Source organism: Mytilus galloprovincialis, chromosome 7 (genome assembly GCF_965363235.1).
Source record: "Mytilus galloprovincialis chromosome 7, xbMytGall1.hap1.1, whole genome shotgun sequence".
In the NCBI taxonomy this organism is placed as follows: domain Eukaryota; kingdom Metazoa; phylum Mollusca; class Bivalvia; order Mytilida; family Mytilidae; genus Mytilus; species Mytilus galloprovincialis.
In genome coordinates, this window is record NC_134844.1 from 17,970,549 (window position 1) to 18,081,154 (window position 110,606).

The 110,606-nt window shown below is 31.9% G+C and overlaps 1 protein-coding gene and 1 long non-coding RNA gene across 4 annotated transcripts; one reads left to right on the forward strand and one right to left on the reverse strand.

Annotated features, from left to right (window-relative positions):
• Nucleotides 1-5,513: 5,513 nt before the first annotated feature.
• LOC143082449 (basic helix-loop-helix ARNT-like protein 1) lies at nt 5,514-81,282 on the forward strand. Of its 3 annotated transcripts, XM_076258111.1 has the most exons (19): nt 5,514-5,635; nt 17,994-18,067; nt 20,903-21,198; nt 45,837-45,951; nt 47,965-48,030; nt 54,307-54,464; nt 56,431-56,510; nt 59,850-59,942; nt 63,942-64,059; nt 64,744-64,911; nt 66,593-66,845; nt 68,357-68,463; nt 68,925-69,075; nt 69,551-69,639; nt 71,276-71,393; nt 71,988-72,051; nt 72,341-72,371; nt 73,329-73,388; nt 76,532-81,282. In XM_076258111.1, exons 3-19 carry the CDS (start codon nt 21,192-21,194, stop codon nt 76,732-76,734), a joined length of 1,881 nt encoding a protein of 626 aa, XP_076114226.1. In that variant the 5' UTR covers nt 5,514-5,635; nt 17,994-18,067; nt 20,903-21,191; the 3' UTR covers nt 76,735-81,282. The 3 variants fall into 3 exon arrangements, with proteins under 3 accessions (XP_076114226.1, XP_076114227.1, XP_076114225.1); XM_076258112.1 differs by lacking the exon at nt 20,903-21,198; XM_076258110.1 differs by lacking the exons at nt 5,514-5,635; nt 17,994-18,067; nt 20,903-21,198 and adding an exon at nt 33,359-33,461.
• Nucleotides 81,283-89,203: 7,921 nt separating this feature from the next.
• LOC143082447 (uncharacterized) lies at nt 89,204-98,934 on the reverse strand. Its single transcript, XR_012980395.1, has 3 exons — nt 98,516-98,934; nt 91,632-91,930; nt 89,204-89,934 (listed from the first exon to the last, which is right to left on the reverse strand). It is a non-coding gene; the product is annotated as an uncharacterized LOC143082447 (long non-coding RNA).
• Nucleotides 98,935-110,606: the final 11,672 nt, after the last annotated feature.

The window sequence follows — 110,606 nt, forward strand, 5'->3', positions numbered from 1 at the left end:
GTTTATTTGCTGTTAACTTTACCCGGTCATTTTTGGTACAGTTTTCAATGATGCGGAGTTGGATTGAGGCATCAAGTTCTGAAGCAGCCCATAGTATTATATCATTTGCGCAATTTGGACAGCCTCCGCAGCCAACCTCAACGGGAAAGTTCCGTGTCTGCCATCATCTATCTCTGTAGTCTTTCAACAGTTCGTCGTACTTTGCCCTCTTTCTTTCATTGGCTTCGCTTCATCTCTCCTTCCAGGGAACAATCAGCTTTATTATTACAACCTTTTTACTGCCGGAAGACCAGCTAGAGAACCATGCCTGGTCTTAGGTTAGTTGGTACAATATTAGGAAATTGAAGCTTTTTCCTATATCTACTTCTAACTGCCAGTATCTTGCCTGATTTAACATTCCTGATGTGTTCTGTTTACTTTTCTGATGACCTAGTTTCCCCTCCTTCACAAACTTGGTCTTGATAGTTTTTTTCTAGTGAGTATTTGATTGTTTCGCCATGTCTATTTCCCCTGTATAAGAGCGAAGTTGCATCCTGAAAGTACATTTTGTAGTGTTCCTCTGTTTCCGTAATGATCTAGTGACTCCTGTATCAGCATGTTTTTGTGCCAAATCTAATCATACTACTGTGAGATCTTTCTTGTTCACTTTGGCCTCTTGAATCAGTTGTGAAACGATGCTTGTATGTTCAATGCAACCTGAGAAACCTGGTACCCCGCCCTTCTGTACTGAAGTGTCTACATAGTTGTTATCAGTCATATATGGTGTCATCCTTCTAGCCATGATAGAGAAAAGGATCTTCCCTTCTACATTTAAGAGAGAGATTTAATTGTGTGATGTCTTCTGAATTTCATAAATTAGGTGTTCTGTAGTTCAGCCGCTCCGCTAATTTTCACTGAAATTACGGGCTTTGGACTTTGATAAATTATTGGAAATCACAGTTATACAGATTTTTTTTTATATACGCCTCAAGATTTTGAGCTGATGTTTGATATGTGAGACTACCATCATGATTGTGTCCACATGTGTTTATAAATTGCAGATTTTTCAACTTTTTGGGACGGAGCCATTCGTGTCGCTTTGACACATCTAGTCTATGTTTATAACAGGAGTAAAACTGCATAGATTGTAGCATTGATTCTTGAACGAGTCATTAACGCCCATTGTCTAACTAAATGCATATTCAGGACGAGTACAAGAAAATGCTACATGAATGTAAACCCCCCTTTGTGCTAGATTGACACGCCGTGTGTGCTTTTTTGAAATGAAATTGATATATACGTCTTTTTGTCCATCAGATGAGTTAAGCCTTTTTCAACTGATTTCAAGTTACAGTTCGTTCTTATGTTGTACTGTTATTGAATTCCACTGTCCCAGGTTAGGGGGATCCCGCTTACATGTTTAACCCCGCCACATTATATATGCATGTGCCTGTTCCAATGAAGTTAGGACCCTGTCATTCAGTGGTTGTCGTTTGTTAATGTGTTACATATTATTTTTTAGTTAAAATTGTTTTACATTGTCATTTCGGGGCCTTTTAATTGCTGACTATTCAGTATGGGCTTTGGCTTGTTGAAGGCCGTACGGTGACTATAATTTTTTGTCATTTTTGTCTCTTGTGGAGAGTTGTCTCATTGGCAATCATACCACATCTTCTTTTATATTCTAAATCAAAGCCTAGAAAGGTTTACTGCTCGCTTAAGCTGTGATCAAACCTTACCGGATAGCACGAACGGACGGCTTACGGATAAAAGAAAAGGGTTTCCGTTGACAAAATTGTTATCCGTTGGGAGTCCGCTGATGTATTGACCAAATAATACGGACCTCTAACGGATGGATAACGCACAAGATACAGATTAAAAACGGAAACAGAACGGAAAAGCACCATAAAAAACGGACGTCTGCCGGATGTACAACGGACACTTCATCCGTTGAACATCCGTTAATTCAAAGTTTTGAACATGCTCAAAATTTTCCAACGGACAGAAGGACATTGCATGATGGATAAAACGGATGGTGAACGGACATGAAACGAAAATTATTGGACGTCTAACGGACAAGAACAGATTGAAAAAAAAGTTATCCTTTCGGCGTCCATTTGTCTCAGAAAAAAATTACATCTGTATACCTGAAAGTAAGGTTAATGTACAGATGTATTTTTTTTCTGAGACGAGTTCTTGTGTGGAAGATAAATAAATGAAAGGGAATTTAACATCTCCGTATAATAACTTCTATAAATATATTGTAGTGATACAAATCGATATACTCTGGTTTATTATTTTTTGTGTGTTACAGTTACATGTACATGTATATGTTATAGTTATTAACCAAGGAAGTCGGTATATGGGATTTAATCTGCACGACTCGTGTGACCCTAATTAACCCGAACGTAGGAGTTCGGGTTAAAGGGTCACACAAGCCGTGCAAATTCAATTCAATATACCGATTTGATTGGCCAATAACTGTTTTAACACATGACGCAGTCAATTTACGTGAACGTTTTAGAAATGTGGACGATATTCCGCAATCCACGGATCCTAGGAAAGTTTCTTATAGGGTAAAGAAAGGGTGGAAAAACGACTTTGGTAAGTTCTGAATTAATAACTTTTTTTTTTATTTAGACTTATTCTAAAATTGTGATTTGATGGTAGATTCTTTTTTATCGTTTCTGTTAAATTTATTCACAATGTTTATTTAATAAGGGACGATTGAGACTTTTTTTATTACAGGGGCGGATCCAACCATTTTAAAAGGGGGTCCCAACCCAGAAAAGGAAGGTTCCAACTATATGCTCCTATTCAAATGCATTGATCGTCCAAAAAAGGGGAGGTTCCAACCCCCCGACCCCCCCTTTCCCTGAATCCGCCACTGCAAATTGTGTACCGTTTCAAATCGGTGTACGAAAAAAAATCATAACTGAAAGGGTTATTGATTTTGCTTTCCCTCAATATGCGAAGAGAAAGATGTATATTACCTAAATTTAAAATTTTTTATTAAATAAACAGAAAATACGTTTCTCTTTCCAATCTTGTACCCCCACCCCACAAATTTCTTTTCATCTACTGTATTAATTCTTTTAAGACATGTCCATCTAAATGAAGTCTGATTGATCCCCAGCTAATCCCCCCTGTTTTGAAGCAAACTTAAATATGATCCTCATTAAATTCGATCCTGAAATAGTCACGTTATGGGAAAAGATATTCAAAAAGTCGTTATAAATTCCATTGAGTCTAAAACTAATCCAAATTAGATTTCTGTTATTCGGATATTCTTAGATGCATTTCTTTTTTGGCAGAAATTAGCAAAAATTGTTTAAACTATCTTTCTGACTTTAAAAAACACTGATTTAAGATTTACGTTGTACACAAAATAAGATGAAATATTTTATTTCCCAGCTTATATAAAAATAAAAAAGTCCAAACTAGTCATATTAATAAATATTATAAAAAAATCCTATTTATACTTGTAAGGCATGCATTTTTCTAGCGGCAATTCTTAAAATTGTATCTGTATTTAGATTCTAACTTAACAGACACAGAAAAAATAAATCAGGTTAACCGTAAAATGGTCACGAAACTCGAATGGTACCGCGCACTGATATAGTTTCTTACTAGTTTATTTTGTGAAATAACTTTATTTTTACAATAGAAATTACATTTTAATTAGTTGAAATTAGCTCTAGCATAGCTATTTTAACAGTTTTTATCATTATATAGTAATAATGCACGCGTGTTGGATTGCTAGTCGTAGTTAATTTGAACTTTGAAACCTCAGCGCCCATGTTTTTAACAATAATATATTTTATGACACAAACTAAAAGTAACCAGAAAGACTCAACATTGTGACAGAAAGACTCAACCAATACCTTTATATCTCAACCATTTAGAATTTTTCATTTTTCTGCTAAGATTAGGCTTGACAAACAAACATGTTTGCAATTTACAGACGTGGTTATCGTAAAGCATACAAAAACCACAAATAATTGACATATTTTCTTGCTAATATAAAAAAAGAAGATGTGATATGATTGCCAATGAGACAACTATCCACAAAAGACCAAAATGACACAGACATGAACAACTATAGGTCACCGTACGGCCTTCAACAATGAGCAAAGCCCATACCGCATAGTCAGCTATAAAAGGCCCCGATAAGACAAATTGGCAATGTAAAACAATTCAAACGAGAAAACTAACGGCCTTATTTATGTCAGTAAATTTTTTGAAAAAAATGAACGAAAAACAAATATGTAACACATAAACAAACGACAACCACTGAATTACAGGTTCCTGTAAGTCATTATTATCATAGCAGTTCTGTCGGATTCAAAGAAAGTAATTTCATGAAAATCCGTAGGAGAAAAGTGATTGTGACTTCAATTTTAGATATTTTGAACCAAGAAGAGACATATAAGTTACAATTATTATTTATCTATGGCATGACATTCTCCTATTTTACAAAAAAAAAATCATTGATTCTCAGTAAATTGACAAAAAGTCGACCTACCCTGTGTTTATTTTGAATATTTTGAACCAGAAAAGCTCAACAGGAAGTGCCAGAATACTTTTTTCCGTCTCAACATTTGGTTGAGATTAGATGGTTTACGGCAGGCGTGCTGGACTTTTACCAAACTTGGACAGAATCTTCTTACAATCGAAAGAGAGTATGGAGAGGAATATTTTTTATCATTTTCTCCCTCAATTTTTGTTGAGCCTCCGATTAACGTGAGCAAAAGTAGGCGAGACACTGCATGGGTTCCGCGGAAGCCTTGCGAATTTTTAATTTATACTTCAGGGATAGTATCCCAGACAATATCACCATATTCTAAGCCGTGACTGAACGCATAAAAGATAAAAAATATATAGTTTCGAAACTCTAACAAGCTTTATTATAAAGTGAAGGATTCGCTTCAATATGTCTCTGATTGTTGTTTTTTAATATCGCAAGTTTAAGATAGACAAAATGAACAAAATTGGACGAACAATAAAGAAAGAGTAGAGTATTGTCGGGTATTTTCGAGGCTTATGATAGAATGTAAAAGAGTAGAAAATGCTAGAGCAATAAATCAATATTTTTAATTTATTTTTTATTATTTCCTGTCTATTTGCATTACTTTATTAACGTTTTTAACGTTGCCATCACTATTTCTTTGTTTTCTGGCAATGTGCAGTGTACTAACATTACCAGAAAACAAAGAAATAGTGATGGCAACGTTAAATACTTTAATAAAGTAATGCAAATAGACAGGAAATAATAAAAAAAAAAATTAAAAATATTGATTTACAAAATTTTAACTGCTAAGCGAGTCCCTGTGGCCCTACTGTCCCTTGATTGATTCCTTTCATGGCATATTACTATTAGCCCGGTCTTTCAATGGATATTTAGTCACTTCTCGGTATATAGATCTGAATAGACTAGTCCTACTTGCAGAGTTATTTTATTAACGGTATTTTATTAGCCGTGAACCCGATTAGTGGTGACCCAGTGACGAACAGGTATGTAAACACAGCTAGTATAAAAGTAGGACAAGAAGGGGAGATAATATTGGAGGTGAAGGCCATTGCTAGACACAAATTTTATGTAACATTTTCATAAATACCTTTAAAACTTCTAATGCGAAGATGTAAACAAAAGCAGGTAAGTTAAAACTGCATAGGAAAATGTCCGATATTGTTTTATTTATTTATTTGATTTAAATCACAATGCAATGATAAAATCGCTATATTAATCAAGAATTTGTATTTTACATATCTATATAAAGCCTTGTATTGGTTGATGACCCTGCGGACGCTAGTTATTTTGGTCATGGTCACTATCTATCATTATGGTCTGCTTTCAGCTGTTGCGGTTGAAGCGATGGATATACTGACCAGATGATTATTTTTCTCTCCATCAATACTAGTACATATAACCTTAAGTTTTTAGTCATGTATACATTTTTCAAATCTAGGTTATACACGTGTGTATGTTTACAATACTAATTGAGACATGCATTCTGTTAGAAGTTCTGTTGCAGGGGCGGATCCAGCCATTTTAAAAAGGGGGGTTCCGAAACCAGGATAAAGAGGGGTTCCAACTATATGTCCCCATTCAAATGCATTGATCGGCCAAAAAAAAGGGGGGTTCCAACCCCCGGAACCCCCCCTCTGGATCCGCCACTGTGTTGATTATAATAAAGCCAACCTATGGCAATGAGAAATGTTGACATGATACATGTATGACATCTCAAATGTGCAGTGCTTTTATCCTCTGAAAAATATAAGTGCATGTGAACTTACTTCATGCAACAAGGGCATTTGCTACGGGATATGAACAAAATTAGAATAAGATTTTGTTTGGTTCAATCAAAAGTCAAAAAATGAAATAAAAAACTTGCTTTTTTTAGCCAATTTGGTTTAGTTTTGTCCAAATATTATAAGCAGAGGAACATTGCTAATGAATTATTCACTTTCAAGTGAATAATTCCACCTCATTGAATATGTATTCACTGATTCAATCTACATACAAATCATACGCATACAGGTAAAAATTATTATAAGTGAACTTATTTTCATACATGTGACAGAGTTGTCAAGCCACAACTGGAGATTTGGAAATTTTCAGCTGGAGTTTGGGCCTCATAACTGGAGATTTTTTAACGATGTACGCAATGGTTTTTTTGTGTGTGTTTAAACTGCATATCTTCCTTTTTATTTAAAAAACCCCAATGATTTCATACCTTCAAGTACCTGCATAGCCATTTTTACTTAATAAAATAGAAGATAAAAGGGAGGGGAGTCAAATACTTATTCATCATATATAGTTCAAAGATAAAGTGATCAGCCAATCATACATAGTTGGCAAAAAGTACCTCTTCTTTAGCCACATTGTCAACTTTAGTACCACTTAACTGAACATGTTTGTAAAAGAAGGTGTTGAATTAATAGAGTTGTGGGCTTTCTGATGGGTAGCTGCATCCATATTTTTGGTCAAGTAATTAGGGCCCCATAGTCAGCTTTGCATGAAGTGTAGTAAGCATTGTCTTGACCCTTGGCACTGGACTTGCACCATTTTTAAATCTGGCTAGATACTGTGTCTTCTTTAATATTATGCTGGGGAACATGTATTTGGTAATAACATGATACAGTTTGTATTTTGTCAAATTATAAGACAAACACACTTATATAGGTATTCCATTGGCCTAGATAGAAGACAAGACATAAATATCATATTTGAGTTGATTTTATTGTCTTTGAGGGTCAGTATAAACTAAGTCTGTTCCATGTTTTCAACAGCATCAAAATTTATTAAAGTCGATGTTTATACAACTGTTCCATTGTCAGTATTACTTTTAATCATCCAGACATGTATATATTTAACTAGCTAGTTGATTACTGGGTAAATGCCAATCATCTTTTATTGTTGTATATACAGTCTATAATCCTTAACACCTTCACTGAGGCTATTTTCCTATTTACCTTTTTGACACAAATTCCATTACAGGAAACTTCCGTTTTTCTCGGACTTTTCCCATATCAATTTACAGTTTCTCGGACTTTTTCCCTGTCCGTATCTATTTTGTAAACAGAAATGTCTACTGAAATTTTTTCGAGATTGACATTTTCAAAAAGCGGAAGATTTCAAATTTTAACGGGAGGGACGGAAGAGGGTCTGAAAAGCGGGAGATTTTAACTCCCGCCGGAAGAATCACATGTATGTATTTTTTAACCTACAACATGAAAAATCCAATGGCAAGAGGTTGCCAACTATTTATATTTATGTTTATGTTTATATCGGGTTATGTGACCATCTGCAGTTTTCATGGTTTTCTGAGGTCATCTCGATAGTTAAAACGGTTGTATCCAGATTAAGATTCACATGAAATTCTGATATATATATTATAGAGTATATGCATTGTTTACTGTTTATTTCAGTCTTATTGTAATTTTGATATATACGTTTTAGTGTGTTATAAATTAGATATGAGAATTTAAGTCATACCGATGAACATAATTTTGTAAGCTAACATGCCCCTTTAATATATTCCATACTTGCCTGTTCATCTAATATACATGTATATTCAAAAAACTTAAGCCAAGTATCAGGTTATATTTATATTTCAATGGGGAAGAAAAGTAATGCTTTGCAAAGAGTGCTAAATAGATATAGGAAGAAGTTTGAATGGTTTTACACTAGTAATTTTTGGGGCCCTTAATAGCTTGCTGTTAGGTGTGAGCCAAGGCTCCATGTTTGGATGCAGTACTTTGACCTATAAAGGTTTACTTTTATAAATTGTGACTTGGATGTAGAGTTGTCTCATTGGCACTCATAATGATTACAAAAAATCCCTCAAAACAGTAGATTAAAAAAATTCAAAAACAATAGGCCTGCAGATGCAGATTTTCTCTCTGTGTTCAAGACCCATTTTTGGTCTAAGGCTGTTTTCTGCTCGTTAGTTAGGTTGTTGTCTCTTTGACATATTCCCCCATTTCCATTCTCAATTTTACGTATATCATCAATGTTGAAAATTACATTGATCATACTAAACTGTTTACAATAGTTAAAAGGTATGATATATCTACGATACGTGTTTATTATTGACATTTTGATGAGGAGCTTTCATAACTATAGGTTTCATTTAGTATTGTTTGATATAAAAATTGATATATTTCTTATATAAACATATGAATATTATCAGAATAATATTATAATCAATCCTCTTGAGCCATCCATGAATATACATGATTGATTTTATGTAGTTTTGAAAGGCTTTTTGACAATGGGGATTTGCGCCTTTATCTGTCAACATATAATTTTTGCTTCTGAGAAACTGTAAACTGTTGCAGCAGCAGCTGGTCCATACCAATAGACTAAAATATTTCCTTCAATCTAAAGCCTTGTCAAGTGGACTGTCTAAATTTCCCTATAGATACACCGGGTACTATGATACAAACTCAATACATTCATTGATATACACTTTATTGAGGCAACAAAGGAGTTTATATGAACAAGATTTAAAATGGTCAGGTTATTGCTTGATAAAAACTCTTACTGAAGATCGTAACTTACACAATAGCCATTTGATAAGGGATTTTCCTGTGAGTTTGGTATTTTAGGTTTTTAATACATGTACTTATTTAACAACATTATACAGTATAATACTCTATATGTTTTGGTTACTATTTCTTGGACATTATTATAAATTATAAACATAACAATGCTATATGCAATAGAACTGTGATATTTATAGATTATTACTAAAAGAGGATTAAGTTCCAAACAAATAACCAATTATCACACTTGTCAATTCTAATAAAAGGATTATCTAAAACCTTAATCCAAAATATGAAGCCAAATAGATATAACATTTAAAAAATACTACTTATAGTTAACATGGTTAATTTTATAAATAGAAAGGTAAGGATGTTAATAATAATTTTCCATCCATTTAACAGTTTTATATCCTCAACATGCTCAATATAAAAATAAATATTAATCCTTTCTTTTTTTAAACATGTTAAACGCATACCTGCCAACTTTTCAAAATGCCCATGGGGGTTTTAGGTGCAAGATGGCTCTCATAGTCCAATAAACCTTCAAGGGGGCCTTCAAATATATTTTTATGTTGTTTTTTAGCTTCTACAAGCCTATCATGCCTATAGCCATTGTAAAATTAATTGTTTTGTTACAAATTGTGGACAAAATTGCTCTTTCAAAATTTCCATTTGGGAGCCTCCATGGGGAAATCCCCTGCAAATAGTGACAGTTGGCAGGTATGGTTTTAAACGAATGATTAAATGATTCAAAATGACTAGCATTTTCTTTTATAAATTGATTGACATCCTGAAAGTGAATGATACACATGTAAATTAACAGTAATTAGAAGCTATTTATTGTTAGTGACCACTGAATAAAATGTACTTATATTTTGGGCTACAGTTTCTGTAATGATTTGCAATTCAAAATCTTTTGATTAAAGTAGATTCAACTAACCTCCTTGCCTAGATAGACAATTTTAGTAATGGCGGCATGCATTGAGCATGGTCTAATCTAGCAGCAATCCCAAGTGCTAGGATGTAATAAAACCCATAGATGCTAAGGGACACATTCTAGAATCTAACTGTGTCACCTTTACGGAACAATAGTACCCCTAAATCTATCTAATTTGAACTAATCTTGACATAAATAGATTATATGGTTTCATGCAGCATAAGCAGTTTCTAGCAGTTTATTGCTACCAGTTTTCTAATTCAAAATTGTGAAATTTCTCAGGTTCAGTTTGTGAGTGTTTGGGTATTTTAGTAGTTTTTATCACAGGAATTTTGAATATGTAACTATCACTTGCTGTTGATAATATCTTGAACTTTGTGTCCTTACCAATGCCTGTTTACGAAAAGTTCAATAAATTATTATTTAATGTCCTGTTCATGATTAAGTTCATGAATATATTCCAACTGATTTGCTGTTTGACCCTTCAATTGTGTGCTATTATTCCATACATCTAATTTGTTTATATTCCTGCTTTATTAATTCTGATATGGCATTTTTATGTACTCTCAAGGTTATTGATATTTACAAGATTATAAATATTATTCTAGACCCCACACTTCATTGTACTGATAATATAGATCCCACATTTCATTGTACTGATATGGTAAACCCCACATTTCATTTTAAAGATACAATAGACCCCACATTTCATTGTACTTAAAAGATAGACCCCACTGTATTGCACTGATAATTAAGTTAGACCCCATATTTTATTTTACTGAAAAGATCATGACCACCCACCACATTGTCTGGATAATAGACCCACACTTTATTTTACTGATAAGATAGACCCCATATTTTATTTTACTGAAAAGATGGACCACACTCCATATTGTCTGGCTGATAAACCCACTCTTTATTTTACTGATAAGATAGACCCCATATTTTATTTTACTGAACAGATGAACCACACTCCATATTGTCTGGCTGATAGACCCACCCTTTATTTTACTGATAAGATGGACCACACTCCATATTGTATGGGTGATAGACCCACTTTTTATTTTACTGATAAGATAGACCCCACATTTTAATTTTCAGATAAGATAGACTTAGGATAATAGTCCCAGATTTCACTGATAAGATAGAATCCCACACAAGAGATTGGTCCATTGATATAATTTAATTAAAACTTTAAAATGTGCGATGATATTATAACAAGGATTGAAACAAATGATTGAAATTGAATTCCAGGAAAGTTCCAACCATGTCCCTCACCTTTTAGTCTGAACCAAAAACTTATTATTTATCATTTGGTTGACAACTTGTTTATATGGCATGCATTAATGAATACAGAATTGTCAATAAATACATAACATTTTTGCATAATAAGGTTTTATTTATAGGTATAAACTACAGTATTAAGGGTAACAAATTCACAATTTACCAACTGTGCCAGGGCTGTATAGCCAGTCAAGGTCATTCACTAATTCCCAATCTTAGATGGATTTGATTTTCAAAAGATCACTGTATGATAAAAGGGAGAGAACACTGTATGATAAAAGGGAGACTAAAGATACCAAAGGGACATTCAAAAATAGTGAAAAGTGGAAGATAAACTGACAGCGCCATGTGGCTGAAAATGAAAACGTCAAAAGACACAGACAGCTGTAAACAAAACACAGCATAATAAACTAGAGACTGATCCTGAGCAACATGAACCCCAACAAAAACTGGGGGAAATCTCAGGTGCTTCAGAAGGGTTATCAAATCCTGCTCCACATGTGGCAACCATCGTGTTGTTCATGTTAGTACAAACTTGGTGATAAGTCTAATTACATGTACCGGTAGGTTGATTACATTTGTGGAAAAGGAGACAGGGTTATAGTTATGACAATTGGATCATACATAAGTTTGTAATCTAAGAAGCAGATATTTTATAACAGTCAACCAACTCATGATCATGTGTAAACAAATGATTTCAACTTCACTACTTTGAAAGTTTGGTTTAATAGCTTTTGGTTAAATAGCTTCCTTAAATGTTAGCAGAAACCTTCTATCAAGAAATCATGATATGAAAACAACCCCTGGAATATCACATCAACTGGGAGATATATACTCTGGTATTTAGGAGATAAAATGTGTACGAGAAAAAGCATAGTAGGGGAGAACTAGAAAGATACATGAATTCAAACTATATTCTTTAGAGCAGTAAAAAAAATAGGTTGGCACATTCTAATTGATTCACAAAAGCACAGATGTTTTTCATGGTCAGTCTTTGACAAGATTTGACAAATGGCATCACCTATTTACATTATAAATCATGAATGGCCCCCTCCATCTTTTTAATTAAAAAGGCGAGGAAAGACCTATTGTTTTTCTAATGTTTTTTTTTTCTTTTTTTTTTTTTTCTTCCAACATTTTTTTGGGAATGCCCTCTCCTCGTTTCTGTTGAAGTTATCAAGACCAAGTATGGACCATCAATAGACCTCAACATGAAGTTATACAACAAATGGAAGTTTTTAACAACCTTGACTGGCTATACAGCCCTTGCATGGTCAGCCAATGAAGTATTACCAGATGACCCTGTAAAGGATTTCATCATCCACTGTAGAAGTTATCTCCCTTTTATTGGATTTTTTCGACATTGCCCCTCCTCGTTGTTTTCAAAGATATCATGACCTTATTTGGACAATAGGCACATCTCATCATGATGTAATACCAGATAAGGCTGCTAAGGATTTCATCATCCCTTTTGAGAGTTATGTCCCTTTGAAGCAATTTCCTTAAAAAGTATTAAGAGATAGTATGGATTTGAAAACAATAACATGTACAGGAACAGATGACAATATTAATGAACATATACAATCATATTTTGTTATTAACCCTTATAAGAATTTATTTCCCATGTTTCCCTTGAAAAAATATACACAATTTTTTGAAAATTTTTATTTCGAGAATCAGAAGTCGTAGAGTCTTGGGACCCACACCAATAATCTTAGGTTCATGTGACCTTCAATTTGCATCCAAGGTCAAAGGTCACAGAGTGCAAAAAAAATTAAGCTGCAATTTCAAGCTTAAATATTAGGAAAAGGATAAGACTTTGCTGCATACATACAGCGTATAACATGTTGCTCTTGACGAAATCTACATTTTATACAATAAGCCCAAAAATGTTAGACTATCTGTTCAAAAGTTACAATGGGATGATTGTTAAAAGTAAAGTATTGTGTATATATCTTTTTAAAGATGACAGATATCAACCTACTATAAACTGCAAAGATGGTCAGTAGTTCAAGACCTTCAATTTGAGGTCAAGGTGAATAAAAGTTCATCACATTGGCGGATCCAGGGGGGTGCTCCGGGGATTGGACCCCCCTTTTTTTTGGCTGATCAATGCATTTGAATGGGGACATATATTTGAAACCCCCGCCTTTGTCCTGGGTTGGGAACCCCCCTTTTTAAAATGGCTGGATCTGCGCCTGCATGTTGTGTACATTTTAAATATCAAATTCCTGACCTCCAAAAAGTAGTTGGATGGGGTTATTAAGTGCAAAAATCAAACTTTCTAGAACATGGTGTTGTCGCATATCAAAGGATAGATCATCAAGTCTATGTTACATATATCATACTTCCGATCTCGAAAATAAAGGCGGATGAGGTCATTAAGTGTAAAAAGCAAAAAGTTTCAGAAGTTATGTCGAATATCGAACGAAAGATCTTACAAAGTACATTACCAAAACATCACTTTTACAGGAAATACCTTTCAATTGTTTTACAAACAATTTAGATACTAGTTTGTTATTTGTTTTTTAAACACATACCAATATGTATAGACATAAACTGTTTTGTATACACATACTGATATGTCATGTATGTATACACAAACAATGTTTTTTCTGCTCTTTTAACAGGTTGTTGTCTCTTTGACACATTCCCTATTTCCATTCTCTATTTTATACACCCAACAGTCAACTACAAAGATAAGTAGTGCTTGTCACAAAAAAATAGTAATAAGAAGACTCATGTCATTTACATATATTTAGATATTGACCTTGAAAGAAACTGTCATGAATAGCAGACCACATTCCCATTCTAATATGTGTGATATTATTACATAGGAGGATAATCTCATTGTTAGCTCTTTTCTTTAGCACTGGTTTATATGGTAGGTAATACTAAAGGTTTAGTTTAACATGTTTAAGGTTATTAATGATGTTGAGGTTTTATCAACTTAGTTTTCATGTTCATAAATGATGTGAACAAAATTGTTGAAGAATGCCAAATTAGGATTTTGACTAAAAAAAAGTACCGAAAGAAAGGAAACATGATTAAAGCAGTTACAGACATGATGTCCTTTCACATGTTCTTGTTTTAAATGAAATGTACCTGTTCCGGACCATATGAGTATTTGGACCATACATGTATGGTCGAGGTAATTAACACTCTGTTGCAGTTTACTTATAATACATCTAAACTCTTCATATGGTATGACCGTTCATTAAAAAGACGCTATCATATAGTTAATTTTATTATTATATTATAATAAAACGATTAGCTAAATAACATGAATAAAAATTAAAAGTTTCACACAGTTAATTCAACTTCCTTGTCAAAACTATAATAAACACATTTTATACCGATGGTCATTACTGATGGTCATTACCGATTTGTTATTACAAGTGAATGGCAATATGTCAACTTAAAAAAAAAATCCAAAAATTTATTAATGAACTATTACACAAGAAGTCACTGCAAAGTAACATAGTTTATTTAAGTTATCCTGTGAGTATGGTGTATTGCAGTCATGCTACGATATTTGAGATCTAAAGATTCTTAAAAACACCGTAGACATATCGAAATGGCCCAAGACATCGGTATCACTGTACGCAGCTACAAAAGGCTAGCTTTTCACACGCAAACAAAAGGTGTTAATGAAAAGGATCGTGCACAACCAAGACTTGCAAATGCAAAAAAGCTATGATACCGTGTGGAAGTAAATGTCACCCCAAGCCTACATGCAAGAATGTAGTTAGTGATGAAAACTAACTATGACATCAATATTTAATATTTACGTCGTATTTGAATTATAAAAATAATACATTGATTGTTTTTTAGGTAAAGTTTCTGTATTATTGAAACTTTTATAATGTAATTTTAAAAAAGATACCTATATGATCCAAATACTCATATGGTTTGACCCGTTAATAACCAAAGGAGTATTACTGATGACGAGTATATATATGAGTATACGCATATGGTCATGACCATACGTGTATGGTCCAAATACTCATATGGTCCGGAACATAACCAATTGTTTTACAAATAAAATATCCTGCATTTTTTTTATTTTATTTTGTATGACGTCAAGTTCTTAAGTATAATCATTAGCAATACTAGTGCAAACAAGGTGGCTACACAAAGTAGTAAATATAAAAAAGAAGATGTGTATGATTGCCAATGAGACAACTATCCACAAAAGACCAAAATGACACAGACATTAACAACTATAGGTCACCGTACGGCCTTCAACAATGAGCAAAGCCCATACCGCATAGTCAGCTATAAAAGGCCCCGATTTGACAATGTAAAACAATTTAATTGAGAAAACTAACGGCCTGATTTGTATAAAAAGAAAAAATGAAGCATTTTTTTAGTTTTCAGTCCATAACTGTGTTTAAGTTAAAATTAGTATGGCGTTCATTATCACTGGACTAGTATATATTTGTTTAGGGGCCAGCTGAAGGACGCCTCCGGGTGCGGGAATTTCTCGCTACATTGAAGACCTGTTGGTGACCCTCTGCTGTTGTTTTTTATTTGGTCGGGTTGTTGTCTCTTTGACACATTCCCCATTTCCATTCTCAATTTTATTAAGTGTATAGACCTCTCTTAAATTATACCACAAGTTTCCATACTACAAAGGGATGGTTATGGGGTTGGGGGTAGGGGTATTGTTCAAATCATCAAGTAATTAGGGACAAAAAAGGGGGAAATCAAGGGTTTTTCTGGTTAAAGGACAATTTAGAAATTTTAAAACAGTGAAGGGGAGGTAATCCAATTAAAATTTAAAGAACACTGTTATATATGTTTGATTACTTGATTACCTCCCTTACAATGCTTGAAAATTGATTTGTCTTGAGATGTGTAGCTGTGTAGCTGTAAATTTTTATTTAGAAGTTTATTAATATTAATTTTAACCATGATTATCTGTATGTCATTTTATATTTTAATATTTTATGATGTATTTAGATAAGTAATTGTTGCCAGCTCCACTAGAAATTTGAATTGAGTTTATTTTTTTAATAAGGAAACAGGGGAGGTGAAAACAAATGTGGGAGGGGGGTGTGGAGTAGGTGTGTTAAATTTTTCTCATTTCAAATTTCAGAAATTAAAAAGAATTTTTGTACAAATATTTTTATTTTAGGGGATTAATAGTCAACAGCACAGCATAGTGTATTGCTCAATAGCATGACCTATGATGTGTCAACTACTTAATCACAATCCAAATTCAGAGCTGTATCAAGCTTGAATGTTGTGTCCATATACTTGCCCCAACTGTTCAGGGTTTGACCACTGCGGTCGTATAAAGCTGTGCCCTGCAACGCATCTGGTTGTTATGTAACTTAGTACATGTGTGTTTTATAGTCTAGCTGTCATTTGTTAGTCTTGTTTGATGAAGGATTGGCTGCAATGGGAAAATATGTTTCATTCTGTTGAAAACAGTACAAAGGAGACATGTTTCTGCTAGGGTTTGACTTTGAAATATTTTCAAAAGAAATTTAAAAGAAATGATATGCTAATATCCTGGCATATTGAATGAACACTATCACCCCAATCAAGAACTTCTTCAGTGTATTGAAGGTTTTCTGATCGTCATGAGATTTCTTCTACTCATCTATTATTGTACCTTCCTCATTGAAATTTGGAGGGTAAAATTTTTCCTGCCAGCCCTTATTCAGTTCATCAGTCTAGTCATCTATTCATCTATTCATCTATTCATTCAAAATTTCTTTGAAAGTTTCCATTCATTAAAACTCCATAGCTGACTTTTAAAGTAGTTGAACTTACTGTATCACTAGCCTGTCAACAGTCTGAGGTTTTGGGTTAGAAAGCAGCGTGCGAAAGAGGACTTCTCTTTCAAATTTCACCACTTCTCCCTATCTGAGTTTCAAAAAGAGAAGTCACTTCTCCTTGTGATTCTGAAGTAGTGTGCGCCTTGGGTCCTAGCATATTGGTTATACTCAACTCTTAATTGACAAGGTTTGCCAGTTTTCCTGCCAAACAGCAATTTTTCGCTTCATTTGGCATAGCTCCATTTACCAATAAAACCTGGCCGGCATGAAATCAAGAATAGTGGTTAAAGGGGGGGGGTTAAACACCAAAAAAGGATCAATTAATCAGTCATTCCGTTCCTCAAAACAAGGCATCAGTTCAATAATTGAAAAATCTGAAATCAGGAGATCTTTTATGAAGCAAGATTAGTGGTTGCATCATATTATCATTTTCTTTTGTTAAACTAGATAGCATCATCATTCCTTGAACTGACCTCTCCAGTTTATATGAAGTTTTTCATATATCCAAACCTTGGATAATTATGATTATGAGTTAAATTTGAAATGGGAGGAAGATTGGTAAAAATTTCCCATGTAAATACATGTCATCAGTATAGCACCTTTACATTGTGTTCGATACTGTCAAAAGATACCAACCAGACATTTCAACTCATTAGTCGAAAATGAACTGACAAGGCCATAGGAAAAAAGAACCTAAAGACAAACAACAGCCGAAAAACAAAGCCTGGAAAACTAATGACTAAGCAACACTAACCCAACTAAAACTTGGGGTGATCTCAGGTGCTCTGGTTATTAAAGTAAAACTATATGTTAACTTCTACGACCCAATGTTTTCTATGGTGCTAATACCTGATGTTTATGTTTACTTTACATATTCCTCACACCATCTTTAATTGTTGTGAAGATTGAATGAAGAACCTTGGATAAATTTATTGTTTTCTTTTTCTTTTCAGATATTGGGTGAGATAGAAGGGGATAATGAAGAGATCCTTTGTGGTGTTGTATACAGTGTTTAAAGTTTTCTGAAGTAAGTGTCAAATAAACCTTTTTTTTTTTGCATTACTGTATTGAAGGGTAAATATATCCCTTCCATGTTAGAAAACCAATCAAAACAATTGTAATTTACATCAAGTTAAATTAAAAATATCCAGTTTTTGAGGTAACCATGGTAATACTTATATGATGACATTAAACACAAATGTCATGATAATAAACATTTAGACAATTCCTAGACATACTGAAGGTAAGGGTGTAGGTCTCACAAAATTTCCTCTTTTTTTTATCTTCTTATTTATACACCACAGAATTGAAATATATGTCTGTATATGGCCAGACCTACCAAAAGTTTGAAAAAATTTACAGTGCCATTTTATGTATACAGAATATTTGAATATGATCAGTTATTTAATATTCAAAATGCTGATCATAAACACTAGAAGGTGTAAATCATTGATTGGTTTATATATGTTCTTGAAAGTAATAGCCATAACTGTTCAATATTTTCAGAACCTTTCATTATTAGTCTTGAGACAAAATGACTTTTACAGATTGTGAAGTTTTTTCCAACATTGAATTTGTAAATGTGTTCTGATGTTAGTATTCATTTATTAGCATTTAAGTTTTTAAAGGGACGGTCAATACTCAGAACACTGGTCTCAAGGACATGTCCATGTTTATTTAAAGTTCAGCACACAGTTTATCTTAGCATGGGAACATTACACCTCAACCGCCTTATCAACTTTTATTTATTTACATTCCTCAATAAGTACATCTTCATGAGAAGCTATTTAAAAAAAATATATGGTTGACGATTGTCTCTCTCTTTCAATTGTTTTCATTGTACCTTTGAAAATATTTTTAATATCCTCTATTTAAAGTTTGGTAAAGTTAAACTCGTCCATTTTTTATGCCCTAGTGCCATCTTCAAATTCTAATGCCAACAATATTGGTTTCAGAGATTTCTATTATTAAAAGGTGAAAATGCACAAAGGATTCCCAAACAAATCCCTTTTTGATTGGATTTTAGTTGATCTCGAAAAAAATCTTTATGAACCAGGACCCCAGAACAAATCAAGGGATCAAGAACATGTTTCTTTAGGAATCTATGACAACCCAACCACTACCTTTAATTTGGAATTGAAGGGATCTAGGATATTTCTTTTTTATGAAGCTGTGATTCCCCAACGATTCCCTTTATATTAGGATTTAAGAGATCTAGAATAATATTTGTTTATTTATGAATTGAATATTTCATTTGAGTTCCAGGTTACATACAATCATATACACAAACAAGCATGTTACAGCAAAATGCAATGAGTGCGTAGGTATTAAATGAAATATTTTGGCCAGCTTGCCAGCTAACTGAACCCTGAAGTCATTATTAGGTATACTATAATTAATACTACCCTCCTTTTAGAGTAGTATTTTCCTACAGTCAGATAAATTGGTTATCTGTTGGATTAGGCTACTCTTAAAAGAGGGTAGTACATACCTACCTTAATAATTACTTCAGGTTGCCAGCAAGCTAACCAAAGATAAATTACATTTACCTACACACTCAATGCTTTTTGCTGTAAAGGTGAAGCATACCCTGAGATGGCCTAGTTATCAAGCAGAACTTAAATTATATTATGTACAGTAATGATGATGATACTTGATTTTGATGTCAATTTTATGCAGATATAAATGTTGTTTAATATGAAGAATTCTTTCAGAGAAACAGAACTTTTACATAATGTAATGGTATTATAGATGAAATTGACTACTTTTCATGTAAATAAAAAAAGCCAAGAAATATGTGGTGTTAAATAAGTTGGCAACCACATCTTCATTTTTACATTGGCAAGCATTTCTATCCTGTATATGCTAAGTAAAAATTGAATTAATATCTTAGATGACTTATGATTATTTTCAAGATAGCACAGCTCTTTCAACTATTATGAAGAAAAAAATTAAATGATTGTAAAGTTTGGATATGAAGTAAATGATCATAGAATATATTCTGAAGCGAATTTATTTGAAAGGGGATTAAAAAAAAATAGCATGGTTGCAGTACTTATGCTGCCCATTAATAGGTTAATGGAAAAGTTTATATCTGATCACTGATTATCTAATATTTATTTAGATATGATAACACTATAGGTATTGATTGTGTAGTATATTACATGTATAACTATGATACATACTTAAAATTACCTTTACCTGAAATAGAAAAAAAGGGGGAAAAGATGCTTACGGTAGTAATCAAAAGTGATGTACGATATTGAGATATTGAAAAAGATGACACATTAATTTACCACACCAATAATTAATCAACAGACATTGTTCTTAGTTCTTTATAGGCAGAACATATATTGATTACAGTATATTATTCTTAGTCCAGATGACAATGGATGAACTTTGATATATCTGGGACACAATAAATTAGATTTCTAAATAGGTATATTTGTTTTATCCAAATTCCATTCAGCAGACCTTTAATAATAAATTGAACTTTTGAAACCTAAACTGTTCAAGACAATTGGTCAAAAATGTTTTGAGTTTTTTCTTTATATTCTTTATCCACACATTTCTCTTGATATTAAAATAATTCAAGTCTGGTAAACAATGTCATGAAGTTCAAGGTTATCCATTACGTTTTAACACCCTGGGTAATTCAAACTGCCAACGACACTCTTGATACATCAGTACCTAAGCATGTGGTATAATTTTAAATACTGTCATTTACACATACATCACAGGGCACTTACTTATTGATCTCCTGATTATATTGGCTTTTACAAGGGTGATAATTAATATAATTGACTTTGGTTCTGGATAACATGTGATATTCTGTATATTAATTTATAACTCTTGTTTTTAGCCAAGCAGTACTGATTTCTTATTACAATAAACGAGCCCAAACAACTCCAAAGAACTACATACAACTCCATCTGACGTCAAAATATATAGAACAACATCTGATATCCAATTATATACAACTTGAACTCCATACAACTTCATCTGATATCAGAATAGTGTTGTAAAGTCAACACATTGAACTAACCAATGTAACAACACTCTGCTAACATACTCATAAAACTGGTACTTTCTCAAACAACTAGCATTACTAACTGATTTCCTGACTCAGTCTGAGTTTGGATATAACTCATATGGAAGGTACATTATGAATCATTATATAATTACAAATAAATCTGAAAAAATATATCCTTTAAAAAAAAAAAGACAGTGTTTACTCTTCATGAGTTTTTCCATGTAATCCTTGTACTAAACAAAATTTAGAATAAATCTCTTCTAATTAACTTGTCATAGTGGAAGATATGTCTTCACTCTGTCTTTACATTATTACTTGAGTATTCAGACGGGGGCATGGCAGGTATGCACCCCAAAAAATTTACTATGTGTCGGCTGTTCTCAGCTTAATAAAAAATATTTCAATAATTTTACCTCTAAGAAAAATTAAGTTATAAGGGCCCCCCTTAATGATTTGTGATATATAAAATAGAGGTTTTTATACAAATAATGATTAAAATTCAGATTAAATATTTTATTTAAAGTCTCACCACTTGTATAACATAAAACATTTATATACACACTTAAAAACTAAGCCCGTATTAAAAACAGTAATACATCTTAAGCTTGAATACTAAAACATATATATATATATATATATATATATATATATATAAGTCTGAAAATTACACCAAACAGTGTTAGAGTTAGATTTTATACTGACAAATTTTTGGCCGTCCCTCAGCGGGATTCGAACTCACACCTTTGATACACTACAGCACCAATCGCTTAGCCTCATGTCCAGCGCTCTAGACCACTCGACCACATCCGCTATATAAAAATATAACTTCAATAGTCGTAGTGTTACCTTGTCACGGAAGGTGAATCTAGAGATAGACATGAGACACGTGTTTTTTAAGCGTGTGTAGATGTTATATTATTATTTTCATACACAATGTATTTATTATTTGTCAGCAATCTAACTCAACAATTTTTATATATACAAGCACAGAATGTATTGCTTGAATACTAAAACATATATATAGATATACAAGCACAGAATGTATTGCTTGAATACTATAACATATATATAGATATACAAGCACAGAATATATTGCTTGAATACTATAACATATATATAGATATACAAGCACAGAATGTATTGCTTGAATACTATAACATATATATAGATATACAAGCACAGAATATATTGCTTGAATACTATAACATATACAAGTACAAATGCACCATTCTTTTGGGAAATGTGATACAGACTATTAAAATAATGATTGTAATACAATATTTTTCATCATTTTTTTTTGAGTGATATTGTTCACTGTTGGAGATTATAAGAACTTTAGAGGTTGGAAGCAGTGGCATATCCAGGGGTCAAGGGGTTGGAACCCCCTTTTTTTTTACGAACAATGGGGACCTATATTTTAAACCTCCCTTTTTCCTGGATTGATTTGAACCCCTTTTAAAAAAGTCTGAATCTGCTCAGTGAAGAATAAATGTTAATCTGAGTAATCTGATTATTATGATAAAGACATACAGTGGGAGAAAGGATAATTGTCACTAATTAGGTAACAGTTTAAAACATGTCACTCAATGTCCAAACTGACAATTTCAAGGTAATGCATTTACACACCTTTATTAAAAGTCAAGGATTTTAAATTTAAATAGATACCAAAATATGAATAATAAGTTAAAACAATTTATTAAATGATATCCAAATTGCAAATTTGTGGATTTTGTAAGCCAAAAATACTATTATCAACTGTTTGGTGGGGTCTGATCATGTATTTATTGATTGTTGGTCTATCACATATTTTCATCACACTTCGCAGTTACTCTTGTAATAGAATGACTTCATATTTAGTTAGTTGCTTGGTAATGATGAGTTGTAACATGTAAGCAATTTTTGGGTATAGCCATTAAAAAACATACACCAAATATACAAGTTAATCAGAAAAAATGGGATATATTGGGATTGTTCACACAGTATAGACATGTAAACAATGCTAGATTATAACTACAGAAATACTTGGTAGATGTTTAACATTAAGGTACCAGTCTTGTATATCAACTCCAGTTCACATTAGATGAAAGAAAATAGTCCTTGTTGTTCAGGACTTTTCTAATGGACTCTACGTTTCTGTTTGATTAAAGATTCATACTGAATTGAAACATATAATTCTCTTTGAATATACAAAAATGTTGCACCTTTTTTTTTAACATAAAACCAGAAAAGTGAAAAAAAATCATGTTATTTGGAGTGGTGCAATCTAATACAGCAACCAAAAAGTAGAAAAGGTAGTTTTGACTTCATATAAGGTTTCATACCTTTTTAATCTGTATGGCTCAAGACATCCCCCTGTCCCCATTAATCACAGTATCACATTACTACTTAAACATGACATGTACATTTTAGCATTTAATTTTTTTTAAATATTTAAAAGGTCATCTGTTTGGCATGTAAGTCTAATAATATGATGCAGTCTATTTACAAAACTACAACTTTAGAAGTTCTACATTTATATACAACTTGCTTCTCTTTTTCTATTTGAATGTAGGCTGGATAAGTCTAATTTGTTTGGTCAACATATTCTTAGTCAGTTAGTGAACAAGTTTTTCATCTTATCTGGTCAAGAAGTATGACCAAGGTCACTGACTGATTTTATTTTGTGGATTAAGTGTATATGTGTGACCAGTGAATGACCACTTGATATGACATTTTTATGTAGTAAGATATAAATATTTGTTTTAATTTTTCAAGGCCTTATATTTGATCCCTGGTTACAGGACATTATTTTCAGATATAAATAGTAGGTTTTTGATTATATAGTTGTTTACCTTTTGCTAGTTGTCATTTCCAGTTAAAATTATTATTTTTAGATATTTTTACCAATGCAATTTTGCAATGTTATTGTTTTTATACATTTTTGTTTATCTCCCTTTTATATGTATTACATGTAATGTCATCTGATACAGACTTTTTGATGCAATTTTCTATAAATTCATTTTCTGCTTAAATCAAGTATTATTGTATGGTTTGATAAGTTGTATCTTTTCCTTATTTACATAAAGTTGATTTAGATTATCAAGACCATGTATTTGTTATTGATGTTTGTTTGCTTGTCATTTTTATGAGTGAATGTTTAAGTATGTTTTGGCCTGTTGAACTGTCCAATAGTTAGGGTAGTCTAGTAGTCCTTTTTATACATTATTTTGTAAATTATCTTAGGGTATGGATTCTTTAACCATAGCAGATTTATTTTGTTATAAATTAAGATTCACCTTAAATGATCTTAAATGGCCCCTTTAAATTAATTATACAAAGAGGGGCCTTGTTAGCCTAGTTGTTTCAATAAAGATCCCTCAAGTCTGGTCCGTTGATCTGAGGTTATGAGTTTTCCTGCAGAGAATGTTATAAAAGTTTTTTGCCACTGGCCTTCTTCAATTTCTTTATTTTACCTTTTAACTTCAAAGTAGACATTTTAATAATTGGGGAAAAAAATGTCTGACATGCAGTTAAGAAGGAAAATAAAGAGACTGAAGAAGGCCAGTGGCCAAAATGTTTAAAAAATGGTTTATAATACTACAATAATGTAATGTTGTGTTCCTTATTGCAATTTTGGAACAAGAACACAAAATTAATTAAAACACAGTTACTTAAGACTTAACAAAAAATATTAAGTTTATAAGAGATGTTCTGTTCAAATAAGAAAATAAACATGATAGATATGAATTAAATGTTTTTTGAAGATATATAGGTTTGTGTTATGTAGGTAATTTTAATTAATTTAACTGAAATAAAAGTCGGTATATCATTTGTGAAGTGAGGAAATATTAAAAAAATGTTGCAAAATTACCTTTTATAATTGACAATGGTGTCATGCTTGGTCATGTCCATCAAGTTTTCTAAAATGAAATGAATTAAGTTTGTTTTGTTGTGAAAGTAACATCATTGGCTATTCTGGTACCTGGACATTATTGAAAATCAAGACAATATCAATATTTGTATATTCCGTAGCCATACTGAATATTTTATGGGAGGATCCAACATACATATGGGCAGAAAATACATTTTTTTACAGGTATACTTCCAATGATAAAGGTCAAAGTAAGTTCAGGGAGAAAGGAAAGAACACCCACACATTTAACGCTGAAAAGACTTGTGTCACAGAGTCCATGTATGAAATAATTGCCACTGGACCTTAGGCAAACCATCGATCAAACACTATGTTACGTGTCTGAACATATAATATTTAGTTCGTTTATTTTTTTTAGTCTGTTTAAATACCCATCAATTATACACTCACTCCATTATATTTTTTCTCCTACAATTTTGGTTATATAAGTCTGAATTTTTTTGTTGGTTATGTCACGATGCCCTTAACTTTATCATGATGTCCTTATCTGACCTAAGAAACAGGATGTTATTTATATAACTGTTATATAAAGTTATATAATGTATGTAGAGTTATCTTCCTTTGGTAGCTTAACCAGCAGCATGGGTACTGGTAAATATTATATTTAATTAATCCAACTAAATAATCACCTTACTATGTTTGATTACAATCAGTTTAATCAATGAGTAAATGATGAAACATTTGATTTTCTTTTTATTTCAACGTGTAAATTTTTCATTATGAATGAAATTTATTTTGTTAAAAATTCAGAATTTTATAAGCTACTTTTATTTATACCATAACAAAACGAATAATGAAAAAAAACTATTAGATAGTTACAGCATTTTATATACTACATGTACTAGACTTTGAAACTAAACCTTGGTTCCATTTCTATTTTTGGAAAGATTAGAACTTGTTCTGAATCTTTACTAAGGCACCGGCCTCCCTTACAACACGACAGATTAGCTACTATAACTAAATGTATTCACACTGAAATATAGTTCCCTATTGTTCTCATGTATGTGCACATAATACACATATAAACTGGAAAATAATGGGTATATTATTGGAGCAGTTCATTCAAGAATGTATGTCATTGAGGTGTGTTGATGTGCAGGCTTTTTTAAAAACATTTTGATTAGGTAAGTGGGTATTGATACAATACTAGTACTAGACAACTGTCATTATTACTAAACAATCAGAGACAATGTGGACCTTCGATTACAATGCCCCACCTCCTAAGCTGCCACTCAAATTGACCACATTACCTATAAACCTCTGTCTTACATAATTATACAGACCACTCAATATACATCTAATTCTTATAATACACAAGTATTTGACCTCATTATTGAATACACAAATGTGTATATTAGATGTTTGATATTTATAACGATGATAGATTTATTTATTGCCAATTACTTTTGATCTACAATAGATAAATGATTAATGGATTAACAAGATCTTAAAAAAAATTAAATATGAATATAAATATGAATATATAAAAGGTATAAAGACCTGCTGTTAATGCAATTTTCAGCAATATTTTTTCCCACCATACCTTAATATGAAATAGTTCAAACTACTCTTCTCATCTTTCCATGAGGGATTTCCATCACTTTGATTAAAAGGGGGATTCAGATTATTTGTTGTCAATTTTAAGATTTAAAACATATTAAGTTAATTCATAATTAAATTCTATTTGTATTGCTGAGATTATTATATCGTTTGACTGATGAATAATTTTATTTGAAATTATTGACATAAGATTCTGCAAAGCTTACACTGCAGATTTACAGATTTATACTAAATTTAGACAAAAAAAAACATAAATATATGCAGTCCATTCCATCATGTTGTACAAATAGACCTAAGATATACAATTCATTGTAATAATTAACTTGTCTATTTTAAACATTTAATTTAACAGTTGTAATTTGGTCAATGAATTCAGTGACTGAAAATCAGGGCTTATTTTATGTGCCAACAAACTATTGAAAAATAAATAACACCTATTTGGCATTGATGATTTCAGGAACGTACCCTGGCCTTACAGGATCTGCTGCCAAAGTACTAGTTATTAACATATAAGAAAAATAACCAATATTTATTTTGCAATTATAAATTTTGTACAACTGAATCCTGGACAGTCGGATGACCTACAATAATGTAGATACTATGATATTAGATAGATGAAAAAGATTTCAATGATCTAGGGGCCTCTATGGGACCTACAATAATGTACATAGGTAGATGAAAAAGATTTCAATGATCTAGAGGCCTCTGTGGTTGATATGTCTAAGACCTACAATAATGTACATAGATAGATGAAAAAGATTTTAATGATCTAGAGGCCTCTGTGGTTGATATGTCTATGACCTACAATAATGTACATAGATAGATGAAACAGATTTCAATAATCTAGGGGCCTCTGTGGTTGATATGTCTAAGACCTACAATAATGTACATAGATAGATGAAAAAGATTTCACTGATCTAGGGGCCTCTGTGGTTGATATGTCTATGACCTACAATAATGTACATAGATAGATGAGAAAGATTTCAATAATCTAGGGGCCTCTGTGGTTGATATGTCTATGACCTACAATAATGTACATAGATAGATGAAAAAGATTTCACTGATCTAGGGGCCTCTGTGGTTGATATGTCTATGACCTACAATAATGTACATAGATAGATGAGAAAGATTTCAATAATCTAGGGGCCTCTGTGGTTGATATGTCTATGACCTACAATAATGTACATAGATAGATGAAAAAGATTTCAATGATCTAAGAGCCTCTGTGGTTGATATGTCTATGACCTACAATAATGGACATAGATAGATGAGAAAGATTTCAATAATCTAAGAGCCTCTGTGGTTGATATGTCTATGACCTACAATAATGTACATAGGTAGATGAAAAAGATTTCAATGATCTAAGAGCCTCTGTGGTTGATATGTCTATGACCTACAATAATGTACATAGATAGATGAAAAAGATTTCACTGATCTAGGGACCTCTGTGGTTGATATGTCCTACAATAATGTACATAGATAGATGAAAAAGAATTTAATGATCTAGGGGCCTCTGTGGTTGATATGTCTATGACCTACAATAATGTACATAGATAGATGAAACAGATTTCAATAATCTAGGACCTCTGTGGTTGATATGTCTATGACCTACAATAATGTACATAGATAGATGAAAAAGATTTCAATGATCTAAGGCCTCTGTGGTTGATATGTCTAAGACCTACAATAATGTTCATAGATAGATGAACAAGATTTCAATGATCTAAGAGCCTCTGTGGTTGATATGTCTATGACCTACAATAATGTACATAGATAGATGAAAAAGATTTCACTGATCTAGGGGCCTCTGTGGTTGATATGTCTATGACCTACAATAATGTACATAGATAGATGAAAACCAAAGAGGAAATCCTGGATAATCATAGGTCTGTTCTATGTTCCTTTGGAATTTCAACCAAAGATGAAGAACTGGATCTTCCATCACTGTATTGGATACCTAAACTACATAAGTGTCCTTACAAACAACGGTATATTGCTGGGTCTTCCAAGTGCTCCACGAAACCTCTTTCTAAATTATTAACATCTATTTTATCAGCAATCAAAGACGGGCTTCAAAGTTATTGTGAAACTGCCTATTCTAGAGGTGGCGTGAATCAGATGTGGATACTTAAAAATTCAAAAGATCTTTTAGAGTACATACAATCTAACTCTCTTTCATCTTGTAACAGTATTAAAACATTTGACTTTTCTACCCTGTACACAAGTATTCCACATTCCAAACTAAAAGACAAATTGAAAGAGTTGATATTACTTTGCTTCATAAAAAAGAATGGCCAACGTAGATACAAGTATCTTGTCTTAGGGAGGGATAAATCCTACTTTGTAAAGAATCACTCTGATTCAAACAAAAAATTCTCTGAAACTGATATTATCAAGATGCTTGATTTCTTGATTGACAACATATTTGTTACGTTCGGAGGACGTGTTTTTCAACAGACTGTCGGCATTCCAATGGGAACAAACTGTGCCCCTCTACTCGCCGACTTGTTTCTTTATTATTATGAGGCTGATTTCATGCAGGAACTTCTTAGGAAGAAAGATAAGAAGTTAGCAATATCCTTTAACTCTACTTTCCGCTATATAGATGATGTTCTTTCACTAAACAATTCTAAATTTGGTGACTATGTGGAACGCATCTATCCAATCGAACTAGAGATAAAGGATACTACAGATACAGTTAAGTCGGCTTCATATCTTGACTTACATCTAGAAATTGACAATGAGGGTCGGTTGAAAACAAAACTTTACGACAAAAGAGATGATTTCAGCTTTCCAATTGTGAACTTTCCATTTCTAAGTAGCAACATTCCAGCAGCACCTGCATACGGGGTATATATCTCCCAATTGATACGATATTCCCGTGCTTGCATTTCCTATCATGATTTTCTTGATAGAGGTTTGCTGCTCACAAGGAAGCTATTAAACCAAGAGTTCCAAATGGTGAAGTTGAAATCATCCCTTCGTAAATTTTACGGACGCCATCACGAGTTGGTTGACCGTTATGGAATAACCGTTTCACAAATGATATCGGATATGTTCCTTACGTCGTAACTACAATCCCCTTCCCTTTCATGAATATGACCTACCGAATTAGACTATTTACCGGATTTGTAATCACTTAAGCAACACGACGGGTGCCACATGTGGAGCAGGATCTGCTTACCCTTCCGGAGCACCTGAGATCACCCCTAGTTTTTGGTGGGGTTCGTGTTGTTTATTCTTTAGTTTTCTATGTTGTGTCGTGTGTAATATTGTTTTTCTGTTTGTCTTTTTTATTTTTAGCCATGGCGTTGTCAGTTTGTTTTAGATTTATGAGTTTGACTGTCCCTTTGGTATCTTTCGTCCCTCTTTTAAATGATCTAGAGGCCTCTGTGGTTGATATGTCTAAACTACAATAATGTACATAGATAGATGAAAAAGATTTTAATGATCTAGAGGCCTCTGTGGTTGATATGTCTAAGACCTACAATAATGTACATAGATAGATGAAAAAGATTTCACTGATCTAGGGGCCTCTGTGGTTGATATGTCTATGACCTACAATAATGTACATAGATAGATGAAACAGATTTCAATGATCTAGGGGCCTCTGTGGTTGATATGTCTATGACCTACAATAATGTACATAGATAGATGAAAAAGATTTCAATGATCTAAGGCCTCTGTGGTTGATATGTCTATGACCTACAATAATGTACATAGATAGATGAAAAAGATTTCAATGATCTAAGAGCCTCTGTGGTTGATATGTCTAAGACCTACAATAATGTTCATAGATAGATGAACAAGATTTCAATGATCTAGAGGCCTCTGTGGTTGATATGTCTAAGACCTACAATAATGTACATAGATAGATGAACAAGATTTCAATGATCTAAGAGCCTCTGTGGTTGATATGTCTATGACCTACAATAATGTACATAGATAGATGAAAAAGATTTCAATGATCTAAGAGCCTCTGTGGTTGATATGTCTAAGACCTACAATAATGTTCATAGATAGATGAACAAGATTTCAATGATCTAGAGGCCTCTGTGGTTGATATGTCTAAGACCTACAATAATGTTCATAGATAGATGAACAAGATTTCAATGATCTAAGAGCCTCTGTGGTTGATATGTCTATGACCTACAATAATGTTCATAGATAGATGAAAAAGATTTCAATAATCTAGGGGCCTCTGGTTGATATGTCTATGACCTACAATAATGTACATAGATAGATGAAAAAGATTTCAATGATCTAGGGACCTCTGTGGTTGATATGTAGTTACTACTGTTACTTAATTAGTCAACACTGGGGTTGTGATTTCAAACCCTGCTGGTGCGGGTGCACTAAGACTCCACTCCAATTTGAATTGACTTTAATTGTCAGTTTTACTATCACAGAGTCTGTGATTTTCTTAGGGCACTCAAACTTCCACAACCATTAAAAACTGGCCGCCACAAAATAGCCCAAAAGTGGTGCTTGAAAGTGGCCTAAATCAAATCAATTTCAATAATCCGAATTGAATGCTATGTTAACTGGATGAATTTTAAAAACTATTTTATGTATACAACACATAACAATTTGGCAGAGGTTATACAATAGCATGAATTGTTTTATATAATAAGAATGTTCTTATCCCGGGCATACAAACAATGCCGTATTTGGCAAAACCTTTTCAACTTTTGATCTTCAGTGCTGTACAACTTTGTACTTTTTTCACTTTCGATCTTTTATATCTGGGCGTCACTAGTGAGTCTTGTGTGGACAAGACGCGTTTTTGGCGTATTGAATTTTAAACCTGATGCTTTTTGTTATCTATTAATCATGCTTTTCTTTGTCTAATATGGTCTCCTTTTTATTTGTATTGTAGTCCTGTAATATTATGTTGTCATTTCAATGTTATATTTAACTTTGCCATTAAAGTGCAAGGTTTGGCATGCCATAAAACCAGGTTCAACCCACCACTTTTATTCCCCTTTAAAAGTGTCCTGTACCAAGTCAGGAAGATGGCCATTGTTATAATATTGTTCGTTTCTGTGTGTGTTGCATTTTAACGTTGAGTCGTTTGTGTTTTCTCTTATTTTTGAGATAAGACGTGGCACGGTACTTGTCTATCCCAAATTCATGTATTTGGTTTTGATGTTATATTTGTTATTCTCGTGGTGTTTTGTCTGTTGCTTGGTCCGTTTCTGTGTGTGTTGCGTTTCGGTGTTGTGTCGTTGTTCTCCTCTTATATTTAATGCGTTTCCCTCGGTTTTAGTTTGTTACCCCGATTTTGTTTTTTGTCCATGGATTTATGAGTTTTGAACAGCGGTATACTACTGTTGCCTTTATTTATACTATTATTTTATCAGTTTAATCCATCTTTATGTTGTTGTCTCTATGAAATAGCAAATAATTTTGTTTGTTTCTAGTGTAGCATAATGTTTTCTTGTACTAACATCGTGAATGAGTTCTTTTAAAAAAAAAGAGATTATAAAAAGGGGGACTGACTTCTTACACCAATATCACACATTTTGTTTTATCCAAATATGGTGCAGTCAAAAATACAAGTATGACATTGTTTTTTTATATAGACCTTGACTGGCTACAAAGCCCTCCCATGGTCGCAATACAAGTAGGTTGGTACAAATCAAATTTATAATAGAATTATTTGTCTATAAAGCTTCAGTGAACCCTAAAATTATGATTTGATTGTTACATAAATACAATAAAAGTCAAACAAAACCAATGAACCCTGATGAATTAATTTTCATTAGAAACAATGAAATTGGTCAAACCACAGCATTAGGTTTTTTAGACTGACCCTGGTAAATAGATTTTCTATTTTGGTATGTAATTTTGGACACATCTTCCTTATTCAATAATCTGAACATTTTTTTTTCATGTAAAATACTTTTCTTTGCTGTTATGACAAATAAGTCGACCTAAAGGAAGTTGGCCTGGGAGTATCCCTGTGAAATAGTCACTTAACATTTAGTGCATTTGTTGAATAATATTTGAATGTTGAATCTTTAAAATATGTAGAGATTTTTGTGCATGTACGTGCACGTGTCCTCAGCATGTAAAGGGTTGTCATATTTATCAAGTTGAGTTGTTTATAAGTTTTTTCCCCTTTTTCTTCTTTTGAAGATTGTCGGTGAGCTAACTGCAAATGTATTAACCTATTTTAAAGTGTCATTATAAATAATGTTTCATGGAAACTGTGAAAAAGACAAATGAGTTTAGTAACCTGCAGTATTTAAGTTTATTGTCCTCTTGTACACTCAATGTGTCTGTGGTTGAATAAAGAATTTGAATTTTGTATTTTGAATTTTGAGTTTTGAATTGAAAATTTCTTTTCTTACAGTGTTTGAAAATGTCAAGTACCATTGATTTTGGAAAACTGTGAAATGAACAAGTCACATTAATTTGACCTAACTATAATATAATTAAAGGAAAGATAAGAAAAGTTTAATTAGGAAAAAACAAATAACCTGTTGTTTATAATTTTTTTTTTTTACCATAAATTTATTTTTGACAAACACAAAATCGATATAGTATTAAATAAAAGAAGAAAGACTAAAAAATATGTGACTTCCTATAATACAGACTCATTTAAAATATTGTTTTAGTGTTTCAAGTCACTTTATAAGCTAAATTACAGAAGAAGCAGAACTCTATGTCACTACAGGGGAAAATTAACTTTATATTACGAAAGTAATTAATTTTACATAAAAAAAAGTTTAGTTTATTGATTGTGGAAAGGATAACAAGGTGTGGACATAGGATCTGTGACACCTGTCTTAAAAGAGGATAAAATGGTGGAATTAGTGTTAATTACTTAAAGCATATAAAGTGATTGTCTCATATCATAGTGAGTCGTGATTGCTGTATTAATCATGGATCCATATAGATCAAGTTTTCTGGGTAAGAAATTTTTATGAATTACATTTATATATGGATATACAATGATACTAATTGGCACACAGGAAATATACATTGTAATAAATTAATTACATATTTGTTTTGCTGCTGCTTTATTGAAAAAAAAGAAAATAAATAATTTATACCATTTAAATATCATATTACATTTTATGATTGTTGTATTGAGTTAGAGGAAAAAGAGAAGAAAACCTATGAGTTTCACAGAAATCTTGATAATGATTAATTATACTGAAAGGTTCCAGATTTCTTATTATTTTTTCTGATGAGATTTTTTTGGAAAATAGTTGATGCTTATTGTTGATTGCAAAGTCTCTTATAAAGGCTTTTAATGATCCTGATTCTTCAATGATATGACAAAGTTAGATAGAAGTTTGAAATACCCCTTAAATTGTTAACATAAAAATGGAGAGGACACAGTAGTAAAATTTCAATCTTAAAAAAAAGGTACTTTTTGAGAGGAGTTTTTGCAGTTTCTGATTATTTTGAAATATTTGCCATGATTATTGATAAGACAATTTGTAGATTGAATCCTCAAATAAACCAAAGTCCAAGTTAAGATACTAATATGACTGGTACAACTTACTTACTTAGGTTTACATAGGTTCTTTTACTGATACAGTTCCTCTTCATCAGTCTCTATATTTAGATCTTCTACTCTTCGATGATTGTTCCTTTGACTTCATACACCATTGTTTGGTTCATCAAGTATTTGTCTAGTCTGTTCTTAAATATATTTGTGGTTGATGATTTCACAATAATATCAGGTAGTGTATTCCATGTTCTCATCACTCATAGAGCAAAGGCATTTCTCCTTAATTCTGTTCTGGCTCTCTGTGGAAATATTTTCAGACTGTTGCCCCGTACCCCTGTTCTTGTAGTCATAATCCTTCCATAATTTAACAAAATTGTGCCGCCTCTTTATCATATTTTCCGTTCAGTATTTTGTATTCAATCATGTCATGTCTTAACCGTCTAAAATTTAGAGATGGTAGTTTTAATTTTCACAGTCTTTCTGAGTATGTTGAATTCTTTTTTCCTGGTGCTACACATTCTCAATCTTGTCAATTTATTTGAATTTATATGGATGCCATACTGAGCTTGCAAACTCTAAATGTGTTCTTATGAGTGTCATGTATAGTGGTACAAAGGTATCAGATCTTTGAGGTATACCCAAATGTACTTTTGACCATGATGATGTTTTATTGTTTATCGAAACGTGACAACTGTTCAACAGAGACTAGATATTTAATTACAGGTCAATTAATAAACATATTCAAAGATCTCTTTATGACTTCAGTATTAAATTGATATCCTTACAGAAAATGCTTTTTTAAATTCATCAATGAGTTTACATGAATATATCTAAATAGATTAGCTTCATAAAAATTAGGATGTGAATGTCGGCATGTTAAAAAGAACTTTACAGGTTAAAGACATACTTCAAAATCAAAAAGTTGTGTCTATGAAAATTAAGTAAAAGTTTTCAGTAATTTTGTAGACAAAAAAAAATGCTTGACTTAAATATGTACCTGTTATACATAAATTATGTTCATTGAAATATAAAACATGACTACAGACAGGGTATGACACACAAGTTCTAAAATATACACACCATAAGAAGGGGTTCAAAGGATCCATCATGGACCAAATAAGGGAAATTAACAATCGTGAACAAAAAATTGTCTATGCAAACATTTTATTTTATCAAAATTGGCTGTTTTGTATGTCTTTTAAAATGTTCTATTCCATACCCCTTATTCACTAATAATGGCAGATTCTATTCCATACCCCTCATTCACTAATAATGGCAGATTCTATTCCATACCCCTCATCACTAATAATGGCAGATTCTATTCCATACCCCTCATTCACTAACAATGGCAGATTCTTCTGAAAGATGTACATTTCTTTAGTTAATAATAAAATTGAGAATGGAAATGGGGAATGTGTCAAAGAGACAACAACCCGACCAAATAAAAAACAACAGCAGAGGGTCACCAACAGGTCTTCAATGTAGCGAGAAATTCCCGCACCCGGAGGCGTCCTTCAGCTGGCCCCTAAACAAATATCAGGGTTCTCACTAAGGCGAGTCCATGAGTCCTGGACTCATCAAAATCTGTCTGGACTCACCATTTTCAAAACTGGTGAGTCCACAGATGCATCAAGATTGAAATATTTTGTATAAACTGAACACAGTTAAACACAAATATCATCATTTTATAGCAAAAGTTTAAAAGTGATCTGAATTTGATTTCATTTCATTGCTCTGTTAGGAAATAGAGACTAAAATATTACTTTATATTGCAATAAAATATTTTCTTCTTGCTGTTGGACTCATCATACCTAAAAATGATGAGTCCCTGGACTCGCCTTCAAAAATCCTTAGCGAGAACCCTGCAAATATATACTGGTCCAGTGATAATGAACGCCATACTAATTTCCAAATTGTACACAAGAAACTAAAATTAAAATAATACAAGACTAACAAAGGCCAGAGGCTCCTGACTTGGGACAGGCGCAAAAATGCGGCGGGGTTAAATACTTTCTATGAAAAAAAAAATTATTTGAAATGCATTAAATAACAAATTTTGTCATGGAAAAAATAGTTAAGGATAAAGAATTTAACACAGATCATGCAGATATTATGAACAAAAGACTGTTTGAGCATTAGGCAGATGAGACACAAACACCACAAAATAAAACAAGAAAAACAAGAAATCAACAAAGATATAGTTATTTGATATTTTTGGGATAATATAAGTTTCCTAGAAACATGAGATTTAGGAGTGGAAAGAAAGAGATTTTTTGATGTAATGAAAACACACATAATTTTAAGAAGATTTTTCCAAGTTATAAAAGTGTGAAAAAGAACCTAATTGTATAAAATGTTGCAGAATTTATATATTGGTTAGACTTTGAATTTTTTAAATGTTTACAATTTAATTAGAACAGTAAATGTTTATTTTTATAGAGAACAAATATAATAATAATTCCAGGCTTTGAATTGTTTTTGTAAACAAATACCATTGAGATTTTTTAAAGCCCTTTTTGTATGATAAATTTACCAAATGAAAACTCTTTTTCTAATGCAATTATTTTGTATCAATGGTTCTGATTGGATGACAGTAAGCATAAAATTTTCTATCTCCTTGTCTGTAACTAAGGAAGTCAACATTTTGAATTGCAGAACGTATTGACATGTAATTTTTACCAGTATTAGCGAGGCCCCTCATGGGGGGGTCCTAGTAATCACATAATCCCCATTTTTTTGCCAATATAATCACATAATCATTAAATATTTGCTTATCTTTAGTAATCAAATAATCATAAACTAAAAATACAGTCCTAGGTAATCAAATAATCATGAAATATTTGGCTTAATAATCAAATAATCATTAAAAAAACGGCCAAGTAATCACATAATCAAAAACCCCATGAGGGCCCTCATTAGCAAAAAACTCTTGTTGCATCTAGAAATCTTCTTTTCATCAAATTTTATTACATTCTAAAGCGACCAAGAAGCCTGAAAATGCCCAGTGGTTACATTTGATGCAGGAAGCATACCTGAATCCAAAAATACATATAATTGTCAGACAAAGGGATTTTTGAAAACCAGAAATGCCTTATTTGGTTGAAAATGTTTACTGAGTGAAACCTTTGTCCTTCTGAGCACCTGAATGTGGTTCTAGGTTTCTGAAGACAAAAAAATAAAATGTTTACTGAGTGAAACCTTTGTCCTTCTGAGCACCTGAATGTGGTTCTAGGTTTCTGAAGACAAAAAAATAAAATGTTTACTGAGTGAAACCTTTGTCCTTCTGAGCACCTGAATGTGGTTCTAGGTTTCTGAAGACAAAAAAATAAAATGTTTACTGAGTGAAACCTTTGTCCTTCTGAGCACCTGAATGTGGTTCTAGGTTTCTGAAGACAAAAAAATAAAATGTTTACTGAGTGAAACCTTTGTCCTTCTGAGCACCTGAATGTGGTTCTAGGTTTCTGAAGACAAAAAAATAAAATGTTTACTGAGTGAAACCTTTGTCCTTCTGAGCACCTGAATGTGGTTCTAGGTTTCTGAAGACAAAAAAATAAAATGTTTACTGAGTGAAACCTTTGTCCTTCTGAGCACCTGAATGTGGTTCTAGGTTTCTGAAGACAAAAAAATAAAATGTTTACTGAGTGAAACCTTTGTCCTTCTGAGCACCTGAATGTGGTTCTAGGTTTCTGAAGACAAAAAAATAAAATGTTTACTGAGTGAAACCTTTGTCCTTCTGAGCACCTGAATGTGGTTCTAGGTTTCTGAAGACAAAAAAATAAAATGTTTACTGAGTGAAACCTTTGTCCTTCTGAGCACCTGAATATGGTTCTAGGTTTCTGAAGACAAACAAATACTTCTGGTTTGACACAGGTCATTCCTTGACTTACATAACTTTTTTTTAAGATTCTTTAAGTCAAGGAATCTACTAGTAAACTGAAACTAGGTCCCCATGACCAATAGTTCATACTAATGAGTCCTTTGATTTTCAACTTTTATATGGGATTTGTCTTTTTTACATTTAGATTTTTTACATTTCATTCTTTTGGCTGGATTTCTCTTTTCTCAAACTATTACAGTTTCTGCAATTCCACCAATCATAATAGCAGTAGTGAAAGACCATGGTGACCTTGACCTTTGATCCTTTCAGCATTAAAGGTCAAGCATCTTTCAGCATTGTCAAGGTCTTGTGTCAAGAAGACCAATGGTGAATACCTTAGATCCCTGAGACTTTCAGTACTTGAGAGTTTTGATATTTGAAAGTTGATTAAAGGAGTAGGTTCAGTAAAGACCCTTTTTGGCCCAAAAATATAGCAGTTTTACAAAAGTATGAAATTGTAATCTTTTAGCTATTTACTGGAAAGTAGAATGCTTCTGCTACATAAATAAGCGCTGTTTTTGACAAAACAATGCACATATATCGGGTACTAGCATCATTAAGTCATGCTAAATTACTGAAATCTTCACAATTTGAGCATTTTAGTTAAATTTTAAACGGTTTCCGTCTTAAATAAAAGTGGCCGCATTTGTGTTCATTTATAATATTGAAATGTAAGTTGTATTTGATGATAATACGTCATAACATATATAAAGGTTGAGGATGAACACGGATGCGGCCACTTTCATTTTTGACAAAAACCATCTGAAAAGTGACGTTTTTTGGCATATTTGATAGATTTTTCATATTTAAGCTTGAATCGGAGCGTTTTTAATTATTAAATCAGTTAAAATTCTTTACAGAAACTAATTGAATCAATTTGAATCGACTCTTAAGTGTTTAAAAAGTGTCAAAAATCTTTCGTTCGATGAACGTGAAATTTGAGGCCAAAATCGGCCCTTACCGGACCTTTTCCTTTTTGAATGAAATTATTTCCCATCAGCTTTATGGAAATGTTTGACAAAATATGATTTTCCTTTATTGTTAACAGTTTCTGTGTTTAACCAATGGAAAGCTTGTTGGCTATCAGTAGGTTACCATACTCCATAAGGAAAGATGGTTTGGTTTGCCAAAGTTAATTCTGAAGTGTATTATAATGTGGGTGCAGTACTTAATATTGAAGATGATACTGATATGGTGTCTAACATTTTATGAAGTCATAAATGTTTAAAAACTAAAGGCAGTGTTTCTGCAACTGTTATTATTGTGTAATCTTCTTAAACCAAGCTTAATTCTTTAACTCTAATGGGAACCAATTGAATGTCTTGGATTTTCAAGGATTTCGTTTTTAAAGGTAAAACAATGAATTGAAATGTTTAAGATGTTCTAATTTTATATAAGCTTGTATGCTGACAAACATCTATATCCCTGTTAACCAATTTTTTTTCTCCAATGGTGATATTTTGTTATCCAGTTAGTGATGTCCTAGTCTCTTAGACCTCAGCTAATATTTAATATCTTTACTATTTAGACTCCATATCAAAGTATAAGATAGTTTCAGACTTACTAGATATTATTTAAGATATCTTAGACCCCATCTGATACAATAGATTTCTGACAATAATTTGAGAGTTCTTGATAGATTTGAAAAGAGGCTTGATTGAATTTATTGTAATAATATGGCCCTGGAAAATAAAAAAAATGTGTAAGAACTTGACGTTGTTAGTTCTTTCGTCCTTACTCTCCTGATGGACTTTTAATACACTAATTCAAGGCTTTTATTAACAATACCTCATGAAGTTTATGGGAGTTATAGCCATGGAAATGTATCTTATATGTGAAGAAATAGGGCATCGGGATAACATTTTAATCATTTTTATTTGAGAAAAGTTTTTATCGTTGATTAATTAGATTTATGATTAAATGTGTACCCTAGGAAATAAAAAAAATAATTGAAACATATAGTTTTTTTTTTCTTGGTTTTTTTTATAACTTTTATGTGTGAGTTATTTTTAAATTTAATGTCTTTTTTTTAGTGTTGATGAAGTATTAAAAAGTTTAATGATAAAAGAGACATTCATTACAGAAAACCTCCAGACTTTCCTTATCCATATAACACTTATTACCCATCTTGTTTCTGTTTTTATTTAAATAATTTTTGTATATTTTCAATATTTACCAAAATTTAATAAAATCAGATTTTAAAGAAGTGTTTACATAATAAAAAAATAATCATATGACATATGTTATTTAAGAGTTGCTCCATGATTGATTTATTGTTGGTTACTTTACGCTGCATTAGTTGCTCCATGAAGTTCAGTTCATAATTGTTTGAAACAGGAATGGACTTCTGTGGATTCCTGATTATTCGTTGAATACCAATTTTTCAGGGCTTTCATGGGTACAGGTGAACCACGAAATTAAATGTGCAACAAATAACAAATTTTCTATAGGCTTGTTTGCAGACTTTGTCAAAACCACAAATTAAATATCCATGATCATGCAAGTTTTCCTTATTCCTCGAAAATTGGTACCTAATGGTAATGAATGAATCCACAGTATATAGAACAATAAGAAAATAGATGTAGATATAAGAAGATGTTGAGACAATTCTCAATCCAAGTCACACCCAACAGCCAGCTATAAAGAGCCCAAGAATTGACTTGTGTAAAACAATTCAAATAGGCGATCCAACGCTCCTAATCTATTGAAAAAAAGGGAAATGAAAAACACTTATGAACGATATCAACAAGAGACAACCAATGAATATCTGAGCCTCCTGACACAGGACAGGTGCAAGCAAACTCAGCTGGCTTTACCGTTTCAACATGGGCTTTCATCAGAAATAGAGTCAGTGGTTAACATACATGTATTTCATATCATAATGTTTTTGATTTTGTTTTTGAGAAAGTAGGGTTGTTCCGTTTTTTGAAAATTTCATTAAGTTTTTGGATAGTTTGGTGTTTCATTAGATATAACTATACAGCCTGACATACTGTACTTATATATGTCTAAAACTGAATGTTGAACTCGGTTTTGTTGTGTGGTTCCTGTCACATTTGAACATGCCCATAACTTTGTTTTTCTTCACATCATTTAAAGTAAATAGAAAAATGTAATCCATCAATAAGACCATTTGATACCAGTACATTCATATCTGTATGGATGGCAAATGTATTCATTTATTTTTTTATTTTTTAAGCACAAATGTATAAAGAATTTTGAGGGATCTTGTTTGTAAACCAACATATTGTCTGTACAGTTTCCTGCAACTCTTTTTTCCTTATTAACTAATCATGCAGGTACTGCAAGTTTCTGATCAATTGTGACAGTAAGAATTAAGGCAGACATGTTTGCATGATATAAAGGATTATGGTCCGTTATTGAAGACTGACTATTTGTACACATGAACATCATCCATTAATTTGATGCTCTGTGAATTAAACTAATGAATTCTTCATACTTCCAAGGTCAGGTTCCATTAACTAACTGCAGTTTTATAGCTGTGTAATTAATCAGTTTTTTTCCATGTGGTTTACAGTGTTAGACCTAACTTCTTACATCTGGCAACAGGAAGCTTATTTCTAGTGAATTTTTATGCTCTGAGGCTTCATCAAACCTTTTAGCAGTGTTGTTTATGATTCCTTTGTTTTCTTGAGCTGGGGGTATCCAACTTCTATGGCTTTGGCTATTCTTTCTTTCTAGACGCTTGTTGTAATAAGAACATTTTGACTGTACTTCCCATATTATGTGTTTTTATTTCCATGTTTAGCTCAGTGGCCATCGTCTGAGGTAGCTGTTTGATGTAGGCTTTTGTCGCTTATTTTCTGGATATACCTAATAAAATATAAAAAAAAAATCTGAATTTTATGCAAAGTATGCTTTTTTTATATAAATAAGGACGTTTGTTTTCTCACTTGAAATGTTTTACGTTGTCATTTCTGTGTTATTTTGGTCTCTTGTGGACAGTTGTCTCATTTGCAATCATACCATATCTTCTTTTTTATATGTATATGTCTGACAAGTTAGCATTACTGTAAATTCGAAATGTTTCTTAAACTTATCATTTTCAGAATCCACAGTGTGAATCCCCATTTTTACACTGGAAACAATTATTGATATTACAAGTTTTCAATGTTTGATTTCCTTTCTGTCATGATAAACAACAATTGCATGTTTTCTCCAACAATAAGACTGACTGGACTGCTGCCTTATAAATGTACATCAACCAACACTACTTTGACTGTAACAGGATATTATTTTCAAGGAGTAGACAATTCTGATTTGTATGAAGTTATATTTAAAAGATATAATTTATGTTTTATACAGGCATTAACTAAATAGGATACAGCAATTTACACTATATAATTGTCCCCTGCAATAGCTGAAAACTAATTACATTACGAGAGTTTTAGAATGGAAACAGAAAAAGAATAAAAAAAAGCAGTGTGCCTTCATTTGCTAAGGGGCCCTGTAAATTAGGGTTTGGGTACAGTTTAGGGTAAGGGTTAATTTTAGTTAAGGGTTAGGTTTAAGTGTCAGGGTTAGCTTATGGTTAAGTTATACAGTTAATTTAGTATGAACCTTAATGGGTTTATTTACCTATTATAGCTGAGTAAAGACTTTAACTTATCACAAATCAATAAAATTGCAATACATGTAATTGCAAATATTAAAGAAGATAAAATGATCAGACACTGTCAGCTCATGTAATATAAAATACTGTTCAAGACTTAATATTTCTCAATATATTAAGTTCATTTAACTTAAAATGGAAAGAAAAATCTGTAAAGAACCTACAAGCTTCAGTTGTTAACTAAACTTCTTACATATGCCATGATAATATTAATATCATAAAGAAGTGAAACGTCATATTTATAAACTTCTTACATATGCCATGATCATATTAATATCATTATAGAAGTGTAACGTCATATTTATTAAATAAGAAGATATTAATTGTTTCCAGAATGATAGTAATTACTTACAGTGAGTTCCTGTATCAATATGGATTTTAATGATATTAGGAGTTTTGCTTGTAGATGAGGAGAGACTAAATAAGAAATATAAAGGAAATGCAGTTATCCTTGTTTAAAAGAAAACATACCCGATTCTCAATTTACAAAAACAAATATGTAAAATCCCTAAAATTGATAAGGACATTATTTCATATTCCTAAAAATTAATTAGGTTAATTTCTATCTTTGAAATTAAAATATTCCATGTTGAATTTCAAAAGTTAATAAAATATTGAAGTTTCCTGAAATTAAGATTCCCCCTTATTCTCTTGTTTATCCAATTTCTCAATAGCTTGTAGCCTTGCACTGTTTTTTACTCCAAAAAAAAACTATTTTTAATATAAATTATTAAAGGGAAGTCATAATTATTGCAAAAGCTGTCATGAATCTCACAGTCAAATGGTGAAATTTAATTTGACTTCAGTTGGTGATGGCCTTTTTATTACAGCATTATAAAGATTATGTAATAAAGTTTGTGATTGTTTTATTAATTTTCTTCTCAAATTTATGAATTTTTGTAATGGTTTTTACTGTTAATTTTTTTTTCATTTTGGAATTACTAATTTGATTCGGGAACTTAAGTTATCTTAAAAATTAACAAGAAATCTAATGTAAAAGAGGATCATGTTTATACGAGATAAAAGCACATTACAATTTACATTGCAATGAAAGGTGCAAGTAGTATTTATATAGAGTCATATATTATATTCTGAACAATGCAAAATGCACTTAAGCACTTTAGAGTCCTATATGTATATTAAAGAAATTTATCCTGCTGAACTTACTTTAAATAAAGCTAATACTAACAATGACCACTGTCCTTTCCTCGATCTTGATATCTATATCACTAACGGAAAGCTGAATACTAAAATTTATGATAAAAGAGATGATTTTTCATTTCCTTTCGTTAATTATCCATTTTTAGATGGTGACGTTCCCTTGTCACCATCTTACGGTGTTGATATATCTCAACTTGTACGATTCGCTCGTGTATGTAACAATGTTTTAGATTTTAACGAGAGAAATTTATGTATTACTGAAAAATTATTACACCAGGGTTTTCGATATCACAAACTAGTTAAAACATTTACTAAATTTTATCATCGGTATAAGGACATCATTCATAAATGTAGCTCAACATGCAGACTTCTTATACGTTCAGGTATTTCACATCCAATTTTTTATGGAAATATTCTTTATAAAGCACAAAGGTGTGAGTATTCACCTCAAAAACTAACAATACCTTTGAATAGACTTATTAAGAAGGGATATAGTTACGATACTGTTGTCAGGTCATTAAAGATTGCATATTTTGGCGTTAATATTGATTCACTTATAGGGTCTTTGCATCGGAACTAAACACATTTATTAAAAAACCAGTTGTTGGCATGACACGGGTTATGTTCTTCTCATATATGTTATGATGGTATGATACTAAACCCCTAACGGGAAGGATTGTGCCTGATGTTCATATGATGAAATCATAATCTTTCAGTCAGTTTAATTGGAAGTCTGGAGCTGGCATGTCAGTTAACTGCTAGTAGTCTGTTGTTATTTATGTATTATTGTCATTTTGTTTATTTTCTTTGGTTACATCTTCTGACATAAGACTCGAACTTCTCTTGGACAGAATTTTATTGTGCGTATTGTTATGCGTTTACTTTTCTACATTGGCTAGAGGTATAGAGGGAGGGTTGAGATCTCACAAACATGTTTAACCCCGCCGCATTTTTGCGCCTGTCCCAAGTCAGGAGCCTCTGGCCTTTGTTAGTCTTGTATTATTTAAATTTTAGTTTCTTGTGTACAATTTGGAAATTAGTATGGCGTTCATTATCACTGAACTAGTATATATTTGTTTAGGGGCCAGCTGAAGGACGCCTCCGGGTGCAGGAATTTCTCGCTACATTGAAGACTTGTTGGTGACCTTCTGCTGTTGTTATTTTCTATGGTCGCGTTGTTGTCTCTTTGGCACATTCCCCATTTCCATTCTCAATTTTATTTGTATGAGGTCAATACAGGATATATCGACTCAAAGAAGTATATCAACCTCAGACTTTGTCCTCAGTCAATGTACTTCTTTCAGGTCAATATATCCTTGTATCGACCTCATATATATACAAAGGCTATATTTGTATAGTATAAAACAATTAGTTAGCTTAATTTAAAACATGTCTATCATTATGAACAATAGGATTAGTTTGGCCATATTGGATAGGGGGCAGATTTTCATAATGGAGTTTAAAATGGTGTGAAAAATATGGGAAAACATCATTAAAACAGAGCAGTTGCTTGGAAACACACACAGGATTTCCCATACTTTCATACTATTTCCACCTCTTTCTAAAAAATCTGCCCCTAATCCAATATGGCCGAACTAACCGTGAAGAGCCCTATGAAATTGTAGCTTTTTAATGTCCATTAATGGTCAAGTTCCATTTGTAAAGTTTTGTGAACTGTAAATTCTGAAAATATTGTGTGCATTTATTATTGCGATTTTGTCATTTAAGACTAAAATGTGATTTTAAATTTTACGATTTTGAGACAAATCCTGTTTAATTTATATAGAATATATTTCAAAATGTGAGTGAATTATTGCGTTCACAACTTTGTGGCATTTTTCGCAATAATAAAAACCAATAATTTTGGCAATAATTTCTGAATTTACAGTATTTGAAGTCAACCTTATAGCCATTTAAACCTTTAGTTCAAGGGTGATAAAAAAAGAGGATCCATCTATAAAGCAACACAGGCTGGATTCGATGATTTCATTTTTTTTTACAGAGAATACACATTGCTTTGCAGAAAGACAAAGTTTCAGATGATTAAATGAGACGACCATTATTTTTTTTAGGACAGTTTAGTCAGAAGTTAGCTTACTCTTTTATGAGAGAATTTAATTAAATTTCAAATAAATATCTTTTTGTTCTTTTCAGACTACAACCTGTTTGACAATAACATAGTGTTACCTTCACCCCTGACCTGTGAACTGTACCCTCCAGATATGGAGTTGGCAACACACACACCCAGCAAGAAAAGAAAAGGGTCTGAGTAAGTTAAAAAAGGTTTAAACAAACCAGAAAGGTCCAAATCCAAAATTAGTTCCAAAGAAACTGAAGCAAATAAAAAGTCATGAAAATTTTGTGGAAAGGCACTAATAAAATTTTACATCAGGCAGTATGGAACGCCACAGCTGTCTTATGTGGAACTCTAATATTACTTGATGTTGTTTTGTCTTTACTTAATATGGTTTTGACATTACTTAATGATGTTTTAATATAACTCAATATGGAATAGTCATTACTTAATGATATTTCGATATTACACGATATGGTTCGTTTTGACTTGATATAGTTTTGTCATTACTCAATATGGTTCTGTCATAACTCGATGTGGTTTCACCATTATTTAATATGGTTATGTCATTAGTCAATGTGGTTTTAACATTACTGTGTATGTGACTTAACATAATGTAGTTGTTTCATTACATGATGTGTTTTTTTTTAATTCGTAATGATGTTTTGTCTATTCTTTATATGGTTTTGACACTACTTAACGATGTTTTAAAATTTGACGATTTTACACTACTTGTTTGTTTCATTATTTGATGTTGTCTTGTCATTCTTTGATGTGGTCCTGTCATTCTTTGATGTGGTTATCCCATTACTTGATGAGGTAAAACCATGTGACCAATTCGGAAAAACCTGTTCTATTTTTAGATAGATTCCCATGTTGTATGTGCCTTGAATGATCTAATTAGTGTTCAAATTAAAATTTCGGGTTACTGTTTGAGTTAAACTTTGAGTTAGTTTTCGAATTCAAGTCATGCTTAGAATTAAAGTGCTAGTTAGCATTGAGTTTGGAGTTGGACTTTGAGTTTGAGTCACATTTAAAGGCAGAGTTCTAGTTACAACTTTGAATTTGAGTCACTTCTTGAGGTAGCGTTTGAGTAAGATTCGAATTTAAGTCTCATTTAGATTAATTAAGATTTCGAGTTGAAATTCGAGACATTATATGTCTTTTTGAGTTTGTTATTAAATATTCTATCGCGGAACAAGGGTTTTTGCTCAGGCTTCCGAGAAGAGGGCTCCTGTGGAGCACCTGATTATTATATGTTTTAAATACAAAATTGTTGACCTTAAAGATTTCCAATAACTATAAAGTTATTGCATACTTTTTTTAGTTAAACAAAAGGAACATGTCAAAGAATCTGAAAAATTGAACCAAAGTAGAATTTGTTGTTTCAGAATTTAATGCTTTCTGTCTGGGTGATATTTCCAAGAGCGTACACCATAAAGCAGCAATTGGTTTTAAATGTTCTAACTATGGAAATTGAACCAATAACCCTATTTTAGTTTTGGTATAGGAACAATGAGTCAATACCTGTAGTTATTTAGATTCTGTAAATTGGGATTGATATGCTATATCCAGGGTGGGGGTTCCGGGGGTTGGAACCCCCCTTTTTTTTGGCCGATCAATGCATTTGAATGGGGTCTTATAGTTGGAACCCCCTTTGTCCTGGGTTGGGAACCCTCCCTTTTTAAAATGGCTAGATCTGCCCCTTATATATGTAGCAAAAGTGTTGCTATCTCCATTTTATTGTCTGTCAGTTTTAAAACATAAAAAATCAAAATGAGATGCAATGATTAAGGAGCATATCATAAAACTATACTATTTCAAGTGCTCTCATTTTGTAATTTAAAAAGTCATGGATTAAACAAGTTTCAAATGTGAAAAAATAATTAAAAATCCTGTTATGTAACATGAATTTTTTTAGCTTTAATTTGAGTGTAATAAAAATTATAGGTTCTATACATGAAAAACTAAGAATAGATAATAAAATTTTCCACATATTTAGAATTGCATCAGACAAGACACATTGCATACATTTATTTTTGCACTAACTCTTTACATAAAAAAAAAAACCACATAAATTTTTTATTACAAATTATCAATAACACTTCATTATACAACTTTACGTAACTTTTCAAATAAATTATACCTGTTTTACATATATATACTTACAGCTATTCATTAATGTTACCTTTTTTTTAATTTTTTCAGGTCAATGTTTAATGACTTTGAAGAAGAAGATGAATCTGTTGACTCGGGTGATGTACGTTTCTCAAGGTAGGTAACTCTGATTATGTACAGTTCTCAAGGTTTGTACAACTGGTGATGTAGGGTTCTCAAGGTGTGTAAATCTGGTATAGTGAGAATGCTTATCTATAAGATGTTATATTTTATGGTGAAATATACAAATATCTAAGTATATAACATTGTAATGGTAAGACACTTACTCGGCTGATGTACAGATTTCTTAAGGTATGTAATGTTATATGGTGATCTCGAGACAATGTTGAAGGCCTTGGGTCACACTTACGGTTTTATTGGTGAACCTGTGACTTTATTTGCAGAAAGCTCGACATACGGATAGCGATCTGATGACAGCGTTAGCAAACTTCTTAAAAGCTTTATATTTTAGAAGGCGGAAGACCTGGATACTTCATTCTTTGTATATGGATGCCTCATGTTAAGATGTTTCCATCAGTCACATGTCTAATGTCCTTGACCTCATTTTCATGGTTCAGTGACTACTTGAAAAAAAATTAATTATAAGTATTAGGAAAACTATATTTGCCAACGTGGGAACGTTAACCAATCCGATTTAATACTGCTTCCATTTCTTCCATTTTCATTTCTTTACGTAAAGGTAACGTCCGTCAAAAATATCAATGTTCGTTATTGATTTCCTGACTTTTACTGCATCATCATAATGATACAACCACTGAACATATAGTTCATTGAACCGAGTATAATACTGATATTTTTACTGAACATAATGAATAATCTACCAAATATAAAGAAACCGGGACCCCTGAAGGTAATACATAATGTACTGCAAATAATATTGAATCTACTGAACATAATGTCGAAAGTACTGAACATAACGAAAAATACACTGATATAACGTCAGAAGTACGGAACATAATTCAAATACCACTGAATATAATAATGAAACTACTGAACATAATAACCAAAGCACCGAACATAATGTCAAAACTACTGAACATAATGTTAAAACTACTGAACATAACGTCAAAACTATTGAACATAATTTGAAAACTACTGAACATAATATAAATACTACTGAACATAAAGGATTAAGCTCCAAACATATTCAACAATCAACATCAGAAGACAGTCATGGCGTTCCATAATTAAAGATTGCGAGACATTTCAGCGTATGCACTCTTATGACATAAGCTCAGACTAAAGATATTATGGCCAATTTTCATACTAAAGATGTTATGACATAAGGTTAGACTAAAGATATACAAGGTTGCATATTGTAACAAAAATGCAAACATTATTAATATAAAAAAGAAGATGTGGTATGATTGCCAATGAGACAACTATCCACAAAAGACCAAAATGACACAGACATTAACAACTATAGGTCACCGTTTGGCCTTCAACAATGAGCAAAGCCCATACCGCACAGTCAGCTATAAAAGGCCCCAATAAGACAATGTAAAACAATTCAAACGAGAAAACTAACGGCCTTATTTATGTAAAAAAATGAACGAAAAACAAATATGTAACACATAAACAAACGACAACCACTGAATTACAGGCTCCTGACTTGGAACAGGCACATACATAATTAATGTGGCGGGGTTAAACATGTTAGCGGAATCCCAATCCTCCCCCTTACCTGGGACAGTGGTATAACAGTACAACATAAGAATGAACTTTAAAACGTATTCTCATCTGAAAATGTTGTAGAACTAAAAAAATTGTGTAGATTTATATGATATATATCATTGAAAGTCTGTCCTCCTGGTTAGAGGAACTGTAATATTATTATATTGTTATTTATTTTTACACATGCGAAACAAAAATATGTATTATATATGAACTGTTATTATCTCTGTAGCTATATGTACTAGTTTATGAGAATAAAATCATTCATTCATTCATTCATTCATACTACAAAGGCTTAGACTGAGTTTGGGGGTAATTGCTCCAAGGAGGTATTCAAAAAGTTGGGGGAGGGGGGGATTTTTTCCCAATTTTTTTGAGGGGTTCATATTTTTTTACAAATTTTTGAAAAGTTTCAAGATGAAAGAAGAACTTTCAATTGCTCAGTATTACGCAATAGATTTGTAAGATCTTTGACCATATTTTTTTGGTGTCAGAAACCTATATTATGTCAAAAATTTGATCGCAATCCAAATTCAGACAGTATCAAGCTTGAATATTGTGTCCAAATTTGCCCCAAATGTCAGGGTTCGACCTCTGTGGTCGTATCAGGCTGCGCTCAGCGAAGCAATTTATTGCAGTTAGTTTTTGACCTGGATAAACCTGCTTTTTAATGTCCATGACATCAATACTAAAAACCCCAAACTCCCTAATGAACTAGGGCATTAGGTAATGTAGACATTGATTTAAAGAATTTTCACCTCTGAATGAAATATTTAAGTATTGATTGAATAAAAGTATTGTGCTAATTCCCTGCTGAATCAGAAGTACATGAGAATTCAATATATTACCCTGACAAATATACTACTATATTACCCTGACGAGTTTACTGCAATAATACCCTGAGAGTTATCTTCAATTTTGATGTAACAGTATTACCTCATTAATTAGATAATACGTCTCTGATGCCCCTAATTGAATAAGACTTTCTACTAGATGAAAATCCTAAGAGAAATCCAAGATCATTTGTATAGGTAGAAGAGCTGTAAATCAAGACGTATTTCAACTTCATAAATCGTACATAAAGTATTTTGTATTGATCTTGTCCTTAAATTTCTCTTCATTTTCTTTCCTTTCAAAATGATGAATAGGTTTTTGTCATGTGAAAAAGAGCCTCTTAGTACAATGACATTTAAGGAAGAAATGTTATATTTTTACTATTTAACATTAAATATATATGTAATTGTCGCTAGCCTAAAGATCATGATCAATTTTAAAAAAGCTTTGAGAAGAAATGTAAATTACTTTTGAAATTCTAACTATATATATCTAATTTTGGTCATTAGTGAGATCCTTTTGTTAACTCAATGAGACATGTGACAATCAACATCATTTAAATGGGAAATGATTTCCACCCAGGTTATGTCCAGTTCAAACCAATTAATAGAAATGGAGCTCTTAATTAAACATGGTAAAATCACCAAAATTGCATATGGAGCTCTTAACCTTAATTAAACATGGTAAAATCACCAAATTGCATATGGAGCTCTTAACCTTAATTAAACATGGTAAAATCACCAAATTGCATATGGAGCTCTTAACCTTAATTAAACATGGTAAAATCACCAAAATTGCATATGGAGTTTCTTTCTCTTAGTCCTTGAATGGGTTTTGCATACTTATAAGATTTTTTATTGCTTATTATTTACATATAATTTACGGTATAGAGAGAGAGAATCTTTTTACTAAAAGACAAATACTTAAAATTAAAGCTGATTTTATTAGTTGCATAAAAGTTTCGATTCTTTTTGAAGGTCCAATACAGCCCCTTTTTTTGGTTAAAATTTCAAATAATTACAATGTAATTGGAAGTTAATTATTTTTATGCCCCACCTACAATAGTAGAGGGGCATTATGTTTTCTGGTCTGTGGGTCTGTTTCTTGCATGGTTAGTTTATTCTTCCGTCTGTTGGTCTGTCTGTCCCGCTTCAGGTTAAAGTTTTTGTCAAGGTAATTTTTGATGAAGTTGAAGTCCAATCAACTTAGCACACATGTGCCCTATGATAAGATCTTTCTTATTTAAATGCCAAATTAGAGTTTTGACCCCAATTTCACGGTTCCCTGAACATAAAAAATGATAGTGCAAGTTTCAGGTAAAAGTTTTTGGTCAAGGTAGTTTTTGATGAAATTGAAATCCAATCAACTCGAAACTGAGAGACCCCGTTTACACTGGCAACAAAATTGAATCAATCTTTATTTGAATTGATCTTAAAAAGACCAGTTCGCGTTTACATTGCAGAAGCAAGATAGATCTAATCCAGTGCGTTTACACCACACATTAAAACAAGAACCAGTCTGCATGACCTTTATTTTCATCTGAAAATATAACATTCACCTGAAAAAAGATCGGTCTCGATCGATCTAAGTGTTTACACCAAAAAAATATCGATTCAAATAAGGTGGATCTTTTTAAAACCACCTATAGAGGTAGACTTTTAGTCCGATTAAAGATCTGTCTTACCCTTTTACAGTGTACCAAAGATCGATCTTTTTTGTCAGTGTAAACAGGGTCTTAGTATACATGTTTCCTATGATATGATCTTTCTAATTTAAATGCTAATTACTTTAATTTAGAGTTTTTACCCCAATTTCACGGTCCACTAAACATAGAAAATAATAGTGCAAGTGGGGCATCTGTGTACTATGGACACATTCTTGTTATCTCTTTAATGATATTCATATCACAGGGCCGTAACTAGCCTCTTTTAATATTGAGGCAAAACATATTCGCCGAGCGTAGCGAGGCGAAAAAAAATTAGCGAGGGGTCTGGGGGCCGCTGAAGGCCCCCAGAAGCCCTGAGAAAAATAACGCAAAATCGTGCATTCTGAGCATTTCCCAGACTCTTTTTTTTACCGTGATTGAAACGCAAATAATTTTTAGCTATTTCTTTCGACAATATTCTTGTCTCAAAGCTAAAACATAGATTCATTGCAATTTAAGACTTTTAGGTTTTACAGGGACAACATTAAAAGTAGACCGATATGTAGGATAAAGCAAAACCCTAAATTCTCATAATCATTATGTCTGTCTGTTCTTGTCTTGTATTGCGCTTAATTCAGACTTTGGTGATTTTTTTATGACTAGATTTAAATATAGTGACAGTGCAGAATAATACTTTAAGTATACTAGTACTGCTTTAGTCAACACTAAGGACCATCTTGACCTTGTTTTACGGTATTAATGATTCTTTAATTGTCGAAGACCCTCCATCAACTATCAAGATGAAGAACATGAAAAAAAAATTTGGCCATTGAGCATTTGTCTTTTTTCTATGCATTGACTTTGTGTGATATAAGGTCATGTGCACGTTTACTTCATATTCTTTTATTTTCTGTTCAAGGGTCTAAAAACGACTTCATGCAAGTCTAACCCTTCAATGTAAAAGGTCAAATGGCAATACATTGACGTTTTTAAAGATGATTTGATACCGGGAAATTGGTGGTTTTACTTTGATTTAAACCATGTCAGCTATCTAGATTTATCTACAAAAAAGAGCCAGTTTTGTATTCTTTGATATATCAAGTTCAACTCCATGTAGAAACGACATTTTTTTTCTATGTCCAGTAGCATTTTATATTCTTAAAATATTTTCTCGTACAATGTCTTCGGTGGACATGCAACATTGCAAAATCACACTTTACAAATGAAAATCAACACTCTGCAGACTATAGTTATAAAGTAGGACAATAAATGAACACAAGACAAACCCGGGACACAATAGTAAAACAATAGACCATCAACTCTGAAAACTAAAAGTAAAATAGAAACATGGATGACTCATTGATCACGAGAAAAATGCAGGGGCGACATCAGAGAATGAAGAGAACTTGCTTCTTGCAAGACACTTTCTGTGAAAACAATTCAGGTTGATATGAATTAAGACAATCTTGTTTCAGTTTTTTTTTTTTTTTTTTTTTTGAAATTTCCAACATGAGGCATTTGCCTCATTTGCCTCAATGTAGTTACGGCCCTGTATCAACTTGTAACACTCATGTCTCCTCATTAAAACATATTTTGTTAAACAAACAAAAATAGAATTAAAACAAAGAGAATAATTCAAATACATTATTTTTTTTATTATGAATGGAGAGTCATTTCCATTTACAGAATTAATTGAACAAGCTTTACTTATTATGATCAGAACAACAGACAGAAAACTACCACTAATTGTTCATTTTTCCAGCATGGCTCACTTTATTTTTAAACTCGTTTTTTGCTCATTATGTTATGCTTTGTAGTAATAGAACAATAGTTTCTTATAATCATGATATTAAAGCAAGGCTACCTATGTCATACATTCATTTTGACCAAGTTTCATGTTTCAATGTTTTTTTTTTTGTTTTATAATTAATTTGTACATAGAGACATGCTACATTGCAATAGTTTTCGGTGAAGGAGAAATAATAACAGAAACCAAAGCTTGCTAATAATAGAAATGATGCAATTTGTCATTTCCTGTACATGTTCCCTGTCCTATTCTTATTTCCTCTCACTATAGTGTGATTCAGTAGTTCTAGTATCAGTTTAAACTAGGCTTTTCTGTGTAGGATCAGTATTTGAATGCTGTTTGTATCCAAATTTGTTTTTCAAAACAAGCTGAAACTATTTTTTTAATAAATATTATTTATTTATATTTTCAGACAAAATCACAGTGAGATTGAGAAGAGAAGGCGAGATAAAATGAATGCTTACATTACAGAGTTATCTTCCTTGCTTCCTATGTGTAATGCTATGAATCGTAAATTAGACAAATTAACTGTACTTAGAATGGCCGTCCAACATCTTAAATCACTCAGAGGTAAAACTTATATTTTTAGGTACATTTTAGCAGAGGTAGGGAAATGTTAGAACTCCTCTTATATGATAAATACCATGAGGATATCATCATTTTTAATTCTAGAAAATATTTTGCTAACATGAAAAACCTATTTATTAACCTTGGTCTGATACTGCCCCATTGTCTGTAGAAATCTCCAATCGAATTTTTGGTGTGGAACTTGTTTCAATCCTTTTTAAAATAAATTGAAATAGCATGAACAATAAACATTTTATTTGGAAGACTTGACTTGATCAGAAAAAAAGCCTAAAATTAATTTTCAACGAATTAGGAAAATACAAATTTTAATTAGACTCTTTAAATAAAATCTACTGGTGATAAGAAAAGGTTGTTTGACCAATGATGATAAAGGGTAATCCTTATACCTCACTTTATCCTTCAGATTATATTCACAAAAACAGATGACTGATAGAAAACTTTAATAGAGGTTTCTTTAATAATTAATTTCATAATGGAACATTCAAATAAAATGATACCTTAATGCTCTTTAAAATTATTATTCAATTCTAATAAAATTTTGAATGTTAATGATAATAGAAAATATAAGGTGTATAAATAAAATAGTATGTGGGGTGTACATCCTGTAGAAGACAGCAACCCAAGGACAAAAACAATAAACGGCTATTGTTGACATTGTTCTACTCTTCAATTTGGCCCTAGCACACACACTTTTAGAAAAATGGAAATATTTTTAAAGAATTTGGAATTTTGGGATTAAAACAAGCATTAAAAAGAGTTATGAAAAATGATATAAAACCGTCACTAATGCTAGGAATCCCTGCCATTAGTACTATTATAGTTACATGAATAAGGGAAAATGACATAGGGATGTTTAACAGTAAAATTACCAATTATTGAATTTCACCAACATGTTTTAAGTTCCATTGATAACTGAGTAAATAAATAAGCTTCTGATGCATTATTTGGTAAGAGACATCTTGTTTGTAATTGATATCAATAAAAACCAAAAAAAAACATGTATTCAATCTAACAAAAACTGTAAATACTGTAATAAGTACAATCATCACCTGAGTACAAACTCTGACTTTACTAAGAAAAGTTCTAGTTGGTAATCAGTATAAGCTTACAATGATATGTTATAGAATTAAGTTTCCATTTTTCCATTTACACAGATTTTTTTTTTAAATCAAACTTTTGATTACTAAAAGTCTCATGTTTCAGCATGTTCAGGTTTTCTTGTATTCTCATTTTCATTTTAAAATGAACATGCGTTCAAATTACATACTGGTTGAATGGAAAAACATATTTTGCATACAATAAATATAATTTAAGGATGGCAATGTCAAAGGATGAAATGGAATAAAATCACCTAACCAACCAATACCAGACGTGATCAACAAAAAGTGAAATAAAACATAACTTTTATAAGCAAATTAGACAGCTGCTGTCTATAAACCAAAAACGTCTTAGTGAAAAAATAGGAATTTTATACATAAATCAAAAGAATGTTACTGAAATAGTAATCTAACACGTAAATAGTTACTTTGACATTCAGAGAGGTCAGCATTTAAAAATCTACAGTATGCTAGTGTCATTCTAAAAAAAATCAAATATTTAATTCTGTCTGACAAAGAGTTTGCAGTCTGACTTATAGAACATGTGAATGAAAGGAGATGTGGGTATGTCATTGAGACAGCAACCCAATGACACAAAAAGTAAAATAAAGGATAAAAAATAAAAAAATGATTGTTTGCATGCATGTTGGGACAACAAAGGCACATCCCTCTTGAGTTTAGGAATTATAATTTTGATATAACTTGCAGGTATATTTTATAAAGTTTATAGGTAGGTTTTACATTTATTAAAAGAAGTTGTAAATATAAGGGGTCAGGAAAGTTTCCTATCTAATAATTTAGATTGACTTTATATATAGTGTATGTCATATATATATATTATATTTCAACAGGTGCTACTACAACTATAACTGAAGCTAGTCAGAGACCATCATTTTTATCAGAAGATGTCCTTAAAAGTCTTATATTAGATGTAAGTAATAGCCAATTCTCTCAGAAGTCCTCATAAAGTCTATTACCAGAAGTAATTAGAATTGATCTCTGATATTTAACCTCTAGGTTAATAACGCTACTGTTTGAGCAAACATTGATATTTTAAAATGAAAAATATGATACAGGTAGAAACTGTAAACAGCAAAAATGACCAGAAATACAAAATCTACAGGAATACCAATTTGACAGAGATCTATGGATGAACCCTTTTGGTAGTAAATGACCTTAAACACATTTTTACTATTTTGTTCATTACTAATGGTTTTAGATAGGATAGAAATTCTAGCTCTTTTGTTAATGTATGGAGGCAGAAGTGAAGGCAGATTGTACTACACACATACAATTGTTTAATCCCATTGCAGTATTGGCTAGTACCAAATTAAAATATCCTTTCCAAATTTTATTTGTCATTATTTGTACATTTGGGTGTTATCTATTATATGAGTTGTATAGAAATCCACCTTATTCAAGTACATGTATATGTATAAACGTATAAGACTGATAGATTTTAGAACACTCAAAAAAGTAATAAGGATAACTTTTGGTCTCTTTTGTAGGGTTCTTATAACAACCCAATTTTCAAACAGACTTTCTGTAGAGATGTTGTCAATCAAAAATAGGTTACCAGATGTATGGATATTCATTTGCATAAGGTCGATTTCTATCTTATGTATTATAAGTCACTGATTATCTTGTGAGATATTCTTAAAAGTGTTGATGACAGCTCCCAATAATCTCCTCAATTATTTAGATCTGAAATATAGATGAACCATTTAATATACAATATATAGACATACATTTCTTGTATTATATCAATTCTGTTTACACATAAACTTATAAGGATTAGTTGTGGATTAGCATAGATATTTCTCTTAATCTTCTAGTCTCTCAAATATCTTCTAACATTAAGCAATGATAAGTTTGTCATTTGGATGTATGATAATGATTGGATGTTGCTGAAGGTTATCAGCTTTCAAATTGTAATGAGTTAAATGTTCATTATAGTCTGTTTGTCATTGTTTAATAGAAACATGGTGTGCAGCCCAGCCTTTTAATCATTGATTCTTCTTAAAACATTACAATAAATCAGTACCATTCCCATTTCAAGAAAATCAACTCCACCAAGTTTTAAGAGCCAAGTTCAGACTTCATAACATAACTTATCAAATAATCATTTAATAATTAAATGCCAGCTTTGGAATAATTCAGAATTTTCCTGTTTTTTCTGCATTAAAGATATTAAAAAAACAAATTTTTCTGGAAGGAAACTGCTTTAGCAAGGGAATGAAAAATGTCATGATATATTTTAAATATTTTTGTGAAACACTGCACAATTAACTTGAGCAACTGAATAATATTTATATGTGTCTGTAAAAATTCAATAACTTGTTGGCTGCAACAAAATACTGTCTATGGGGAACTATAAAATGCAAAGTGTTTTTTTTTTTCTAATTTAGCAGATGGTACAACATTGTAATTTGTCTAGTCAATAACTCCTTTGTGGTGTGTTTAATGGCAATTGTCGTATATTTATTGTGTTTTTCTGGAAGGAAACTGTTTAGCAAGGGAATGAAAAATGTCATGATATATTTTAAATACTTTTGTGAAACACTGCACAATTAACTTCAGAAACTGAGTAATATTTATATGTGTCTTTAAAAATTCAATAACTGTTTTTGGCTGCAACAAAATACTGTCCATGGGGAACTATTAAGTTATGAAGGTACAGCAAAGAAAAGGACAAAAGGGGTTAAAGTGCAATCAAATCCACTGGTTGGTTTTTCAAACTGTCTGAAACTGTACAATAGTTATCAGTGTCTATAAGTTATTAATTACTTATGTAATAAAACATGTAAAAGGCAATTTGTGATGATCTCATGAAAATGCTACAGTCTTATGAGAGTCTGGAAATGATTTTTGTTGTCAATGTTAGTGTTCTGACCTTTATTTAGTCTTTTAATTCCTGGGTTCAATCTTCACTAAGCTTTTCTTTCATATTCCATGTTGTTGTATTGTGTCAATTGTGTTTTCTAACTTTTTCTATGTTTACCCTTAACTTGGCACACTGGCAAGCTAGGTAAAGTATCAGTAGAATGGCATGCTTTTGGAACATTAAGAAACAAGTGATAAGTCTTCTGGCTCAAAGTCTATTGTGACCTATTGAAGGCAAAATTTCGGAAAAATTTTTATGCAGTCTTTTTCCCTGTAGAAGTTAAGTTTTCATCTTTTCCCCTCCTTACATATCCTTTCCAGATTCTATAAACATGATGAATTGATATTTTAATTATAACCATTCTTAATGTTATGAAATTTTAATGCTTTCACCAAACCAAGTATTAATCAATTGATGTATTTTGTCTTGGCCCATTTTATGGTGTTTTGTGATCATTATATAAACTGCTCGCTCTCTCTCTCTTACAATGAAAAACTAATCATGTTAATTTCCATGACGAAATTTCAATCTGCAATCCACATAACAGGGCAATAAATAGGTCATGTATTGTATAAAAAGTTATATAAATGAAAATATAACCGAAAAAAAAAAGATTTATAGAGATTAGAGTCTGGGGAGCCATATAGATTCAGTTACTACAGAATAAATGACATTAACAGATAATTTATGAAATGTAGAATAAAAACTTCTGACAAAGGTTCATATTGATTTCTAATATTCTTTGTCAACATTGTTTTATTTTATATTTATTGTCAAATGGCTTGTTCCACATTGTTTTATTTTATAAACTTTATAGGTATTAGAATTGATATATGATTTTGATTTACAAAAATGTTGAGAAGTTGATTCCGATAGGTCTGATATAGCAAGGTAAACAAGAATGTGTCCATATAGTACATGGAACCCCCACTCGCACTATCATTTCCTATGTTCAGTGGACTGTGAAATTGGGATCAAAACTTTTATTTGGCATTGAAATAAGAAAGATCATGTCATACGGAACATGTGTACTAAGTATCAAGTTGATTGGACTTCAACTTCTTCAAAAACTACTTTGACCTAAAACTTTAACCTGAAGCCAGACAGGGGGATGAATGAATGAACAAACGCACAGACGAACGGACCCACAGACCAGAACACATACCCTCTAAAATCGTAGTTGGGGGATTAAAAGTATGCCATATTGCATCATATAACTCTCACAGAGCTCATATTTGTTTTGTTTTGCTTAGTTCTATGATTTGTGTACATTTCATTTCATCACTGAGGGCTTTCACATATAAGATGCAAATGATAATGAATAATTTTAAAAAGTAGAAATATTAGTACCTGTATATAAAATTATTTGTTTCTCTGTATTTTCAGGTTGCAGAAGGATTTTTATTTGTTGTCAGCTGTGATAGAGCAAGAATTTTATATGTGTCAGAGTCAGTGGGGGAATTTTTAAATTACTCAAGGGTAAGAACAAACATTATAGCATAAAGTACACATATGGTAACAAACTGGAATACACAGCTGGTTGTCAATAGACTCTTTCTTAAGTTTGTTGCACCTCTGTCAAACACTTTGGTTTGACTGAGAATCATGTTTAGGGACATTGTCACTTCTGTCCCAAAAAATATGATGCGATATTGCACAAATTATTCGTCAAATTAAATTCTTATAATTGATAATCAGCAGTACTGTCATTAAGGAATAGTGATTTATTTAGTACCTACAGAATAAACATTATATGCAGTGATTTTTTGAAAGAAATAACTTGAATGTTGTCATTTCTGATGGATTGTAATTTGTGTGTAATTTCTTTATTTGTGCATAAAAATAGAAATAAGTTCATTCCATTGGTTGGATAATGGTTGTTTTAAACTTTGTAAATCTATCTGAGAAATTCAAGGGTGGTGGACATGCATGCTTTGTTTAATTGTAATCATTTGTTTGTACCCAGTATAGCTTTGATATTAGCTATACACATAGTTATTTCTCAAGGTTAAAGTCAAGGGTAGCCATCAACATAGGAAATAAAAGAATGAAGATAAAACAATTTAACGGATGTATAGAGTATTGGAATATAGTATGAATAAATAATTACAGACAGTGAAAGTTTATTGTCACTATGGAACTATAACTTAAAGGTTATAGATTGAGTTTGACGTAACTTAAAGTTTAGGTTTGGATGGCCAGTCTAGTAGATACAGATTAAGAAACTTCTCTATTGAGTTCAAGTTTGAATTTTCAAGGATGCATTTTGACATACTTCTTAAAATGGAAAATCCATATAAATCTCAGTTTTATTTGAAAAAGATGCTAAACTTGTGGATTAAATGTAGGTTTATTCCATATTTCTCTTGTGTAAACTTGCTTTCTAGAATGAATGTTTGAATGAGAATTATTATGTTAAAAAAGCAAAGATTATTTCGAGTTGTACAGAGGAATTTACAGGATACATTACTGAACAATGTTTTTGTTCTTTAAATCTTCTTGTATTTTATGTTCTTTTTCTACATTTAACTATTATATGTTGCATTCAAGTCTTGTTATATAATATGTCACTTAGGATTATGTTAATCGGGGAAAAATTGCAATAATAGTAGTTTCTGAAATCTTTTGAGAAAATGATTAAATTTTTCCTTTAATAGTAATTTTTAAACATGAGTAGAATGGGAAAATTGAAATGCCACCTACACATTGAAGAGTCTCAGTTGGGGTTGTAAATAGCAAAATTATATACAAATTCTGTTTTGATGAAGTAATAATTTTTAAAAGTGTTGATATAAATGAGAAGATGTCAGTACATGTAGTAAGTAAGCTATCTACCAAAGACAATGAAATGTTTCTGATGTGATTGTGTTTTCTGTATTTATACACATCCTGCTTTTTGTTATATGAATTTCTAGATTTTAAGATTTCCGTAATTTTGTTTTAACTTGGTACTTGAATAATGGTTGTTAATGTTTCATTAGCACTATAATCTTAACCCTTTCCTCCATAGTGACGCCTTTTGACGCCACCCCCTTTACTCCATAATGACGCCTTTTGACGCCTGTGTAGTACCTCAGTTGAAACGCTTTGACTACAAAGTGTCTGCAGTAGACTTAATAAAATTTGTATCCAATATGAAAAGGAATATCGTAGGAATATCCGACTTTAATTTATTTGATGAAATATATGTTTTTCGCAAAGCATTAAAACTTTAAAGCATATTTTTAGCATTTTATTGAAAAATCCTTATGCGAATCAAGTATGCAAAAAAATAAAATCAATGGAGGAAATATAAAAGATTGTAACCTAAATTTTTATGTAGAAATATGATTTTTTTCAAAAAAATGCTTTCACTGTGAAAAACCATCTTCTGACTCTTTTATGAGAACTTTTAATTTAATATCACAAACTTAAAAAGTCTTCTTTTAAATAATCGTAAATTTATTTCACCTGCAGGAATTTAAGAAAAAGTGGAGCTTTTGACTTAAATGTTATATAGGACAAGTTAAGCAAATTTGTCCCAGTGATCTTTCTCTTTGGCATTTAATTACCTGTTGATGAAGGTTATAATAATACTATTGATAATCTGTCACTGACTTTAGTATTTAGGGGATGAACATCGATTCAACAATTTATAATTTGAAACAAGACTCTTACATTTTTACTGTATTAGAATTCTGTACATATTTCTTGGATCATGATCATGTGATAGTCAAAAGATAAAAAGGGGATGTCCAAGTCCTCAAAAACTAATTTAACCTTGCCAAATATTCATGGACCTCTCAGGATGGTTGTCAGTTGTTGCCTTTGTATTTTATTATTTAGGTGTTTTTTGTGTGTGGATGTCAAATTAGTTGAATTTATTTGAAATTGATGTAAAAAGATGTGGTATGAGTGCCAATGAGACATCTCTTCATCCAAGTCACAATTAGTAAAATGAAAACCGTTATTGGTCAAAGTATGGTCTTCAACACAGAGCCTTGGCTCACACTTGGCCATAGAAATGACTAGTGTAAAACAAACGGAAAACCATCAGTCTAATCTTTATAAAACACAAGAAAATAAAAACACTTATGAACCCTGACAACTACTGAACAACAGGTTTCTAAATAAAGTATTTTGTCATGGGATGATTTAGAACTTCACATATTAAATAGACACCTTAGTTAATTTGATTGGATGACATAAGCTGTCAATTCCAGGATTGACTGTCAAAGTCAATGACAATAACATTACCAAACTACAGTTAAAGGGGCTCTAGCTAGCTGTCAAATCCATGGTCACCGATTTAACTCAAATTCTCATATTTGATTGATAACAATGTAAAACATTTATCTAAACTACCAAAGTCTAAAATAAACAGTTTACAGAGCATGGGGTAGATAATATGTAGGTTCGTTTCGTGTGTATTTTAGTCAAGACGCCATCTAATTATCTATCGAATTGACCTCAAATGACCATGTAAGGGATGTAAACATAAATAAAGATATGAGTAGATTAAACCAACACGTGCAATTGGATTTTTATAGGTCTGTTTGATTTTATTTTATAGATTAAAAATATATAATTCTCATTGTTTTTAGGCCGTATAAGAATGATTTTATGTGGATAGAATCAGTAATCAAATGATTTACCGTAGTTTCACTTTCATTGTTGACATCGAAAAAGAGCAGGCTAATGCCACTACAAGGCAGCTTTCACACCCGCAAAGTGGAAAGGGATTAATATAAGTTGCAAAACTTGTTTCCCAATCCACTATAAATAAATATGTTTAAATTAAATTATTCTTTTTCTTTAAATAACCAGTACACATACAATGCATGCGTTGTCAATCTCTAGCTAGGGGTTAAATTGAAGTTCACCTGAATACGGATTTAATGAAGTCGAGTTATTCACTTGCAAGTGAATAAGTGATTATCAATGTTTCTTCGCTTAATTTGACAAAATTGAACCATTTTAGCTGCTAAAAGCGAATTATTATTTCACTATTTCACTTTCATTATTGATTGCACAAAAAAAAATCTTTCTTTAGATTTTTTATATATCTCGTAGATAGTGCCCCTTTAACATTTCCAGGATAATCATAGTTTAATTACTTCAATGTTTTAAGTAATAATTATCCAAAACACATAAACATATATATCTTTATTCTAATCATCAAATACATATAGGTACAGAGGAAACATGTAATACAATACGTTAAATACATAAACATAAATATATAATATATACAACAACAACAACAAAGACAAAAGAACTTATTCCGAAGGACACAATGAATACAAGAATAGTATTGCAGTACAAGTTAATTTGTGTGGACATGATTGAAAAGGACAAAAAAAATGAAAATAATAAAATCAGGATCTCTCATTAATTTTGTTTTCTTTGTTAAAGACATAATAATACAAACATTAGCTACATTTGCAAGAAGCATCCAATGCATTGATAATTAACTTTTTTTGTTTTAATTTATTTCAGAATGATTTAATTGGACAGAGTTTATTTGATTATCTACACCCAAGAGATATGAATAAAGTAAAGGAACAGTTGTCGTCATCTGATATGTCGCCACGGGAACGCTTTATTGATTCACGGAGTAAGTCAAAAAATTCATTTATTTAGTATAAAAGAATGGATATAAGTCACATTGTGATATCTCATGTATATCTTGTCTTAGGGAGAAAGACATTTTGAATGTATAATCTGTTCTAAAATCCCATGTATTTTAATAAAATTGCAAAAACTCCAATGCAGTATGATATGTTAAGTCACTTGTGATTGACCTGATAACACCATTGAGCAATCACAATTGTCAGTTTGAGATTACATTAAGTTAGTTAGATTGAACTGTCTTATAATAGCAGGACCTGATTAATGATTGTATAACCTCACAATTTGTATATGTATGTCTAAAGAGAAAATTGATCTGTACAGTTGCAAGGAATTGTATCATTGAATAGCATGGTCTTAGCTGAAAAATTACAAATAATGTTAAGAATGGTGTACACAATTTTGTATTGTGTACTATCTTTCTTAGATTATACTAAAAACAAACTATGTAAATGCCAAAAACTGAAAAAAAGAGCTTTCAAAATTCTCCCTTCAAACATATGAGAGACAAAGTTTTATCATTTATGTGTATTGAGCATATTGAGAGTATGTTAGTGGTTAAACATGAACTGCTAGGCAAATGAAACCACTTTAAAGTTTATTTCCAACTACCAATGATTTAACTTAGATGTAGTAATCACTTTATAAGATTATATTCTTCTTTTTTCAGCAATGATGCCTGTGAAAACAGAATTATTACAACGACCCACTCATTTGTGTTCTGGTGCTAGACGATCATTTTTCTGTCGCATGAAAACTGGCAATAAACTTGATATGTGTTCACAATTGAAATTAGAAAAAGATGAACCTGATATGGTGACGAGAAAGAAAAAATCAGGTTTGTATATTATTACTTTTGGGTGCGTTTCACATGAAATTGTTATCTAAGTTGTTTACTCATTTGTTTTATGAAGTGACAACTTTCTTTGTAGACAACTATAAATCTCCACATCTTCTACGAAAGAGCTGGTCAATGTATCAACGTCAATGTAAGGCGTCAAAGAAAAAAATAAAACAGCCTTTCAAGACGTCATAATTATTTGGACTAGTTTACGGCCAGCATGGTTATACATGTATTAATTTTAGTAATTTTTTTTTTAAAGAAAAGAAAAAGTTTAAAACATACTAGATGGATGCTCAGAGGCTTTTAAGTAAGCTCTTTACAGCAGTTTGAGAGATCATAAATTTATTTTAGAGGTGAATCTCAAAGTGATATTGCAGGGTGCTGAGGCCAGGGTTTTTTTAATTTGTTGGTTTACAGATTTTCCCCATGAAAAAGTCGGGTCGGTCGGTTAGGAAAGAAAAGAAAAAAGACAGAAAAATATTCAAAATAAATATATATTTCACCTTTCTAACAATATGTTTGTTACACTATTTTGTCATCATTTCTTAAATTTTAGTTTGATGAAATATTATTACTCAGCTGTCAAAAACATCACATAACATTGTCTAATAATTTCCTGTCAAAAAGGGGTGTGCACTGACAAAGACGAAATTAAATCGTCATTTCACAAACAAGAATAACAGTTTCGAGTAGCTCTTAATCAATTCCAGAAAACTTGGTGAATTATGATCTTCAAGCATGAAAACTGATAAAGAAAAAAAATGTAAAAACGTTGTACACAAATATTTTCAACACAAGTGTCAAAAACGTAATAGACTCGTCAACTGGAAAAACTAGAGTATCGGGTTAATCTGTTGTCATGCATTCCTGTTTTTTATCCAAATGGACGATTTTTTTTTAATACCTATGAAACAAGGAAATTCCAAATTGTTTGTTAATATTCAGTACTTAAACTTGATGTCTTCCACCTGTCCACATTTTGACAAGTCTATTTCTATTAGATGATGCATCTTATGATGACAAATAAGGAAAACGAACTTATTGTGTATTTGGTTTTAAATACAGGTTTTGTTCCTCAAAATTATTTGCGCAAACAACATTTCAAGGTTAGTTTTAATTGATCAATTGTCTATTTTTAGAAACGTAAACTGGAAGTTTTATTTTTTCACAACAGAAAGTGTTATCAATTTTGTTAGTGAATAATGCATTTCATTTCATAAAAAAAGAACATTTTAATTACTTTTCAGGGATTATGCATTTGTTAGGGACGGCGGGAAAAAATAAGCATGAAAAGTCAATTTTATTTTTAATAAATCAGCGGATCTGTAAACCAACAAATTAAAAAATCCTGGCCTAAGAGCTTTTAAAATATACCTCTTTCAGCAGTTGACTTCTGGAAATACAAAACACTCTATATCTTTTAATATTTTAATATGAATAATACTTTAGAACAAAAATACCAAATCTAAGACAAACAACAACGGCTGTTGTTTCCTCTAGAGCTATCAGGCTCTTCTGTTATTTCATTTGGTGATTTCAGGTATAAATCAAGATTCATAAAGACAAACCATACCCTATACAACTATGTTAATGATATTACATTTAACAGCACGATCTAAGCATCTAGTGTATATTTCTACCAGCATTTTTTAACATTTAAATGTTTTCTTTCTAGTTTCAGATAGGAAATCTTTCACTGTGATACATTGTACAGGTTATTTAAAATCTTGGCCCACATCTAAAATGGACCTGAATGAACAGGACGAAACAGACGACTGTAGTCTAAGTTGTCTTGTTGCAGTGGGTAGGGTTAAAACAGCCTCTAGACAACAACAAATTGTGAAAGACTATGAAAGTATACATGTCCGACCAGTAAAATATGTATCGCGGCATGGCTTAGACGGCAAATTTACTTATATAGACCAAGGGTTAGTATCTTATACTGTATAAAAGTAATTATTGTAGGAATTTCTAAGTAGTAGTTTTTGTGGTCAATTGCAGTATAATTTAATTATTTTTCTTCCATATTCTAAGAGATGATGACCTTGCATACTTAGATATGTCAAAAGGTGAGAAAGTTGTTGTATTTTTATACGACCGAAAACAAAATTTGGGGATCGTATAATGGTATGATGTTTGCATTGTTGTCATCCGAAGACACATTTGGTTTCCGGACAATAACTTTAATTTAAGTGAATGGATCGCTATGAAAATTTCAAAGTGTTCAATACTAGGAAGGGAAGGTAGGGGGGTTGATGGTTTTAACCGTTTAGGAATTAGGGGCCAAAAGGGGCCAAAAACAATTATTTTTCTACTTTCAGGATAATTACTTGTGTATATGTATTTCAATTGCTCTGAAATTATACAACAATGTTTAATACCACAGGTAGAAGGTTTGGATTCATTTTGAGGGTTATGGTTCCATCATTTTTAGAATTAAGGGCCAAAAAAGGGGCCAACAACAAGCATTTTTCTAGTTTCCAGACAATTACATCTTTTAAAGAGTATCGATCTCTCTGAAATTGTACAACAAGGTTCAAAAATGCTGGGATTAAGTGTAGGGGTAATTGCTCAAAGGGGGATTCAAAAAGTGTGGGAGGGTTCCAATTTTTTTAAGGGGTTAAATTTTTTTTCAAAATTCCAAGAAGAATCTTTAATTGCACAGTATTGTGCAATACATTTGTGAGATCATGACATTTATGTTGTATCAGAAACCTATGATATGTTAAAAATTTGATCACAATCCAAATTCAGACAGTATTAAGCTTAAATATTGTGTCCAAATTTGGTCCAGCTGTTCAGGGTTCAACCTCTGTGGTAGTATCAGGCTGCACTCAGCGAAGCAATTTATCATAGGACAGTTTTATTTTGCAGCATGTTGAATGTTTTGTTGATAGGTCAGGAAGAACCGTTTTTTTTTTGGGGGGGGGGGGGGGGGAGGAGTGGTATAAAGGGGAATCTGCTAATTAAACATATATTTACAAACTCAAGATAATTGTAAAATATTTTTCGTTTTTTTGTTCAGTGCATCCTTTTGAGTTACTCACTGTGAATGTACTTTCCTTTATCAATACAATACATAAAATAAAAATGACAATCAGAGTCAATAAAAATGACCACCCACATCTATTTTAGTGTATATGGTCATCCTGTGTATAGTAATCAAGTTGTCCTTTTGTTGTATATCTCAAACCTAAACAATCACCATGACCATGTCAGTGAAGAATATTAATGCTCACCAAAGCTGTGAATGAGCAAAATTACATAAAGAATGCAGTAAAACTAGGTAGATTTTAGGGCTGCTAAAAGAAAAGGATAGCGTTTTTCTTCAGATAAAGTTTAAAGATTTTCCGATAATTTCATCACCTACGCATATGTAGAAAAAATAGTTCCTATATAATGTTATGTAAGCATAACTGTTTATCCTATTGTTTTATAGAGCAACAGAATTGATAGGTTATTTACAACAGGAATTACTAGGTACATCTGTGTATGAATATTATCACCAAGACGACATGGCTGACATGGCAGAGGTTCATAGACAAGGTAACAATTATACATATTTTATATAAAATAGTTGTTAAGTTATTGGGCTAAAGTTGATAACAAGATCAATGCATGTGAAAGGAGAAATATGGTTGAAACCCCCCTTTTGAAAATATTTGGATCCGCCACTGAAATACTTTATTAGTATTAGTTAGATCTCCTAGATTTTGTATAAATAGCACACTACATGCAGCTTACAAACAAATCAAAAATGTACAAGGATTTTGAAGATGAGATATATCTGTGTGTGTACTTGAGTATGTTAAAGTATACAAAACAATTATAACTGTTCTTCTTTTAGGAACATATCACTAAAAAAATTGTCAAGATTTAATGTATGATTCTTAGGTTAGAAAAATAGGTTAGAGTTATAGGGAATTTTAACCATGTTTAGTTAAGGTAAGACATGATAACAATAATTTCTTTAAATAAGTGTAAGATGGTTATTTTCTTTATTTTAGTTTTGAAAACCAAAGAGAAAACAACAACGAATGTATATAGATTTAAAGCTAAGAATGGTTCTTTTCTACATCTACGGTCTGATATGTTTAGTTTTGTTAATCCATGGACTAAAGATGTGGAGTACATTGTTAGTACAAACACAATTATCCCGTAAGTATGATATTATTTTATCTTATTTTTGGTAATTTTAATCGGTAGGATATAGTTATTAATATAAATGTTGAGATTTTTGTAAGTTTTAATTGTTATTTTAGATATTTTGTAAAGTGATAAGGAAGGAATTACTGGAAACCAACATATATTTCCAGGGGATTTATATTGGAAACTTTCACAAGTAGGAAAATAACGTGAATATAAATCATTACAAATATATAAAACTTAAAATCATTTTTTTTTCAACTACTACTAGTAAATTGATAATTGCGACTCACCAATTGTTGTATTTGGTTTAGATTCTATTTCTTACAATTTTCTTTTATTCTATGACAGGAGATTCTTATCTACTGCATAAGAGCAATCCTGGTTGCAGGAGGTTCTAAACACTAATATTTGCTGTCTAATGCTAACTCTGCTGTAGGGTTAACACATATTTAGTAGTTCTTTTAAAACTTTAATTATTTTACAGTCAGCAAGAAGTTAGCAGTTCAGGACAGGCAGCAGATGCAGGTGGTGTTACCTTGGAAACGTTCAATGATGCATGGGATGAAAGTGACTGTAAGTATAGAGTATTAAGGGGAGATAATACAGTTATTAATTAGAATTATTATACTTAAGAATTAAATGCTTCTCTTTGTAACTTCATTGGGGTGTAAAAGCGTTGACTGAAGTTCATTTTGTATGAAGCGCGGAAGCTATGAAGTTACAAAAAGAAGCATTCAATACTTATAATAACATTGTTTAGCTCGAATCATGAAAACACGAATTTTATCAATTTTTAATTTAATTCACCTGTGCACTTAATTGTGGGACCTCGTGTTATCATGAATGATAAGTTTTATTGTGTAATGCAATTGCTGAAGGAGTAGCATGTGATGTGCAGTTAGCCTATCAGAATAACGTGTTATAATGAAACATACGTCTAATATACTCTATCACATGGCTGAGATGGTGACAATTTTTTTTAATGTTACCCTCTCGTCTAGACCAATCAAAAATCCACAATTTGAAGGACAATGCAATGAATTGAATTTACATCAAGTAATTCAATACAATGCTTGAGTTCTACGTTTTAGCTCAGATTTTATTATTAGCTTGTCAAAATATAAAAAAAAAAACACCTTGTCTCACTTTTGTTGATTTTTCTAATACCAGTAATGTTGTTTAATATGCTTATCAAAGGTACCAGGATTATAATTATGCACGTGATGTCATAGAAAATACTTTTAAAATGAAATTAATCTGTAAAAAAACAATGATAGGACATTCAGTATAATAAATTAAATAACACATAGCTGAGAGGGTGATAGAGCAGATTGGTACCCCTCGAAAAGCATTGTCAACCTTGGCTTCGCCACGATTGACAATGTTTTCTTGGGGTACCAATCTGCTCTATAACCCTCTCAGCTATGTGTTATTTATATAATGTTAGACCAAGCATAAAACATACAAACACAAGCTATCTTTTATAAAATTATAAGGCTTTCATTGAGGTTTGTCCAATAAGTACATAAAAAGTTTCTATTACAATGCTTGTCTAAGAAAAAACTAAACATTTAATAGGGAATGGTAATTTTCTGTATTAGCTCTTCCTCCTTTGTTGGAAATCCCTTTATAGCATTCAGAAAAGAATTAGAAGACATAAAGAAGGATAAGATTAAAATAGGAAAGATGAAGAAAAGCCAGATTTACCATTGCCATCTATAGAAATTTTATAGTTTTGTTATAGTTTTGTTAATTATGTTAAATATGTTGAAGAAGTTGTACATTAATTGTGCATCAGTGAAGCTCAAACAAAACACTTTTTATTTTTATGCCCCTATTACGATAGCAGAGGGGCATTATGTTTTCTGGTCTGTGCCTCCATTCATTAGTCAGTCTGTTCGTTCGCTTGTCGTACTGGTCGTCCGTTTGTCTGTACGTCCGTCTGTCTGTCTGTCTGTCCCGCTTCAGGAGAAAATTTTTGGTCAAGTTAGTTTTTGATGAAATTGAAGTCCAATTGGCTTCAAACTAAGTGCACATGTTCCTTATGATATGATCTTTTTAATTTTAATGCCAAATTAGAGTTTTTAACCCAATTTCATGGCCCACTGAACAAAGAAAATGATAGTGCGAGTGGGGCATTTTTGTTCTGGGGACACATTCTTGTTATTTTTTGTAATATAATTGAGCAACAATGATATTTATTTGACAGCTTGTCTGGAAAGCTTTGAGAGGAAAGAGAAAAAGAAGAGTAGCTTGCCTGCAAGTGTTAGATTAGCTCCTGCTAGAATAGGTCGACAGATTGCAGAAGAAATCATTGATATGCAAAGGTATATAGCATTGTTTACTCACAAAACCTCTGGAAAAAGTATCTTGTTCAGTATCTTGTATCAATATGATATTTCTGATGGCAAGTTTTAATTTTGACAATTTTATTTTGCCTTTCTAGAGCTATAGTCCTTAATTAATTGGAAAATGGCACTTTAATTTGTCAATAACTTGAGAATTTATATTTAACCATTGTTTTCAAATCTTTCACTTGTGGTTACTTAGGACCAAATTTGAACAATGATTTTCAATTTTGCCATTTAGAAGTAATGGTCCTTTGGTTAATTGGAAAATAGCACTGTATGTCAATTTGTTTTATAATTTGAGAACAATTGATTCCATCCTTCCCAAATTTTAATAGGTTGGTATCTTTAAAAAAATAATAAAGTCAAGATTGGTTTTGATAATTTTCAATTTTGAGAGTTATGGCCCCTGATTTCTATAGCAATGACACTATTAATTGTATGAATAACCTAATTGCTGTAATTTATAAGTTTCCAGATTTAATAAATACTGATTATTAACATATCTCACGTGTACACAAAATTTGTTCTTTTCTGTTTGCTATTGACATTAATATTTCTTTTAATTTTCAGAATTCCAAATTCACCTTTAGCAGATAGTACCAATAATGCCACACAATCCTCAGTCCCAGAAATGGTATGTGTTAATATGTTAATAATGAAGCTTACATATCATAAAATGTGTAAGAACTATTGGGACAATGTCTAAAACACAGTAAAGAATGACCATTGGTATTTGGAACATTTTAAAACAAAGTTCTTAAGTTCTCAAATAATTTATACCAATATATTTTACGTGAAATATCCAAACAGATGAATTTAATTCAATAATGAATGCACAGAAATTCATAATCGTAATGCTATGTACCCATTGTCATATCAAATCTTTTTATACTCTATTTTCTAAATGAAATATATTTTTTCAGCCTAAAGCCAGAAGTTCCCATGCTTCACCAAGTGAGTATTTCTTACGATATCTTTTAAAAGGACAAGTGTCTTATTCTTTTGATAATGAGCCAATTAGGGAACACTCCATCCACCAAAATTTATAAAAATAATCCAAGGTACGGTCTTCAACACAGAACCTTGGCTCACACCGAACAGCAAGCTATAAAAGGCCCCAAAATTTACAATTGTAAAACCATTCAAACTGGAAAACCAAACTGTCTAACGTATATAAAAAACAAAATACGAGAAATACTTATGAACAACATCAACAAACAAACATTACTGAAAATCAGATTCATGACTTAGGATAGGTTCAAACAATTTTTTAAATGTTTAACTGGTACCAAACTGTCACCTTTATCCAAAACAATATAGTGTAACATCACAAAATAGAAAGACACACTACAAAATATCAATTGAAATAGCTTAACTCAATTCAAAGACATATTACCCGTATACACAAGTGAACATACACTAAACAATTCAATTTGATAGTTCATACTTAGGAGTTGAAACATAGCCAGTCAATAATGTTTCTACTTATAGGGCTTATTATGACAGCAGAGGTTGATACCAGTATTTATTCTTTTATAGAATAAAAAATGAAAATTTATTTTGATCACTTCATGACAAAATATCACTGTGTCATTGTGTTATTGATTCATCTCCTAAAAATAATACCTACAAAATTGACAAGTTATTCAAGGAGTATAATGAAAAATATTTACTATATAATTGAATTGTTTTTAGAGCAACTTCAATGAAACACTTTATTGTCCTAGAAAATATTGTAGTTATGGTTCTCTTTTCCTTTGTTACATTGTTAATTGCTGTTTCCAAGATTATCCATCCAAAGTAAGCTGAAAATACAACAATATTTCAATGCATCAATAATTTACAGACATAGACTATAGGATTAGCTACTTTAAAATGGGTTACTAGATTGAAAATTTTTCCTTTTCTTAGCTAATGGGAGAACTAGTCCAAGAGTTCCTAGAAATGGTCTCACACATCATCCTGACACAGGTATGTACTACTGTAGAAACATAAACTTTCGTGGGGTTAAAGTTTCTTGGTTTTGTCTCTATATAAGATATCATGGGGGTTTAATTTCGTGGTTTCTATTAAATGGAAGTGATATTATATGTAGGTTTTATTTCTGTGGGTTGTTAAATTTTGTAGATTATTCTTTGCATGAAATAAACCAAAGTAAATCCTCCACGAAAATGTCTGCTTTTATGGTATATAATACATACTATAAGCACACTAGGTACCTTTGGAATTGCCAAGTATATACAAATCCTGATAGGGAAAAATCCATTTGTCCTTTTGAACAATGAAATATGTCTAACTAACTAAGGGAAAATAATCTACTGTCACATAAGGAAAATCTCAGAAAATTATGAACTGTTTTTATACGACCGCAAAATTTGAAAAATTTTTCGTCGTATATTGCTATCACGTTGGCGTCGTAGTCGTCGTCGTCGTCGTCGTCGTCGTCCGAATACTTTTAGTTTTCGCACTCTAACTTTTGTAAAAGTGAATGGAAATCTATGAAATTTTAACACAAGGTTTATGACCACAAAAGGAAGGTTGGTATTGATTTTGGGAGTTTTGGTCCCAACATTTTAGGAATTAGGGGCCAAAAAGGGCCCAAATAAGCATTTTCTTGGTTTTCGCACTATAACTTTAGTTTAAGTTAATAGAAATCTATGAAATTTTGACACAAGGTTTATGACCACAAAAGAACGGTTGGGATTGATTTTGGGAGTTTTGGTTTCAACAGTTTAGGAATTAGGGGCCAAAAAAGGGCCCAAATAAGCATTATTCTTGGTTTTCGCACAATAACTTTAGTATAAGTAAATAGAAATCAATGAAATTTAAACACAATGTTAATGACTACAAAAGGAAGGTTGGTATTGATTTTGGGAGTTAAAGTCCCAACAGTTTAGGAATTAGGGGCCAAAAAGGGACCCAAATAAGCATTTTTCTTGGTTTTCGCACCATAACGTTAGTATAAGTAAATAGAAATCTATGAAATTTAAACACAAGGTTTATGACCATAAAAGGAAGGTTGGTATTGATTTTGGGAGTTTTGGTCCCAACAGAATAAGGGGCCCAAAGGGTCCAAAATTAAACTTTGTTTGATTTCATCAAAATTGAATAATTGGGGTTCTTTGATATGCCGAATCTAACTGTCATGACTGTGTATGTAGATTCTTAACTTTTGGTCCCGTTTTCAAATTGGTCTACATTAAGGTCCAAAGGGTCCAAAATTAAACTTAGTTTGATTTTGACAAAAAATGAATCAGTTAGGTTCTTTGATATGCTGAATCTAAAAATGTACTTAGATTCTTGATTATTGGCCCAGTTTTCAAGTTGGTCCAAATCGGGGTCCAAAATTAAACTTTGTTTGATTTCATCAAAAATTGAATAAATGGGGTTCTTTGATATACCAAATCTAACTGTGTATGTAGATTCTTCATTTTTGGTCCTGTTTTCAAATTGGTCTACACTAAAGTCCAAAGGGTCCAAAATTAAACTTAGTCTGATTTTAACAAAAATTGAAATCTTGGGGTTCTTTGATATGCTGAATCCAAAAATGTACTTAGATTTTTTATTATGGGCCCAGTTTTCAAGTTGGTCCAAATCAGGATCTAAAATTATTATATTAAGTATTGTGCAATAGCAAGTCTTTTCAATTGCACAGTATTGCGCAATGGCAAGAAATATCTAATTGCACAATATTGTGAAATAGCAAATTTTTTTTTAATTAGAGTTATCTTTCTTTGTCCAGAATAGTAAGCAAGAAATATCTAATTGCAAAATATTGTGCAATAGCAAGATTTTTTTTTAATTGGAGTTATCTTTCTTTGTCCAGAATCAACTTAAATCTTTGTTATATACAATATACAATGTATATTCACTTTTTACTTCCAACTGATAAATTAAAATAATCTTTACCATTCAGTGATAACAAGCAGTTTTTTTACATCTTAATATTTTATGATGTATTTAAATGAGTAGTTATTGTTGCAAACTCCATTAGAAATTTTAATTGAGATTAGTTTTGGAATAAGGGAAAGGGGGATGTGATTAAAAAAATTGGGTTCAATTTTTCTCATTTAAAATTTCATAAATAAAAAAGAAAATTTCTTCAAACATTTTTTTGAGAGGATTAATATTCAACAGCATAGTGAATTGCTCTAAGAGAAAACAAAAATTTTAAGTTCATTAGAACACATTCATTCTGTGTCAGAAACCTATGCTGTGTCAACTATTTAATCACAATCCAAATTTAGAGCTGAATCCAGCTTGAATGTTGTGTCCATACTTGCCCCAACCGTTCAGGGTTCAACCTCTGCGGTCGTATAAAGCTACGCCCTGTGGAGCATCTGGTTGTAGATTTTCAGAGGGCTATCTACATTAGAAGTCCAGAAAATTGAAAAAAAACATCATAAGTACAATATTTTATTTTTTTGTTCTAGTCAGATGAAAGTCATGAAATTGCTTCTTCTGGTTTGAGAACAAAGTTTAGTAAAAGTTCATTGAAACAAGTAATTGGACCTTTTATTTTAATTACCTTGAGCAGACTACTCTTTTCTTTCTGATTTTATGTGACATTAGTTTTGTGTTCTGATTACTCACCAAGGACAATTCTTAAAAAAAAAAATAAAAAAATTATCTTCTAGCAACACCATTGCCATGGTTAATGAATAAGTCAAAAAATCAAAAAAAAAGAGACTGATTTTAAAGGAAATAGTCATATTTTGAGGTATATTGCAAACATATTAGATGAATTAAGATATTATTTACCATCAAATAAAAAGATATATAAACCAGACACTTCAGATGAGAAAAGAACATTTTGTATGAGTGAAAAAAAATCACTTCATTTTGCAAAAGTAGAAGAAAATAAAGTACACCTAGTGTGTTAAAACTTTTCTATTACTGTAAATTTTGTAATTTTTGGAATGACCGGATTGATTTTTCAAAAACTAAAAACTTGTACAATGGATTGTGTGGTATGTTGACACGTAAGTTGAGTGCAGATTTTACTGAACTGTGAAAAATAATTTGTTATTGTCATTAGTTGTTAAAAAAGTATAATGATAAATGCATGCAAAAAAGTTTGAATTTACGGTAAATAATTATGTTTATATTTACAGCATCATCTACAGTCGTACCTAGTGCACAAGAAACCAATCTTTTAGAGAATGTAATTGCTGAACAACAAGTGTTTGAGGATCTTAATATCTCTGGGAACGATGGCAATGATGAAGCAGCCATGTCTATAATCATGAGTTTGTTAGAAGCTGATGCTGGCCTGGGTGGACCTATAGACTTCAATGATCTACCGTGGCCATTATGATATTGGCTTGTGTTATTATTACTGATAGAGACAGTTATGCCTTCAATATTTACAGAATGAATGAGGGCAGTCACAGGAAGTGGTGTTTCTAATATAAAGTCAAGCCGAGTTGACAGATCTGATTCTGTTGTCAGCCTGAACTTTTGAACACTGGAGGTCTATGCAGCTGGACTGCATATATAAACATAAACAAATAGAGAAAATTTATAAATATGAAATGGTGCATCATAGTTTTATCCAAAGACAATTTCAGGTTCATTGTATTTCGCTTGCAGCACTTTTTGATTTTCAGACAATGTATTTAACTGACAATGTACTTAAAGCTTAGCTTTATACTTAGGACTATCAACATTATAATATCAATGATTAGTATAGAAGGCGAGACATTTCAGCGTGTGCACTCTTGTTTAAAATGTTAATTTAAAAAAAAATTTAAGGATAATTCAAGCTTGTTGTGTCAATATCTTTAATTTTACTGCCCTTCAGTACTGAACTTTCTATATTATCAATTATGGCTTTATTTGTCGCCAAATTTCACAGATAAAGGAAAATTGTATTAAAATGAATAATACATGTTTATGTTTTAAACAAAATCTGCATTAATGTCTATGAGATATTTGCCTTTGTTTTAATAAAACAGTTGAGTGTCATTTCTACCCACATAATCCCGTAAAATAAGTATTGTACCTGACAAATACTTTTGAATCCACAGTACAGATATTTCAAATGTAAAATATCAACTCAAAACTCCTGTGATGTTAATCATCTGCTGGACAGATGGTGATATGTCTTTGAGCTTCTGTATAACTCATACAAGAAAATCACTGTTTGACCTTGAATATTATAAATGGCAACATTTACATAAATACAGACATTGAACAAAAGTCATATATCTCAGACATTTTGGAACTTTCTTTTAAGATCGCAACAGTAATTCAGTTACCTAGGTAAAGTAGAACCTTTGTCTTGGTTGTGCACTTGGTAATAGATTCATTGATCTAATTTAAAACCAAAAGTAATTGGCAATTAAGGGTCAGAATATATTGATTACTCCGCAAATGATTTTTTTTAACCACAACTTTTCTTTTAAAATAAGGTACAAAATGTCTAACAGTTGCTCGATTTGAAAGAGTTAATTCACACGGAAACTTGATTTTTTTTTTTAAATCTAGGGGTATATTTCATAACATAGAAGGTTCAATTAATGGATATACTGCAAGGTAAAGTCTCTTAGATAAGCTCTTTAAAAGAAGTTCTTAAAGAAAGAGTTGTTTTTTGTAGGAGTATAAAATAAATGAAATGGTGCCTATCTGATAAATGAATGAAGATAGAAATGTGTTTTTTTTACATGAAACATGCTAATTTTTAAAGAAGGAATCAAATTGAAGAATTCATTTAACTACACCTTATAGCATTGTACACAGTTCCATATTATTTTATTGACTCAGGAACTTTTTATATTGTTTATGTACTCAGCTTTGTATGAGTCTATGTTTTAAAAGCAGAATGGTAGATAAGTAGTTGTTTTATATCATGTTTCAAATTCCATTATTTGTATAAATTCATATTTTTCATAGAATTGTAAGATTTCCTATTTATCTTTATGTATTTTCAGTTATGTGTTATAACAGAGATAATTTATGTATATATTTATTGCCAGTTGGCAGTTTTGCCAGATTTGATTTTCATTACAAGATTCCTATATATCTGTGATATTTGCAACTGACCTGGATCATTGATTGGTCCTAAAGTTATTGTCATCACTTGGTATTCCTCACAAGGATAGTCGTCAGAAAATGGCTTCAAACATTTTTGAAACCAGGTTCCAGTCAGAACCAATGATAATCAAGCAATGGTAATTTTGATATTTGGTATATTAGTATATAATGAATTATGATCAATAACATTACTTATGTTTATCTAACTGGATGTCTGTCTTCTCTTATGGGAAAAGGGGGTGACAATGTATGATATTAAATTTGTGTGCATTTTTATTATAAGAAAAATTAGGGTTCATTTTTATTTTCAACAATATTGTCTGGTTAATGATATTCGTGTTTTCTTGTTATAATTCAATTTTTAGTAGAAGTGAAAGTGGAAAGTGGAAATTATAAATATATATATTACTGTTAGACACATTTGCAAGGACATTTATTATTGGTTATTTCCCAATTCCAAAAAATTTACCTTGAATGAATTTGTTCCTTAATGAAGATTAGAGTTCAGACAGGAAAAAAATATATTAAACCTTTGAAACGGGTTTGGAACTAGAAATCTTAAAATTTAATTGCCATAAAAATGAATCACATTATAAAGTTACATACTGAGCAGGAGATGAAAATTCTAGGTGAAGCAAACAGGCTCATGGTAGCATATTAAGGGCATTATTCTTGTGTGAATACAATGATTTACACATATTATTTTGGCATTTACATGCGTATACCAGTATGGTTCAAGAGATATTTTGGTATAAATCAAAGATCAATTACATCTGGTTATGACATAAAGAATATATAATCTTTATTTTATGTATTGCAATTATTTTGACCACACTAGCAGGGGTATCTTAGTTTTTCAACCATCTATCCTTCAGTTCTGTCTTAGGTTATTTATTTTGAAATTACAAGGTCCAAGCTCAAGTATGAAGAAATCAAAAACAGAATTTCTTAATTGTCACAAAAAAGAATTATACAAAAAAAATTAACAGAAAAAATATGCCAGCAAGTAATAAATGCTAAGCTAATGGGTTTTCTGATTTTTTTTCTCTGAAAAGACATATGCAATTTCCATGCATCAGTACAAAATAAACATTTTAATATTGAAAATTTGTATTCTAATATACTAAACTGCAATAATTCAGAAATCATCCAGATTCACAAATTAAGATGAAGATTAATAATATCATCTAATTTACACATTTTATTTAAAAATCAACCCAATTTATGAAAATGAATAATAAATCTAACTTTATCTACTTGCATGTCTCTAACATGAAATTAAATTATTTAATATATAGCAATGGATATTTCATTATGTTTGGAGAGATTTGTTGCTATTTTCAGGTACATATCCATGAGTTCAGGTTAAGGGTGATTGTTTGGAAGCCATCTTTGACCTTCAGAAGACAAAAGGCAGTGCTAGATTTATATGTGTACTAAATTTCTGTGCACCCTTTTTAATCCCTTCTAAATCGGAAAATGGACTTATGATTCGAAATTTAACTTGTACTTATATAATGTTTTCTGAGGGTAGCAGGAGCATGATAGGAATGAAAAGTTTTGAATGTTGAAAAAGAAGATATTTTTTTTTCAATGGGTTGCTATGCTGGGTTATTTTTAACACATTTAAAAACTCATGGTTAATCAAAGTTTGAGTGGCAAACAAAAAAAAAAACAAGAAACTTAGACAAGGAAACTCATGTTATTTTATATTTGTTAATACAAAATGTATTCAGTTTCCGGTTGGTAATTTGCAATGTACAATCAGCTAAACTTTGCCTTTTCAAGGTTATTTGAATAAAAGGCAATCAAATTTAATGATATTTTGGTTTTAAAGAGACTTGGATTTATTTTAAAGAAGGCATTATATATATAAACTGTTAAATTGTGCCGCCCTGTTGTTAAATATGTCACTACTTCAAAATTTATTTTCCTACAATTGATTTTGGGCTTTTTTATTAAAACAATTTCAGTAACTTAAATTTGCATTTATGATTCTACAAATTAGGGAGAGCTGTTTATAAGTTTCAGAATTTTTGAAAAAGATGTTGTTTTTTTTCATTTTTATTTGCAAAAGCTGTTTAACAATATTTTTTAAATATATTTAAACAGAAAATCCTACTTTATGTAAAAATTATGTTTTATTCAAATTATTTGTCTCTTATATACAGGGAAAATTAAAAAAGAACTAATTCTTAAAGAAATTGTGGCTCAATATTAGAAATGATAGATTAATGTGCCTTGTTATAAGTGTAGTGTGTTTCCTTACAACTGAAATTGATGTTAAATATATGTGATGTAATGTGCCTTGAAGCAGATATGATTAAGGTTATCATTAGGTACAACTGTTGACGATATTTCAAGGATCCATACATGTACTTGAGAAATTAATGTTCAATATACCTGGGTACATTTAAAGGTGCTGATTCAGTGTGTTGTGAACATTCAATGTCCTTTGTGTACATTACCCATCGTTTTATGTGGTTGCTATTGTGATGGGGTTTCTCTATCTTACTTGTGTAAGAGTCTTCTGAATATGAAAAGTGTCTCTGGTGTAACAGCTTGGTATTTTTAAATGAGGTTTTAATCATCTTATGAAATCATAAGATTTTTACTTCTCTTCTTACAATTTTTAATCATTTTGAATTTCAATAGGAGAGAAAACAAATGAAACACTGGAAACTTGAAATTTCATCAACATAACAGGGAATATTTTGTTTTTCTGACTTGCTCTATTTATGTCTGCAACACAATTTTATTTTTGAGTACAAAGATTTCCTGTTTATTTTTATCATTATTGAAATGAAAGAGGTTTTTGTTTTATGTAAAATTTCTAATTTTTTTCTCTTTTAAATTCTAGTCACTTCTAACTTACTTACGGTTTTTTAATGACCTTGACTGGCTAAAATGCCCTCACAGGGTCAGTCAGTCATATCTGCATATTGACTTTTTTTGTCGAGCCTTAGACTTTAGTCGAAAAAGCGAGACTAAGCGATCCTACATTCAGTCGTCGTCGGTGGGGGCGGCGCGGCGTCCACAAATATTCACTCTGTGGTTAAAGTTTTTGAAAATTTAATAACTTTCTTAAGCTATCATGGATTTCTACCAAACTTGGACAGAAGCTTGTTTGTGATCATAAGATAGTATCCAGAAGTAAATTTTGTATAAATAAAATTCTATTTTTTCTGTATTTTATTTATAAATGGACTTAGTTTTTCTGCGGGGAAACATTACATTCACTCTGTGGTTAAAGTTTTTAAAATTTGAATATCTTTCTTAAACTATACTGGATTTCTACCAAACTTGGACAGAAGCTTGTTTATGATCATAAGATAGTATCCAGAAGTAAATTTTGTAAAATAATAAATCCATTTTTTTTCGTATTATACTTTTAAATGGACTAAGGTTTTCTGCCAGGAAACAACACATTCACTCTGTGGTTAAATTAAAAAAAAAAATAACAACTTTCTTATACTATTTTAAATTTGTTCCAAACTTGGACAGAAGCTTGTTTATGATCAAAAGCTAGTATCTAGAAAGGAAATATTGTTAATATTTGGTACCGGTGTATCTGTATTTTACTTTTAAATGGACTTTTAACTACCAGTTAACTTTACATACAGTCTGCAGTTAAAGTTTTTAAAACATTTATTGGATTCATAAACTATCCTGAAATTTTTACCAAACTTGGACAGAAGCTTCTTACAATCAAAAGATAGTATCAAGAGGAATATTTTATTTGATTGTTATCCTCATTTTTGTTGAGCCTGGGAGTTACAGCTAAAGTAGGCGAGACACTGGGTTCCGCGGAACCCTTACAATTTTTTTTCATATCTGCCTATTGACTTTGAAACATTTCAATTGTATAATCTAATTAAGAATCATGTGCACCTGTTTGATTAGCATACACCTTGTACTTGTAAAATCATATTTGTTTAATATGTTCATAGCATAGACACTCAAAACATGTGACATACATTTTGCATACAAACTACATTTGCTCAAATATAAATCATGTTATACATCACAGTACATGGACAGGGGAAGACAACTCTCTACTATTTCTGTATTACATTTGTTGCTTGTCTTAAGTCTAATTAATTTTTCCTCAAGTTTTGACTCTTGGATAATCAATAAAAAAAAAAATTCTGTGATAACCACTATATTGCATTTATTTCAGTAATTCATATTTTCGAAATTTTAATTAGATAACAATATTATTGCAAAATATCATCTTATTTCTTCATACTATTAAATGGTTTTTTGATCCCAAATAATTTAATGGAAAGTAAACTTTTGCTCTGCTATTTAAAACATATAGCCTACAGTAGAAATGTGTACCTATAAATGAAAACTAAATCAAACAATTTATAAATGATTTACACCAAATGTGATACTCTGGTGATGTTGGATGGAGATATATGATTTTATAGCTTATTTTATATTAAAATTTTAATATTTCAAATTGAGAAATCCACATCACTACCTCTATATATATATCCCCTGTCCATCAATTACCATTATATATCAGAAAAATTGTTGTTTATGTATACAGTATTTGTTAACAAAATAAAAAAAAATGAAAGTTTTATTTGTGTATTTTTTATTGGTTGGATATCCTGATTTTCAGTATTTTATGTTGGCTTGAATAACTCCCTGTGCTATCAACTGTTCTGTCCTTCTATGATCAAAACTGCTAATATTTATCCATTAAAAAAGAAATCTTTTGATTGGTTATATCCTCATTTTAACTTTTACAGTTTATATGCATTCATCGGTATAAGGACATCATTCGTAAATATAGCTCAACATGCAGACTTCCTATACGTTCAGGTATTTGAACTATTTCACATTCAGTTTTTTATGGAAATACTCTGTATAAATAACAAAAATGTCAGTATTCACCCCAGAAACTAACAAAACCTTTAAACAGACTTTTTAAGAAGTGATATACTTACAATACTGTTGTCAGGTCATTAAAGATTGCATATTTTGGCGTCAATATTGATTCACTTATAGGGTCTTTGCATCAGAACTAAACACATTTATTAAAAAAACAGTTGTTGGTATGACACAGGTTATGTTCTTCTCATATATGTTATGATGGTATGATATTAAACCCCTAACGGGAAGGATTGTGCCTGATATTCATATGATGAAATCACAATCTTTCAATCAGTTTAATCGAAGTCTGGAGCTGGCATGTCAGTTAACTGCTAGTAGTCTGTTGTTATTTATGTATTATTGTCATTTTGTTTATTTTCTTTGGTTACATCTTCTGACATCAGACTCAGACTTCTCTTGAACTGAATTTAATGTGCCTATTGTTATGCGTTTACTTTTCTTCATTGGCTAGAAGTATAGGGGGAGGGTTGAGATCTCATAAACATATTTAACCCCGCCACATTTTTGCGCCTGTCCCAAGATTGGCCTTTGTTAGTCTTGTAGTATTTTAATTGTAGTTTCTGGTGTACAATTTGGCAATTAGTATGGCGTTCATTATCACTGAACTAGTATATCTTTGATTAGGGGCCAGTTGAAGGACGCCTCCGGATGCGGGAATTTTTCTATGGTCGGGTTGCTGTCTCTTTGACACATTCCCCATTTCCATTCTCAATTTTATTATAAAGCTTATAAAATGATAAATTCTTCATGACAAACAATGACAGAACTGGCAAATTTCAAGATTTCAGATTTTCGGTCCTTTAGGATTATTTTTCATTGTTCAAGGCAAATAAACTGTTGAAAAGGGAAATACAATAGGAAAATGCAGAATATATACAACACATGTCCCCTAAATTGAATCATACCAGCCAGGGAGAGTGAGAAAAAAAGAGCATACTACCCTTACCCCTATGGCAGATGTTGCACAAAGGACATTGATTACCTTGTATCACAACTCATAATAACAAATATACATAGCAATAAGAAAATGTGGTATGATTGCAAATGAGACAACTTTCCTAAAAAGTCACAATATGTGAGAAAAAAAAATTATAGGTAAAAGTACAGCCTTCAACACTGACAAACACATGTCGGGATTAAACTGTTAACAAGTCCTGTATTGAAACAGGGATGAGGAAAATTGGTATTAAAATTAACTATTCATCACTCACTCCTATAGTATACAGTTACTAAAGGTAAGATTTAATACATAAAGGCAACAGTAGTATACTGCTGTTCAAAAGTCATAAATCGATTTAGAGGAAACAAATTCGGTTTATAAATTAAAACTGAAGTAAACGCATAAACTATAAAAGGAAATCAACAATTCAACAGAAACACTGAAGTGCAACACAAAACCAAAACGACAGTGCAACACACATAGACACAAACTATAAGGTAACAATTGCCATTTTCCTGTCTTGGTACAGGATATTTTAAGATAAAAATGCTGGTTTGAACCTTGTTTTGCGGTTAGCCAAACCTTGCGCGTTTATGGCAATGTTAAATATATTAACACTTACGATAACAGTACAAATATATGCAAGAACATAACATCTAAAAAAATACACACGAAACGCGTGTTCATCACACAAGACTCACCGTTGACGCTCAGATAGTTAAAAAGCCATATAAGTATAAAGTTGTAGAGAATTGAGGACTTAAATTCCAAAAAAGGTTGTGCCAAATACCTCTAAGGTAATCCATGGGATAGGAAAATCCTAAGTTTTTCAAATAAACAACACTTTTGTAAACAGTACATTTATTAAAATGATTATATAATTGATATTTATATATGTCAACACCGAAGTGCTGACTGCTGGGCTAATGATACCATCGAGTACGACAAGGCCATCAGCAGTGGCATCGACCAAGTGGTGTAAATAGTTATCAAAGGAACCAGGCTTGTAATTTGATACGTTATACGTGCGTTTCGTCAACATATGACTCATCAGTGACGCTCAGATAAAAAAAAGTTAGTAAGCCAAACAGAAACTAACAAAACCTTTAAATAGACTTTTTAAGAAGGGATATACTTACATTACTGTTGTCAGGTCATTAAAGATTGCATATTTTGGCGTCAATATTGATTCACTTATAGGGGCTTTGCATCGGAACAAAACACATTTATTCAAAAAACAGTTGTTGGTATGACACAGGTTATGTTCTTCTCATATATGTTATGATGGTATGATATTAAACCCCTAACGGGAATGATTGTGCCTGATATTCATATGATGAATTCACAATCTTTCAATCAGTTTTATTGAAGTCTGGAGCTGGCATGTCAGCTAACTGCTAGTAGTCTGTTGTTATTTATGTATTATTGTCATTTTGTTTATTTTCTTTGGTTACATCTTCTGACATCAGACTCAGACTTCTCTTGAACTAAATTTAATGTGCCTATTGTTATGCGTTTACTTTTCTTCATTGGCTAGAAGTATAGGGGGAGGGTTGAGATCTCATTAACATATTTAACCCCGCCGCATTTTTGCGCCTGTCCCATATTTGGCCTTTGTTAGTCTTGTAGTATTTTAATTTTAGTTTCTGGTGTACAATTTGGCAATTAGTATGGCGTTCATTTTCACTGAACTAGTATATATTTGTTTAGGGGCCAGCTGAAGGAAGCCTCAGGGTGCGGGAATTTCTCGCTTTATTGAAGACCTGTTGGTGACCTTCTACTGTTGTTTTTCCTATGGTCGGGTTCTTGTCTCTTTGACACATTCCCCATTTCCATTCTCAATTTCATTATAAAGCTTATAAAATGATAAATTCTTCATGATTGTTGGTTTTTTTTTAGAGTAAACAATGACGGAACTGGCAAATTTCAAGATTTCAGATTTTCTGTCCTTTAGGATGATTTGTTATTGTTCAAGGCAAATAAACTGTTGAAAAGGGAAAGTCAATAAGAAAATGCAGAACAGTATACAACACATGTCCCCTAAATTGAATCATACCAGCCAGTGAGATTCGAGAAAAAAAGAGCATACTACCCTTATCCCTATGGCAGATGTTGCACAAAGATCATTGATTGCCTTGTATCACGACTCATAAAAAACAAATATACATAGCAATAAGAAAATGTGGTATGATTGCAAATGAGACAACTCTCCTTCAAAGTCACAATATGTGAGAAAAAAAAATTAAAGGTAAAAGTACAGCCTTCAACACTGACAAACACATGTCAGGATTAAACTGTTAACAAGTCCTGTATTGAAACAGGGATGAGGAAAATTGGTATTAAAATTAACTATTCATCACTCACTCCTATAGTATACAGTTACTAAAGGTAAGATTGAATACATAAAGGCAACAGTAGTATACTGCTGTTCAAAAGTCATATATCGATTTAGAGAAAACAAATTCGGTTTATAAATTAAAACTGAGGTAAACGCATAAACTATAAAAGGAAAACAACAAATCAACAGAAACACTGAAGTGCAACACAAAACCAAAAGGACAGTGCAACACACATAGACACAAACTATAAGGTAACAATTGCCATTTTCCTGACTTTTTAAGATAAAAATGCTGGTTTGAACCTTGTTTTGCGGTTAGCCAAACCTCGCGCTTTTATGGCAATGTTAAATATATTAACACTATTACGATAACAGTACAAATATATGCAAGAACATGACGGTTAAAAAAATACACACGAAACGCGTGTTTCGTCTATACAAGACTCACCATTGACGCTCAGCTAGTTAAAAAGCCAAACAAGTATAAAGTTGTAGAGAATTGAGGACTTAAATTCCAAAACGGTTGTGCCAAATACTGCTAAGGTAATCCATGGGATAGGAAAAGCCTAAGTTTTTCGAATAAAAAATACTTTTGTTTACAGTACATTTATTAAAATGATCATATAAATTTTAATTGATATCTATATATGTCAACACCGAAGTGCTGACTACTGGGCTAATGATACCGTCGGGTACGACACGTCAATCAGCAGTGGCATCGAGCAACTGGTGTAATAGTTATCAAAGGAACCAGGCTTGTAATTTGATACGCTATACGCGCGTTTCGTCTACATATGACTCATCAGTGACGCTCAGATAAAAATAATTAGTAAGCCAAACAAATATATAGTTTTGAAGAGAATTGGGGATCAAAATTCCAAAAATAAACAGATATAATACATTCCATTCCAATCAATTTTTAGCTCACCTGGCCTAAACGGCCAAGTGAGCTTCTCTCATCACTAAAGGAGTTATTGCCCTTTATAGTCATTTTTTTACCAACTTTATGAAAATTTATGTAATCTTTTACAAAAATCTGCTCCTCTGAAACTACAGAACTGGGCAAATTTAACCAAACTTTGCCACAAACATCATTGGGGTATCTGGTTTTAAAAAATATGTCCGGTGACCCGGCCAACCAACCAAGATTGCTGACATGCCTAAAAGTAGAAAATAGTTGTAAAAAATGTAGATTTTAGCTTATAATTCTGAAACCGAAACATTCAGAACAAATCTGACAGAGGTTGATTTGTTTATCAAGTCAAGATCTATCTGCCCTGAAATTTTCAGATGCATTTAACAACCAGTTATTGGGTTGCTGCCCATGAATTAGTAATTTTTAGGGAAATTTTGCTGTTTTTGGTTATTATCTTTGATATTATAGATAGAGATAAACTGTAAACAGCAATTATTTTCAGAAAAGTAAGATCTACAAATAAGTCAACATTACCAAAATGTTCAGTTGACCCCTTCAAGAGATATTGCTCTTTACGGTCAATTTTGAACATTTTTCATACATTTTGTTAAAATATTTTCTTCTGTTACTAATGGGCCAAGTTCATTATAGATAGAGATAATTGTAAGTAGCAAGAATGTTCAGTAAAGTAAGATCTGCAAGCACATCGCCATCACCAAAACACAATTTTATCATTAATCCATCTGTGTCTTTTGTTTAATATGCAAATAGACTAAGGTTAATTAAGAGTCCTAGTTCGTTTTTGCTTCCCTAAACTACATAAAAATTCAAAGCAAAATCGTCAAGCCAGAGTGTTTACTTTTTGTTTACAAAAATACTCATACGTATCAAGTTAAAGGTCAAATATAGTAACCAGTTGAAGAGCAATAATGATCTTAAATTCTTAAAGGATTTTCAAAATAATTAAAAAAAAGGTAATTTATTCTTCATTCCTGTTCCACATTTTTTTGAAGGGGCAATACACTAATTTCAGCATTTAGATGCCTTGAAAAATACTGAAATTGGTGTATTACTTCCTTCTAAAAATGTCAAATTCTATCTTTATTTAGATTCCTTTTTTTCGCAATTTAAGAGGATTATTGTCCGATAAAGTGAGTTGGACATTTAACCTGTCCTGTGAGCAATTTAAGAGCATTATTGTCCGGTAAAGTCAGTTAGACATTTAACCTGTGAGAACTGGGCAGTTATAAATAAACGGTTCATAAAAAATTGCACTTTTCGAAATACTACGGATTTTCTCCCCCGAAAAAAAGATGACCTTAGTTGTATTTCACAAAATCTTTCGAAATGTTGGGTCCTCGTCGTGTTTTATTCATTTTACTTCGAACATCACTGATGAGTCTTTTGTAGACGAGTCTGCAGTACAACTTTTTAAGGCTGGTAAAATGAGTATGAATGTGTTATATCAATCATGAAGTAATTGCCTAATTAATGTCCAAACTTTTTAATCGGGAAAGGATGATTAGAAAAGTGATTAAATATTATCCCATGATAAATATTGTCAAAAATAGACACCAGATGTATAAATGTCTTTTTACATTTACAATGTATAAATAAATGAGAAGGCCTAGAATAACAAAGCCCAGTAAATAATCACTATGTTTTCAATGTGTTATGTTAGCAGTTTCATACTACATGCTGATATAATCCTATTTATATTATACAAATCATATTCATAAACAAACTTGTTTTCCTACGTTCTTTAAACCATGAATAGAATTGAAATGTTATTTTTCCTAAAAAATATTTATTAATTTTCAATTGCATGTAATAAAACAATGGCTCAATTACTGTAAAACATTATCTTCAATGACATAAAAAATTGAAATTATTTAATTAAAAGTCAATAACAATCAATTTCTTTAAGTAGCAAATCCCGGCTGTCATGAAGAATTTATATATTTTGAACTACTGATTACAGTTTGTGCCTCTCTAACCTTTTTTTTTGCATGACAATCCTGGTTTGTACATTGAAATCTATGAGGTACACATCTTTTTAAAACATCCATGCAATTGGTAATATCTGATTCCATGGCTTTACATCTCATTGTGAAAATGTTTGCTTTTGTAACACTTGATATTCTTTTAAATATCATGTTTTTTTCAAACGATGTTGGAGAGAATTCGCTCGCTTTTTGAATACTAGCTGTTAAATATTTTGATAAAGTGTAGAGTTCAGCTTCCAAAATGTGATCGATTAACTTGTTTACGGATTTGTATTCATTTTCACTAGTACATGCTGCCAATACCTGGTCGATCTTTGATAACGATGCATCTGTCTGGTACTCATGTGATAATGGCAAAATGCGACGAGCTGTTTCTTCTGCAAATAAAGTCATATACATTATTTGTTGTGTGCTTAAAGTCATTCACAATTAGGTCGTGACTATAGAAATGTTTAAATAATCATAACTAGTTATTGGAATGCCAACAACTTGAATCTGATCTGGGAGCCAATCATTATATTATTGTGAATGGATAAAGAACATGAAGATGGTATGTTTACGAAAAATCAATAACTTGTCTTATAATTCCGTGCATTTTAACTTTTGATGACGAAATATGTTTATATATGATTATTACAAAATGTCAAAAACTTATGAATTTTGAAAAAGGTGGAGGTATGTTTAGAGTCATTATTTGCCTGAAGTTGCAAAAAGTTGTAAGGTTATCCAAACCTTTCAAAGTAATGTTAAACTTTTTTATAAATGAACAGGATAATATAAAATGTACACTTAAGTGAAGAAAGATCACAAGTGATGTTAATATAACGTCATAAACATGTCTAAATTTTTATATTTGACACAAAATGGCCATATTAATTTACTCTTAATCAAGTCATTGTGAAAAAGTTGAGTAGCATAATATTTTTTAATATCAGTAACACGATCTACAAATGTGGATATTTTTGGCAAGTTTAGCTGTTTTTCATTTAATGTAATTAGCTTTGGTCATCAATGATCTACGTCTCCAAAATAGAAGACAGATTTCAAACATATAAAAACTGATGTAAGACTGACAATATGAACATCTTCGGGATTTATAATACCTTCTTATTTTCGATTTCAAAGCCAAAGAACTTGTTTTTGATAGTTTTCACTCAAAAACAAATTGGATTACCATTATTGTTCTTTATGACGAGTTCTTATCCGTGTACATATTTATATAACAAAATCATTTTGGTATAGAGGTGAAGACTATGATTTATGAAAGCATTAGACCTTACAGATATGTTAATAATATTATCTTTTGTTGTAATTATTTTCATAAATTTATAAGCAAAGCATAACATAACTTGCAAACAAACTGTGAAAATGTATGGTTCTGTTTTCAGTCGATATTATGGACCTGCATTTTTGTATGTTCACTTTTACCAAGCTTCCAGTTTCTATGAATACGCTTTTATTGATACATTGTGCCTTTTGTAGTTATTACATCGTTTTTTTTGGCAGTTCGTGAAAATTTAATGAGTAAAACTATCCAACTGATTTCTATCTTGTTTCTGCTATTACGTCAGACTACAGTATCAGGTAAGTCACAAACATGTTTAATAAATCGCTCTACATTTTTCATGTGCCCGTCCAAAGGCAAAAGCATGTGATTCAGTGAAAGTAATCAGTTGGATCTAGAAACTTTTCATAAAGGAGACCACTGACTGATCTTAAGGGGGCACTCCAGGCATGTTTCAGTGAATCCATATAATACCCAACCAATGTTTTCCCCACGAAAGGGGAGAAAGCCTCCCCTGGATCAGCCTATGGTTTTCTGTCTGTCCTTTGGATTTTCGTTTACTTTATTTTCGTAAAACAAGTTGCGTCTTCCTTGTTTGAAATGTTTCACATTTTTTGCTCACCTGGTCGAAAGGGGCAATTAATCTCTTAGCATATGATCTGGTATAGATTCTAATCAAATATAATTTTGTATATCAAATTGAAAAAAAAAACATTATTTGAACTAAGGACCGACACTCCAATTCTTTTAATTGCTCTACTTTTTAATGGAATTAATTTAAAATATTACCAGACAAAATCAATCCATTGAAACTAGGTAATGTGTATTGTAGAAAGAGTGCAAATGTTGTTGGGTCTTTATCATGTAGTTCAATCCCACTAGCGTTCTTCTCCTTAAAGTTTCCGGTAAGCATGGTTCTGAAAACTGGCGACTCTTTCATTAGCTGGTCTCTGTTGACATACAGATTTTCATTGCCAATTTTGATTGTCAAATCCGGGAAACGGAACGCTGATAACGAAGAATTCGGCAATCTTTCTTCTCCATCTTCAGATTTAATTCTTTTGGATGTCTCCATAATGGTTGGATAACTAGAACAAGAATAATACATATGCCAATAAAACAAACCAAGAAGAAATGAGCGTGGAGATAAGTCTCACTTGTGGAACACCAGTTGAAGGTTTATTGGAGTGGGGGTAAAATTACCATTTTTATTTAAATATCTAACTGCATAAAATTATAAACCATTATGGAGGTGTATATTCAATTCAAGTGGATATAAATTAAATAGGATCCCTGTGTTCCCATCATAAAAGAAACTGTTGTATTTGCATCATTTAATTATTTTCCATTTAAAAGTCTAATAGGTCTTTTTTTAATTTATTTTTCCACAACTGCATTAAGAGATAATGGATATAAAATACACAACCTTTTTTTTTTTATCATATTTATTAATTACGAATGGTAGGCTAGATAATGAACTTTTATTCAAGGCAACCGTAGTTAATCGATGTTATTGTCGTATACTAGTAGTTATAATATGGTTTTGATAACTGTAAATTCAGAAATTATTCCGTGCATTTATAATTGCGATTTTGTCATTTTTTTTATTCACATCAAACATTTCAAAATGCTAGTTTTTATTGTGATTATAATCATGTCGCATTTTTCGCAATAATAAAAACACCGCAATAACTTCGGGATTTACAGTAATAAATTTGTTTGTCAGAGCTAATCCTCTAGAAGGAAATCATAACAGGAACCGCCCACTCTGGAATCATTTTTATAAATTTCCTATTTACAAAACTTTATTTTTTTCGAAAAACTAAGGATTTTTTTATCCCAGGCATAGATTGCCATAGCCGTATTTGGCACAACTTTTTGGAATTTTGGATCCTCAATGCTCTTCAACATTGTACTTGTTTGGCTTTATAAATATTTTGATATGAGCGTCCATTGACTCTCGTCTGGCGTTCTAAATTATAATCCTGGTACCTTTGATAATTATATCAATCGGGAAGATATGCAGACGCTGATGGATTATTGCTTCATACAAATGGAATGTTCACACGTTAAAAGCTTCAACCATATTTTTTGTTGTCGAGATATGATGACAAACAATCCCTATACTGCAGTCCCACTTGGCCACGATCGCACTACGATCGCAGTACGATCTGTGAAAAAATTTCAAATCTTGTTGATCGAAGTATGATCGTGAAGATGTTCAAAACAATCGTATTGCGGTCATGGGGAAATCAGTAATAGTAGTGATAGCGTAGCGAAAGCGTGATTCTATTCAGAGAGACAGCGCTACGATCTCGCAGCGACGTTATTACGACCCCACTACGACCATCACGCTCTCACCGCGACCCAAATACGCTCCCACTACGACTATACCACACTGTTCAAGACCATAGTACGTTTCTAGCACGCCATTGTCGTGCTCAACACACTCTCTAGTCGTCTAACGACCTGACTACGCTCATACTAGTACCATCATACTCATAGTCATTTTCACATGAAATATATAAATAAGCAACCTAGATTTTGCTTGTCTGTATTTAATTATCCATTTGCTCTAACGGCTGAACCATGCTTTTCTTTTTCATATAGATTAGACCGTTGGTTTTCCCGTTCAAATGGTTTTACACTTTTTTCAGGCCCTTTCTAGGTTGGTGTTCGGTGTAACAGAAGACTCCGTGTTGAAGGCCGTACCTTGGCATATAATGGTTTACTATTATAATATTTTAGTTTAAACATATTTTATTGTTCAAAATGACAAATGGTAGTCACAAGTTTTATAACTTAGTTACGTCTTCTCCAAATTGCTTCTTGGATGGAGAGTTGTCTCATTGGCGCTCATACCACATCTTCCTATTTAATTTACCAATCTGTGTCAGCTCTGCTATTGTTCACTAAAATATCGTCATTTGAGCTTTATGGACCTGCAATAGGTTGTAATTTTTGCTGGATTGGTCTGTCCGACATCTCTGCTTGATCAGTATACGTTACTTTGCTTATACCGCGACCTCACCACGATCTGAATTTATTTTAGATAGCGGTGAGCGTGATGCGATCGTGGTCTAGTGAGACTGGGGCTTAACTGCCAATGTCTAGATAAATTGCTTTTGAATTACTGACCTCCCGTACGCTAAAAGCTAACAGCATACCTAAGATGCAATTTCATTACTAATTCACTAAGTTCGAACGGAGTACCGTAATGAAAGAAAAAGTCAACAGACATAGACGAAATGAAAGTATTAACTGAATCAGAAAAAAACATTGCAAAAACACAAAATCTATAACTACTTATATACTTTAATATAATAAACATAAACAAAATTATCACAATCATATCTCTTAAGGCAGCAACCATTTGATTTTCTGGGGGGGGGCTATGTTTTTTTTTGGAAAAAAAAGTTTGTTTCCAGGTTTTGGTGAAAAAAATAATTTGTTCTGGACCCTGAGAAAAAAAAATTGTTTGTTTCACCCTCAGCTGCCACTATATGAAATGCTAAAATTGAAAGAAAAAAAATGTTTTCATTATGTCGCTAAAAAAATAGATTGTTCTTCGCCGAAGGCGGAAAAAAAAGTTTGCACAGAAAAAAAACCCATAGCCCCCCCCCCCCCCCCCCCCCCCCAGAAAATCAAATGGTTGCTGCCTAAGATAAAAATGTTATCGTATTTTATGGCAGCAGTATGATGTAAAAGCGCAATGAACCTAGTGTTAAAAATCGAGAATATGTTCACAATTCAGTTGTAGTAGAAAAGCGAAAGCCCGGGGCGAAAGATACCAGAGAGATACCAGGTCACGTTGCTTAATAAAAAGCTTCTTTGTGAGCAGCATTCTTCTACCACAAAAATCATGATAGAAAGTACAAGCCGTCACTGGTAAGTATTGTGTGGACGAAACGCGGAGGCTACTACGGCGGGGTTGTTAGCTAACTGCTTAAGGGCATACGATACAGTTTTGATCCTGTATTTACAAGTTCATTAAAATTTGCATATAGGCTATTTTTTACCTGATTAAATCAAATATGTAATAAAAAAATATATCTTCATGTGCTACTTTTTGAGTAAAATGAGGTCGAAATTTTGTATATTTGCTCAAAATTCAGATTTGTGGCCGTAATTTCTTTTTCGAAAGAAAGACATAACTTTTTTGTTACAAAAGATAAACACAAATTGTTTTTTTGTTAAATAATCGGTAATTTCTGTATTTTATAAGTATCCTAAAAAATTATGCATTTTTTATTCAGGAATAACTCATATTTATCAAATGTTCATGAATTGAGGAAAATACGTCATTTTTTGCTGCATGTTTATCAAAATTAAAAAAAAAATCCTCTATTTACAGTTTTATAAAATTTGGGTCACATAATCTGCCTGCAAAATGAAACAAATTGCTGTTTTGAAAAATAGGGGTCTATGAACTCGTTTTCAAATTAAATCAGTTTGAATGATAAAAATCAGTCGAAAAATGCATCTTTTCCCGATATGTCACAGTTTGACGTCGCGAAAATAACATTTTACGTTAGCAACGTCATTACCTCCCCTGTAACTGTATCATATGCCCTTAAAAGCTGTATATATCAAAAGGTGGAAGACATGGATGCTTCATACGTTGTACTAGTATATAGATTCCTCATGTAACGAAGTTTCCATATATTACATTTCCATTGACATTGACCACGATTAGTAAGAAACTCTTTGATTCAGTAATACTGCTATTGGCCGTTAATGGGTACTCGACAAAAATATGATTTGAAATTGCATAAAAAAAACCATAATGAATAATATTAATACACAACTATTCATGTAGACGAATTATATCATATATCAAGTATTAAGACTATTTACCTGGTTTGTAAGAACATGAGCAACACGACGAGTGTCCCATGTGGAGCATGATCTGTTTATCCTTCCGGAGCACCTAAGATCATCCCCAATTTTTGTTGCTAAGTCATTAGTTTTTTACGTTGTGGTTTATCAAATTATTTGTGTTTGTCTTTTATTTATTTGCCATGGCATTGCCAGTTTATTTCCGACCTATAAGTTTGACAGTCCCTCTGGTATCTTTTGCCCCTCTCTTAAGGTTCATCATAACCTTTTGGCTAAAATGGCCGTATTTACACCCCAAATTTTACTCTGAGTACAGACTAACCTATACACCTGCAACAGTTTTAAGGGATGGCAGGAACTAGATATATAAATTTTAAATGCATTTTATGTTTCAGAAAATTATTAACTTTTCTAGATTTTGCTATCCATTTTTTTTCGTTCCTGCAGAAGGTGCAAAAATAAACTAAGTAGTGAAAACGATTGAGAAGCTCCCCTCATATAATCAATGTTGTGAGTAGTATTGATTTAAATGGACAATAGATGGACAATAGACACCTGTAAACAATAGGTGATTTAACAGGTTTAAACTGTGTAACTGAGTGGACCGTATCAAATGAAACTCGGGTGTTTGTTTATTTTGCTATCTTCTGCAGACTGGAAAAAAATGCACATCAAAATGCAGGTAAGTTTTTCATTTTCTGAAACGTAGACTTCATATAACTTTTATATATCTAGTTCCTGCAATGCCTTAAAACTTTCCTGAATGTACCAGTTTGTCTGTACTCATAGTAATTTTTGAGGTGTAAACACGGCCATATTTTTCAATTCCTTATGATGAACCTTAAGTATAAAGACTATGCATTTTTATTGCAAAACATTGCTGACTTAATTGAAAAGCGTTCTGTTTACATGAGCTCTATAATTTCTGCTTTTGAACAATCTCTAAACAGACCATGACCAAGGAGCGCATGATAAAGAAGCCAATACACGGGACCGAACGGCAACTACAAATATTGTTAAAAGTCTCTCATTTTTTTTACTTATTATTACAAAGTTGAACACGTGTAATTAAGTAGGTCAGTATATCCTCGTCTGTGGTCATATTACGCTGATCAATAATATGCAGTTATTATTAACTGAGTGAAGTGGTGAGGGTGTTTTGCATATCCGTCAGACATTTTAAGGTTCATCATAACCTTTTGGCTAAAATGGCCGTATTTACACCCCAAATTTTACTCTGAGTAGAGACTAACCTATACACCTGCAACAGTTTTAAGGGATGGCAGGAACTAGATATATAAATTTTAAATGCATTTTATGTTTCAGAAAATTATTAACTTTTCTAGATTTTGCTATCCATTTTTTTTCGTTCCTGCAGAAGGTGCAAAAATTAACTAAGTAGTGAAAACGATTGAGAAGCTCCCCTCATATAATCAATGTTGTGAGTAGTATTGATTTAAATGGACAATAGATGGACAATAGACACCTGTAAACAATAGGTGATTTAACAGGTTTAAACTGTGTAACTGAGTGGACCGTATCAAATGAAACTCGGGTGTTTGTTTATTTTGCTATCTTCTGCAGACTGGAAAAAAATGCACATCAAAATGCAGGTAAGTTTTTCATTTTCTGAAACGTAGACTTCATATAACTTTTATATATCTAGTTCCTGCAATGCCTTAAAACTTTCCTGAATGTACCAGTTTGTCTGTACTCATAGTAATTTTTGAGGTGTAAACACGGCCATATTTTTCAATTCCTTATGATGAACCTTAAAAGAAAAGATATAATTATTAAAACAGACCTTGACAAATTGAAACACATCAAAATAAAGTAAATGCAACACAAAAACCTATCAAACATAGACTAGGCATGCACGTATATATGGTTTAGAATGTGCGCAAACAACGTCACCTGCTCATTTGGTATGGTTGTACTACATAGATTGCAATAATACAGGTATGAAAGGCTAGATGCAAGGCTTTAAGTTGATGATCGTACGTGAATGTAAGTTATTAATCTAGATCAAAGCTCATTATCATTTCATTACCTATACTGTTTTATCATAATATAAAACGAAAATCCAGTGATATAAAAGAGGGAAGAAAGATACCAAAGGGACAGTCAAACTCATAAATCGAAAATAAACTGACAACGCCATGGCTAAAAATGAAAAGACAAACAGACAAACAATAGTACACATGACACAACAAAGAAAACTAAAGAATAAACAACACGAACCCCACCAAAAACTAGGGGTGATCTCATATACTCTGGAGGGGTAAGCAGATCCTGCTTCACATGTGGCACCCGTCGTGTCGCTTTTGTGATAACAAATCCGTTAAATAGTCTAATTCGGTAGGTCTCATATTCGATATCATTTGTGAAACGGTTATTCCATAACTGTCAACCAACTGATAATGGAGTCCGTAAAATTTACGAAAGGATGATTTCAACTTCACCATTTAGAACTCTTGGTTTAGTAGCTTACTTGTGAGCAGCAACCGTCTATCAAGAAAATCATGATAGGAAATGCCAGCACGGGAATATCGTATAACTTATCATATTTGAAAGTCACTTAGCGATAATGAAATAAAATAGCAAGCTCTAGTGAAGATTTATAGACAGTGACACATCTATGACATCATTGGACTACTTTCGTTACCAATGTAAATATACAACATGAAGGCATGAATTAACATTGAATATCATTATACAGTTGTTTGACTATCTAACAATCGATGTTGGGATAAAACACGAACTAGGTGAAGAATTATGGTAATGAAATTCCCCACCAAGAGTTAAATTAATGTTTATTTTAATTTGCTACTTACTTGTCACTTGGCGACTATTACAACAAGGAAGTTAATCTGTTTAACTGACGAGGCAAATGAGCATTTAACGTTTGCAAATTCATTCTACTTTCAACTGACATTATTATTAAAGAAAATATCCATTTAAATATTCATGCACCAGTTATGATTTCAACTCCTTATACTTAAAAGGTTGAATACGAATAACCAACTTTATCAGGCAGACTTGTATGGGTTCAGAAAAAATCTAGATTATCGAACTCCAAGGAAGAGTCCCTTGGCTATTTTTCTATTATTTTGTTATCTTCAACTGTGTCGGTTTTGTACATCATTGGCTATTTAATATAAATGGATTTGAGCGTTCATGATGAAGGTGAATTCAGAAAAGTGATTCGGATGCATTTAAAGGGGAACGAAAGATACCAGAGGGACCGTCAAACTCATAAATCGAAAACAAACTGACAACGCCATTGCAAGAAATGAAATAGACAAACAGACAAACAATAGTACATATAACATTAAAACTAAAGATTAAATAACACGAACCCACAAAAAACTGGGGGTGATCTCAGGTTTTCAGGAAGGGTAAGCAGATCCTGCTGCACACGAGGCACCTGTCGTGTTGCTTATGTGATAAAAAATCCGGTAAAAAGTCTAATTCGATAGGTACTCATTAAAGGAGTAAGTTCGGTATGAATTTCAATGTAACAAGATGAACAATATTTTGAATACTTACGAAAAAACTTTGACACAAATAGTTTTATTTAACTTTTTCCTATGTCTTTAAGTCAGCTAAAAATATTGTTCATCTTGTTACATTGAAATTTATACCGTTTCACATGAAAAATGTATTTATAACACTATTCTAAAAGATCGTTGTTGTCGACTTATGCACTCAACCAGTGGCGGATCCAGGAATTTTCATAAGTTGGGGCCCACTGACTGACCTAAGAGGGGGCCCGCTTCAGTCACGCTTCAATGATTCCCTATATAAGCAACCAATTTTTTTTCTCAAAAAGGGGGGCGCGGGCTCCCTGCCCCCCCTAAATCCGCCTCTGTCAACGTTTCCTGTCCATTAATCGATGGACATTTAACCATTTTCATTGATTTTTCCGATGAAATCAAAATAAGTAATATTTGTGACGTCATCAATGAAATGCAGCAACGTAATTTTCAACAAAAAGGTATATTTCCTAACTAGTCACTACATTAGCAATGATTCATTGTGAAATTGGTCAAAACATCCTAATTTGAAATTGAAGCTTAAAAAGGGGCCATTTTATGACCTTACCGAACCTACTCCTCTATGCGTGTTGTTTTCATGTTTTACAGCACTACATCGGTACCTCTACTGGTGAACAATCTTTTACCGAGTGTATCATCAGTTCAGTAGTAGATACTTTGGTACTGACATGATCAATAATAATTTCCAAATTATAAAGAAATTAACGTTTCATCCTCCTTAGCCAAAGTTGATATTAGAAAGATTTTAGCTTATTCTATGTCGTTTTTCATTACTGTAAATTCCGATATTATTGCGTGCTTTTATTTTTGCGATTTTGTCATTTGAGACTTAAATGCGATTTTAATTTTTACGATTTTGAGAAAAATCCTCTTTAATTTATGTAAATTTGCGCAATAATAAAAACCTCACAATAACTTCTGAATTTACATATATAAGTCTTCAACTAATTCTGTTTTATACATCATTGGATTTCAAATATTCGGCTTTGAGTTTAAGACGTGTTGCTCTCATCATTTACTTTTCCATGCTGATAATAAATGGTAAAACCTCAACAGAACATATTTGTCTTGACTCCATTCATCACGTGGTTGATACTTGATTAACGTATTCGAGGACAAAGGAATTGCCTTACCTAAAACAATTCTTCTTTCTAAAACACCTTGCTGATTTCAAAACGTAAGGACCTTGCAGTATGTTTACAAATTCATAGGCATGTCTTACATCGGTGTTTTTTTTATGTCGATCTCTGTACTGGAAACTACGTTTGGGGGATATTTACCATATGATTGAATCATGTTTATAATTTACAATTTGCAACACTACGCTTTAAACGTTTTGCCCGTTGCCAAGTCTGTCAAATAGATCTCTTTATATCGCCCATTTTAAAAACCATTATCTTAAGACCTTAGTTTCATTGAATGTCTGTAGTTTTTAAAAGCTATTTTATGGAGCATTTTTGTCTCTACCAAAGTTAATCCTTCATTTATTTTCACAGAGCCGTTCATATTTATTCATACTGCTGACGAATGAAGTTAAATATCGTCGTCTTGTTTCGGTCGTCCTGCGACCTCAAGGACATCCACCTCAGAACTAAAACCGGAGTGTGCTTTAAAATAATGAAAACCAATGACATTTGACTTTTGTACACTATACACAAGTAGTCGCAATTGAAACTAAAAGACAAATTGAATGAGTTGATATTGCTTTGTTTCATTAAAAAGAATGGCGAATTTAAATAGAAGTTCTTGGTATTGGGGAGTGATAAAATCAGATTCAAACAAAACAAACCTCTGAAACTGACATTATGAAGATGTTTAATTTCTTGATTGACAACATATTTGTTACGTTTGGAGGACGTGTTTTTCAAAGAACTGTCGAAATTCCTTTGGGAACCAATTGTGTCCCTCTTCTTGCCAACTTGTTTTTATTTATTATTATGAGGCTGACTTCTTAGGATATAAAGGTGATGTTCTTTCACTAAATAATACAAAATTTAGTGATTTTGTTGAACGAAACCATCGCATCGAACTGCAGATACAGGATTCTACATAAACAGTTAAGTCGGCCTCATATCTTGACTTACATTTAGAAATTGAGAATGAGAGTTGACTGAAAACAAAACATTACGACAAGAGATAATTTCAGCTTCCAAATCGGAACTTTATATTTCTATGTAGCAACATTCCAGCAGCGACTGCATACGATATTCCAGAGCTTGTATGTCTTATCATGATTTTCTTAATGACGGATGACGGATTGCTGTTAACAAGGAAGCTATTTAACCAAGAGTTCCAAATGGTTACGTTAAATTCATCCCTTCATAAATTTTACAAATGCCGTCACGAGTTGGTTGGCCGTTCCGGAATTACCATTTCAAAAATGATATCGGATATGTTCCTTATGTCGTAACTATAATACCCTTCCCTTTTCATGAATGTTTCCTTACGAATTATACTATTTACCGGATTTGTAATAACATAAGCAACACAACAGGTGCCACATGTGGAGCAGGATCTATCATGTACCTTTCCGGAGCATATGAGATCACCCCAAGTGTTTAGTTGGGTTCGTGTTGCTTAGTCTTTAGTTCTATATGGTGTATCTTCTGTACTGTTATTTGTCTGTTTGTCAGTTTATTTTTCAGTATACGAGTTTGACTATACCTCTGGTATGTTTTGTCCCTCTTTTGCATATGCATACTATAAAGAAACTTATTTTCGCGAGCGATTTTTTTTGCAAGAAGAAAATCACGCAAATATAAGTCGTCGCGTAAATTCAAAACTTGGTTCTTTCCTGTTCATTCTTGACAGTATCAAGGTAATTTGAAATTAAATCGCAAGTTGGGATAGAAAAAACTAAACGCGAAATTTTGAATCTGCAAAATTAAATGATTCTCAGTTGTGGTGAAAACAGGGAATAAAATCATGTACGCACACAATTTGTTTGCAATTTTTAATATTGTGACTTTTTATAACCTTTACTGTTTTCTCCATCGTTGAAGGCTGTGCGATTGCCTAAAATTGTTTATGTGAACTTTATTTGCTAGATAGATGCGACACTTCTTATACTATCACATATCCTTATTTTTATACAGGCTATAGGAAAGCATTAATGCAAATGACCAGTTGTTAATTTGTATTTATATTTTGAAAAAAAAATTATAATCTCTCTTTCAGAACGTGGGTGCAACAAAACAGTTTTCAAACTCCAACTGATCCAAAATCAGTGTATGCAAGTATTAGTATTATGAAAAGTGTAAAAAGGGATTCCGTGGAACTGAAAAATACTCAATCTTGTTTTTTTAGATTGTATTTCTTGGTCACGACGACTCTTCTATCTAACAATCAAGTTTAACAGAGTTATTAACAAGACAGCGTGTTAGTGAAACTTTAATTTCATTAACAAATAAAATACGGCAATGTGATTTTTTTTTTATTTCGCATAGATTCAGTCTTTCAACTGCAAAGACGTTTTTGTCATACAATTCCATGAAGGTTATTGAAATGTCTTACAATATTTGAACCACAAAACAACAAACTAAATCAATATGTAGACTTTGATAATTCAAATGAAATCTAAAGTGGCAGCATTGTAAGTAGCATTATGTGATTACTAGTAATTAACTTACAAATTACATTTTGAATAAAACTCTAGATTTGTTTTGTAATTCATACGATACACTGTGTTTAGCTTTGAGTAGCTTTTGTACACACCTGACAAATGCTTCATATAATTAAGTGAAAGCACCTTGCTATATATTTGTTTCATGTATTACTTTTTATGTTCTAAATTCACTGTGTTAAAAAAAAAGTATTTATTATTTTTTAAAGCATACATACCTGAGCTCATTCAGATAAATTATGTACTTATTTACGATAAAGGCAAACAAAGAAATTTAAACTAAATTCATTTTGAGGTACTGTTATGCGCAATGACCATCTCAATTTTAATAACTATAGATCCAGAGATCACAATATTTCTAATATCAAACAACATTAACAGTTCATGTTTTGAATACGGAAACCATGCATCTACGAAAACAAATCCCGGTTCATAAACATCACACAATCAACAATACTGTTAAAGAGAGCAATCGAACATCTACAAAATATAAACAAAACACTTTGTTATTTGGATGGAGAGTTGTCATATTGGCACTCACACCACATCTTCCTATATCTATACACTAATTCTTTACATACAACTTCAATAACATTGAAAACAACAGAATTCTTAATGAAAATTAAACTTCAATACGAAAGAAACGTACGACAATGGTCACTGCCCAAACCTCGATAGTTTGATCTCGTGCAAACTTTCATTATATTCTGACCGCCAAAACGGAACGGGTTTACAACTATTTTTAAAAAACACGATAGTATTAGTTACATAGTCATTTACTGACCTGGTACGGAATTTACCCTGGTCAGTAGGTTTGATACCTGGTGAGGCGAAGCCGAGTCAGGTATCAAACCTACTGACCAGAGTAAATTCCGTACCTGGTCAGTAAATGACTATGTAACGAATTTACCCCATCGATTCATACGTTTGAAACAACAAAAGCCTAATGAGATCAAATGCCAAATGATGCACAAATTTGAGACAACTTGCCAAGTAATGCACATGTTTGAGACAACAAAGACCTAGAATTAGACAACAAACAACAAATGATGCACATGTTTGTGACATCAAATGCCAAGTGATGGACATGTTTGAGACTACAATAAATGATGTACATGTACGTATGATATGAAAAATGCATACTGATAGAAATCATACATGAATATAAATAGACATGTTTAAGACGACAAACAACAAATGATGCGCATGTTATTGACAACAAATGCCAAGTGATGGATATGTTTGAGACGACAAACACCAAATGTTGCATATGTAAGAATCGACTGGCTTTTTCTTTGTTAAATACTACAAATATAATTGAAACAAAAATTTAATTGAATTTCAACAAGAACAACACCATGGCATGAACAACTAATATCACAGTCTCAGTTAATTTTGACAAATTGTGTCATTGAATGTTAAGAAAAGATCATCAATGTCATTTTGAAACATTAAAATTGAAGTTAATTGTTTCAATTGAACATCCTGAAAATGTTGGCAAGATTGGTTTATTTTGAACATTTGAGATATTTGCAATTGTCTCAGTTTGCAATGAACTTGATTGAAAGTCAGCAAAGAGATCAGAAATATTCAAACCCTGCAACTCTGAAATGGCGACTGAACGACAAGCTGAAGGTCCATCCCCACATTCTTCAATCATCGGCACAATACTTGTACTTTCATTCACTGTTTCAGGTGGCGACAAGGCAAGTAAAGTTGAATTTTCAGGTGCTGGCAATGCTAGAACAGCAGAATTTTGGGTGGCTAGACTTTTTCCCATTGCATGGCCCATTGCAATTTTCTCTTCAGTGTCAGTTCTCTGATAAACAGTGAGAGACTGAATTGATTTATGTCCGGTCACTGCCATTATTTGAGATGGATTAAACATACTTTTTGTCAATATTGTTGCTCCAGTTGCACGAATAGAATGATTTGTGTAAATTTGTGAAAGTTAAGCCCCCTCACTCAACTTTGTCATGAATTTTGCCAATGTTTTTTCTCCTAATCATGAGTTACAATACCAAATTGTATCGTCATCATTGAATGATTCCTTTGGCCTCTGCAATAAACTAGTGCATAAAGGATGAAGTTTGCTGATATATGTTTCATAAGATTTGACAGGACAATAGGGTGATCCAGGGAACTCGGGCATAACGCCTGAGGTTGATTCTCTGTCATTACCTCTATGATTTTTTGTGAGTTCATCTTCACACTTTGCCACATATTTAAGTCCAGTCTTTGGATCATTTAAAACTTTAAATGTAGATTTTGTCATTCCATGCACATTTTCCTGTGATCTTCTACAAAAATATAGCCCGATATCAAATTGGACTTTGTTCAGTAGAGCTTCTGGTGCGTCAGGGATCATTATAATAGATTCATATAGTTTCATACGGTTTGTTTCATTGATGACTGGGTTGTGGTCAACACTGCCTTTACCTAACCTTTTTAACTCTGCAAGCGCTGCCTTAAAACACTCATTAGCATCACAAAACTCAGGGTCCTTTATTATATCAATCTTTAGGATGTAAGGAACCCCATGTAAATGTCTGTTTAGAGCATGTCTGGTGTTTTCGAACGATGTAGCTTTGTAGTGTTCACCGTCTTGTTTACGTGCGTTCATGTAAAAGTGCCCCAACATTTCGTTTAGTTTTCCTGAGTTATATTCCTCAAACTGTTCGTCCTCGTCTGTTGCTTTTAAATATGCTTTAAGAAGTCTTGCTGCTTTTTGGTAACTTTTGATTGTTTCTTTGGAATTAATCAGCATTTTCTTTTTTTCAATCTCGTCTGCTGTCAGGGACGCAAACCGTTTCGTCGCTATTCTGTATCTGTATCCTATGAATTTCTGCCAATATAGGCACACCTCCGTTATATGGAGTAAAACAATAAAAATAGTTCCATCACCGCAACAGTATAGAATATCAATCCATCAATAATATATATACACTATGAGGATTATGTACACAGTTCCCAGTTTATGATATTTATTTATCCTTTTATATGTAAAAGATAAAAATTGTCTTTATACTATTAAAATTCTATTTATAAAACTTAATATTTAGCCTAGGCGATCTGCAAAAAACCCTATTTGACCTTTCTAACTGACTTTAAAGTTCATCTTTCTCCTGCTACTTATCAAGTCCATTTTTGAAAGTATTTCGTACCTCTTATTGTGTAATTTATAAATTAATTGTCTACACAAAGGTTCAATTCTATAGCTTATATCATTTTCTGACTCAGCACTGCCAGCATAGTGGAATGGATTAATAATTAGTTGCAAAATGTCTAGCTGAATATTAGAATGTTGCAAAGCAGGAAGCTTACTACATTTACATATAATGTTTTTCAAAATTGGTGTACGAAATTGGTCAAGTGCTCTACAACACAGCAAGAAATGTGAAAGTGATTCTTCTGCTTGGTCACATAATTTACAAGTTGGATCAACGTTGTTTTGATTGTAAGCTGCTCTATTCGTTTGTAGAATGTAGGTTCCAGTTGCAATTTTTATTCTGATTGGAATTCTATTGATGTCTCTTTGATTAGCACTGTTCGCTAAGGCCAAAGGATGAATTTTCCCAACTTTAAATGTAGTTGTTGGAATGTATTTCAAGCTTGAGTAATACATTATTTCTTCATTAATTCTTGTTGTCCAATATTTATCTACTGCTGTGGTAGTCAATTTCTTCCATTTTCCTTTTGACATTTCACTATAAAGTAGTGATAATGGGTTTTCTAGACTATATTTGATACATATCTTTTTCATATCTATAAACCAGCTGTTACTATCAAAGCTCTTAATATGTAGTTGTCTTTCTGCTAGCTTCCATTCAGATGAATTTTTATTTGATCTTGCAATATTTCCAAACAATGAGAGGATTTTTAAGTGTATTTCTGCTTCTATAGGTAGTAAACCAGATATTAGGTATACAGCAGGGTCAGCCACATTAATATTTAGTGAAATAATTTGCTTAAGTAACTTTTTGTATTGGATCTGTAAATTGTCAAGAATTTTGCCTTTTGGTATCACAATTTCAAGCCCATAGGTTAGTATTGGAAGAATATATGTTCTCAACATTGCAATTGATGTTTCAGGATCAAGACCATTCTCCCCATGTAGACCAGTTCCCATTAGACTGTAGATAGCCCTTCTGGTTTTTTTAAAAAATTTCGTCAACAGTTGTTTGTGCAGAATTGTTTTGAGATCTCGTTATTCCAATATGTGAAGCTTTGTCTACCACTGGCATTACAGTATCGTTCAATTTCCAAAATCCTAAATTAGTTTCTATAGTTTTAGCTTTGCTTTTTACAGGTAACATTACGCTTTTTGAAGGTTGTAGATGGTATCCTTCGCGCTTACTGAAATCCACGGCTATATTTACCATTGTTTGTATGTCTAATGGGTTACAGGCAAGTAGTGCAACATCGTCTACACAGGTCGGTGCACAGCAATTAATTTTTCCAATTTTTCCACCAAGTCCAGAGTCACATAGAAAATTCAAAAGAAGATTTATATATAGTTTATATAAATCAGCACCGAGAGTTCCACCTTGCCGAACACCTTGTTCTATTTTAAAGAAATCTTCTGAGAATCTATTGTCCCATTTGACACATGACACTGCATTTTGGTATAGATTGTCTATCAATAAAATTGATTGATTTGAAAAACCATATTGATGAAGTCTTTTAATTAAGTTTGCGTGAACCACTACATCGAAGGAGGCCTATATATGTTGGGCGCTTAAGATCTAAATTCTCTCTTTTAAATTCTTCTACTATAAGTTCACAAAGTAATGGTGATGAATTTTCTGTGAAACCTCTTTGTAACGGATTTTGACATATTATTATTTTACAGTTCTCTCTAATTTTTAGTATTTTCTCGATAACTTTTGAAAATGTTGGTGTTACAGTAATTCCTCTGTAGTTTTTTGCATTTTTACAATCTCCTTTATTTTTAAATACCGGTAAGAGGGTTCCAATTTTGAGTGAATCAGGAATAAAATGTTTTTCAAATGATTTGTTGATTAAAGTTTGTAAATATGTTAAAAGGTTGGCACCGCCATGGATGATATTCTCAGCTGTAATTCCATAGAAATCTGCTGCCTTATTTCGGTTCAGACTGTTTATAGCTTTTAAAATTTCTTCCTGTGTTACATTAACATGGATAAATTGCTCACTGCAGAGTTCAATGATGTTTTTATATTCATTTTCTGTAATCTTTAGATAATTGGAATCAAAATTTTCATCAAGAGTGTTTTCTGCTAGTTGACCATAATGTATTTTTCAACCCTCCATTATTTGCTCTGGAGTGTTATAAATGTTGTCACCTACATTCAGCTCATCTATACGTCTAGATAGTTTTCCACGTTGCTTGTTGATAAGTTTATAGAAGAGAGTTTTGTTTGATGAACTTGCTTCAATAATTTCGTTTCATTCTTGCATGCGTTTTTGTGCAACTTCCAATCTACAAGTTTTTCTCAGTTCCTGTGTTGTAATTTTCTTTTCAAGTAGAAAAGGATCTAAGCAATCAGTAGGCCGTCCATTTGCTTTCCAATAATAAAATGCTGATTTCTTATTCCTAATAGCTTTTAAAATTTCGTCAGACATTACTTTTAATTTCGGTTTATTCTTTCGAATTTTTGGTTTTTGTGCTATCTCATTGGTGGCTTTTGTTATTACAGTTGTTATATCATGAAAACCTGTTTCTATATCATCTTTTGTATTTATAACTTGTAGAGATGTAATAAGTCCCTCATTAATTATCTCAGCGTACTTCAACAAGTCTGTTTTATCCCATTTAACTTTTATTTTAGTCTTAAATTCTGTTTTCGTATTTGAACTCTTAGTTATTTTGAAATCCAGAGACAATAGGAGAGGATAATGGTCAGATACATTCCCAACTAAATCACATTTCCTAATATTAATGATTGATTCTTTAAAAGTTTCTTGAAATAGTATATAGTCGATTGCAGTACAATCACTCCCATTAGCGCTAATGAATGTTTTTCCAGTATCTTTTGTACACAGACAGTGTTCGTCCATAAATGACACTATATATTTCTGTCTTATCGAGTCATTAGATCCAAAGATTTCCTCATTAAAGTCACCACCTATTATTATTTGGTGTGTTAGTTCATAGGTTGTCAATATTTCATTCAAAAGATCTAGACATTCTTGAAATTCTGTTTGACTATTTGTTGAACCTTTACATGGTAAATATACTGAAAGGACTATTAAATTTGGGTCACCATTGATCTCTATGCATTGTATTCGATTATTTCCTATAGACAGTGGAGTGACTATGGAGTCAAGATTTTTCTTCCATAGTATAGCAGTCCCACCATAACCTCTTGGCATTCTCCATGGAGTAATTGGATCGCTGGAGTCTACTGCTTTACCAACACCCTTATAATCAAGTAGAATGTCATTCAACATCTGTAACTGACAGTGGAAGAGCCAGTGTTCTTGAAGTAGATAAATGTCAATAGAGTCTTTTAATTCATGAAATAGTGGACCACAGGTTAAAATGTTCTTACAATTAAAATCTAAAATCTTTAATACATATTTACAGTTTTTAGCCCTCTCTTCTATGGATCTAGGTTTTATTGCTATATTTTCGGACGGATGAGGCTCTGTTGGTATAAAAAATGCATGTCACTATTGTTTACTTCATAGCTTATAGGTTCACCTTCAAGGGAGACTTAGAACCAATTGGGATCACTTTTTCCTATACTCTGTTGATTGTTGACCACTTCTTTATCATTCCTGTATGATTCATTTGAGTGTGAACGTTCAGTCTTGTTACCATTCATTTGTACATTTGGAAGTATTTCAATTAAGTTTTCTTTACATATGTTTCTATCATAGTAGACGTCGGGGTGAAGGTTAACTGAATGATTAATTTCTGTATCTTGTTCCCTTTTTTGAATGTGATCATATTGGTAGTAAGCATTTGAGCATTGATGACTTGTTTGCAAATGAGATGTATTGTGAAAAACAGGTTGGCCATAATATGGGTGTTGATGATTTGGATGTTGAGTTGTAACATATGGTTGATTTAGATTTGAATGCTGATTTGGAGAGTATTGATGTGGTTGCACAAATGATTTTTGCTGATAATACGATTGTTGACTAGAATTAAACTGTTCAGAATTTGATGATCTATTGCCGCTGTTGTTGAGAAGTTTGTTGAGTTCTTCATCCACTTTACCAAGTACATAGCTGGTGACTTTGTCTCTAATTCCAATTATGAGTTTATCACTGGAGGTACTATCATGACTAACTTTGTCTTCTGTGTTAGGGATACTGTGGATAGTCCCACCGTTTCCCTGTTTAGTCTTATAGGCCTCTAGTGTCTCGATTCTTGTGAATAGAGTTTTTACGGTCTGTTCCAACTCTAGGTTTCTTGCTTCAGCTTTAAACAGTCTATCCAGCACTTTCGTTTTTTCTGACATGTTTTCATTAATAGCAGTCGCCTTCAGCTTCAACTGTTCATCTTTTTTCCGCAATCTCTGTTCTAGTTGTCGAAGTTCTTTCGTTTTTATTTTCTGAAATTCGGAATTTGCACTGGTTTCATTTTGATCTTGCGCAGTGGAATTGTTGTTATTTGAGCATGATGAGAGAGTACTACTTGTTGTTAGAGTTTCTTCATTCTTTTCTGTAAGTTGCTTTGAGCTTCCAACAATTTTGTTGTCTACTAAAAGAGTTTCTGCATCTATTGTTTTAGCCAAAGTTTGCTGATCTTGTGTG

Excerpts from the sequence above, each read along its gene's own strand:
- LOC143082449 (XM_076258110.1), top strand. The coding sequence starts at position 33,434 with ATGGATCCATATAGATCAAGTTTTCTGG. Across the intron at positions 64,060-64,743 it reads ACGCTTTATTGATTCACGGA|CAATGATGCCTGTGAAAACA; the intron begins GTAAGTCAAAAA and ends TTCTTTTTTCAG. Across the intron at positions 69,076-69,550 it reads AGTACAAACACAATTATCCC|TCAGCAAGAAGTTAGCAGTT; the intron begins GTAAGTATGATA and ends ATTATTTTACAG.